Source organism: Rutidosis leptorrhynchoides, chromosome 2, assembly GCF_046630445.1.
Source record: "Rutidosis leptorrhynchoides isolate AG116_Rl617_1_P2 chromosome 2, CSIRO_AGI_Rlap_v1, whole genome shotgun sequence".
Lineage (NCBI taxonomy): Eukaryota > Viridiplantae > Streptophyta > Magnoliopsida > Asterales > Asteraceae > Rutidosis > Rutidosis leptorrhynchoides.
The window spans coordinates 635229841-635374019 of record NC_092334.1 but is presented as its reverse complement, the minus strand read 5'-3'; positions in this window follow the sequence as shown (position 1 = coordinate 635374019).

The window sequence follows — 144179 nt, the reverse complement described above, 5'->3', positions numbered from 1 at the left end:
CCGACATTGGACAATTAAAATGAATTAAAATATTGATTATAACATATGAAACTAAACAATTCTTCAAGTTTGCCACTTGATTTCGTCTTAAACCTCATTTGTATATTGACGATTACAATCTACGATTCAAACCTTTCATAATTCTTGAAAACACCTCGATTGAGAGAATAAACCAACCGCATTTCATCTACAGAAGGAAAGGTTGATACATATAGTTATGCACCTGAAAAACTCTCAGAAACTGAGTAAACGTTTAACACGTAGCTGTGCTAATTCCTTTAGTGTTATTATTACCCAAAATAACTTTGCAATTCTTTTTCACAATAGCCAATTTTATCACAGCTCCAGCAAGACAACTTCGACTTTTCATTCGAAACAACCTTATTATAATTTTAATATATCTGCGTGCTCTCTTATTGTTACCAGGAAATCTTTTATATTCCACCATATTACCATCAGCGTTTAATCACCTAAAAACATAATTCTCCTGAAAACACCTCGGATTGGTAACCGACGATTCAGATATGGCTGCATTAAATGCAGACGAAACAGTAAAATTGTAGATGGCCTGAATAGCCAAGAGTTTGATGATAAAGAATGGAGTGTTGGGAACGCTCGATAGAAAATTTGGTATTGAAAAACAGATTGAGCTAACCATGAAGGAGACCAAGGACAAATACAAGGACTAAACCCTATATTCAAAGAATCCAGGTAATTTGGATCCGATGAAATCTTTAGAGAATACCTTGCTCCGAGGTCATGTTAAAATCTTGCGGAAAATTTTTCTTCATAAACCTTCGAACTTAGAAATTCCCAAAATATCATCATAAATATCTTCGATATTTCTGAGGATATTTTCATAAATATTCTTGTCCGAAATTATCTACCTCTTCGTGTTTTCTGTATTTTATTATATTGGAAACTTCTGTAAAATATAAGTATAAATTATGAATGAATTGTGGAGAAGTGTTGGGAATTGAAGCATGAGTTAGTATAATATAATGGCGCTTGGCCAACGTGATTATATTACAGTAAGTCATGCTGAGTTCTAATGAAACGTGATGATGGTTCACAGTAGATCATACCATCATCATGTGCCATGTTATATAACTATTTCATTCTACTTAACCTCTGAACATATCAAGAAAATATATTCTTGATAATTCCATCCTCAGGGATTCTGGTAATTTAACAAATCAAATCGTGCTAATACATTCCTTTCTGCTTAGAATACCATAAACATTCGAAACTCCATACTTACGAATTCTGAACCATTATTCGCTTGACTTGAAGTCGGGAGGAGAAAACAAAAGTATGGAACTTCTAAATATAAGGGAAAATATAAAACCCGACAACAACACAGGAATTACAAACCGTGTATATCAATGCGTATAGCAACATAAAGACACGAGAGAATTAGAAACACTATAACCCCAAGGAAGTAATAAAAGTATACAGATTCCTCTGGTGGTAATTGAAAAAGAAGAATGATAGATACGATAGTCAGGATAAGTACAAGGATCAGAACTGGATAAAGCATTTTCGAACTCTTTGGAAATGTGAATTAAGAAAGAAATTATTGAAGTGGTAAAAATTAATGGAATGGAAAAGGTAAATTTATAGTGAAAATATCAGACAAAGCAATCGAGGCAGATGATCGCATTTAATTAGAGAGATCCTAACTTTCTTATTCACCGAAGAATCAAATCTTATAGATTTCGAAGATTTTCTTTAAATCCCTTGAATTCCGAAATTCAACCGAGACAACGTCAAAAGTTAAGACGAACCTTATTTTCTAAATTCAATAGTGACTACGTCAAAAGATAAGACGAATCTCTACTTCATTATTTCACTATTTTGTGATAGCATCACTCGTACGCTCCGCATAATCGAATAGTTATATCTATATTAATCAATAATGATAAAACTCTAATTATCAACTCATATTCGTCATGAAAACATTTTTATTGTTAGTCATGACCACCTCACTCAAATTTCGGGACGAAATTTCTTTAACGGGTAGGTACTGTGACGACCCGGAAATTTTCGACCAAAATTTAAACTTAATCTTTATTTGATTTCGACACGATAAGCAAAGTCCGTAATGTTGAGTCTCAAAAAAATTTTGAACTGTTTCTTATACTCAATTGACCTTAACTATTCCCGACGATTCACGAACAACTATTTGTAAATAGATACATATATATATATATATATATATATATATATATATATATATATATATATATATATTTTAATATATAGACATGTATATATTGAAGTATAATTTAAAATATAATATGCTTTAATGAACTTTGTAAAATTAAAATAAAATATGATATTATTATTAAAATAAATACATACATATATATATACATACATACATATATATATATATATATATATATATATATATATATATATATATATATATATATATATATATATAATAAAGTATATTAAAAAAAATAAATAAATATAGTTAATTTAAAAATATAGGATTTTTCTGAAGACTTTTATCTGCCATTAATTTACAACGGACCACGATATAACACAGTCCGTGAAAACTGTCGGTAGATATTTTAAACTCTACTGTGTTAAATTGATTAATCTTTTGAGATTACTGTGATTGATTGAAATATGATTCTTACTATACTTGTTTTATTCTTTCTCCATTTACTTGATTGATCAACTTGTAGTCCTTTATATTATATATAAATATATGTATCGATATATGTAAGTAACTGACATTCGAGAATGGGAATAGGATGTACTGTGATGTTTGACAAATCATCAACCACTTTGTTTGATAGTCCATGTTCTTTTGTTTTTCTCATCCACTAACACTTACAATATGAATATATATCTATCTATATATAATGTATATACATACACGAATAGAAGGAAAAATTTCCACCAACTTTGTCTAACCATTTTACACTTTCTATTTTTTTTTTTTTTTTTTGCAAGACACTACTTTGATAATAATAACGAGCTAAACCACCACCCTCCTCTTGAGTATTAATCGGACATCACCTTGGGCTATAACCATAACCGAAGAAATCAACAACCAACAAAAACCATGATTGTTTCTTTGTTTCAATTGTGAGCCACCACTTCTTTTTATTCGGAACATCTTCAAACCCGACCACCTTCGGTCTCTTTTTTCTAATGAAGCTACCATCATCGAACTCACTATCACCTAAACCACTTCTTTTGATGCCCGACAACTTCGACACAATACCATCCAACCCTCACCCATATAATCACCCACTAAACCCACTTCACCACTCATAACCATCAAAACAAACCAAAACTGCCACCTCTACAACAATATCGCCATCTCTCCTCTCTCCACATTTCAATCGGGAACCACCCGTCTAACCTGCCAACCATACCACCACTTTGATATTTGACTCGATCACCAAACTTCCACCTTCACCACTCTCCACCAGCGGCCACCATCACCTTGTATTCGCTGTTGCACAGGAACGTGTACCGATTTCTATTTCATTCGATCAACCAAAAACCACCATCATCTATTTAGTTTCTACTATTGATCACTCTAAAAAAAAACATGGTTGCTACTATATTATTTTTCTTGTTCAAAGTATCCATCGAACCATAACCAACTTTCTGACTTGTTTAGCTATTCGATCAACACCACACCTCACCTTATAACCACCAAAAACCGATTGACAACCAAACATGAACCATCGAAAACCCACCTCAAAACCCTCACGCTTTTACTTCTATTATTCTGCTACACTTCCTAACCTGTTTCCGATTAGATCATGAAACCCAAACCAACACCCACTAAAACCGCTATAACTGCAAACTGCTCGTATTTACTTTCCTGTTTTTGTTTTCGTATAATAGTGAAGAGGAAAGAAGTGATACATATAATTATTGGAGGCTTTATCAAACTTGATCATATAGTCTAATATATATCGTTTCCAATATGCATGTGGGACAAAGAAGATACATAATGGCCGACCAAGAAGTTTGGGTATTTTATTTTTATTAATGCAATGAAGTTAGAAGAAGACAGGCCTGCATTTTTTTTTTTATGATGTTTGAAGGTTACCAAGTTGAAACGATATTTTGCAAAGACAAAAATTTGGATTTGATTAAATTATTTTCTTGGGCTACCATTTTCTTAAGTTTTATAATTGGGCCACGTTTTTTCTTAATTGGGCCGTGACCCCAACTTAGATTGTTCAGTTGGGCAGTTTTGTTGAACGATGAAGATGTTGATACTTATGATAACGATATAGGAAATTAGATGATGATAGGTGAAGTTCCATTGATGATGATTAAGATTATGATGTTAATGATCATTCGTTAATGATGGTAATACTTGATATTGATGAGCTGCAGTTTAAAGAAGAAGAAGAAAGCATATTGATATACGGTTTAAGTGATTTTGGGTCGAGAGTATATTACGAAAAACAGAAACAGTTCAGTGGCTAAGGGAGTTAACGGGTGAGCGAGAGGTCTCGGGTTCGAGTCCCGGTAGTGGTGAAATTTTTTTGGGATTTTCTTCAAAGGTTGTAACCCTTTATTTATTATTATTATTATTATTATTATTATTATTATTATTATTATTATTATTATTATTATTATTATTATTATTATTATTATTATTATTATTATTATTATTATTGTTATGTTATTAATATTACTTACTAGTATTATTATATTACTAAATATTATCATTTATTAATATCATTACTATTAACATTATTATTATTAACTGTATCATTATTATTGTATCATTATTGTTAATATCAATTATTATGATTAAGATTATGGATATGTTAATTATGGATAATACTAATCTTATGAATATAATTATCACTACAATAAGTAAAATTATTATTATCATTATTATCATTATGATTGAAGAAAGTAAATTATTACTAATATTATGATTACTAATATTATTATCTTTACAAAATATTAACACTTAGTATTATTATTATTATTATTATTATGATTATGATTAAAATTATTATTATTATGAAAAATAATACAAATTATTTTCATTAATGTTAGTAACTTGTATCATTTTATAAACATTAATATTATTATTATCATTAACATAAGAATTAGTATTAGTAATATCATTATTATTAGAATAATTACGATTACGAAAATAATAGTTTTAATGACGTTGTTAAAGTTATAAGCATGAAAACAAAGATTTGGTATATAAATATATATATGTAATACACATAACTTAACTATATTAATATATCTAGATATATAAAATTAAAATATATATATATATATATATATATATATATATATATATATATATATATATATATATATATATAATGAAGCTTATTAATTTACTATATAAATATAAACTACACTACTAATAATAATATGTATATTTGATCGATTACAACTATGCATATTAATAGATATATACAAATGATATAGGTTCGTGAATCTGAGACCAACCCTACTTTTGTTCAATGACGTCATATGTATTTTTACTACAAAATACAGTATGGTGAGTTCATTTGATTCCCTTTTACTCTTTACATTTTTGGAACTGAGAATACATGCGCTGTTTTTACAACTGCTTTATTAAATGCTTTTGAAATATATTTTGAACTGCGAATATATGAAATGCTTTTATAAATGATTGACGAGATAGACACAAGCAAAACATTCTTCGAATGAATTATTATGCAGACAGAAGTTCTGCGGATTATTATTGAATTATGTGGACATGATAATTGCCACCATTGAATTATGTGGACATGATAATTGCCACCATTGAATTATGTGGACATGATAATTGCCACCAATTGAAGTGAATGTTATGTATCAAGAGAATGATTTTTATACACAGGTTATGTGTATGATATTTTGTATACGAGATATGTGTACGGTTACTAAGATTTATGAAAAATGGTTGCGTACACGAGAAAGGTGTACTGTATTTAAAAGATATCGCATGTACATTACAGGTGGGTATAGGATTCGGGCCCATTTGTACCATGCAGGATTTAAATCTTGTGGTCTATCAAAATGATGAATTTTATTATTTTATGATAAACTTATGAACTCACCAACCTTTTGGTTGACACTTGAAAGCATGTTTATTCTCAGGTATGAAAGAAATCTTCCGCTGTGCATTTGCTCATATTACATGGAGTCGTTCATGGCATATAAAGGTCCGTTCATCGCAATGGTACCAGATGTTATTGTATTCGTTCAGGAAAATTTGGACGGGGTATGACAAAAAGGGGGACTATAACTCACTTTCACAGATTTTTACTTCGTCGGGAAGTAAGACTTGGCCACTGGCCGATTCACGAACCTATAACAAATATGTACATATATATCAAAGTATGTTCAAAATATATTTACAACATTTTTAATACGTTTTAATGTTTTAAGTTTATTAAGTCAGCTGTCCTCGTTAGTAACCTACAACTAGTTATCCACAGTTAGATGTACATAAATAAAGTAATATATATTATCTCGAATCAATCCACGACCTCGTGTATACAAGCCTCAGGCTAGATCATAACTCAAAGTATATATAATATTTTGGAATCAACCTCAACCCTGTATAGCTAACTCCAACATTACTGCATATAGAGTGTCTATGGTTGTTCCGAAATATATATATAGATGGGTCGATATGATATGTTAAAACATTGTATTCTTGTCTATGGTATCCCAAGATTACATAATATATTAGAATACATGTATAATACAATATGAGTTAGCTAGGATATGATTAATATAGATTTGTTACCAATTTTCACGTAGCTACAACAAGAAAAATTATCCAATCTTGTTTTACCCATAACTTCTTCGTTTTAAATCCGTTTTGAGTGATTCAAGTTGCTATGGTTTCATATTGAACTTAAGTTTATGAATCTAAACAGAAAAAGTATAAGTTTTAGTCAGAAATATAGATTACAAGTCATTTTTGTAAAGGTAGTCATTTCAGTCGAAAGAACGACGTCTAGATGACCATTTTGAAAAACATACTTCCACTTTGAGTTTAACCATGATTTTTGGATATAGTTTCATGTTCATAAGAAAAATAATTTTCCCAGAAGAAAACTTTTAAATCAAAGTTTATCATAGTTTTTAATTAACTAACCCAAAACAGCCCGCGGTGTTACTACGACGGCGTATATCCGGTTTTACGGTGTTTTTCGTGTTTTCAGGTTTTAAATCATTAAGTTAGCATATCATATAGATATATAACATGTGTTTAGTTGATTTTAAAAGTCAAGTTAGAAGTATTAACTTTTGTTTGCGGACAAGTTTAGAATTAACTAAACTATGTTCTAGTGATTACAAGTTTAAACCTTCGAATAAGGTAGCTTTATATATATGAATCGAATGATGTTATGAACATCATTACTACCTCAGGTTTTGTGGATAAACCTACGAGAAATGAGAAAAATAGATCTAGCTTCAAAGGATCCTTGGATGGCTTGAAGGTTCTTGAAGTAGAATCATGACACGAAAACAAGTTCAAGTAAGATTTCCACTCGAAATAAGATTGTTAAAGTTATAGAAATTGAATCAAAGTTTGAATATGAGTATTAACTTATATTAGAAATATATCTTACTATAAATAAGAAAGATTTCTTGAGGTTGGATGATCACTCAAAGTGGATTTGCAAGATTGGAAGTAAGCTAGCAAACTTGAAAGTGTTGTTGGTGTGTTCTTGAGTAGTTATTTTATAACTTGGTTTATGTATGGATTTATGAACTAGATTGAGCTAGATTTTGTTGAAGATGATGAAGAACACTTATAACAAAGGAAGAACACTTGAGAGAGTTAAGTTTGATGCAAAAAAATTGAAAAGTGAATGTGTTTGTGAGTGAGTTAGAAAACGTGAAAGTAGGTTGTCATATATTCTCCATTAGTTTGTTGTTTTGTTAGATATTTCGTGCTAGATGTTAAATGATGGTTCCCACATGGTTAGGTGAATCACATGGGCTGCTAAGGGCTGATCATTGGAGTGTATATACCAATAGTAAATACATTTAGAAGCTGTGTATTGTACGAGTACAAATACGAGTGCATACGAGTAGAATTGTTGATGAAAATGAATGAGGATGTAATTATAAGCATTTTTGTTAAGTAGAAGTAATTTGATAAGTGTCTTGAAGTCTTTCAAAAGTGTATGAATACATATTAAAACACTACATGTATATACATTTTAACTGAGTCGTTAAGTCATCGTTAGTCGTTACATGTAAGTGTTATTTTGAAACCTTTAAGTTAACAATCTTGTTAAATGTTGTTAATCCATTGTTTATTACATCTAATGAGATATTAAATTATTACATTATCATGATATCATGATGTATTAATATATCTTAATATGATATATATACATTAATTGTCGTTACAACGATAATCGTTACATATATGCCTTGTTTCGAAAACCTTAAGTTAGTAGTCTTGTTTTTACATATGTAGTTCATTGTTAATATACTTAATGATATGTTTACTTATCATAATATCATGTTAACTATATATATATATATATATATATATATATATATATATATATATATATATATATATATATATATATATATATATATATATATATATATGACATCATATAGTTTTTACAAGTTTTAACGTTCGTGAATCACCGGTCAACTTGGGTGGTCAATTGTCTATATGAAACCTATTTCAATTAATCAAGTCTTAACAAGTTTGATTGCTTAACATGTTGGAAAACACTTAATCATGTAAATATCAATTTTATTTAATATATATAAACATGGAAAAGTTCGGATCACTACAGTACCTACCCGTTAAATAAATTTCGTCCCGAAATTTTAAGCAGTTGGAGGTGTTGACGTATCTTCTGGAAATAAGTGCGGGTACTTCTTCTTCATCTGATCTTCTCGTTCCCAGGTGAACTTGGGTCCTCTATGAGCATTCCATCGAACCTTAACAATTGGTATCTTGTTTTGCTTAAGTCTTTTAACCTCACGATCCATTATTTCGACGGGTTCTTCGATGAATTGAAGTTTTTCGTTGATTTGGATTTCGTCTAACGGAATAGTGAGATCTTCTTTAGAAAAACATTTCTTCAAATTTGAGACGTGGAAAGTGTTATGTACAGCCGCGAGTTGTTGAGGTAATTCAAGTTGGTAAGCAACTGGTCCGACACGATCAATAATCTTGAATGGTCCAATATACCTTGGATTTAATTTCCCCCGTTTACCAAATCGAACAACGCCTTTCCAAGGTGCAACTTTAAGCATGACCATCTCTCCAATTTCAAATTCTATATCTTTTCTTTTAATGTCAGCGTAGCTCTTTTGTCGATTTTGGGCGGTTTTCAACCGTTGTTGAATTTGGATTATCTTCTCGGTAGTTTCTTGTATTATCTCCGGACCCGTAATCTGTCTATCCCCCACTTCACTCCAACAAATTGGAGACCTGCACTTTCTACCATAAAGTGCTTCAAACGGCGCCATCTCAATGCTTGAATGGTAGCTGTTGTTGTAGGAAAATTCTGCTAACGGAAGGTGTCGATCCCAACTGTTTCCGAAATCAATAACACATGCTCGTAGCATGTCTTTAAGCGTTTGTATCATCCTTTCACTCTACCCATTAGTTTGTGGATGATAGGCAGTACTCATGTCTAGACGAGTTCCTAATGCTTGCTGTAATGTCTGCCAGAATCTTGAAATAAATCTGCCATCCCTATCAGAGATAATAGAGATTGGTATTCCATGTCAGGAGACGACTTCCTTCAAATACAATCATGCTAACTTCCCATCTTGTCATCTTCTCTTATTGGCAGGAAGTGTGCCGATTTGGTGAGATGATCAACTATTACCCAAATAGTATCAAAACCACTTGCAGTCCTTGGCAATTTAGTGATGAAGTCCATGGTAATGTTTTCCCATTTCCATTCCGGGATTTCGGGTTATTGAAGTAGACCTGATGGTTTCTGATGCTCAGCTTTGACCTTAGAACACGTCAAACATTCTCCTACGTATTGAGCAACATCGGCTTTCATACCCAGCCACCAAAAATGTTTCTTGAGATCCTTGTACATCTTCCCCGTTCCAGGATGTATTGAGTATCTGGTTTTATGAGCTTCTCTAAGTACCATTTCTCTCATATCTCCAAATTTTGGTACCCAAATTCTTTCAGCCCTATACCGGGTTCTGTCTTCCCGAATATTAAGATGCTTCTCCGATCCTTTGGGTATTTCATTCTTTAAATTTCCCTCTTTTAAAACTCCTTGTTGCGCCTCCTTTATTTGAGTAGTAAGGTTATTGTGAATCATTATATTCATTGCTTTTACTCGAATGGGTTCTCTATCCTTTCTACTCAAGGCGTCGGCTACCACATTTGCCTTCCCCCGGTGGTAACGAATCTCAAAGTCATAATCATTCAATAATTCAATCCACCTGCGCTGCCTTATGTTCAGTTGTTTCTGATTAAATATGTGTTGAAGACTTTTGTGGTCGGTATATATAATACTTTTGACCCCATATAAGTAGTGTCTCCAAGTCTTTAATGCAAAAACAACCGCGCCTAATTCCAAATCATGCATCGTATAATTCTGCTCGTGAATCTTCAATTGTGTAGACGCATAAGCAATTACTTTCGTTCGTTGCATTAATACACAACGAGACCTTGCTTTGAGGTGTCACAATATATCACAAAATCATCATTCCCTTTAGGTAATGATAATATAGGTGCCGTAGTTAACTTTTTCTTCAACAATTGAAACGCTTTCTCTTGTTCATCTTTCCATTCAAATTTCTTCCCTTTATGCATTAATGCAGTCACGGGTTTTGCTATTTTGGAAAAATCCTGGATGAATCTCCTGTAATTACCAGCCAGCCCTAAAAATTGGCGTATGTGCTTCGGAGTTTTCGGGGTTTTCCACTTTTCAACGGTCTCAATCTTTGCTGGATCCACCTGAATACCTTCTTTGTTCACTATGTGACCGAGGAATTGAACTTCTTCCAACCAAAATGCACACTTTGAAAACTTAGCGTACAGTTTTTCTTTTCTCAGCAACTCTAGCACTTTTCTCAAATGTTCTTCGTGCTCTTGATCATTCTTCGAGTAAATAAGTATGTCATCGATGAAAACAATGACAAACTTATCAAGATATGGCCTACACACTCGGTTCATGAGGTCCATGAACACAGCTGGTGCGTTAGTCAACCCAAACGGCATAACCATAAACTCGTAATGACCGTAACGCGTCCTAAAAGCAGTCTTTGGAATATCATCCTCCTTCACCCGCATTTGATGATACCCAGAACGTAAATCAATCTTCGAATAAACCGATGAGCCTTGTAGTTGATCAAATAAGTCGTCGATTCTCGGTAGTGGGTAGCGGTTCTTGATGGTAAGTTTGTTCAACTCTCGGTAGTCGATACACAACCTAAATGTACCATCCTTCTTCTTGACAAACAAAACAGGAGCTCCCCACGGTGATGTACTTGGTCGAATGAAACCACGCTCTAGAAGTTCCTGTAACTGACTTTGTAATTCTTTCATTTCGCTGGGTGCAAGTCTGTATGGAGCACGAGCTATTGGTTCAGCTCCTGGTACAAGGTCTATTTGAAATTCAACGGATCGATGTGGGGGTAATCCCGGTAATTCTTTTGGAAATACATCGGGAAATTCTTTTGCGACGGGAACATTACTGATGTTCTTTTCTTCAGGTTTAACTTTTTCGATGTGTGCTATAATGACGTAACAACCTTTTCTTATTAGTTTTTGCGCCTTCATACTACTAATAAGATTTAATTTCGCGTTATTCTTTTCTCCGTACACCATTAAAGGTTTTCCTTTTTCACGCACAATGCGAATCGCATTTTTGTAATAAACGACTTTTGCTCTCACCTTTTTTAACCAGTCCATGCCAATTATTACATCAAAACTCCCTAACTCGACTGATATTAAATCAATTTTAAATGTTTCGTCAACCAGTTTAATTTCTCTATCCCGACATACTTTATCTGCTGTAATTAGTTTACCGTTTTCTAATTCGATTAAAAATTTACTATCCAAAGGCGTCAATGGGCAACTTAATTTAGCACAAAAATCTATACTCATATAGCTTCTATCCGCACCCGAATCAAATAAAACATAAGCATTTTTATCGTCAATAAGAAACGTACCCGTAACAAGCTCCGGGTCTTCCCGCGCTTCTGCCGAATTAATGTTGAAGACTCGTCCACGGCGTTGCCCATTATTATTCCCTTGATTAGGGCATGCTTTGTTGGAATGGTCCGGCTTTTCGCATCCGTAACAAATAATGGAATTATTTGTTCTGTTATTTTTATATGCCTTTGGTCCATAGACATCACACTTCGTTACACTATGTCCGGTTCTATTACACTTGGTACACACTACTACACAGAACTTATCTGGATGAAACCCTCCACACCTTAGACATTTATTGTTCTGATTGTTGTTGCCATTGTTGTTATTGATTTGGTTGTTATTGGGATTTTTATTGTTATTGGAACGGTTGTTGTAGTTGTTGTTGTTGTTGTTGGGACGTTTGTTGTAGTTATTGTTAAGATTGCGGTTATTATTGCGATTGTTGTTGCGGTTGTTGGGATAGTTGTTGCGATTGTGGTTGTAATTGTTATTGTTGTTGTACTGGTGATTCTTGTCACCGTTTTCCTCCCACTTCCTCTTGAGTTGTTTCATGTTGGCTTCTTCGGCCGCCTGCTCTTTAATTCTTTCTTCAATCTGATTTATGAGTTTATGAGCCATTTGACTTGCCTTTTGTATGGAAGCGGGCTCGTGTGAACTCACATCTTCTTGGATCCTTACTGGTAACCCCTTTATAAACGCGTCAATCTTCTCTTCTTCATCTTCGAACGTTCCCGGACACAATAGGCACAACTCTGTGAATTGTCGTTCATATGTGGTTATGTCGAACCCTTATGTTCGTAACTCTCTAAGCTCTACCTTGAGCTAATTGACTTCGTTTCTAGGACGGTAATGCTCGTTCATCAGTTATTTGAATGCCGACCACGGTAGTGCGTAAGCAGTATTTTGTCCTACCTGTTCAAGATAGGTGTTCCACCACATTAACGCAGTACCTGTGAAGGTATGCGTAGCGTACTTTACTTTGTCCTCTTCAGTACACTTACTTATGGCAAACACCGATTCGACTTTCTCGGTCCACCGTTTCAATCCAATTGGTCCTTCGGTTCCATCAAATTCCAAAGGTTTGCAGGCTGTGAATTCTTTATAGCAGCATCCTACACGATTTCTTGTGGAATTAGTTCCACTGCTAGATCCAGAGTTATTGTTATTTTGCATCGCAGCCTGTACTGCGGCTATGTTTGCCGCAAGGAAAAAACGAAAGTCTTCCTAGCTCATGTTCAAATTCTGACGAGTCGCCGGTGCCATTTCCTTCAAAAATAGCCCAAAAGAATTAAGTTAATCATATAGAATTTTAAGAGTAGTCAATAGTATTTCGTAGCATAGTATGAACTCATTTATAAAAGCTTTTTCTTCATATTAGCGTTTTATAGTTTTAATTCCGGTAGTACCTACCCGTTAAGTTCATACTTAGTAGCTAATATACAATTCAACTATTACAATTCTATATGAAAAACTGATTATAATAAAATTTCGCGTTCAAATTTTATACAATATATTACAAACTTACAATACCGCTATTATACATATAAGATGAAATATATCACATAATAACTTTCCTACCCGGCAGCTATAAAGGCAGTTCTAGTTAATACGCAAGTTGTTCAGTAAAAGAAATAAAGACACGTAATTCATAAGTCCATAAACAAGTCATGCATTCTGGTTTTATTAAGACGACTTCCCATCCTTGGTCTTGTGGAAAGTAACCGTTATGACCATTGGCTAGGCAGCATGTTGTAATGTCGTCAAAAGGACGAGGGTTTCGTAATGTCCAACAGCCTCGTAGCAATCTAAAAACCTTGTTTCTTACCCCTACTACTGAGTCCGTCACTTGTGAGAATGTTTTATTTAAAAGTTGCAACCCAATGTTCTTTTTCTCAATTTGATGAGAAGCAAACATTATTAACCCGTAAGCATAACATGCTTCTTTATGTTGAATGTTAGAAGCTCTTTCTAAAGAACAAAGTCCTATGTTGGGATATGTTGAGTCAAAATAGGTTCGTAACCCGTAGCGTAAAATTGCATCTGGGTTTCCCGCACTAAATTCCTTAAAAAAAACTTGGCGTAACTTAAAATCTCCCCAATGTGATATACCCCATCTTTCAAAGGAAAGCCTTTTATATACTAAGGCATGCCTGGAATGTCTTTCAAACATTTGACAAACTAATTTTGCTGTAACTAATTGTGCTGTAACTAATTGTGCTGACGAATTCTGCCCGACTCTAGACAAGATTTCATCAATCATATCTCCTGGTAGGTCTTCTAAAATTTTTGGTTGTCTATCCTTAACGTCCATTTTTGTGTTTTTATACTGTAAAATAGACAAGGATTAGATTCATAAAAAAAATAATTAACAAACAATACAAGCAATTTTTACATAGAACATAAAAGTACAAGCACACTACAATACATATAATACACAACATGATTACAATCCTCTAATCTGAATCACTGGTTTCTTCTTCTTCGGACTTGGTTCGTTTTCCTAATTTTCTAGGGATATATGGTGCTCCTCTAATACGAGCCGTCGATTTCCACAATGGTTTAGAAAAACTTGGTGGTTTAGAGGTTCCCGGGTTATTGTTACAATTTGGGAGATACGGATGTTGCCGATAAATATAAAGTTCATCGGGGTTGGAATCAGGTTTCTCTATTTTTACACCTTTTCCATTATTATTTTCTTTTCCTATATTAAATTGGGTCGAGGTAATTTCTATAACATCATCAGAATCCTCATCGGGATCCGATTCATTTGAAAATTGGTAATCTTCCCAATATTTTGCTTCCTCGGCGGAAACACCATTGACCATTTTTAACTTTGGTCCGTTGGTTGAGGATTTTCTTTTATTTAAACGATTTACTGTAGGTATCAATATTTCTTCCTCCGGAACCTCTTCTTCTTCCGGTTCTTCGTCCTCCGGTTCCTCCTCTTTCGGTTCCTCTTCTTCCGGTTCCTCCTCTTCCGGTTCTTCTTCTGGAATTTGTGAATCTTCCCAAATTATATTTGACTCTTCATTATTATTAGGTGAGTCAACGGGATTTGTACTAGTGGTAGACATCGATCACATAATATCAAACACATTAAGAGGTTAATATATCACATAATATTTACATGTTAATAATATATAGTTTCCAACAAAAGTGTTAAGAAATCGTTTTTAAAGAAAATACGGTCGAAGTCCAGACTCACTAATGTATCCTAACAAACTCGATAAGACACACTAATGCAAATTTCTTGTTCTCTAAGACCAAGGCTTGGATACCAACTGAAATTTCCCGTTCATATTGATTATAAACGTTCCATATTAATTGATTTCGTTGCGAGGTTTTGACCTCTATATGAGACGTTTTTCAAAGACTGCATTCGTTTTTAAAACAAACCATAACCTTTATTTTATCGATAAGGTTAAAAAGTCACCACCTAGATTATCCAGAAATGATAATCTAAAATATCACACTTACACACTACCAATACATATTGGTTTACAATTTTAATATGTTACAACAAAGTAAATCTCGAATGCAGTTTTAAACAATATTATACAAGCATGCTGACACCACATCTTGTCCATATATTAACATGCAACAGCGGAAGCTCTTAATAATCACCTGAGAATAAACATGCTTTAAACGTCAACAAAAATGTTGGTGAGTTATAGTCCCACTTTTAAAATCTAATATTTTGGGATGAGAATACATGCAGTTTTGAAAATGATTTACAAAATAGACACAAGTATTGAAACTACATTCTATGTTATACCGGATATCGCCCTTGTTGAACTTGGTAACCTAAGAATTGGTGTTTATTATAATTGCCACCAATTGACGCGAATCCTAAAGATAGATCTATGGGCCATTGACAAGCCCCAGTCAGAGAATTTGAACTGCTTTAGTACTTCGATATTTATATATGGGGATATTCTAGATGCATTTGTTAATGTCGGTTACAAGGTGTTCAACCATACGAATGATTTTTATGCAGATTGCATGTTATTGAAAGATGAAATCTTGTGGTCTATTATTACGATTTGATAAATATATAAGTTAAACCTATAACTCACCAACATTTTTGTTGATGTTTAAAGCATATTTATTCTCAGGTGATTATTAAGAGCTTCCGATGTTGCATGCTAATATATGGACAAGATGTGGTGTCAGCACGCTTGTATAATATTGTTTAAAACTGCATTCGAGATTTACTTTGTTGTAACATATTAAAATTGTAAACCAATATGTATTGGTAGTGTGTAAGTGTGATATTTTAGATTATCATTTCTGGATAATCTAGGTGGTGACTTTTTAACCTTGTCGATAAAATAAAGGTTATGGTTTGTTTTAAAAACGAATGCAGTCTTTGAAAAACGTCTCATATAGAGGTCAAAACCTCGCAACGAAATCAATTAATATGGAACGTTTATAATCAATATGAACGGGAAATTTCATATTCTCAGTCCCAAAAATATATATTGCAAAAGCATTTAAAAAGGGAGCAAATGAAACTCACTATACTGTATTTCGTAGTAAAAATACATATGACGTCATTGAACAAGTGTAGGGTTGGCCTCAGATTCACGAACCTATATCATTCGTATATATATTAGAACATATAATCGTAATTGAATAAATTTATATATATTATTATTAATAATATACTAGTTATCTTATATGTTATTTAAGTAATTTTAATATATTTAATTCATATATTTTATATAACTAATATTTATCATTCTTTATATTATGTTAATAATAAAATTTTATATTAGGATTATATATGATGACAACATATGTTTATATATTAATTGTTACATTTTATATATATAGCTTAGTTACTATCATTTTAATAAAAATATAGTAATATGTAATATTAATATTATTGTAATGTATTTTTTATGTAAAAATATCTATTTGTCATAATACTAATAATGGTAAGTATGATAATAATAATGATAGTGATAATAGTAATAATAATAGTAGTAATAATGTTTATTTTTGTATAAATGGTAGTTTTAAATAAAAAGATAATTTACTTTAATAATATAATGATAATAATAACAGTGTTAATAATAATAATCAGATTTATCATAAACTTTATGTTTAATTTTTAAACTTATGACTACAGTTTTTATAACTTATATTCGTAATCGTTTTCATAATTGTACTTGTATTCCTATAATTATAACCATTTTCCATAATTTTTATCACACCACTTTTATTATTAATTTCGTAACATGAATGTAGTTAACATGTTCATAATCATATTAATGCTAATAATCATAATAATACAATAAATATAATACTAACAATGATAATACTAATACTAGTAATAATAATAATAATAACTATAATAATAATATAAATACTTAATGATAATATTTGTAATAACTATAATGATAATATTATTACTTAGATAAATGATAATAATATTTATTACTTCTAATACTTAGGAAATAATAACAATTATCTTAATAATAACAATAATCAATAATAATAATTCTTGGTTTAAAAAAAAAACTACCTCGGTATTGCTTTAAAAAAAAATAATTGCCGTCTGCAGGGATTGAACCTAGGACCTCTCGAATACTCGTAAACACCTCTCACCACTCCTCCATTTCATATTATCTGATTATTATCTATCCTCAATACATATAACCCGTTCCTTGGAGCTTCTATTTCTTCTTCTTCTCCTTTGTAAATTAAGCAGCGATATGGTACCACAGGATTTGGGTTTTGGCCCAACTAGAAACCGATAACCCATTTAGAATTTATTAGCAGTAAGTTAATTGTGATCTAGTAGCCCAAACAAACTTGAGCCTGGTTACGGGTTCGACAGGAACGAATAAAAGAGAAAAAAATATCGACGACTCACTTTATCCCTAGTTGGCACGAGTGGGATTTTTGTTCCACTAATCTTCCTTCCACTAATCTTTGTTCATCATTATTGTATTTATTCCACCATGTATGTATTATATAATAATCATAATCACCCTATTTTTTTTTTCATATCGTTACCTACCATTCATCCTCACTAACCCTTTGAATCAAGAAAAAAATGAGAGGAATAGCAATGATAAGTAAAGCTTTCACAGGTTGCAGGAGTTGTATGTTTGATTCATTACAGAATCAAACAAGATTTGAAGTGAGAACTAGAGATAGATATGATGAAGTATAGAGAGAGAGAGATGAGAGAGAAGAGAATTAGAGTAATGGTGATGGGTTGTTGTGGGACGAATCATTCAAATAGAAACTGTAAAGAGTAGCATGGTGATTGTTCTCGGTGGTGGAACCTATGGTGAAGGTGGAGGTCCGGTGATGCTCACGGTGGTTGGGTAGTTGTAGGGTGGTAGTTTTGGTCGTTGATGGAATAATGGAGAGTGTGGTTGATGTTTTGTCGAAGAAGAACAAGGGAATCACAAGTGGTGTTGTTTGTGGTGGTCCTTGGTGGTTAGTGATGGCGAAAGAAAGCTGTTGTAGAGGGTTGTTGTTTTGGGTTCAAGAACAAAGAACAACTTCTTTTATTATTCTCTCTATTTTCTGTTTTCTCTCCAATTTTTGTTTTTAATTTTTCGAATTGTAATGAAGGATAGCATTATGTATAGATGGAAACCAAGTAATTGAAGCAGCAATCGATAATTGTCTGTATTGAGGATTGATTTGGATGTGTAACAAACTTGAGACAGGAAGTACCAAGATTCTCAATCAGGAACTAAATTGAATAAAAAAAATTAAAAGTAGATTCTTAAATCCAATTGATTTGTACTGGGTTTTGTTTGCTCTTGCCTAAATTGGATTCGTTTTGTACTGACCACAAACAATTTGAAATACAGTTGATAGTTATGTGAAACTGGATTTGATACAGATTTTATATATTTATGATAAATAATTAATAATTATAATTACATTACAAATAATAGTAATAATATTAATAATAATAATTAATAAAAAGAGTAATAACAATAATGATTCATAATAATAATAATTTTTAGTGTAATTAATAATAATAGTATTATTAATGATAATTAATTGTAACGACCCTGGAATTTCCAACTTTTATTTATTAATAATTGTTATTATTAATACGTGTGATTAAACGAATGTATGTTATTACATTTACACGTTGCCTTGATTGCCCGTACTTGACTTTTAAGGGCCCGAAACGTCTTTGTGACACCCGGAACTTTCACGAATAATATTTTTAGATATTATTTACATTCATGATTAAATTTATTAATCATTTTAATTAACTAAGGCTATTAGTTAGTTACTTGGGCTTTAATTGGTTTAACTTGTGATTTATTTGAACTTGGGCTTTGATTAGTGTAATGGACTCATGAACATGGGCTTATAAGCCCACCCTACATCTTACAAGGATTATTTAGCCCATGTCTTTCATGTGTAAGTATCACTTTGGAATGGAACTTGTTAGTTTGCTACTTGAAGAATCTAGTCACATAATACTTACAACACCTTCCCATGCAAACACCTCTTATTAACCTCCTTTATGAACCTTTACCATGCATGAACTAGTGGATTTTTGCCTCCCTCTTTCCCTCCTCTAAACCGTGAACTATGATGCATACATGGGGGAGATTCATTTTTTTTAACTACTTGAAACACTTACATCTCTCTCATTCCAAAACACACACTACTTGCTTTCATCTTTTCTTTCTTTTCTCTCTCAAAGTTGTAAGTAAACTAGCTTAATGTTCTTCCTTTTTCTTGTCTTTAAACCGTGACCATAACACCCATAATCATCATCAACTTTTATTCATTGTTACTAGTCTTTGATTATTACTTACTTACTTGTAGTTACTTGTTATTATTTACTTACTAGTTTCCAAGAATCAAACTCTTTAGTTTCATTCTTCATTTATCTTGTAATTTCAAGAACACACAAGAACTAAACTTACTAGTTTATGTTCTACATATATTGTTTCAAAAGATATAAGTTCATTGTTGTTGAAATCATACTTGTAAGTCATGGAAGTAAACTTAAAGTTTACTTTACTTAAAGATCAACTTTGGTTGAATCTTTAAAGTATGAGCAACCCTTGAACTAATTACTTGTTTAATTAACTTTTTTCTTTATTTTATACACTTTAATTTCATGTAGTTAGTTTGTATGGTCAAGTACTACAAGTTAGTCTTGATCTCATATCTCTTGAACAAATTAAGTTAACTTTGAAAGTTCAAGAACACACAAACTAGTTTCTTTAAATATAACTTTGAATCTAGACTTTTGAGTCTTGGATCTTCAAGGTCAAACTAAGAACTATGTTCTACTACTTATGATCTTGATTAGTTAGTTTACTTTCAAGTTTGTAACTTGTTATTAGCTTTAAAGTCCATGTATGTGTTAGATCTAAGACTTTGATGCAACTTTGGCTCATCAAACTTCATACAACTCTTAAGTGAGTTGTGCTTCATGTCTTAGACTTGCACTAGGGTTATGATGGTCAAGACTTGGTTAAGATGATGTAGATACATCAATGAGTTGTACACTTGAAGCTATATGCAACAAGGATGAGAACCATGATGAACATCAAGCACCAAGACCACCGGAACCCTTTTAAACTCACTGTTCTGTCCAAAACCTACTGACCTGATGCTTCTGGAACAGACCACTAGACCTGGGCTGTTCTAACCTTGATTTTTAGATAGAACTTTTCGAGTAGATAACTTTTCATATAAGACTCGTCTTAATCCGAGTTACGTTTTAGAGTCTACGGCCCTCCGAGCGTCACTATGTCCATTTACTTTTCTGTTTTCTGTGTACAGTTTCTGTTTTTCTGGTTTCTGTAACAGACCAGTATACCTGGGCTACTGTAACCTTGATTTTCAGATAGCTCAGTTCGTGTAGATAACGTTTCATATAGGACTCATCTTAATCCGAGTTACGGTTTAGGATTTATGGCCCTCCGATCGTTACCATGTCCTTTAACGTTGTGCAGAAATTTCTGACCTACTCGCACTTAGACCATCGCCACGGTCAAACCAAGACGAGTTTGCTTCTGTAAATTTTACCACACTTAAGGGACTCATAGACAGAGCCAGGGTAACTGGTCTCACCTTAATTCAGTAAGGGTAGAGGCCGTGGTGACTGACTGAAATCAGACTTTGTTGAAAACTACTTTCATAAACGAAACTTACTTTACGCCTTGTGTTTGATGATGAATGATGATGACCCTTAAGACCTTAAATACATACTTTTAAACCTATTAAGACGATTTACTGATTTAGTACTATTTGACTTAGGTTGAGGACTTCGGACCATTTACTTGCACACCTTTCCCAACTACTACTTTACCGCTACATATCATTGTGAGTTATAGCATTCCCTTTTTACTTTAACTTATTTTGGGAACTGAGAATACCTGCGGATTTTATGTTTTACATACTAGGCATGAGTACTTAAACTTATATATGTGTGGGTTATATAACGGCAGAAACATTCCCTTTAGCTCGGTAACGTTTAATCATTGGTTTATGAACCGGTGAACGCGAATCTTAGATATGGATCCATAGGGTTTGACATCCCCACTCGGGCTAGTCGCGCTAGCAGTCAACGAGTGTTTAATACTTCGTAAACATACGCACTCGCCAAGTGTACTTTCAGGGGGTATTTTAAACGTTAAGTTAGTTACCAAGTGCCCACGGTTAACATATACTTTATCATACTGTTTTGAAACGCTCTTTGTAGCACTGAAATCTCGTGGCCTACCTTACATACTGTTATACTTAAACTATAGCTCACCAACCTTTGTGTTGACGTTTTTAAGCATGTATTTCTCAGGTGCTTGAGGTTGCTTCCGCTGTCTTACTTGTCATGCTGTAGAACCCGCTGCTTAGAGTTGTTATCGCATGACTACTTATCTTGCATTCAAACTTATTTACTTTTGAAACTATGTTATGTAACGACCTTTGGGGTCACGTACACTTATTTATTGCTTCTACTTAGCAAAGCATGTTTTTGAAATGTAAGACATTAGATGTCGGTTATGACATCACCTTTTTATCATGAATGCAACTTCTTTAATTACAGCATATAGTACTTAACCTTGTAATGATCCTGTTGTTGATGATTCGTACACGATGGTTTTGTACGGGGCATCACATTTGGTATCAGAGCATTGGTTGTAGGGAATTAGGTTGCATTAGTGAGTCTAAGACCGACCCGAGTAGGATTCACTAATAGGACTAATCTACAACTTGCTAGTTTACGTGTTTCTGCTGAACTTGCTGCATGCTGCTGCTTACTGTTACTGCTATATGCCATATGCTATTACATGATTTCACTACTGCATGATGCTACTTGCTTTTGATTGCATGCTACTTTCATACGAATTACTGTTATTGCCATGCTAGTTACTGTTATACATGATTTAAACTGTTGGCCTATTATTTGCTTGCTTTATGACATACTGACATGGAAAATTTATTTTTCCTTGTTCAGATGTCGGATGTTCCACCTGCTGGCATTTTGGGCAGTACAGACTCAGACCCCGTCGCCCTACCTACTGCTATACCTGCTGCTGCTACTGCCGATACACCAGCCCCGACACCCACTAGTGATCCCGGCGCTTCTACTTCCGGAGCTGGTACTAGTGCACCTGCCCCAGTGTCTGCTCCCGGACCCTCGAGGTCACAGCCCCGCATTGGTGGTATTGAGATCCCCGCAGAGTTCGGGGAAGGGCCTTTTCGTAACCACATGTGCACGCCTTGCCGACGCACTCCCGACGGACGTTTAGTCGTGATTCCTCCAGGCAGACACAGACAGATGTTGGCCGCCTTCGGACGCTTCGGATTACCAGCTCAGCCACCAGTGTCACCACCACACGATTCGGATGACTCATCATCCGCCGATTCTTCATCATCAGACGACTCCAGCGATGATGAGGATCCTGCTGATAGACCTATTCAGGCACCCTCCACCCCGCCGAAGAAGCGGTACCGTTCCGACGGCACCGTCATTCCAGGGGTGAATGGAGGTCGTGCTTTTACTGATGCTTTTAGCCATCATCGTAGGGTTACTGCTCGTAAACGAGTTGTGCCATACCCTGCCGACCCACAGATACGTAAGGTTCCCCGTTACGTATTGACTATTCCTGGAACCGTACCACCTAGATTTAGATACGGACCACTTACATCTAGGGACGTACCGTCTACATCCAGAGCCGGACCATCTACATCAGCACCACCGGCACCACCCGCCCCACCTGCACCGCCTGCCCCACCAGCTCCCTCTAACGAGGAACTGATGAGGGAGGTTGAGACTCTCCGAGCTCGAGTCACTGAGCTCGAGGAGCAGTTGGCTCGAGGAGCAGCTCACCCGCCTTCACCGTAGGACTTTGTATTTAGATTTCATGATGTAATCTAGATATAGTTTCATGTATTTCATATGTATTGTACGAACATATTCAGATGTATGAAACTTATTATTATTAATGAATGGAACTTTGCGTTATTTAATTCTTGCACGATATTCTATTTACATTGCTGTACGATGATTCTGTGGTATTTGTACCTAGATGCATTATTTAATAACATGTGATGTTTTGATTCCATGTTGGTCACTATATACTGTATTACTACTACTTGCATACTGGATTTTGACTTGAGTCAAAATTTTTGTTTAGAATACCATGGCTAACGGAAGAACCACACCTACCGCCGCCCAGATTGAGGACATGATCAGCGAACGGGTCGCTGCAGCCCTAGCAGAAAGAAATCTCCAAGCTCCACCGCCACCACCACCAGTTATCCCACCCGTTCGAAATGGGTGTACATACAAGGAATTCCAGAGCTGCAAACCGCATAACTTCAGCGGCACCGAGGGACCAGTTGGTCTCACCAGATGGTTTGAAAAACTTGAATCAGTATTCCGAGTTAGCAACTGTTCGGAGGACAATAAGACCAAGTTTGCATCTTGCACGCTATCTGATGGCACGCTAACGTGGTGGAACACGTTAGCTCAAGTGAAAGGTATCGATGAGGCGTATGCTACGCCGTGGGAGGAATTCAAGGCGGCTATGATTGATGAGTATTGTCCAAGAACCGAAATTCAGAAGATGGAAATTGAATTCATGCAGTTGAAGGCCGTAGGGAACAACCTTAACAGTTACAACCGTAGGTTTTTGGAGTTAGCATTAATGTGTCCGACCATGGTCACCCCCGAATTCAAGCGCATGGAGAAATACTTCTCGGGACTTCCTAAGTCCATCAAAGGAAATGTCACCTCATCCAAACCACCGAATGTTCCCGAAGCAATGCGCATGGCGCATACTCTCATGAATCAGATCCTTATTGATGAGCCGGAGAAGGCTAAGTTTGAAGCTGGTAGTAGCGAAAAGAGGAAATGGGATAACAACCACAACAACCACAACAACAATAACAACAACAGGGGTAGAAACTATGATCAAAACCCGGCAAAGCGACATGAAGGGTTCAGGCAAAACAACAACAACCCCAACCCCAACAACAACAACTCCAACCCGAACTACAAGGGCACGCTACCGCAATGCAAGAGGTGCTACAAGCACCACACCGGGTATTGTAATGCTATTTGTGAGAAGTGCAAGAAGAGCGGGCACATCGGTAGAGACTGCAAGACTACCACGATGACAGGGAGGCCGAACACCAACGGGCCGAAAAAGTGTTACGAATGCGGGCAGATGGGCCATTTCAGAAATGAGTGCCCGAACAAACGAAAGGATGGCGGACCACCGCGTGCTAGAGCTTTTAATGTTAATGCAAGGGATGCACGCGATAACCCCGACTTGGTGACAGGTATATTCACAATCAACAATCTTTTAGCTTCTGTCTTGTTTGATATTGGTGCGGATAGAAGTTATGTATGTAGACATTTTTGCGATAAGATTAATTGGTCATTAGTCCCGTTAAAAGAAAGTATGCTTGTCGAGGTCGCCAATGGAAAACTTGAAAAGGTTGACAATATTAGTCGTGGAGCTATTATCAACATAGCTGGTGCAGATTTCGAAATTGATTTGATACCTATCAAACTGGGAAGTTTTGACGTGATCGTCGGTATGGATTGGTTGAGCAAGATAAAGGCCGATGTTATATGTGGAGATAAAGCACTTCGCATACCACAAGGAGATGGCGAACCACTGGTTATCTATGGAGAGAGATGTACCTCGAAGTTGAACCTCATTAGTTGCGTGAAAGCGCAAAAGATTATGAAGAAGGGACGTTTTGCTGTCCTAGCACATGTGAAAGCAGTAGAAACTGAGGTAAAGAGCGTGAACGACGTTCGAATTGTGAACGAATTTTCCGATGTCTTCCCAGAGGAATTTCCTGGATTGCCGCCGCAGAGAGCCGTAGAGTTTCAGATTGACTTAGTGCCAGGAGCTGCACCTGTAGCTCGCGCACCCTATAGACTTGCACCTTCCGAGATGCAAGAATTACAGAGTCAACTACAAGAGCTACTTGACCGAGGATTTATCCAACCAAGTTTCTCGCCTTGGGGCGCACCGGTTCTGTTTGTGAAGAAGAAGGATGGATCCTTTTGTATGTGTATCGACTACCGTGAGCTCAACAAATTGACTATCAAGAATCGGTATCCTCTTCCACGAATTGATGATCTTTTTGACCAACTACAAGGATCGAGTGTCTACTCAAAGATCGATTTGCGATCCGGTTATCATCAGTTGAGGGTGAAGGAAAGTGACGTGATGAAAACTACATTCAGAACCCGCTATGGTCATTATGAGTTTCTGGTGATGCCATTCGGTTTGACCAATGCACCTGCCGTGTTCATGGACCTCATGAATCATGTCTGCAAGCCTTACTTGGACAAGTTTGTTATCGTCTTCATAGATGATATCCTCATCTACTCTAAGAGTGAAGAAGAACATGAGCAACACCTCCGATTAGTGCTTGAACTCTTAAGACAAGAGCAACTTTACGCCAAATTCTCCAAGTGTGAATTTTGGTTGAAGGAAGTACAATTTTTGGGTCATGTTGTAAGCGACCAGGGTATCAAAGTTGATCCCGCCAAGATTGAAGCCATCAGCAAGTGGGAGACCCCCACTACTCCGACGCATATTCACCAATTCCTAGGTCTCGCCGGTTACTATCGAAGATTCATCGAAGGATTTTCTCTGATTGCGCGTCCTTTGACCGCACTGACTCACAAGGGCAAGAAGTTCATTTGGGAACCCGCACACGAATCAGCATTTCAAACTTTAAAGAAGAAGTTAACCACCGCACCTATCCTATCACTTCCTGAAGGCAGTGATGACTTTGTTGTTTATTGTGATGCATCGAAGAGTGGTTTTGGTTGTGTACTGATGCAACGATCAAAGGTTATTGCCTATGCCTCCCGCCAATTGAAGATTCACGAGCGGAACTACACTACACATGATCTTGAACTTGGAGCCGTTGTCTTTGCACTCAAATTGTGGAGACATTATCTGTATGGAACTAAGAGCACTATCTTCACCGACCACAAGAGTCTCCAGCACATCTTTGATCAGAAGCAACTAAATATGAGACAGCGTCGATGGATCGAGACGCTCAACGACTACGATTGTGAACTCTGTTATCACCCTGGCAAGGCCAATTTTGTAGCTGACGCTTTAAGCCGAAAGGAGAGGACGGCACCTCTTTGTGTTAGGGCTCTGAACATCACCATTCATTCGAACCTCAACAGCCAGATCAGAGTAGCCCAAGATGAGGCTCTCAAAGAGGAGAACATATCTCACGAACATTTGAACATACTTGTCTCTTGATTCGAGGTTAGAGATTCTGGACTCCGATGTTATGCCGGAAGAATTTGGGTACCTCTTTATGGAGATCTACGGAACTTGATACTTGATGAAGCACACAAGTCGAGATATTCGATTCATCCTGGAGCGGGAAAAATGTACCACGACCTTAAAGAACAGTATTGGTGGCCGAATCTTAAAAAGGACGTTGCAACTTATGTTGGGAAGTGTTTGATTTGTTCGAAAGTTAAGGCCGAACATCAGAGACCTTCTGGTTTACTTCAACAACTGGAAATCCCACAATGGAAGTGGGAAAGGATAACAATGGACTTCATCACCAAGCTACCAAAGACGGTGGGCGGATACGATACCATCTGGGTTATTGTTGACCGCCTTACCAAATCTGCACACTTCCTAGCGATGAAGGAAACTGATACGATGGAAAGACTTGCTCAATTATACATTAAAGAGGTTGTGTCTCGTCATGGTGTACCTTTATCGATCATCTCAGATCGCGATCCCCGTTTTGCCTCTAGATTTTGGCGTTCTTTGCAAGAAGCCATGGGAACTCGTCTCGACATGAGTACTGCGTATCATCCTCAGACTGACGGGCAAAGTGAACGAACGATTCAGACCTTGGAGGACATGCTGCGTGCATGTGTCATTGATTTTGGAAAGGCCTGGGAAAGACATTTGCCACTCGCCGAATTCTCATACAACAACAGTTATCACTCTAGCATTAATGCTGCACCTTTTGAAGCATTGTATGGCCGCAAGTGCCGATCTCCTATTTGTTGGGCTGAAGTAGGCGAAAAGCAAATCACCGGACCCGAGGTAGTCCACGAAACGACGGAGAAGATTGCTCAGATTCAAGCTAGACTTAAGACTGCCCGTGATCGTCAGAAGAGTTATGCTGATCTTAAACGTAAAGACTTTGAATTCAACGTTGGTGATCGTGTAATGTTAAAGGTTGCACCTTGGAAGGGTGTGATCCGTTTTGGAAAACGTGGAAAGTTAAACCCACGATACATTGGTCCTTTTGAAATCTTGGAACGTGTTGGACCCGTTGCATACCGTTTGGATCTACCAGCACAATTGAGCTCAGTTCATCCTACCTTCCATGTATCGAACTTGAAGAAGTGTCTTGCTGCACCCGAACTTATCATACCATTGGAAGAACTTACTATTGACGACAAACTCCACTTTGTGGAGGAACCTGTTGAAATTATGGATCGTGAGATCAAAAATTTGAAACGCAACAAGATTCCGATTGTACGAGTACGATGGAATGCCAAACGAGGACCTGAGTTTACTTGGGAGCGAGAGGATCAAATGATGCGAAAGTATCCTCACCTTTTCCCGACTCCTCCATCTACCTCAGCTTAAATTTCGGGACGAAATTTTCTTTAACAGGTGGGTAATGTAACGACCCTGGAATTTCCAACTTTTATTTATTAATAATAATTATTATTAATACGTGTGATTAAACGAATGTATGTTATTACATTTACACGTTGCCTTGATTGCCCGTACTTGACTTTTAAGGGCCCGAAACGTCTTTGTGACACCCGGAACTTTCACGAATAATATTTTTAGATATTATTTACATTCATGATTAAATTTATTAATCATTTTAATTAACTAAGGCTATTAGTTAGTTACTTGGGCTTTAATTGGTTTAACTTGTGATTTATTTGAACTTGGGCTTTGATTAGTGTAATGGACTCATGAACATGGGCTTATAAGCCCACCCTACATCTTACAAGGATTATTTAGCCCATGTCTTTCATGTGTAAGTATCACTTTGGAATGGAACTTGTTAGTTTGCTACTTGAAGAATCTAGTCACATAATACTTACAACACCTTCCCATGCAAACACCTCTTATTAACCTCCTTTATGAACCTTTACCATGCATGAACTAGTGGATTTTTGCCTCCCTCTTTCCCTCCTCTAAACCGTGAACTATGATGCATACATGGGGGAGATTCATTTTTTTTTAACTACTTGAAACACTTACATCTCTCTCATTCCAAAACACACACTACTTGCTTTCATCTTTTCTTTCTTTTCTCTCTCAAAGTTGTAAGTAAACTAGCTTAATGTTCTTCCTTTTTCTTGTCTTTAAACCGTGACCATAACACCCATAATCATCATCATCTTTTATTCATTGTTACTAGTCTTTGATTATTAATTACTTACTTGTAGTTACTTGTTATTATTTACTTACTAGTTTCCAAGAATCAAACTCTTTAGTTTCATTCTTCATTTATCTTGTAATTTCAAGAACACACAAGAACTAAACTTACTAGTTTATGTTCTACATATATTGTTTCAAAAGATATAAGTTCATTGTTGTTGAAATCATACTTGTAAGTCATGGAAGTAAACTTAAAGTTTACTTTACTTAAAGATCAACTTTGGTTGAATCTTTAAAGTATGAGCAACCCTTGAACTAATTACTTGTTTAATTAACTTGTTTCTTTATTTTATACACTTTAATTTCATGTAGTTAGTTTATATGGTCAAGTACTACAAGTTAGTCTTGATCTCATATCTCTTGAACAAATTAAGTTAACTTTGAAAGTTCAAGAACACACAAACTAGTTTCTTTAAATATAACTTTGAATCTAGACTTTTGAGTCTTGGATCTTCAAGATCAAACTAAGAACTATGTTCTACTACTTATGATCTTGATTAGTTAGTTTACTTTCAAGTTTGTAACTTGTTATTAGCTTTAAAGTCCATGTATGTGTTAGATCTAAGACTTTGATGCAACTTTGGCTCATCAAACTTCATACAACTCTTAAGTGAGTTGTGCTTCATGTCTTAGACTTGCACTAGGGTTATGATGGTCAAGACTTGGTTAAGATGATGTGGATATATCAATGAGTTGTACACTTGAAGCTATATGCAACAAGGATGAGAACCATGATGAACATCAAGCACCAAGACCACCGGAACCCTTTTAAACTCACTGTTCTGTCCAAAACCTACTGACCTGATGCTTCTGGAACATACCAGTAGACCTGGGCTGTTCTAACCTTGATTTTTAGATAGAACTTTTCGAGTAGATAACTTTTCATATAAGACTCGTCTTAATCCGAGTTACGGTTTAGAGTCTACGGCCCTCCGAGCGTCACTATGTCCATTTACTTTTCTGTTTTCTGTGTACAGTTTCTGTTTTTCTGGTTTCTGTAACAGACCAGTATTCCTGGGCTACTGTAACCTTGATTTTCAGATAGCTCAGTTTGTGTAGATAACTTTTCATATAGGACTCGTCTTAATCCGAGTTACGGTTTAGGATTTATGGCCCTCCGATCGTTACCATGTCCTTTAACGTTGTGCAGAAATTTCTGACCTACTCGCACTTAGACCGTCGCCACGGTCAAACCAAGACGAGTTTGCTTCTGTAAATTTTACCACACTTAAGGGACTCATAGACGGAGCCATGGCCACTGGTCTCACCTTAATTCAGTAAGAGTAGAGGCCGTGGTGACTGACTGAATTCAGACTTTGTTGAAAACTACTTTCATAAACGAAACTTACTTTACGCCTTGTGTTTGATGATGAATGATGATGACCCTTAAGACCTTAAATACATACTTTTAAACCTATTAAGACGATTTACTGATTTAGTACTATTTGACTTAGGTTGAGGACTTCGGACCATTTACTTGCACACCTTTCCCGACTACTACTTTACCGCTACATATCATTGTGAGTTATAGCATTCCCTTTTTACTTTAGCTTATTTTGGGAACTGAGAATACATGCGGATTTTATGTTTTACATACTAGGCACGAGTACTTAAACTTATATATGTGTGGGTTATATAACGGCAGAAACATTCCCTTTAGCTCGGTAACGTTTAATCATTGGTTTATGAACCGGTGAACGCGAATCTTAGATATGGATCCATAGGGTTTGACATCCCCACTCGGGCTAGTCGCGCTAGCAGTCAACGAGTGTTTAATACTTCGTAAACATACGCACTCGCCAAGTGTACTTTCAGGGGGTATTTTAAACGTTAAGTTAGTTACCAAGTGCCCACGGTTAACATATACTTTATCATACTGTTTTGAAACGCTCTTTGTAGCACTGAAATCTCGTGGCCTACCTTAAATACTGTTATACTTAAACTATAGCTCACCAACCTTTGTGTTGACGTTTTTAAGCATGTATTTCTCAGGTGCTTGAGGTTGCTTCCGCTGTCTTACTTGTCGTGCTGTAGAACCCGCTGCTTAGAGTTGTTATCGCATGACTACTTATCTTGCATTCAAACTTATTTACTTTTGAAACTATGTTATGTAACGACCTTTGGGGTCACGTACACTTATTTATTGCTTCTACTTAGCGAAGAATGTTTTTGAAATGTAAAACATTTGATGTCGGTTATGACATCACCTTTTTATCATGAATGCAACTTCTTTAATTACAACATATAGTACTTAACCTTGTAATGATCCTGTTGTTGATGATTCGTACACGATGGTTTTGTACGGGGCATCACATTAATAATAATACTAATAATAATTATTTTTATAATATTTATAATACTAATAAGTAATAATAATGATATTAACTATAAAATCAATAATAATAATAATCTTATTCATGATAATAATACTATTTGTATTATTTATGATAATAATGATACTTATAAAGATAATAATCATAATACTAATTAAATTTAATATAATAATATTGCATTTTATTAATTATGTAATACTTAATAGTAACATACATTTAATATTAAATTTTTTTATATTTTAATATATTAGAATATACATATAATCATTGTCATATTTAGAAAATCATTTATGTATATATTCATTACAATAATTAGGTGTATCCTGTTTTTACATTTTTAATTCTACTGTTTAAAATATATTTTTATAATTTCAATTTATTATATATATTTACATTTATATATATATTTAATTATAAGCAGTTGTTCGTGAATCGTCGGGAATAGTCAAGGGTCAGATGAATAGTTTAAACATTTTGAGCCTCAATTTAATAGACCTTGCTTATCGTGTCAGAAACATATAAAGATTAGGTTTAAATTTGGTCGAAAATTTTCGGGTCGTCACAGTACCTACACGTTAAAGAAATTTCGTCCCGAAATTTGATCGTGGTCATCATGGCTAACAATAAAAATGTTTTCATGACGATTATAAGTTGATAAATAGAATTTTATCATCATTGAGTAATATTGATAAAATAATTCGATTACTCGAAACGTACGAGTGAAGCTATCACAAAATATTGAGATAGAGATTTAACTTTTGACGTAGTCATGGTGGATTTTCGGAATTCAAGAAATTTAGAGATAACCTTCGAAATCTGTATAAGATTTGATTCTTCGGTAATTATGAAAATTAGGATCTTTCTAATTAAATGCGGAGATCTGCATTGATTGCTCTGTCGGACATTTTACTATAAATCCTCTCCCTTCGTTTCCTTTATATTTTGAAGTTCCATCCTTTTGTTTTCTATCTCCGACTTTAAGTCAAACGAATAATGATCCATAATTTGTAGGTATGAATTTCGGAATGAACATAGCTAATGTTCTAAGAAAGAAATTGAAGTAACACGATCTTCATTATTCAAATTACTAGAAATCACGGGAAAAGATAGAACTATCAAGAAAATACATTCTTGATATGTTTAGAGATTAGATAGAATGTAAGAGTCGTGTAAAATGGCACATGATAACGTTATAGTCTGTGAATCATCACATTCCATTAGAAACTCAGCATGACTTACTGTAATATAATCACGTTGATCAAGTGTCATTATATTATACTAACTCATGCATCAATTTCTTTACATTTTTCCAGAATTTATTCATAAATTAAACTTAGATTTTACAGAAGTTTCCAATATAATGAATCACGGGAAGCACGAAGAGGTATATAATTTCGGATGAGAATATTTATGAAAATAACCTCAGAAATATCGAAGATATTGATGATGATATTTTAGAATTTCCAAGTTCGAAGATTGTTGAAGAAAAATTTTTTCGCAAGATTTTAACATGACTTCGGAGCAAGATATTCTCTAAAGATTTCAAAGGATCCAGAATTACCTGGATTCTTTGAATATAGGGTATGGTCCTTGTATTTGTCCTTAGTCTCCTTCGTGGTTAGCTCAATCCGTTTTCCAGTTCCAACTTTTCTGAGCTTTTCCAACATACTATTCTTTATCATCAAACTTCCGACGATTAATGTCGTTTACGGTTGTCTACAGTTTTTGCTGCTTCATTCAGCTTTTTCAAAGTTCAATGTATTGATTCGTAGGCTGGGTGCTTTTTCAAAATTTTAGAATTGAAGATCGTAATTCTAGGAGATAAATGTTATATGTATACATATAACTGTTGATGTAAAAACGCTACGAGATTCAAAATAATGATTGAAGCTTTTTGATATGACAATTACCGTTACAAGATGCAGATGAGTATATGATAGGGTTTTAATGAACAAGTATAATGGTTTTTTGGAAAGGCTTAAGCAAATGAGTAATGAAGTTGCTGGTAAGTTTACTACTGATGTGGTGGAATATAAACGGTTCCCCGGTAATGATAATGAAGGGCGAATTATATATCAAAGTTATAGTAGAGTTCATTCGAATGAAAAGTCGAAATTGATTTGCTGAATCTGTGACAAAATTGGCTACTTTGGAAAGGGATTGCCAAGTTATTTTCGGTAATAACAATGCCAAAGGAGCTACCACAGATACATGTTAAATGTTTACTCAGGTTCCGAGTGTTTTCATGTGCATAACTATATGCATCAATCTTTTCTTCCGTAAATGAAGTGCAGTTGGTTCATCCTCTCGATTGAGGTGTTCTCAAGAATTATGAAAAGTATGAACGCAGATTGTAATCGTCAAGAGATAAATGAGGTTTATGATGAAATCAAGTGGCAAACTTGAAGAATCGTTTAGTTTCATATGTTATAATCAATATTTTAATTCATTTTAATTGTCCAATGTTAGTAGTCCATAGGTAGTAGTTCAATACTTCATATATAGTTTAATATATAATATTTGAATTAATTAATACGTATTGTAACCCATTGTATACATGCCTCAGACTCGATCACAACTCAAAGTATATATATTATTTTAGAATCAACCTCAACCCTGTATAGCTAACTCAAGCATTACTGCATATAGAGTGTCTATGGTTATTCCAAATAATATATATAGATGCGTCGATATGATATGTCAAAACCTTGTATACGTGTCCCGATATTTAAAATGCGTAATTAACAGTATTTAAATGACGATAAATAAAGTGCGTAAAATAAATAACAGAAATTAAATGACAATAAATAAAATTGCGAGAATTAAATTATGATAATTAAAATGTAATAAGGAATTAACAGTTAGCTAGGATTTTGTTAGCGTGGATTCTTAACAAAATTGTTTTCTCATAGTTAATTTATTTGTTTCTAACAAATTTTATTTTGTCCAATGTTTTCTTCATTATGCCACTTGTTGGATTCTGATAGGTCAAAATCCAAATATGAAATTGAATGAAAATGGTTATTCTGTGGTGAACGGATTCGTATAACTGTGGGTGTAAGTAGGATAGTAAATGACTGTTGAATCAGAATCGAAGAATGTACAGTGTAACTTATTAATGTGAAATCTATATATATTCCTCGGGTATTACCTACCCATTAAAATATTTTCACCATTAACAGTTTGTACAAAAGAATTTTTAATTACAATCTTTATAAAAACATATATACACATATATTTTCTTCAGATGTAATCATAGATTTAATGAATTAATATAATATTAATCTCATTTGTTTTTCGGTTTAAGCTAGAATAAGAAATCTCTAAAACCTTTAGAAACCACATATTCTTCGCAGAATATTTCTTCAATGAAGTTATGGATCAATACTTCATCGTTCATTGTTGTTGTTACTCCTTGGTATCTATGGTGCGTATTATGTTGATGTTCGTGGGACAGATTGTGCTGTTGAGGTGTGAGATGCAGATGTTGCTGTTGGTGGTGGTGATGGTTGAAATGTGCCATTCATATAGATTATAAACGTTCCATATTAATTGATTTCGTTGCGAGGTTTTGACCTCTATATGAGACGTTTTTTTTAAAGACTGCATTCATTTTTAAAGCAACCATAACCTTTATTTTATCAATAAAGGTTTTAAAAACATTACGTAGATTATCAAATAATGATAATCTAAAATATACTGTTTACACACGACCATTACATAATGGTTTACAATAGAAATATATTACATCGACATATGTTTCTTGAATGCAGTTTTTACACAATATCATAAAAACATGGACTCCAAATCTTGTCCTTATTTTAGTATGCAACAGTGGAAGCTCTTAGTATTCACCTGAGAATAAACATGCTTTAAACGTCAACAAAAATGTTGGTGAGTTATAGGTTTAACCTATATATATCAAATCGTAACAATAGACCACAAGATTTCATATTTCAATACACATCCCATACATAGAGATAAAAATCATTCATATGGTGAACACCTGGTAACCGACATTAACAAGATGCATATATAAGAATATCCCCATCATTCCGGGACACCCTTCGGATATGATATAAATTTCGATGTACTAAAGCATCCGGTACTTTGGATGGGGTTTGTTAGGCCCAATAGATCTATCTTTACGATTCGCGTCAATTAGGGTGTCTGTTCCCTAATTCTTAGATTACCAGACTTAATAAAAAGGGGCATATTCGATTTCAAAAATTCAACCATAGAATGTAGTTTCACGCACTTGTGTCTATTTTTTAAATCATTTATAAAACCTGCATGTATTCTCATCCAAAAAATATTAGATTTTAAAAGTGGGACTATAACTCACTTTCACAGATATTTCCTTCCTCGGAAATAAGACTTGGCCACGGATCGATTCACGAACCTATACAAATATGTACATATATATCAAAGTATGATCAAAATATAATTACAACCATTTTTATTATATTTTAAAGATTTGAATGTATTAAGTCAGCTGTCCTCGTTAGTAACCTACAACTAGTTGTCCACAGTTAGATGTACATAAATAAATTGATATATATTATCTTGAATCAATCCACGACCCAGTGTATATACGTCTCAGGCTAGATCATAACTCAAAGTATATATATTTTTGGAATCAACCTCAACCCTGTATAGCTAACTCCAACATTACTGCATATAGAGTGTCTATGGTTGTTCCAAATAATATATATACATGGATCGATATGATATGTCAAAACATTTGCATACGTGTCTATGGTATCCCAAGATTACATAATATATTAAAATACATGTATAATACAATATAAGTTAGCTAGGATATGATTTGTATAGATTTGTTAAACATTTCCCGTAGCTAAAAAGATCAAAAATATCAAATCTTGTTTTACCCATAACTTCTTCATTTTAAATCCGTTTTGAGTGAATTAAATTGCTATGGTTTCATATTGAACTCTAATTTAAGAATCCAAACAGAAAAAGTATAGGTTTATAGTCGGAAATTTAAGTTACATGTCAATTACTAAAGAGGTAGTCATTTTCGTCGAAAGAACGACATCTTGATGACCATTTTGAAAAACATACTTTCACTTTGAGTTCGACCAAGATTTTTGGATATAGTTTCATGTTCATATGAAAAATTATTTTCCCAGAAGAACAACTTTTAAATCAAAGTTTATCATAGTTTTTAATTATCCAAACCAAAACAGTCCCCAGTTTCACTACGACGGCGTATATCCGATTTTATGGTGTTCATCGTGTTTCCAGGTTTTAAACCATTAAGTTAGCATATCATATAGATATAGAACATGTGTTTAGTTGATTTTAAAAGTCAAGTTAGAAGGATTAACTTTTGTTTGCGAACAAGTTTAGATTTAACTAAACTATGTTCTAGTGATTACAAGTTTAAACCTTCGAATAAGATAGCTTTATATGTATGAAACGAATGATGTTATGAACATCATTACTACCTCATGTTTTCTGGATAAAACTACTAGAAATGAGAAAAATGGATCTAGCTTCAAAGGATCCTTGAATGGCTTGAAAGTTCTTGAAGCAGAATCATGACACGAAAACAGTTCAAGTAAGATTTTCACTCGAAATAAGATTGTTATAGTTGTAGAAATTGAATCAAAGTTTGAATATGAATATTACCTTGAATTATAAAGATAACCTACTATAAATAACAAAGGTTACTTGATCTTAGATGATTACTTGGAATGGATTAGAAAGCTTGGAAGTAAACTTGCAAACTTGGTAGTATTCTTGACTTTTATGAAACTATACTTATGGAATTTATGAAGAACACTTAGAACTTGAAGATGGAACTTGAGAGAGATCAATTAGATGAAGAAAATTGAAGAATGAAAGTGTTTGTAGGTGTTTTTGGTCGTTGGTATATGGATTAGATACAAAGGATATGTAATTTTGTTTTCATGTAAATAAGTCATGCATGATTACTAATAATTTTGTAATTTTATGAGATATTTCTTGCTAGTTGCCAAATGATGGTTCCCACATGTGTTAGGTGACTCACATGGGCTGCTAAGAGCTGATCATTGGAGTGTATATACCAATAGTACATACATCTAAAAGCTGTGTATTGTACGAGTACGAATACGGGTGCATACGAGTAGAATTGTTGATGAAACTGAACGAGGATGTAATTGTAAGCATTTTTATTAAGTAGAAGTACTTTGATATGTGTCTTAAAGTCTTTCAAAAGTTTAAGAATACATATCAAAACACATGTATATACATTCTAATGGAGTCGTTAAGTCTTCGTTAGTCGTTACATGTAAGTGTTGTTTTGAAACCTTTAAGTTAACGATCTCAATTAATGTTGTTAACCCAATGTTTATTATATCAAATGAAATGTGAAATTATTATATTATCATGATATTATTATGTATGAATATCTTTTAATATGATATATACATTAAAATATCGTTATAACGATAATCGTTACATATAAGTCTCGTTTCTTCTTGAGTTAGTAGTCTTGTTTTTACATATGTAGTTCATTGTTAACACACTTAATGATATATTTAAATATCATTTTATCATGTTAAGTATAGTGTATTAATATCTTAATATGATACATATGTATTTACTAGACGTTATCATAACGATAATCGTTATATATATATCATTTCGAGTTTCTTAACTTAGTAATCTCATTTCTTATGTATATCACACATTATTAATATATTTAGTGAGATACTTACTCATCATAATCTTATGTCAACCATATATATATATTTGTCTATATATACCACAACATGTAGTTTTTACAATTTTGTAACGTTCGTGAATCGCCGGTCAACTTGGGTGATCAATTGTCTATATGAAACTTATTTCATTTAATCAAGTCTTACAAGTTTGATTGCTTAACATGTTGGAAACACTTAATCATGTAAATATCAATTTCATTTAATATATATAAACATGGAAAAGTTCGTGTCACTACAGTACCTACCCGTTAAATAAATTTCGTCCCGAAATTTTAAGCAGTTGGAGGTGTTGACGTATCTTCTGGAAATAAGTGCGGGTATTTCTTCTTCATCTGATCTTCTCGTTCCCAGGTGAACTCGAGTCTTCTACTAGCATTCTATCGAACCTAAACAATCGGTATCTTGTTTTGCTTAAGTCTCTTAACCTCACGATCCATTATTTCGACGGGTTCTTCAATGAATTGAAGTTTTTCATTGATTTGGATTTCGACCAACGGAATAGTGAGATATTCTTTAGCAAAACATTTCTTTAAATTCGAGATGTGGAAAGTGTTATGTACATCTGCGAGTTGTTGAGGTAGCTCCAGTTGGTAAGCTACTGGTCCGACACGATCTATAATCTTGAATGGTCCACTGTACCTTGGATTTAGTTTCCCCCGTTTACCAAATCGAACAACGCCTTTTCTAGGTGAAACCTTAAGCATGACCATTTCTCCAATTTCAAACTCTATATCTTTTCTTTTACTGTTCGCGTAGCTCTTTTGTCGACTCTGGGCGGTTTTCAATCGTTGTTGAATTTGGATGATTTTCTCGGTAGTTTCTTGTATTATCTCCGGACCCGTAATCTGTCTATCCCCCACTTCATTCCAACAAATCGGAGACCTGCACTTTCTACCATAAAGTGCCTCAAACGGCGCCATCTCAATACTAGAATGATAACTGTTGTTGTAGGAAAATTCTGCTAACGGTAGGTGTCGATCCCAACTGTTTTCGAAATCAATAACACATGCTCGTAGCATGTCTTCAAGCATTTATATCATCCTTTCGCTCTACCCATCAGTGTGTGGATGATAGGCAGTACTCATGTCTAGAGGAGTCCCCAATGCTTGTTGCAACGTCTGGCAGAACCTTGAAACAAATCTACCATCCCTATCAGAGATAATAGAGACGGGTATTCCATTTCTGGAGACAACCTCCTTCAAATACAATCGCGCCAACTTCTCCATTTTGTCATCTTCTCTCATTGGCAGGAAGTGTGCTGACTTGGTGAGACGATCAACTATTACCCAAATAGTATCATAACCACTTGCAGTCCTTGGCAATTTAGTAATGAAATCCATGGTAATGTTTTCCCATTTCCATTCCGGGATTTCAGGTTGTTGTAGTAGACCTGATGGTTTCTGATATTCAGCTTTGACCTTAGAACACGTCAAACATTCTCCTACATATTTAGCAATATCGGCTTTCATACCCGGCCACCAAAATTGTTTCTTGAGATCTTTATACATCTTCCCCGCTCCGGGATGTATTGAATATCTGGTTTTATGTGCTTCTTTAAGTACCATTTCTCTCACATCTCCAAAACTTGGTACCCAAATTCTATCAGCCCTATATCGGGTTCCATCTTCCCGAATATTAAGATGTTTCTCTGATCCTTTGGGTATCTCATTCTTCAACTTTCCTTCTTTTACAACCCTCTGTTGCGCCTCCTTTATTTGAGTAGTAAGGTTAGTACGAAATATTATATTCATAGCTTTTACCCGTATAGGTTCTCTGTCCTTTCTACTTAAAGCGTCGGCTACCACATTCGCCTTCCCCGGGTGGTATCGAATCTCAAAATCATAATCATTCAACAGTTCAATCCACCTGCATTGTCTCATATTCAGTTGCTTCTGATTAAATATATGTTGGAGACTTTTGTAGTCGGTATATATAATACTTTTGACCCCATATAAATAATGCCTCCAAGTCTTTAATGCAAAAACAACAGCACCCAATTCTAAATTGTGAGTTGTATAATTTTGCTCGTGAATCTTCAATTGTCTAGACGCATAAGCAATTACCTTTGTTCGTTGCATTAATACACAATCGAGACCTTGCTTTGATGCGTCACAATAAATCACAAAATCATCATTCCCTTCAGGCAATGACAATATAGGTGCCATAGTTAGCTTTTTCTTCAATAACTGAAACGCCTTCTCTTGTTCATCCTTCCATTCAAATTTCTTCCCTTTATGCGTTAATGCAGTCAAGGGTTTTGCTATTTTAGAGAAATCTTGGATGAATCTTCTGTGGTAACCAGCCAATCCTAAAAATTAACGTATATGCTTCAGAGTTTTTGGGGTTTCCCACCTTTCAACGGTTTCGATCTTTGCCGGGTCCACCTGGATACCTTCTTTGTTCACTATGTGACCGAGAAATTGAACTTCTTCCAACCAAAATGCACACTTTGAAAACTTAGCGTACAGTTTTTCTTTCCTCGATACTTCTAGCACTTTTCTCAAATGTTCTTCGTGCTATTGATCATTCTTTGAGTAAATAAGTATGTCATCGATGAAAATAATGACAAACTTGTCAAGAAATGGCCCACACACTCATTTCATAAGGTCCATGAACACAGCTGGTGCGTTAGTCAATCCAAACGGCATAACCATAAACTCGTAATGACCATAACGCGTTCTAAAAGCAGTTTTTGGAATATCATCCTCCTTTACTCGCATTTGATGATATCCAGAACGTAAATCAATTTTCGAATAAACCGACAAGCCTTGTAGTTGATCAAATAAGTCGTCAATTCTCGGTAGTGGATAACGGTTTTTGATGGTAAGTTTATTCAACTCTCTGTAGTCAATACACAACCTAAATGTACCATCATTCTTCTTGACAAACAAAACAGGAGCTCCCCATGGTGATGTGCTTGGTCGAATGAAACCACGTTCTAATAGTTCTTGCAGTTGGCTTTGCAGTTCTTTCATCTCGCTGGGTGCGAGTCTGTAAGGAGCACGAGCTATTGGTGCAGCTCCTGGTACAAGATCTATTTGAAATTCAATAGATCGATGTAGAGGTAGTCCCAGTAATTCTTTCGGAAATACATCGGGAAATTCTTTTGCGACGGGAACATCATTGATGCTCTTTTCTTCAGTTTGTACTTTCTCGACGTGTGCTAGAACAGCATAGCAACCTTTTCTTATTAGTTTTTGTGCCTTCAAATTACTAATAAGATGTAGCTTCGTGTTGCCCTTTTCTCCATACACCATTAAGGGTTCTCCTTCTTCTTGTACAATGCGAATTGCATTTTTGTAACATACGATCTCTGCTTTCATCTTCTTCAGCCAGTCCATGCCAACTATTACATCAAAACTCCCTAACTCTACTGGTATCAAATCAATCTTAAACGTTTCATCCCCCAGTTTAATTTCTCGATTCCGGCATATATAATCTACTGAAATTAATTTACCGTTTGTTAATTCGAGTAAAAATTTACTATCCAACGGCATCAATGGACAACTTAATTTAGCACAAAAATCTCTACTCATATAGCTTCTATCCGCACCCGAATCAAATAAAACGTAAGCATATTTATTATCAATAAGAAACGTACCCGTAACAAGCTCCGGGTCTTCCTGTGCCTCTGCCGCATTAATATTAAAAACTCTTCCGCGGCCTTGTCCATTCGTGTTCTCCTGGTTCGGGCAATTTCTAATAATGTGGCCCGGTTTTCCACATTTATAACAAACTACATTGGTATAACTTGCTCCGACACTACTTGCTCCACCATTACTCGTTTTGACACCATTTGTTTCTTTCGTTCTGTTAACCCCTGGTCCGTAAACCTCACACTTCGCCGCGCTATGACCATTTCTTTTACACTTGTTGCAAAATTTGGTGCAGAACCCCGAGTGATACTTTTCACACCTTTGGCATAGCTGCTCCTGATTGTTGTTGTTGTTGTTGTTGTTGTTGTTGTTGCGGTTGTTATTGTTGTTGGGATGATTGTTGTAGTTGTTGTTGTTGTTGTTGTTGTGCTATTTGTTGTAGTTGCGATTGATGTTGCGATTGTTGGGATAGTTGTTGTTTTGGTGACTCTTATCACCATTTTCCTCCCACTTTCTTTTGACTAGCTTCACGTTGGCCTCTTCGGCCGCCTGTTCTTTAATTCTTCCCTTAATCTGGTTCACTAGTTTGTGAGCCATTCTACATGCCTTTTGTATGGAGGCAGGCTCGTGTGAACTTATATCTTCTTGGATTCTCTCCGGTAACCCTTTCACAAATGCGTCGATCTTCTCTTCCTCATCTTCGAACGCTCTCGGACACAATAGGCACAATTCTGTGAATCGTCTTTCGTACGAAGTAATATCGAATCTCTGTGTTCGTAACCCTCTAAGTTCTGACTTGAGCTTATTGACCTCGGTTCTGGGACGGTACTTCTCGTTCATTAAGTGCTTGAATACTGACCACGGTAGCGCGTAAGCAGCATCTTGTTCCACTTGCTCTAGATAGGTATTCCACCATGTTAACGCAATACCTGTGAAGGTATGCGTAGCGTACTTCACTTTGTCTCCTTCAGCACACTTACTTATGGCAAACACCGATTCAACTTTCTCGGTCCACCGTTTCAATCCGATTGGTCCTTCGGTCCCATCAAATTCTGAAGGTTTGCAGGCAGTGAATTCCTTATAGGAGCATCCTACACGATTTCTTGCACCGTTAGCTGTATTGCTAGATTCAGAGTTATTGTTGGTATGTTGCGCGACCTGTACTGCGGCTATGTTTGAAGCAAGAAAGGCACTAAATTCCTCTTTGCTCATATTTAAGGTGTGTCGAGTAGTCGGTGCCATTTCCTTCAAAATAGTCAAATGAAACAATTTAATCATACAGAATATTAAGAGTAGTCAATAGTATCTCGTAGCATAATATGAACTCATTTATAAAAGCTTTTTCTTCATATTAGTGTTTTATAAGTTTAAATTCGGGTACTACCTACCCGTTAAGTTCATACTTAGTAGCTAATATACAACTCAACAACTACAATTCCATATGAAAAATGATTATAATAATATATCACATACAAATATTCTTCAAACTTACAACTTCGCTATATTACATATAACATGAAATATAGTACACTATGATACAGGACAATTTTGAAGATAAATCTAGTTAATACGCAAGTTGTTCAGCAAAGGAAATAAAGACAAGTAATTCATAAGTCCAGAAACAAGTCATGCATTCTGGTTTTACTAAGACGACTTCCCATCCTTGGTCTTGTGGAAAATAACCGTTATGACCATTAGCTAGGCAGCATGTTGTAATGTCGTCAAAAGGACGAGGGTTTCGTAATGTCCAACAGCCCCGTAATAATCTAAAAACCTTGTTTCTCACCCCAACTACTGAATTCGTCACTTGTGGGAAAGTTTTATTTAAAAGCTGCAATCCGATGTTCTTTTTCTGACTTTGGTAAGAAGCAAACATCACTAACCCGTAAGCATAACATGCTTCTTTATGTTGCATGTTAGAAGCTCTTTCTAATTCACGAAATCCTATGTTGGGATATGTTGAGTCAAAATAGGTTCTTAACCCGTAGCGTAAAATTGCATTTGGGTTCCCCGCATTTAACGCTTTAAAGAAAACACGGTGTAACTTAAAGTCTCCCCAATGTGATATACCCCACATATCAAAGGAAAGCCTTTTATAAACTAAGGCATTTCTGGAAAGTCTTTCAAATGTTTGAAAAGTTAATTTCGCCAAAACTAAATGTGCTGATGAATTCTCTAGACAAGATTTTCTCAATCATATCCTCTGTTAGGTCTTCTAAAATATTCGGTTGTCTACCCTTAACGTCCATTTTGTTTTTATACTGTAAAATAGACAAGGATTAGATTCGTAATAACAAACAATACAATCAATTTTTACATAGAACATAAAAGTACAAGCACACTACAATACATTTATTACACAACATGCTCACACCCCTCTAATCTGAATCACTGGTTTCTTCTTCTTCGGACTTGGTTCTTTTTCCTAATTTTCTAGGGATATATGATGTTCCTCTAATACGAGTAGTCGTTTTCCACATTGGTTTAGAAAAACCTGGTGGTTTAGAGGTTCCCGGGTTATTGTCACGATATTGAAAATACGGGTGTTGACGGTACATATAAAGTTCATCGGGGTCGGAATCAAATTTCTCTATTTTGATCCCTTTTTCCTTATTATTTTCTTTTGCCTCATTAAATTGGGTCGGGGTAATTTTTATAACATTATCGGAATCCTCATCAGGATCCGATTCATCGAAAAATTAGTAATTTTCCCAATATTTTGCTTCCTTAGCGGAAACATCATTGACCATTATTAACATTGGTTCATTGGTTGAGGATTTTCTTTTATTTGACCGGTTTTCTGTGGTTCCTACTATTCCCCCCTCCGGAACCTTTTCTTCTTCCGGTTCCTCTTCTTCTGGTTCCTCTTCTTCCAGTTCCTCTTCTTCCGGTTCCGTTTCCTCTTCTTCCGGTTCTTCGGGAACTTGTGAATCTTGCCAATATATATTCGACTCTTCGTTATTATTAGGTGAGTCAATGGGATTTGTGCTAGAGGTATACATCTATCACACAATATCAAACATGTTAAGAGATTAATATATCACATAATATTTACATGTTAATAATATATAGTTTTCAACAAAAATGTTAAGCAATCATTTTTAAAAAAAATACGGTCGAAGTCCAGACTCACTAATGCATCCTAACAAACTCGATAAGACACACTAATGCAAATTTTCCGGTTCTCTAAGATCAACGCTCGGATACCAACTGAAATGTCCCATTCATATTGATTATAAACGTTCCATATTAATTGATTTCGTTGCGAGGTTTTGACCTCTATATGAGATGTTTTTTAAAGACTGCATTCATTTTTAAAACAACCATAACCTTTATTTTATCAATAAAGGTTTTAAAAACATTACGTAGATTATCAAATAATGATAATCTAAGATATATTGTTTACACACGACCATTACATAATAGTTTACAATAGAAATATATTACATCGACATATGTTTCTTGAATGCAGTTTTTACACAATATCATACAAACATGGACTCCAAATCTTGTCCTTATTTTAGTATGCAACATTTGAAGCTCTTAGTATTCACCTGAGAATAAACATGCTTTAAACGTCAACAAAAATGTTGGTGAGTTATAGGTTTAACCTATATATATCAAATCGTAACAATAGACCACAAGATTTCATATTTCAATACACATCTCATACATAGAGATAAAAATCATTCATATGGTGAACACCTAGTAACCGACATTAACAAGATGCATATATAAGAATATCCCCATCATTCCGGGACACCCTTCGGATATGATATAAATTTCGAAGTACTAAAGCATCTGGTACTTTGGATGGGGTTTGTTAGACCCAATAGATCTATCTTTACGATTCGCGTCAATTAGGGTGTCTGTTCCCTAATTCTTAGATTACCAGACTTAATAAAAAGGGGCATATTCAATTTCGATAATTCAACCATAGAATGTAGTTTCACGTACTTGTGTCTATTTTGTAAATCATTTATAAAACCTGCATGTATTCTCATCTCAAAAATATTAGATTTTAAAAGTGGGACTATAACTCACTTTCACAGATATTTCCTTCCTCGGAAATAAGACTTGGCCACGGATCGATTCACGAACCTATACAAATATGTACATATATATCAAAGTATGATTAATATATAATTACAACCATTTTTATTATGTTTTAAAGATTTGAGTGTATTAAGTCAGCTGTCCTCGTTAGTAACCTACAACTAGTTGTCCACAGTTAGATGTACATAAATAAATTGATATATATTATCTTGAATCAATCCACGACCCAGTGTATACACGTCTCAGGCTAGATCACAACTCAAAGTATATATATTTTTGGAATCAACCTCAACCCTGTATAGCTAACTCCAACATTACTGCATATAGAGTGTCTATGGTTGTTCCAAATAATATATATACATGGGTCGATATGATATGTCAAAACATTTGCACACGTGTCTATGGTATCCCAAGATTACATAATATATTAAAATACATGTATAATACAATATAAGTTAGCTAGGATATGATTTGTATAGATTTGTTAAACATTTCCCGTAGCTAAAAAGATCAAAAATATCAAATCTTGTTTTACCCATAACTTCTTCATTTTAAATCCGTTTTGAGTGAATTAAATTGCTATGGTTTCATATTGAACTCTAATTTAAGAATCCAAACAGAAAAAGTATAGGTTTATAGTCGAAAATTTAAGTTACATGTCAATTACTAAAGAGGTATTCATTTCCGTCGAAAGAACGACATCTTGATGACCATTTTGAAAAACATACTTTCACTTTGAGTTCAACAAAGATTTTTGGATATAGTTTCATGTTCATATGAAAAATCATTTTCCCAGAAGAACAACTTTTAAATCAAAGTTTATCATAGTTTTTAATTATCCAAACCAAAACAGCCCCCGGTTTCAATACGACGGCGTATATCGGATTTTATGGTGTTCATCGTGTTTCCAGGTTTTAAACTATTAAGTTAGCATATCATATAGATATAGAATATGTGTTTAGTTGATTTTCAAAGTCAAGTTAGAAGGATTATCTTTTGTTTGCGAACAAGTTTAGATTTAACTAAACTATGTTCTAGTGATTACAAGTTTAAACCTTCGAATAAGATAGCTTTTGTAACGACCCTACTTTTTCCGTTATCTTTTACCGTTAATTATTTAACGACCGTTAACTGTTATTCGTGCCACATCATTTCTATGACCTATATTATTATTTTTGTAATAATATATTAATCATTATGTGTTAAATGAATATTTGTATTCATATTCTAAATCGTACGTTTCTACGTGTCGCGGATTTCTATTCGGCGAATCTTTTCGGTTTTCAAACCAACGGTCGAGCTTTTGGGATTTTTAAATCCTAATTATTTTAAATATGATATTTTAATGTCATATGATTATATATAGCATTTATATATATTTTTCATCGCGTATATGTTATCTCTCCGAATTTTCAATCGCGTAGTCGTGTTTTCGCGTTTCGGGCTTCGTTCAGGCATTTGGGCCACAAGACTTCCTTCATTTATCAAATTTGGGCCATATGGGGACCACCCCATGCCATTTTCGTCCAGACCTCCTAAGAGATGGGTTGGTTTTGCCATTCCTTGTAACTTGTGATTATTTTGATCAAATCCACAAAATTCATCTCATTCTAACCTAGCAACCATTTTTTTTTCTCCTCCTCCTTGCTTCTTTGGCCATCACCTACAGCACCAACATCACCATCATTCATCATCAAATCAAGCTTGGGTCATAGGGCTTTTTACATAATCGGATTGCTCCCGTTCTTCTCTACGCGTTCATATAAATCAATTATTGATTAGGGTATAAACCCTAACCCTAGCTTTTCAATTTTTCTTTATTTTTCTGTATTTTTATTATATTTTAATAGTATGATGATTACTTGTTGTTGTAATGGTGTTTGTATGCATAGAATTACTCATAAACACATGTTTTCGGTTTGATAAAATTGGGACAGCAGATATTTCGTGTATTTCTGATATTGTGACTGTTATAAAAGTTAAAATAAAGTATCTATATGAGTTCCTCTCATCAAGACATTAATTTTAGACTCCGGATTCATGTCGTTTCGATTCCCGGAGCCCTAGATATGATCAAAGTGGTATTTTGTTAAGATTGAAATGTGATATTGGTATGAACCAGGTTTGGTCCGACTTTGTGACCATATTTGGTGACTTTAGGGTGTGTTAGTGTGTTAGGATCGATGATGGGATGGACTTTCATGTTCGGGTCATCTAAATCCGAGCCACGAATCACCCGTTGCGTCTAAAACACGATTTTGATTGAATTAAAGTTTCAAGTGATGTATTGGCTGATCACCACGACTTGTGGGATGTTATGGGTGTGTTCTTGAGTGTACCGAAGTTTCGGGTGGTTTGATTATGCGGAGATATATGTAAGGCTCGCCGAAAACCGACACCTGGGGCTCAAGATACGACCCGATGAACTTTTGATTTAAAACTTGTGATTAATTATTAAACTTATGATATAAATAATGAATTTCATTATCATTTAATTACTTATGATATAACAAGTAATTATTATAATTTAAGACTTATGATATATATTTATTATATCATTTAATTATTACTTATGATTTAATTAACATTTTAATTAAACTTATGATTAATAATACTTTTATTATTAATGGAAAATACTTATGATAAGTATTAAACTTATATTATAAGATTATTATTATAAGACTTATAATAAAGATTAATTAATTATTTAATTATTATAAGGCTTAGTTATTATTTAATTATAATTTAATTATTAAATACTTATGATTTAATAGTTATAATTAGAAACTTATGATATGATTAATAATTCATTATTAATTAATAATACTTATGATATGATTTAAAATTTATTATTAATTAATAATACTTATATTATGACTAATATTTAATTAATTAATTAAATACTTATGTTATATTAATTATATCATTTAAACTTATATTAACTTTAATAATTCATTTTAATTTAATTAAACTTATGTTATGACATAATTAGACATATTTAACTTTAATAAACATTATAACTTACATTATTATTACAACTTACACTTTTAAAATTAACGTTGACTATGTTTGACCAAGGTTGACTTTTGAGTTGACTTTCGGTTGACTTTGACTTTCAGTTGACTTTCGTTGACTTTCTAAATAAGGAAACTTTCCTAACTTAAAACTTTCTAAAAATAGAAACTTTCTAAATTTGGAAACTTTCCAAAAATAGAAACTTTCCAAAAATAGAAACTTTCCAAAAATGGAAACCTGCTAAAAATAGAAACTTTCTAAAAATAGAAAGTGTGTGTCCGTACGCTGTTCCGATCAAACCGATGCATGTTGAGTATTGTTCTATGACTACTTGCGACATGTACAATAGCTATCATACTAAGACTTGACCTAAGTTAGTTATTTATATCGACCTTCTTTATTTATAGGTCGGCGTTGTGATCATTCCTGATCACTTTACTTCACTTGCTGTTCGCATATTTGTGTGGTTACTTCGTTTGCTATTAAGGTGAGTTATAGTCCCATTTTTCTATTTTAACTCTTTTGGGATGAGAATACATGCAATTTATTTTATAATTTGGACACAAGTGAAAGTTGGTTTAAATTATTCATTGTGAGTCGAACAAAAATATTCCCTAATCTGGTAATTGTAATCACTGGTTTCTACTAGTGAACGTGAATCCTATGGATAGATCTATCGGGTTTGACAACCCCATTTCGAGCTAGTCGCGCTAGCAATTTATAATCGAAATGTTTAGTACTTCGTATTTTGTTGTAGATACACTTGTTCGGTGTATATTATTTATTGTGTTTGGCAAGGGTAAATAAATGGTTAAGTGGTTACCAGGTGGCTCACGGAAAATGGAATAATGTTTTTATATGTTTTCTAGCATATAATTTTGTGGTCCAAAAAGGAGTTTTTTTGTTTTCAAACATAAATTTTTACGGTTTAAATTAAATATTGTTTGCAATATTAAACCTATAATTCACTCAACATTTTTGTTGACAGTTACTTGCATGTTTTATTCTCAGGTTCATGATTGATTGCTTCCGCTGTGCTTAGAGAGTCTGCATATTTATGATGACAGCTTTTGTTAAACAATAACTTGCATTCTATTTTGATACATTTAATAGTGGATGCTGTTTACTTTGTTTTGGTCAACTTTTGGTTAAGTAATAATGTATGGTTTTTCAAAACTTACATATTTTGATAGGTTTCCTTTATAGGAAATCATTTTTAAATAAAGATTGCAAGGTTATTTATTAAATTCATATAGAGTTATGATCAAGCTGTGGGACCAAGATAACGATGGTCGTCAAGTGTACTTTGACGGGTCGTTAAAGTTGGTATCAGAGCTCTGGTTGTAGGGAATTAGGCTGCATTGATGTCGTTACCCGAGTCAATAGGGTGCGTTAGTGAGTCTAGTCTACAGCCCGGCCTATAAAATATTATTATATGTGATTATTTGTATCGTATTAGTATGTATATTGTTATCATTCATACATCTCTATTATGTTCTGAATCTGGGAGGAACTCCCATTCCGATTTAAACGTATTCTTCGACTCATGCGAACTTATCCTTATAAGAACACCTGGGTAGTGAAATCGAGGGATGTCATTCTTGACTTCTGAAATTCTCGACATTTCTATGTCTTCTATTATGGTTATGTATATAACGTTTGAATTATATTACACGAGATGTCATTGTTGACTTCTAAATGCTCGACATTTCAATGTCAGCTATTATGTTTAGGTATATAACATTCTTGTTATATTACGTGCCTATGTGCTTTGGTTTTTGAACCGAAAAATGTCATTCTTGACTTTTAAAGATTCTTGGTACTTCGAAGACATTTTTATGTCATCGTTACTCCTATTCATTACTTTCGATGTTTTTGTCTCTTATGCTATCCTTAGCACATTGTTTAACAAATTTTTTTAGAAAAATTGTATGGAAATTCGAGGTTGATCGCGTGTCCTGACCTCATGTAGTGCTATTGGAATGGAACTATGAATTAGTGAAATATAATGGCGTCAGGCCAACGTGATTATATTACGTTAATTCATAAAGAAGTCCCAATATTGTGACATGAGGAATAGAAAGCGAGTCAAAGAAAATTTTTACACTACTCATTTAGAAATTCCGATGTATTACATGGGTAGGAAAAATATTCATTATCTTATTTGTTGATATACGAGGAGCTCGTCTTAACTAGATTATCTATCTCATGCTCTACCCTTTCATAACTCGCTTGTTAGCAACAGCTTCGCTCGGGAACAGTTTTGGCCCAAGGACTTATGTCCTGATAATAGTCAAAACAACATTTAACTCATTGGTTTTCATGACCTCGTAACATTTGTTGGTCAAATGTCGCACGACGATTCAGGTCATTTACTCGATCTTTCACAATCTTACTTCAACTTGTAACCTCTGAAATACAGATACTCTGTTTATCATCGGGAGTTTTACACATTTGTTTAATTGGGTGGTTCTCACGGATTTTTGGGCGAATAGAAGTAATGAAATATTTTGTCATGTATACAATTTATAAAATCGTATATGTACGTATAGATTCAAATGAATAAGTTTACCTTAACCTATTTTGATTAGTACATACTAAATTATACCTTTAAAATTATTTTAAAACCACACCTTTATTGAGTTGTTTAATTAAGTCAGATTATTTTATATAAAATGGTACACATTGTACATACTTCTAAATTACTAAGAACTTTGTTCCGTTTATGTTGTCACATCAAACGTTTAAAGCTTTTTCAAAACTCCTTTGATTAATTTTATCAACTTTTTGCATTACCCTACAGAGTGTCTGGATCACAGTTCTTCTCATCCTCGGTTTAAGGATGAAACTTACCATTAAGTTCATTGATAGAAACTCTTACGCCACTTTTGATGCCAGTTTTATAAAATTTGTTGGAAAGTCTTTGCGCTCATAAAATTTTCCCTCTTATGGTTGGACATGGCCGAAACACGGACCGATAAATCAATTTTCTGGGATACGCTCGGTGGTCACCCTATTGTAGAAAAGGCGCTAGGTGGTTTTCTACCCCAACTGTTGTTATAGTGGGTATCATGGATATATATTACACTAGACCGTTTGAGGAGTTTCTACTCTCAATATTTGCTGTCAACTGCAACACCCTCGTAAACATCAATCCTAGGATTCAATACTTTGAGGTGCACGAAATTATTTTTGGAGATTCATCCCACCTGGAGTCGGCCATTCTTTATAACCCATGATTCGCGTTCTTTTCATCCGCACATAATTTTAAGAATATGGATGAATCCTAGATTTCCTCGCTCATTGAGCAAGGGAGTTCACTCTCGTTGAAATATCACACCTTTCGTACGTCTTTCTTTCAGAAATGTAATGAAAATTTACTTTGAAATCCATGATCCTCGTTATCTCCTTTGAGAGAATTGCCTTAAATATCTATGCCACTTATGTTACTACTCCATATATTTCTTCCTTCATTGTTGCAACTATATTTCATTCATCCCAGTTCGTCCCCTTGGGGAGCTTCTGTTTTGTTTGTTAAGAAGAAGAGTGGATCGTTTCGATAGTGTATTGATTATCGTGAATTGAATAAGCTTACTATTAAAAACTGTTACCCTCTTCCGAGAATCGATGATCTATTCGATCAACTTCAAGGTTCGTCTGTTTATTCTAAGATCAATCTTCGTTCCGGCTATCATCAGTTGCGTGTTAAAGAATCTGATGTTTCGAAAACTGCTTTTCGCACCCGTTATGGTCACTTTGAATTCCTTGTTATGCCATTCAGATTGACAAATGCACCTGCTGTGTTCATGGACCTCATGAACCGTGTGTGTAGACCCTATCTGGACAAATTCGTTATTGTTTTCATCGACGACATCCTTATTTATTCTAAGAATGATGAAGAGCACGAAGAACATTTGAAGTTAGTGCTTGATTTATTGAGAAAAGAAGAGTTGTACGCTAAGTTCTCTAAGCGTGCTTTCTACTTAAGAGAAGCTCAATTCCTTGGACATATTGTTAGTGAACAGGGAATACAAGTTGATCCTGCTAAAATTAAGGCGATTGAAAGGTGGGAAATTCCAAAAACTCCTACTCAGATTCATCAGTTTCTAGGGTTGGCAGGTTACTATAGAAGGTTCATTCAAGATTTCTCTCGTATAGCAAAACCTCTGACTTCTTTAACGCACAAGGGGAAGAAGTATGAGTGGAAGGATGAACAAGATAATGCTTTTCAGATTTTGAAGAAGAAGTTGACTACTGCTCCGATATTGTCACTACCTGAGGGTAATGATGATTTTGTTGTTTATTGTGATGCATCGCGTCAGGGCTTTGGCTGTGTTTTGATGCAGTGAAATAAAGTTATTGCGTACGCGTCATGTTAGTTAAAGATCCATGAACAGAATTATACAACCCATGATTTAGAATTAGGAGCTGTTGTGTTTGCGCTTAAGATTTAGAGACAGTATCTTTATGGGGTCAAAAGTACGGTGTACACCGAACACAAAAGTCTTCAACATATCCTTGATCAGAAACAGTTGAGTATGAGGCAACGAAGATGGACTGAGACGTTGAATGATTATGATTGTGAACTTTTATATCATACAGGGAAGGCTAATGTTGTGGCCGATACGTTAAGTCGTAAAGAGAGGACTGAACCTCATAGGTTTAGGGCCTTAAATATGACCGTTCGAACAAACCTCGCAAGGCAGATGCTTGAGGAACAACAAGAAGCCTTGAAGGAGGAGAATTTTGTAACGGGAAGGTCCGAGGCTTGAGTAAACAGTTAGAGGTATGAACCGACGGTACTCGATATTTTACGGGACGCCTTTGGGTTCCGAAGTTTGGTGATCTGAGACAACTTGTTTTAGATGAGGCTCATAAGTCTAGGTACTCTATTCATTCATGGTTCAGGAAAGATGTATCATGATCTTAAGGAGTTGTATTAGCGGCCTTATTTGAAGGCTGATGTGGCTACGTATGTGGCAAAGTGTTTGACCTGTGCTAAGGTTAAAGCTGAACATCAGAACTGTCAGGACTTTTGGTGCAACCTGAAATTCCCGAGTGGAAGTGGGAAGGTATTACTACGGATTTTATTACAAAACTACCGAGAGCTGTGGGTGGTTATGATACCATTTGGGTTATTGTTGACCGACTCATAAAGTTAGCTCATTTCTTTCCGATTAAGGAAACAGATTCGATGGAGAAGCTTACTCGTTTGTATTTGAAGGGAATTGTTTCAAGACATGGTGTTCATGTATATACTATTCCAGACCGAGACAGTCGATTTACATAGAGGTTTTGGCAATCCTTACAGGAAGCTTTGAAAACAAAGTTTGGATATGAGCACCGCTTATCATCCACAGTCGGATGGTTAGAGTGAAAAGACTATTCAAACATTAGAAGACATGTTACGAGAGTGTCTTATTGATTTTGGTAATGGGTGGGATAGATATTTGCCGCTAGCTGAATTTTTTTATTACAACAGTTATCATGCAAGTATTAAAGCTGCACCGTTTGATGCTCCGTATGGTAGAAAGTGTAGGTCTCCTATCTGTTGGAATGAGGTTGGGGATGCTCAACTCACAGGTCCAGAAATTATTCATGAGACTACCGAGAAGATCGTATAGATCAAAGGAAGGTTAAGAATCGCCAGGAGTCGGCAAAAGAGTTATGCCGAGGTTAGAAGAAAAAAATTTAGAATTTCAAGTTGGTGATCTTGTCATGTTAAAGGTATCACTCTGGAAGGGTGTGGTACAATTTGGTAAGAGAGGAAAGTTGAATCCTCGTTTTGTTGGACCGTTTGAGATTATTGAGAGAGTTGGACCCGTGGCTTATCGTTTGAAATTGCCACAAGAACTTAGTACTGTTCATGCCGTTTTTCATGTATCGAATTTAAAGAAGTGTTTGGCCGAGGCCGATAAGACTATTCCTCTGGAGGAACTTCGTGTTGATAAGCAACTACATTTTATTGAGGAACCTGTTGAAATTATGGATCGAGAGGTTAAGACTCTTAAGCAGAGTAGAATTCCTATTGTTCGAGTTAGATGGAACGCCAGACGCGATCCCGAGTTCACTTGGGAGCGTGAAGGTCAGATGAGGTAGAAGTACCCGCATTTGTTCCCAAATGACGAGAAAACCCCTGTACCTGCTTAAATTTCGGGACGAAATTTCCGTAACGGGAAGGTACTGTAACGACCCTACTTTTTCCGTTATCTTTTACCGTTAATTATTTAACGACCGTTAACTGTTATTCGTGCCACGTCATTTCTATGACCTATATTATTATTTTTGTAATAATATATTAATTATTATGTGTTAAATGAATATTTGTATTCATATTCTAAATCGTACGTTTCTACGTGTCGCGGATTTCTATTCGGCGAATCTTTTCGGTTTTCAAACCAACGGTCGAGCTTTTGGGATTTTTAAATCCTAATTATTTTAAATATGATATTTTAATGTCATATGATTATATATAGCATTTATATATATTTTTCGTCGCGTATATGTTATCTCTCCGAATTTTCAATCGCGTAGTCGTGTTTTCGCGTTTCAGGCTTCGTTCAGGCATTTGGGCCACAAGACTTCCTTCATTTATCAAATTTGGGCCATATGGGACCCACCCCATACCATTTTTGTCCAGACCTCCCAAGAGAGGGGTTGGTTTTGCCATTCCTTGTAACTTGTGATTATTTTGATCAACACCACAAAATTCATCTCATTCTAACCTAGCAACCATTTTTTTTTCTCCTCCTCCTTGCTTCTTTGGCCATCACCTACATCACCAACATCACCATCATTCATCATCAAATCAAGCTTGGGTCATAGGGCTTTTTACATAATCGGATTGCTCCCGTTCTTCTCTACGCGTTCATATAAATCAATTATTGATTAGGGTATAAACCCTAACCCTAGCTTTTCAATTTTTCTTTATTTTTATGTATTTTGATTATATTTTAATAGTATGATGATTACTTGTTGTTGTAATGGTGTTTGTATGCATAGAATTACTCATAAACACATGTTTTCGGTTTGATAAAATTGGGACAGCAGCTATTTCGTGTATTTATGATATTGTGACTGTTATAAAAGTTAAAATAAAGTATCTAGATGAGTTCCTCTCATCAAGACATTAATTTTAGACTCCGGATTCATGTCGTTTCGATTCCCGGAGCCCTAGATATGATCAAAGTGGTATTTTGTTAAGATTGAAATGTGATATTGGTATGAACCAGGTTTGGTCCGACTTTGTGACCATATTTGGTGACTTTAGGGTGTGTTAGTGTGTTAGGATCAATGATGGGACGGACTTTCATGTTCGGGTCATCTAAATCCGAGCCACGAATCACCCGTTGCGTCTAAAACACGATTTTGATTGAATTAAAGTTTCAAGTGATGTCTTGGCTGATCACCACGACTTGTGGGATGTTATGGGTGTGTTCTTGAGTGTACCGAAGTGTCGGGTGGTTTGATTAGGCGGAGATATATGTAAGGCTCGCCGAAAACCGACACCTGGGGCTCAAGATACGACCCGATGAACTTTTGATTTAAAACTTGTGATTAATTATTAAACTTATGATATAAATAATGAATTTCATTATCATTTAATTACTTATGATATAAAAAGTAATTATTATAATTTAAGACTTATGATATATATTTATTATATCATTTAATTATTACTTATGATTTAATTAACATTTTAATTAAACTTATGATTAATAATACTTTTATTATTAATGGAAAATACTTATGATAAGTATTAAACTTATATTATAAGATTATTATTATAAGACTTATAATAAAGATTAATTAATTATTTAATTATTATAAGGCTTAGTTATTATTTAATTATAATTTAATTATTAAATACTTATGATTTAATAATTATAATTAGAAACTTATGATATGATTAATAATTCATTATTAATTAATAATACTTATGATATGATTTAAAATTTATTATTAATTAATAATACTTATATTATGACTAATATTTAATTAATTAATTAAATACTTATGTTATATTAATTATATCATTTAAACTTATATTAACTTTAATAATTCATTTTAATTTAATTAAACTTATGTTATGACATAATTAGACATATTTAACTTTAATAAACATTATAACTTACATTATTATTACAACTTACACTTTTAAAATTAACTTTGACTATGTTTGACCAAGGTTGACTTTTGAGTTGACTTTCGGTTGACTTTGACTTTCAGTTGACTTTCGTTGACTTTCTAAATAAGGAAACTTTCCTAACTTAAAACTTTCTAAAAATAGAAACTTTCTAAATTTGGAAACTTTCCAAAAATATAAACTTTCCAAAAATAGAAACTTTCCAAAAATAGAAACTTTCCAAAAATAGAAACTTTCCAAAAATGGAAACCTGCTAAAAATAGAAACTTTCTAAAAATAGAAAGTGTGTGTCCGTACGCTGTTCCGATCAAACTGATGCATGTTGAGTATTGTTCTATGACTACTTGCGACATGTACAATAGCTATCATACTAAGACTTGACCTAAGTTAGTTATTTATATCGACCTTCTTTATTTATAGGTCGGCGTTGTGATCATTCCTGATCACTTTACTTCACTTGCTGTTCGCATATTTGTGTGGTTACTTCGTTTGCTATTAAGGTGAGTTATAGTCCCATTTTTCTATTTTAACTCTTTTGGGATGAGAATACATGCAATTTATTTTATATTTTGGACACAAGTGAAAGTTGGTTTAAATTATTCATTGTGAGTCGAACAAAAATATTTCCTAATCTGGTAATTGTAATCACTGGTTTCTACTAGTGAACGCGAATCCTATGGATAGATCTATCGGGTTTGACAACCCCATTTCGAGCTAGTCGCGCTAGCAATTTATAATCGAAATGTTTAGTACTTCGTATTTTGTTGTAGATACACTTGTTCGGTGTATATTATTTATTGTGTTTGGCAAGGGTAAATAGATGGTTAAGTGGTTACCAGGTGGCTCACGGAAAATGGAATAATGTTTTTATATGTTTTCTAGCATATAATTTTGTGGTCCAAAAAGGAGTTTTTATGTTTTCAAACATAAATTTTTACGGTTTAAATTAAATATTGTTTGCAATATTAAACCTATAATTCACTCAACATTTTTGTTGACAGTTACTCGCATGTTTTATTCTCAGGTTCATGATTGATTGCTTCCGCTGTGCTTAGAGAGTCTGCATATTTATGATGGCAGCTTTTGTTAAACAATAACTTGCATTCTATTTTGATACATTTAATAGTGGATGCTGTTGACTTTGTTTTGGTCAACTTTTGGTTAAGTAATAATGTATGGTTTTTCAAAACTTACATATTTTGATAGGTTTCCTTTATAGGAAATCATTTTTAAATAAATATTGCAAGGTTATTTATTAAATTCATATAGAGTTATGATCAAGCTGTGGGACCAAGATAACGATGGTCGTCAAGTGTACTTTGACGGGTCGTTAAAGCTTTATATGTATGAATCGAATGATGTTATGAACATCATTACTACCTCATGTTTTCTGGATAAAACTACCGGAAATGAGAAAAATGGATCTAGCTTCAAAGGATCCTTAGATGGCTTGAAAGTTCTTGAAGCAGAATCATGACACGAAAACAGTTAAAGTAAGATTTTCACTCGAAATAAGATTGTTATTGTTGTAGAAATTGAATCAAAGTTTGAATATGAATATTACCTTGAATTAGAAAGATAACCTACTGTAAATAACAAAGGTTCCTTGATCTTAGATGATTACTTGGAATGGATTAGAAATCTTGGAAGTAAAGTTGCAAACTTGGTAGTATTCTTGATTTTTATGAAACTATACTTATGGAATTTATGAAGAACACTTAGAACTTGAAGATGGAACTTGAGAGAGATCAATTAGATGAAGAAAATTGAAGAATAAAAGTGTTTGTAGGTGTTTTTTTTCATTGGTATATGGATTAGATATAAAGGATATGTAATTTTGTTTTCATGTAAATAAGTCATGAATGATTACTAATATTTTTGTAATTTTATGAGATATTTCATGCTAGTTGCCAAATGATGGTTTCCACATGTGTTAGGTGACTCACATAGGCTGCTAAGAGCTGATCATTGGAGTGTATATACCAATAGTACATACATCTAAAAGCTGTGTATTGTACGAGTACGAATACGGGTGCATACGAGTAGAATTGTTGATGAAACTGAACGAGGATGTAATTGTAAGTATTTTTGTTAAGTAGAAGTACTTTGATATATGTCTTGAAGTCTTTCAAAAGTGTAAGAATACATATCAAAACATAACATGTATATACATTCTAATGGAGTCGTTAAGTCTTCGTTAGTCGTTACATGTAAGTGTTGTTTTGAAACCTTTAAGTTAACGATCTCAATTAATGTTGTTAACCCAATGTTTATTATATCAAATGAGATGTTAAATTATTATATTATCATGATATTATGATGTGTGAATATCTTTTAATATGATATATACATTAAAATATCGTTACAACGATAATCGTTACATATAAGTCTCGTTTCGTAATTCTTGAGTTAGTAGTCTTGTTTTTACATATGTAGTTCATTGTTAACATACTTAATGATATATTTAAATATCATTTTATCATGTTAAATATAGTGTATCAATATCTTAATATGATACATATGTATTTAGTAGACGTTATCATAACGATAATCGTTATATATATCATTTCGAGTTTCTTAACTTAGTAATCTCATTTTTTATGTATATCACACATTATTAATATATTTAGTGAGATACTTACTCATCATAATCTTATGTCATCCATATATATATGTCTATATATACCACAACATGTAGTTTTTACAATTTTGTAACGTTCGTGAATCGCCGGTCAACTTGGGTGATCAATTGTCTATATGAAACTTATTTCATTTAATCAAGTCTTACAAGTTTGATTGCTTAACATGTCGGAAATACTTAATCATGTAAATGTCAATTTCATTTAATATATATAAACATGGAAAAGTTCGGGTCACTACAATGGTACTGTTGATGTTGCTGAAGCTGGTAAGTTTTGCACCATATTCTCCAAATTGATTACTCGAGCGCGAAGCTCGTTGACTTCTTCTATTACACCAGGATGATTGGCGGTTGGAACAAGCGGATGAATAAGGTTCAAAATTTGGGATATCATATAATCATTGTGAGATATCCTGGCAATGAGGGTGAATATGGTGTTTTGGACAGGTTCGCCGGTAAGTGCTTCAGGTTGTTCACCAAGAGGTGAATTCGGTTGGTGGAAGGGATTGCCTTCTTCGCGTCTCCATTGATTAAGTAGATTACGAACCCATTAGATGAATTGGGGATGGTTGATTGGCTGATTCATTCTGGTGACGCTGCTTCCGGAGCTTAGGTGAACATCCATGTCGGAATAGTTGTCGGGTTCCGAAGAACTTGAACTAGTGACGAGTTCCATTTCATACAATTGAGTAAAGGATTTTTCGATATGAAATGATTTTCGGATTCCAGATGATATTCTAAAAGTTTTCGTAGATTACAGAGGAATTTGTGGAATATGTCAGGCAAAGTCTACAGTAACAGATGCGATAAGATATGAATTATTAGATACGCTAAGATATGAATTTTTGTCAATACATTATTCATGCCATCAAAGCAGTAAGATGTGTCTAGACTAAGAATGATAAGCAAGTGATTTTCGACAACAATGATAAGCAAAACTTTTGACATGCAGACACGGTCGAAGTCCAGACTCACTAATGCATCCTAACGACTTATCAGTTAGACACACTAATGCAGACCTGGTTCGCTAAGACCACTTCTCTGATACCACATGTGATGACCCGTCCTAATCCATAAGGACGAATATAATAACATATGATTACATCACGAGGTATTTGACCTCTATATGATACATTTTACAAACATTGCATTCGTTTTTAAAAGACAAACTTTCATTACATCGAAAGTTGACAGGCATGCATACCATTTCATAATATCCAAACTATAAATGACCTAATCTGTCATTTACTTAATAATAATCTTTATTGAACTCAACGACTTGAATGCAACGTCTTTTGAAATATGTCATGAATGACTCCAAGTATATTCCTAGAATGAGCAAATGCACTGTGATGACCCGGGAAATTTAGACCAAATTTAAACTTAATCTATATATGACTTCGACACGATAAGCAAAGCCTATTATGTAGAGTCTCAAAAAGTTTGAACTATTGTCATACATTCAATTAACCTTTGGCTATTCCCGACGATTCTCGAACAATTAGAGTAAATGAATATATAAAATACATATATAAATATAAATATAAGTGTATGAAATTTTGAATAAACTTTAATCAATTAATATTAAAATTTGTAAAATAGTATATATATATATATATAATAACTAAGAACTATTAAAAATGAATATATATGAGCATACATATTATATTATTATGAATCTATATGTGATTCCTATTAAATAAATACCTAAAATATATAATATAATAATATTACATAAATAATAAATAGAATTTTATTTAATTACAAGTTTAAATATGATTGATATAATAATATTATTTTCATTACTTTCATTATTATTGTTGTTGTTAAAAATTAATATTAATATCTGTAATATTATAACTTCTAATATATATATATATATATATATATATATATATATATATATATATATATATATATATATATATATATATATATATATATATAAAATTTAATATGTTTAAGTTGTATTATTATTAATGTTATTATTATCATTAAGAATACTAATATAGCTAGTATTATTAGTATCACTAATAAGTTTACTATTACCATTTATATTATTATTATCATTATTAGTAAATAAAATCATCATTTTTGTTAGTATTATCATATTATTACTTGTCATTTATTATTATTAGCCTATATTAATAATATTATTAGAAATGTTATTATTAGTATTATTAATATTAATATTAGTAGTATTAATATAATTACATTAGTTAATTATCAAAAAGTAAGAATTGGATATAAATATATATACAAATACATAATCAGTATATATAAATATAGTTACATATAAATACATATACTTATAGAAAATACAGATTTTTTTTACAAACATGTATAGGTAATACATACATACGCGTAATTATAAATAATAGATGTGTAAAGATATACATACTCATATACGATTACAGTTGAATCCAATTTGCTATTTCAGCTCACTATCTTCCATTTTTATAATCGTCCAGCTGGGTGAATATACGAATCCCATCACAGCTATGATCCAAAAAGCTGTTAGACATTACCATCACTTTTTATTTTTTATTATTTTCGTCTGTACGATTGAAGAAAACTGTCGAATTCCTTTTTGCTACAAGACAATCAATTAGCTCATGTTATTAAAGAGAAGTTACTCAGTGTTCTCCTTATCATTTTCACATATCAATTAAAATCTTGTGTAGATTGAATCCCAAACAGAAACGAGCAAGAACAGCTATATTACCTTGTCCTTTTTACTTTTTCACAACAATTCGAATTAATAAACCATTTCAAAATGTGTAACTGAGGTTTTTTTAGGAATATAGCATTAAATCTTTCTGCAAAATTATAGCTTCCAATTCCTCTTAACAAATTCTAATTTTCGAGTCAAAGGTTCAAAAATAAAAAGTCAAACCAATTGTTCATCAAGAAATTCGAATACTAGTTTATGTTTCTGGTTCAATTGATGATTTCAAAAGTTCCTAGGATCGATTTGCAACATAATTCGTTTTATAATCTTTGGCCAAAACATTCTAAAAATCAAAATCAAGTTTGTATTTTTTTCTTTTTACGCGATGCAGCAGCTCCTTGTTTTTCCTCATTTTTTTTATTTAATCACAAGTACTATGTTTCTGTGTGGGATATTATATCCTAGAACAAATTTTGGTAGCTATCGTTAATATTGAAAGGAGTTTGGGTTCGATGGATTTTAATAATGAAGAAGAAGATAGAACGTGAAATAAGGGTTATATCTTTATGGTTCTGTATAGTTTCGGGTAGTGGGCAATAGCCCAGTTGGTTAAGTGTGATGGTTATGAATGGGAGGTCTCGGGTTCGAGTCTAGGCGGAGCCATTTTTTTTACAACCCGATTTAAAGGTAGTTCTTTTATATAATTATCATTATTATTATATTTATTATTAATATTATCATTTCCAAAATTATGATTATTAGTTGAATAAATAAATATGTTTAATATAACTATTATTGTTAATATTATTGTTAATAGAAATAGAAATGTTATTATAATTACTATCTTTAGAATACTTATTATTATTAATACATGTACTATTATAAAGATTATTATTTATTATTATGATTATAATTACCATTAGGATTATTATTATTATTATCGTGGTTATTACCAATATTATTATCATCATTAAAGATATGATTTTAGCATTTAAAATAAAAGAGGTATGATTATTATTACTATGATTATCATTATTAATATCATTATAAGTATTATTATTGAAATTACCATCATCATTAATATTAAAATTTAGATTTTTACCAGTGTTATTATAAGTAGTATTAATATTATCAATTAGACTAATATTAGTAGTATCATAATGATTAAAAACCTTACCATTTAGGTTAAAATTTTTATAAATATTATTATTATAGGTATTATGATCAAAACTATTAATATCAGTTTCATTACTAAAACTAATTATTTTTGGTATTATTACTATCATAAAAAGATACAAATTTTTATTTACTATTATTGATATTGTACCAAAATAAGGATGTATTTAATACATATCACATGACAACACTAATATTTTCATAGTAAATACAAATTATTTATCTAATGTATATAAAACAAATATAGTTAGTTTAATTATTAATAAAACATACAATACACTAAAATAACCATTAATAATAATACATAAACTTGTTCGACTACGATTATATGTTTTAATATATATAATTGATATAGGTTCATGAATCCGAGGCCAACCCTGCATTGTTCAATATTGTCATATGTATTTTTACTACAAAATACACTAGGTGAGTTTCATTATTCCCTTTTTAAATGCTTTTGCAATATATATTTTTGGGACTGAGAATACATGCGTTGCTTTTATAACTGTTTTATGAAATAGACACAAGTAATCGAAACTACATTCTATGGGTGAATTATTAAACCGAATATGCCCCTTTTTAGTCTGGTAATCTAAGAATTAGGGAACAGACACCCTAATTGACGCGAATCCTAAAGATAGATCTATCGGGCCCAACAAGCCCCATCCAAAGTACCGGATGCTTTAGTACTTCGAAATTTATTTCATATCCGAAGGAGGATCCCGGAATGATGGGGATATTCTTACATGTATATTGTGAATGTCGGTTACCAGGTGTTCAATCCATATGAATGATATTTTTGTCTCTATGCATGAGACGTATGTTTATGAGAAATGGAAATATGAAATCTTGTGGTCTATTAAAATTATGAAATGATTATTTATGTTAAACTAATGAACTCACCAACCTTTTGGTTGACACTTTAAAGCATGTTTATTCTCAGGTACGAAAGAACTCTTCCGCTGTGCATTTGCTCATCTTAGAGATATTACTTGGAGTCATTCATGACATATTTCAAAAGACGTTGCATTCGAGTCATTGAGTTCATCAAGATTATTATTAAGTCAATTATAATAAGATATATTACAAAATGGTATGCATGTTGTCAACTTTCGATGTAATGAAAGATTGTCTTTTCAAAAACGAATGCAATATTTGTAAAATGTTCCATATAGAGGTCAAGTACCTCGCGATGTAATCAACTGTTGTGAATCGTTTATAATCGACATGGACTTCGTCCGGATGGATTAGGACGGGTCTCTACAGTTGGTATCAGAGCGGTGGTCTTAGCGAACCAGGTCTGCATTAGTGTGTATAACTGATAAGACATTAGGATGCATTAGTGAGTCTGGACTTCGACCGTGTCTGCATGTCAAAAGTTTTGCTTATCATTTTTGTCGAAAATCATCTGCTTATCATCCTTAGGAAATTACCTGCTCATTATTTTTAGTCTAGACACGTTTTACTGCATTGATTGCATGAATAATGTATAGACAAATTCATATCTTAGCGTATCTGCTAATTCTTATCTTAGTGTATCTGTTATTGTTACCTTTGCCTGACAGATTCCGTAGATTCCTCCGTAACTTATGGGATTTTAGTATTATATATGCATATGAAAATTATGTATTGCAGAGTACTAATCTACATCCTATAATCTATTTCTTATCGAAAATCCTTCATCTGATCGTACTAGATGAATCCCTCAACCAATTCGAGTCCCTCAGATTTCGATAGCTATTCCGATAGTTATTCCGACAGCTATTCCGATATGAATTTCCACTCGAGCTCCGAAAGCAGTGTAACCGGAATGAGTCAACCAATTAGCCATCATTTATTCTGGATGAATTGGAGATGGATTCGTAGTCGACTTAATCAATGGAGATGCGAAGAAGGCGATCCCTTCCACCAACCGAATTCACCTCTTGACAATAAACCTGAAGCGCTTACCGGCGAACCTGTTTGAGACACCATTTTCTCTCATTTTCAGAGTATCTCGTCACGATCATATACTATCTCAGATTCTAAACCTCATTCATCTGCTCGTCCAAACCGACAATCATCCTGGTATAATAGAAGAAGTCAACGAGCTTCGCTCCCGAGTTGTAGCCTTGAAAAATATGGTGCAAAGCGTACCAGCTTCAGCACCATCACCGGCACCAACAGTACCATCAATAACAGCACCAGTACCATTAACAATCTATGCCTCAACATCTCATTCTGTACCTCAAGTATAATCATCGTTCTACGTATCGTTCTACATCAATTATCTTCGTTCGGCATGGCGATTATGTAATCTCTAATATTTTAGAGATTATATATATTCTTGTTCTAACGACAAATTAAATGAGATTAATATCACATTAACTCATTAAATCCATGATTATATCTGAAGAAAATATATATGTATATATATTTTCATAAAGATTGTAATTAAAAATTCTTTCGTACAAACTGTTAATGGTGAAAATATTTTAACGGGTAGGTAATACCCGAGGAATATTTAGATCTCACAATAATAAGTTACACTGTACATTCTTTGAATCTAATTCAACGATCAATTACTATCATATTTACATCTACCGATATACGAATCCGTTCACCACAGAATAACCATTTTTCCATTCAAATTTCATATTTGGATTTTGACCTATTAGAATCCAACAAGTGGCATAATGAAGAAAACATTTGACAAAATAAAATTTGTTAGAAACAGACAAACTAACTATAAGGAATTTTGTTAAGAATTCACGCTAACAAAATCCTAACTAACTGTTCCTAACTAACTGTTAATTCCGTATTACATTTATTTATCGCAATTTATTTATCGCATTTTAATTATCGCAATTTTATTTATCGTCATTTAATTTCTGTTATTTATTTTACGCACTTTATATATCGGGACACGTATACAAGGTTTTGACATATCATATCGACACATCTATATATATTATTTGGAATAACCATAGACACTCTATATGCAGTAATGATCGAGTTCTCTATACAGGGTTGAGGTTGATTCTACAATAATATATATAGTTTGAGTTGTGATCGAGTCTGAGACATGTACACGGGTCACGATACGTATTAATTAATTTAAATATTATATATTAAATTATATATGAATTATTGGACTGTTAACTGTGGACTAGCGACTGTGAACTAATAATATTGGTCAATTAAAATGAATTAAAATATTGATTATAACATATTAAACTAAACATTCCTTCAAGTTGCCACTTGATTTCATCTTAAACCTCGTTTGTATCTTGACGATTCCAATTTGCGTTCAAACCTTTCATGAATTCTTGAAAACACCTCAATCGAGAGGATGAACCAACCGCACTTCATCTACGGAAGAAGAGATTGATGCATATAGTTATGCACCTGAAACATTCGAAACTTGAGTAAACGTTTAAACACGTATCCGTGCTAGCTCATTGGCGTTATTATTACCCAAAAATAACTTTGCAATTTCTTTCCAAATTAGCCAATTTTATCACAGCTCCAGTAAGTCAACTTCGACTTTTCACTCGGATTAGCTTATTATAACCTTGTTATATAAGCTGTCTTTTGTCATCGATACCGGGAAACCGTTTATATCTCACCATATTAGTAGTAAATTTACCAACAACTCCATTGATCTTCGACTTCCGAAAGATCACTATATTCAGTGAAACCCTATCATTTACTCATTTACAAACTATAACTAGAATTACTATACCAACTACCGGGAATTAACAAATCAGTATTTTGAAATCTCGCAGCATATCTACATCAACAGTTATAAGTATACATATAATCCTTACTTCTTAGAATTATGATCTTCCACTCTGAAATTTTGAAAAGCACCCAGTCTTCAAATCAATACTCCAAATTCTGAAAAAGCTGAATACAGCAGCAAAAACTGTACACGACCTTAATCGTCAAAAGTTTGATAATGAAGAATGGAGTATTGGAAATATTCAATAGAAAATTTAGTACCGAGAAGCGGATTATGCGAAACTATGAAGGAAACCGTGGACAAATCACAAAGAATAAGTTTGACTTCAAAGAATCCAAAAGATTCAATGCCTGCTGAAGTCTTTAGCGAATATCTTGCTCCTTAGTCTAAACCCTTGCGTACAATAGTTTCCATCATCCTCTGATCTTAGATATTCAAAGATAGTATCGTATCTTTAATTTTAATTATCCTCGATATTTCTGAATATATTTTCATAACTAATCTTCTCTGAAATCATTAATCTCTTCATGCTATCAGTGTTACATCATATAGAAATTGTTAATTTCTATATTCTGTAAACTTTCGAGCTTAAAATATGAATGTTATTGAAGTAATGTTGGGAACTGATGCATGAGTTAGTACAATATAATGACACTTGATCAACGTGATTATATTACAGTAAGTCATGCTGAGTTCTAATGGGACGTGATGATTCATAGATCATAACATCATCATGTGCCATGTTACATAACTCTTTCATTCTGCTTAACTTCTGAACATATCAATAAAGTATATTCTTGATAGTTCTATTCTCAGTGAATCTGATAATTTGACAAATCAAGTCGTGTTATTACGTTCCTTCTTATTTAGAACATTAACAATGTTCATTCTGAAAATTATATCTGCGAATTCTGGACCATTACAAGAGATGCCAAATCGCCAGAAGAAGAAACGAAAGGGACAAAGCTCCGAAATAGAAATTGGAGTATAAATCGTAGCAAAAAGGAGGGAGCATTAACTATGGATGACAATGATTATAGAAGAGAGAAGCAGGGACTTTAAAATATAAGAGAAAACATAAAGCCCAATAACAACACGGAGGTTACAAACAGTGGATATTAATACGAATAGCAATATAAAGACACGGTAGAATTAAGAATAGTATCACTCCAAGGTAATAGTAGAGGTAAACAGATTTTTCTGGTGGAAGATTGTAAAGAAGGATGACAGAAATGATAATTAGAAAAATATCAAGGATTAGAACGGGATTAAGCATTTTCGCAATCTTTTAGATGTATGAACTAAGAAAGAAAGTATAGGAATGGTGAGAATAATGGAACGGAAGAATTTAAATTATAATAGAAATATCAGACAGAGTAATCGATACAGATCACCGTATTTAATTATAGTGATCTCAATTTCCATACTCGCCGAAGAGTCAAATCTTTTAGATTTCGAAGATTTTCTTTAAATCCCTTGAATTCCGGAATTCAACCAGGACAACGTAAAAAGTTAAGACGCACCTTATTTTCTGAATTCAACCATGACTAGTCAAAAGTTATGATTGAAATTTGTGTTTCTCATTTCACTCTTTCGTGATAGCTTCACTCGTACTCTTCGAGTAATCGAATTATCCTATCTATATTACTTAATGGTAATAAAACTCTATTTATCAGCTTATATGAGTCATGAAAACATTTTTATTGTTAGCCATGACCACCTCACTCAAATTTCGGGACGAAATTTCTTTAACGGGTAGGTACTGTGATGACCCGGGAAATTTCGACCAAATTTAAACTTAATCTATATATGACTTCGACACGATAAGCAAAGCCTATTATGTAGAGTCTCAAAAAGTTTGAACTATTGACATACATTCAATTAACCTTTGGCTATTCCCGACGATTCTCGAACAATTAGAGTAAATGAATATATAAAATACATATATAAATATAAATATAAGTGTATGAAATTTTGAATAAACTTTAATCAATTAATATTAAAATTTGTAAAATAGTATATACATATAATAACTAAGAACTATTAAAAATGAATATATATGAGCATACGTATTATATTATTATGAATCTATATGTGATTCCTATTAAATAAATACCTAAAATATATAATATAATAATATTACATAAATAATAAATAGAATTTTATTTAATTACAAGTTTAAATATGATTGATATAATAATATTATTTTCATTACTTTCATTATTATTGTTGTTGTTAAAAATTAATATTAATATCTGTAATATTATAACTTCTAATATATATATATATATATATATATATATATATATATATATATATATATATATATATATATATATATATATATATATATATATATATATATATATATAAAATTTAATATGTTTAAGTTGTATTATTATTAATGTTATTATTATCATTAAGAATACTAATATAGCTAGTATTATTAGTATCACTAATAAGTTTACTATTACCATTTATATTATTATTATTATCATTATTAGTAAATAAAATCATCATTTTTGTTAATATTATCATATTATTACTTGTCATTTATTATTATTAGCCTATATTAATAATATTATTAGAAATGTTATTATTAGTATTATTAATATTAATATTAGTAGTATTAATATAATTACATTAGTTAATTATCAAAAAGTAAGAATTGGATATAAATATATATACAAATACATAATCAGTATATATAAATATAGTTACATATAAATACATATACTTATAGAAAATACAGATTTTTTTATAAACATGTATAGGTAATACATACATACGCGTAATTATAAATAATAGATGTGTAAAGATATACATACTCATATACGATTACAGTTGAATCCAATTTGCTATTTCAGCTCACTATCTTCCATTTTTATAATCGTCCATCTGGGTGAATATACGAATCCCATCACAGCTATGATCCAAAAAGCTGTTAGACATTACCATCACTTTTTAATTTTTATTATTTTCGTCTGTACGATTGAAGAAAACTGTCGAATTCCTTTTTGCTACAAGACAATCAATTAGCTCATGTTATTGAAGAGAAGTTACTCAGTGTTCTCCTTATCATTTTCACATATCAATTAAAATCTTGTGTAGATTGAATCCCAAACAGAAACGAGCAAGAACAGCTATATTACCCTGTCCTTTTTACTTTTTCACAACAATTCGAATTAATAAACCATTTCAAAATGTGTAACTGAGGTTTTGTTAGGAATATAGCATTAAATCTTTCTGCAAAATTATAGCTTCCAATTCCTCTTAACAAATTCTAATTTTCGAGTCAAAGGTTCAAAAATAAAAAGTCAAACCAATTGTTCATCAAGAAATTTGAATACTAGTTTATGTTTCTGGTTCAATTGATGATTTCAAAAGTTCCTAGGACCGATTTGCAACATAATTCGTTTTATAATCTTTGGCCAAAACATTCTAAAAATCAAAATCAAGTTTGTATTTTTTTCTTTTTTCGCGATGCAGCAGCTCCTTGTTTTTCCTCATTTTTTTTATTTAATCACAAGTACTATGTTTCTGTGTGGGATATTATATCCTAGAACAAATTTTGGTAGCTATCGTTAATATTGAAAGGAGTTTGGGTTCGATGGATTTTAATAATGAAGAAGAAGATAGAACGTGAAATAAGGGTTATATCTTTATGGTTCTGTATAGTTTCGGGTAGTGGGCAATAGCCCAGTTGGTTAAGTGTGATGGTTATGAATGGGAGGTCTCGGGTTCGAGTCTAGGCGGAGCCATTTTTTTTACAACCCGATTTAAAGGTAGTTCTTTTATATAATTATCATTATTATTATATTTATTATTAATATTATCATTTCCAAAATTATGATTATTAGTTGAATAAATAAATATGTTTAATATAACTATTATTGTTAATATTGTTGTTAATAGATATAGAAATGTTATTATAATTACTATCTTTATAATACTTATTATTATTAATACATGTACTATTATAAAGATTATTATTTATTATTATGATTATAATTATCATTAGGATTATTATTATTATCGTGGTTATTACCAATATTATTATCATCATTAAAGATATGATTTTAGCATTTAAAATAAAAGAGGTATGATTATTATTACTATGATTATCATTATTAATATCATTATAAGTATTATTATTGAAATTACCATCATCATTAATATTAAAATTTAGATTTTTACCAGTGTTATTATAAGTAGTATTAATATTATCAATTAGACTAATATTAGTAGTATCATAATGATTAAAAACCTTACCATTTAGGTTAAAATTTTTATAAATATTATTATTATAGGTATTATTATCAAAACTATTAATATCAGCTTCATTACTAAAACTAATTATTTTTGGTATTATTACTATCATAAAAAGATACAAATTTTTATTTACTATTATTGATATTGTACCAAAATAAGGATGTATTTAATACATATCACATGACAACACTAATATTTTCATAGTAAATACAAATTATTTATCTAATGTATATAAAACAAATATAGTTAGTTTAATTATTAATAAAACATACAATACACTAAAATAACCATTAATAATAATACATAACCTTGTTCGACTACGATTATATGTTTTAATATATATAATTGATATAGGTCCGTGAATCCGAGGCCAACCCTGCATTGTTCAATATTGTCATATGTAGTTTTACTACAAAATACACTAGGTGAGTTTCATTATTCACTTTTTAAATGCTTTTGCAATATATATTTTTGGGACTGAGAATACATGCGCTGCTTTTATAAATGTTTTACGAAATAGACACAAGTAATCGAAACTACATTCTATGGGTGAATTATTAAACCGAATATGCCCCTTTTTTGTCTGGTAATCTAAGAATTAGGGAACAGACACCCTAATTGACGCGAATCCTAAAGGTAGATCTATCGGGCCCAACAAGCCCCATCCAAAGTACCGGATGCTTTAGTACTTCGAAATTTATATCATGTCTGAAGGAGGATCCCGGAATGATGGGGATATTCTTATATGTATATTGTAAATGTCGGTTACCAGGTGTTCAATCCATATGAATGATATTTTTGTCTCTATGCACGGGACGTATGTTTATGAGAAATGGAAATATGAAAACTTGTGGTCTATTAAAATTATGAAATGATTATTTATGTTAAACTAATGAACTCACCAACCTTTTGGTTGACACTTTAAAGCATGTTTATTCTCAGGTACGAAAGAACTCTTCCGCTGTGCATTTGCTCATCTTAGAGATATTACTTGGAGTCATTCATGACATATTTCAAAAGACGTTGCATTCGAGTCATTGAGTTCATCAAGATTATTATTAAGTCAATTATAATAAGATATATTACAAAATGGTATGCATGTTGTCAACTTTCGATGTAATGAAAGATTGTATTTTCAAAAACGAATGCAATGTTTGTAAAATGTATCATATAGAGGTCAAGTACCTCGCGATGTAATCAACTGTTGTGAATCGTTTATAATCGATATGGACTTTGTCCGGATGGATTAGGACGGGTCTCTACATGCACAGTGGTAGATTTCTTTCATACCTGAGAATAAACATGCTTTAAAGTGTCAACCAAAAGGTTGGTGAGTTCATTGGTTTATCATCAATATTCATTTCCATCATTTTTAATTGACCACAAGATTTCATATTTTCATAAACATCATTCTCATATCAGGTATTTCGCAAACTGCATAGAGATAAAAATCATTCATATGGTGAACACCTGGTAACCGACCTTAACAAGATGCATATAGAATATCCCCCATCATTCCGGGACTCCTTTTGGACATGATAAATTCTAAGTACTAAAGCATCCGGTACTTTGGATGGGGCTTGTTGGTCCCAATAGATCTATCTTTAGGATTCGCATCAATTAGGGTGTCTGTTCCCTAATTCTTAGATTACTAGACTAAAAAGGGGCATATTCGGTTTAATAATCTAGCCATAGAATGTAGTTTTAAGTACTTGTGTCTATTTCGTCAAACATTTATTAAATCAGCGCATGTATTCTCAGTCCCAAAAATATATATTACAAAAGCATTTAAAAAGGGAGCAAATGTAACTCACTATACTGTATTTCGTAGTAAAAATACATATTGCACGTGAATTTCTACTGTTTCCAAATTATAACCACGAGGTGGAATTTCTAATCTAGTAAGACTGGCGTGAATTTCCACTGTTTCCAAATTGGATGGCTTAATCGTATTCACGGTGAGACCTGAGTTTGAGGCAATGATGGGACAAACATGCCATTAGATAATAGTGGTTTGTTGGACTACATATATCTCTAGGTCCCATAAAGATCTAAGAGTTATACTTATAATGCAATTGGTACCCGCTACCTACCAATAGACTCCATAACTGCTAGCTGATCAACAGATGTGGCTATGGAACCTCTATGTGGATCTTAGGCTTTCGTAAATTAATTGTTTTTTAAAAATATTATAAAAACTTGGGTAGTTAATTTATTAAAGCTCAATATCGAAAATACTAAATTGAATCTTATATATGTTGTAGATGTCAAATAATCAAAACGTAAACCAAAACACACTTTCTTCTTTGTTGGAGAAGGATAAACACAATGTTCAAACTTCCTAGACTGGCACTGCAACCTGAGAATTGTTCTCAAGAATAATTGGAAGTTGAATAAAGTTTAGAACCCATATCCTTTCTTCCTGTTGTGGCAGTTGCTGCTGCTCAGCAAAATGATTATTGAATGTTGTTCGATGATCAGGAAGAAATAGGATTGAAGGGTGTAAAGAATAAGCCGAATACTTTGTGGAAGGAAAATGACAAATCATTTTCTAGAAAAAATATTCCACCTTCCAAGAAGGAAAGCCCAAAAAAAGACGCTGAATGTTTCCATTGTGGAAAGGTTGGCAATTGGAGAAAGAAGTTTTCCTATCTTCCAATCTGAGCTGAGAAAAGACAACGCTGGTAAGACTAGCAAATCAGGTATATTCCATATATAGTTATATACTTCTTTTAGTGATTCCTAGAGCTTTGTTAACTGGTTGTGGCCTTCACACCTGTAACAATATGAAGGGAATGAGAAGAAGTAATAGACTGAAGAAAGACACACTTAATTTGCAAGTAGGCAAGGGGGATCAAGATTTTGTTAAAGCTATTGGTACCTCTGAACTTACTTCTCTAAGTGGTCTTATTGTTTTGTTGGAACAATAGCATTATGCTCTCAATACTGCGAGCGACATAGTTTGAAAGATGTTAGTATTGAACTTGCATTTACACACTTAGGTATTTCAGTTTTTAAGGATAATATATTTATCTTAATACCTATCCACGTGATGGTATTTTTGAAATTGATATGCATAGTGTAATTTCAAATGAAAATTCTGTGTATACCTACATCGCCAAAGTCTTCAAGCAAGACTTGAATAAGACCTATCTATGACATTGTCATATTGGTCATATAAATAAACAATGCATTTCAAAACACCAATCTAATGGACTTTTAGAATCAATTGACTCTGAGTCATTTGATGTATGCGAGTCATGTTTATATGAAAAGATGACAAATGCTTCTTTCTCCGATTTAGGTAAAAGAGCTAAAGATCTTTTAGGACTAATACATATTGTTGTATGTAGCCCTTTAAGAACAATGTATAGATTTAGTTAATTTTACTTCATTACATTAACTGATGAGTACAGTAGCTATGATTATGTTCACTTGCTGAAACATAAACATAAAGCTATTTTAACATTCAAAAGTATTCCAAAATGAAGTAGATAATCAGCTTGGAAAGACCATTAAAGCACTTTGCTCCGATGGAGTAAGTAAATTTATGAGTCAAGAGTTTTTTGGACCACCTAAAGAATTGTGGGATTGTCTCATAGTTCACTCTACCTTACACACCACAACACGATATTGTGTCTGAGTAAGAGGAATCAAACTTTACTTGATATAGTTTGATTTATGATGAGTCTGATTTCTCTACTACCGTCTTTTAGGGATATGCATGAGAGTCTGCTGCAGGCATACTCAATGTGATTCCACCTATGAAGATAGAAAAGACACCATATGAGTTATGGCATGTGAAGAATCCCAAGTTGTCTTATCTGAAAGTCTGGGGTTGTAAAGAGTACGTGAAGCATGACACTTCAAACAAATTAGAACCCAGAACTATCTAATATTACTTTGTACGATACATAAAGGAAACAATGGGTTACTACTTTTACTACCAAGCTGAAGACAACGTGTTTTCTGCTCGATCTGCTGAATTCCTGAAAAGAGATCTTCTCTTACAAGAAGTCAGTGGGAGTAAAGTAGGTCTTGAAGAAATTCAAGTACTTTAAAGTAACATACCTTCAGTAAGCACTAGCAATCCACACGTTGAAACTGAGTGCACTGTTGGTGAGCCAGAATGTGTTACACCTGCACTTTATAGATCTAGTAGAACTCATCGGCTTATGAGGTTTAATTATTTGATTAATTCAGATAAACCTCAACTAAGGGATTATGATGAACCCTCTAGCTGGTGAGGCCATATCAGATCCCGAATCTGAAAATGACTAGATTCTATGAATACAGATATGCAGTTGATGAAGGATAATTAAGTATGAGACTTGATTAATCTTCTACCCAATTGTAAGACAATGAGGTAAAAATGGTTCTTCAAAGGAAGACTGATATGGACGGTAATGTAAACACTTTTAAAGCTCGATTGGTGACAAAAGTTTATGATGAAAGTTTTTCACCAGTCGCGAGCCTTAAAACAATTAGGATACTTATTGCCATGTTTACTTTTCATGATAATAAAATATGGCTAATGGATGTCAAAACCGCTTTCCTAAATGGCGACCTAAGCGAGGACGTATATATAGTTCAGCCGGAAGGGTTTATGAATCCTAAGCATCCTAATAAAGTATGCAAGCTTCTAAAATCCATTTATGGATTAAAGCAAGCATCCAGGAGCTAGAATCTTAAGTTTAATGAGAAAATCAAAGTGTTTAATTTTTCTCAAAACCAAGATAAGCCCTAAGTTTACATTAGAGCTAGTGGGAGCAAAGTAGTCTTCTTGATCTTATATGTTGATGACATATTACTTATTAGAAATAACATTCCAACTTGCAAGATGTCAAGTCTTGGCTTGGAAAATGTATTTCCGTAAAGGATCTTGATGAAGCTACTTATATTATTGGAATGAGGATCTATACAATAGATCCAATTGGCTTATTGGTTTGAATCAAAGTACATACATTATCTTGCAGAGATTTAGCATGCAAAACTCCAAGCATGGGGCTTTGCCAATGCAAAAGGGCATAACCGTGAGAAAGTCTCAAAAGTCCTATCACAGCAGATGAGATGAGACAAATGAAATGTATCACATATGCTTCAGATATATGATCCATTATGTATGCCATGATATATACTATACTCGATGTTTCATTAGTTTTAAGTTTGATGAATCATTGTCAACATAATCCAGGTGAAGTACATTGGATTGTTGTTAAGAATATTCTTTAGTATTTGCAGAGTACTAATGATATGTTCTTGGTTTACGGTGGTTTGGAAGCAGAGTTAAGTATTAAGTTTTATACTGATTCTAGTTTCCAAACTGATCAAGATGATTCTCGATCCAGTCACGTTGTTTCTTTGTCATGATGGGTAAGACATTTAATTGGAAGAGCTCTAGGCAGAGCACTACTGAACAATCTACAACAAAAGCAGAATACATTGTTGACTGAGAAGCTGCTCAGAAAGCTGTCTGGATAAGGAAGTTTGTTGTTATACTCAAAGTAGTACACAACATTTAATCTTCTATAATATGTACTGTGATAGTTCGAGTGTTAATATACTTTTGAAAGAATCACATCTACATAAAAGTATCTGGCACATTCTTCAAAAGTTTTGACTACATTCATTAAGTCATTAAGAGGAATGATATTAGTATTCTTAAAGGTTCATACAAATGATAATGTGGCTGACCCGTTCATAAAGCCCATGATGCACAACAAGCATGATGATCATGCTAGTAGTATTGGATTTCGTTATGCTGCCGATCTTTTTCATTTGTAATTTAATATTTGGATATTTTTGGAACATTAAGAAGTTTTACATTAATGAATTGACATACTTGATATGGTCATTTTCATTTATATCACTGTGTTCTATATTAGCATGTTTAATCCATGAATAATTGTTGATTATTCAAAATCTCCATAATCGGTCATGTTATGGGAATAACATGAATTAATATTAATGTGAAATTTTGGTTATATTCATTGATGATGAATAGTTAACTTGTTGAGAGCAAAAATCATATGTATTCATTGATGATGAATATTAGAATGACCCAACCATGAGATGTCACTACATGGATCGTAGTCAGTAGTAAATCTTTTAGTGATTATGTTTTTGTGTCCTTAGACTTGAGATGCATGTCCGTCTTGATGAGTGTAGCATTGTATTTTGATATGGTTAAACGCTGTACTGAATACGGCTGTTATAAAGGCCATTATTGGGTATAATGTAAAGCTCGTGATAGACACGTGTATACAATATATGATTTGTTCCTCTAAAATGTTTGGAGTTAGATACTTTTTGAGCTCCTCGATGAATGAATAAGATATTTGTGTGGCCGCACCCAGATGTAATTAAGAAGATACTTAATTAATTTGGTGATCTAATTCAGTTCTAAGATCGAGAAACAAAATTGTTAAACAAATGAGAATGACCGATGATCCATATCTCAAGTTTAACTAAAGTATCTGAAACAAAAGGACGAATGACATTTAACACTTACCATAAACAGTTTCGAGAAACTACCCTCACGTGAATTTGGGGACAATGACGTGTTGCTAGACGCTTACCATTGTTTGTATAATTACTTGGTGTTTTGCCATGCACAAGTGGGAGTCTGTAGGATTAATGTGCAAGGTACAACATATAACTATATGACCAACTTCATTTGAGCCTTCAAGGTCACACACATATACACCGAGACGTCAAATAAAATATATATATGATGTATATATATTACTCAAGTAACAAAAATAGTAAATCAAAATTAATTCATTTACTATTCATATGAATAGTAAATGAAAAGAAATTAATTAATTTACTATTCACATGAAAGCGACATTATAGAAATTATTAATTATAAGTTACATAACATACCCCTAAAGTATTTGAGAAATATGACTTTTTAAAACCAAATCAAACGTAATATGATATTACAGACAAAGAAATCGAAAACAATATATTCTTTTGATTTGCTTTTTGCTACCAAACAAATAGAGTATATCATATATTCATATATATATATATGATCGTTGGGTTATGAGATCAGTAAGAGAGAAGAGAGGAAAAATAACATATTTGTTTTGCTTTCCTTTGATAAATCTCAACATACATGTGCAAGAGTATTATCGATTAATGTATTAATATAATTGGATTATATTAATACGATATTTGAGTTTGGACTAGCATCCATTGACGGTCGTTTGAAGTGTAGTGTGGACTATTCTAAGAGACGGTCATATTTTTGATCGTAGGTTTCTCTCCTTCAATCAGTTTCTTCAAGAAAGGTATATCATTTACTCACTTTGTAAATTACATATTTTGACAATTATTAGTGGTGTAACTGGATCTTTGGGATCGTTAATCATGTGCATGTTTTATTAAATTTAAATATATGAATATTTAATTTTGTAAATGGTTTATAAAATAATAACTGATTATTTTTAACTATCCGCTGCGTTAATCTGATTTAAAAGTACACATGATTTTCCAACATGCTTAAATGGGATAATGGAAGGATGCTGTTAGCTACAAAAAAAAAAAAAAAAAAAAAAAAAAAAACTGAAGGAACGCTGTTAGCATTTTGGTGTATAATGGAGGGACCAACGACACAAAAAAGTCAAAAAAATAATTATATAATCTGAAAGTAATTTAATGAAAGTTAACACATACAGATTAATCAAACAGAACCTGAAAATCATATTGTAGGTCACGAGTGGAACCAAAACCCGATATAAAACAGAACGCAGATAAATTAACCGACGTAACTAACTGATCACACGTGAGTCAGTATATAACTGCTGCAACTGCATGCAAACGTCTATCGTTAAAATAATTTTTAGTGTAAACAACTCATTAGTCCTTGGGGCATTCCCTATCTCTTGTTAGTGAGGGATTTTCTGGATGGCCAAGAGATGGCCAAGAAAAGTAGCATTTAGCCATCTCACACTTTAGTGGAGCCTGCAACGGAAGATGGCGAGTGATATGTGGGATCCGCTGCACTTTTTTTTATTCTCCAACCGTTAGTATTAATAAAAAAATAAAAAAATATTGTGAATTGAATTTGGTGACCGTTGCATGTTAAAACAGCTATATTTATTTATTTATTTTTAAAATAAACCTCTATTACCACTATAAATACATAAACATCTTATTTATTTTAATCACACAATCAATACACTTTCCACTCAAATTATTTTCAAAAAAATTCAACAAAATGGATCCATCTTTTTCATCTGATAACTCGAGTGAAAACTCAGATTCCGATCAAGAATTGATTGAATTGGGTTACAACGCAAATGAGCTACTTGATTCACTCGATATATTAGACCAAGAGGACGAAGCCGAAAATTCGCGAAGAATAATGAGAAGACGCCGGTTAAGAAGAGATCGTATTAAAATCGCAAATAATTTGTTCACCGACTACTTTGCAAATGAGCCAACTTTTCCCGCTAATTATTTTAGGACGCGGTATCGAATGAGCAAGTCGTTATTTATTCGTATTTGTTATGCTATTTCAAATTGCAATGAAGTTCCGTAAAAACCATATTTTCATTTCTTTGAAGAACGTTACGATGCTATGGGCGCACTCGATTTTAATATCTATCAAAAATGCACTTCGGCCATAGTCAATTGGTGTACGGAATTGCACCCGATAAATTTGATGAATAATACGTCAATTGGCGTATTATTCATCTCTTTTCGCATGAGTATCTAAGGAAACCTACAGAACAAGACGTTCGTCGATTGAACTCTAAACATGAGGAAATGCACGGTTTTCCTCGAATGTTAGGAAGTTTAAATTGTATGCATTGGCCTTGAAGAAATTTTCCGGTAGCATGGCAAGGTCATTACACAAGGGGGGATCACGAAGGTCCAGCAATAATGTTCAAGGCCGTAGCTTCTTACGATATGTGGATTTGGCACGCTTTCTTTGGTCCAGTGGGTTCGAACAATGATATCAATGTTCTCAATCAATCGAATTTGACGAATTATTGGATGGTAGAGCTCCATAAGTCCACTTCACTGTCAATGGTCACCAATATAACAAAAGATACTACCTTGCGGACGTAATCTACCCGAAGTGGGCAAAAATTGTCAAGTCCTTTAAATGTCCAATCGAACCAAAAAATATGAAGTTCAAGAAATTTCGAGAAGCCGCAAGAAAGGACGTCGAACGAGAATTCGGGGTACTTCAAGGTCATTGGGCGATAATAAAACACCCCGCAAGGTCATTTTACATCAACAAGATTTGATGAATCATGTATACATGTGTTATACTACACAACATGATAACCGAAGACAATGAACACAATATATGCGGCCTTGAAGAAGACTGTCTCGGAAAACCGAAAAACATACCGAGACGTTCATGGACTGAAAGAGTTGATTATGAACTACGTAATTCTCGAGAATTGCGCGATCGAACCGTGCATCATTCACTATGCAATGATTTGATTGAACACATTTGGACACTCCCGGACAATTTTCGTGATCGAAACGTTTAGTTTATTTATTATTGTCTTTAATAAATGTTTTATGTAATGTTTTTTTAATTAATGTAATGTTTTTTTAATTAATGTAATATTTTTTAATTAATCTAATGCTGAATTTAAATTAATGTAATGTTTTCTTATGTTTAGTTCAGTATTATTTTTATTTATATTTGTAAACATGTAAGTTAAATAATAGTAAAAATGGGTTAAAGTTTGAGGTGAGAGTGTAAGATAGGGAGTTGTTAGTTAAAGGAAAGTTAAATGGAGTTGTGATGATGTGGCGCTGATGTGGATAAGAGAAGTTCAGTTAGTGAGTGTGTAAGATAGGGAATGGCCTTATGTATCGCTTTTCCTGTCTCAAGTTTAAATGTTTAATTAAAAAGAAAACGTTTTGTATAGACACTATATGTCGATAGATCTTTCGCGAAATTTAACATTAAAGCTTTAACTGCACATGAATAAGTTAAGTAATTTTCTTAAGTTTTATTTTATTTCTTTAGTGTTATTAGGTGATTGGGATAGAAGCAAAGGAAAGAGGAAAGATAAATATTACTCCCTACATACAAAAAATTGGTATTTAAGTCATTTTAATGTAATCAAAGGCTGAATGGTTTCAACATAACAAAGCTTACAATGTCCGTTTCCATCCCTCACATTCTCCCTCCCAAGACACCGCCACATCAGCTTTCTCTATCCATTATCTCTCCACTTTCTCCTCATCATACACCACTAACCTCCATGACATACTCTATCTCCATCATATACCTACAAAATTAATTAAATAAACTAAGGTACAAGTGTTTAAGCTATAAATACAAGACAAACCAACATGTTCTCTATCCTCATCCTGTTAGAGAATGAAACCCGTACCGATTACTTTATTATTGATATGTATTTATAGAGATTGCCTAGAAACCCTAATCCCTAATGTAATATGTAAGTAACTAGAGGGGGGGGGGGGGTGAATAGTTACTTAGTGTAATTTTTAAAGCTTTTTCTGATTTAGAACTTGGAATTAATATAGTGTGATTTGACTAGTTTGTTCGGGAAGATGTTAACTAATCTTCCTTAATCCACTCCTCAATTCTAACGAATTGAGAGTTAATTTCACTATGATGCTCCAAACTCGGTGGAGTGTCAACACTAGCTCCTTGATAAGCCGCAACTTATGAACCCTTACGTCATGTTGAAGAATTCACAATCACCAAATGCTCTTACCACAAGATTAATGCTATCACTAAGTGAAACCTCACTTATCTTCTAGATCCCTTTAAGAAGATAATTTACAAGTAAATTTACAACTATGTTTACACACACTCTTGCTTGAACCATTATAAATTAATTACAATGAGATTTGAATGATATCAGTAAATATATTGAAATGTAAGTGCAAGAGGTGAGTCTTCAAGTGCTACAAGGTTTGGCTTTTATAGGCAAGAGAAATTCAAACTCGGATGCCTGCGCCTCACCCCACCGTGGACCGTGGGTCAACCGTGCATCTCTGTTCTCTGAATTATATAGCGGTTTGAGATCTTTTACTTTGGATTTTTCCCTTATTAGATGGCTGCATTTAGATGCCAAAAACATCTAAAAAGTCTTGCATTACCCCTTTTATCTCGGAAACATTCTTTGAAGTTGACTTTGCCTTGAAAGGGGTAAGTCACTTTGTACTAGAGGTGTGTCATTGATTTCCTTTTAAGGGAAATGCAGAATTTTGATCCCATGACAACCATATGCTTTCAAACATCAAGTCACAAGTCTTCAACTCTTTTGTCAATACCAGTTTTGCAGGTATGTGCTCTTATTGGTTACTTGCAAGCTTCCAAATTAGACTTCCTTGTTTTTATGTGAAGGCTTTTGGGAGTTTACACTAAACTTTTATTTAACACATAAATAGTGTTAATGGTTAATCAAGTGGAGAGCATATCTTTAATTGAGACTTAATGACCATCTTTAAGTTTTACTATGTTTAATTAGATTTAAAAATATACTTTGAAAAAGAACTTTTAGCCATAGTTGAATATTTAACATTTATCATAAGCTAAAAGTGTCATTAAGGTGTCATTAAGTGTAATTAACCAAGATTAGTGTTTTAGTAACCAAAACTCATTTGAATATGAAGAAGGTGTGATGACCCGGAAAATTTCGACTAATTTTAAATCAAACTCTCGATACGATTTAATATTTTGACACAATAAGAAAAGTCTGTTAGGTTGAGTCTCAAAAATTTTGAACTGTTTCATATATTCAATTGACCTTCGACTGTTCTCGACGATTCACGAACAACTATTTGTAAATAGATATATATATATATATATATATATATATATATATATATATATATATATATATATAATAAAACCTGATATTAAACCTGATATTAAAATATACTTACAGTATATATATATATATATATATATATATATATATATATATATATATATATATATATATATATATATAATAAAACCTGATATTAAAATATACTTATAGTATATGGAAAATAAACGATTTCGAGCTTAATTAGTAAATGTCAGTAACACTCGGTTGACATCTCGTTAATATTCATATAGATCTAATACGAGTTTAAGAAGATTTAAAATAAAAGTTAGTCCGTAAATAGATTCCGGAGATTTTAGGTTTGATAGAAATATTTTTATCTTTTTAGTTTAAATTATAATACTCCGTACATATTATTTGGAACTGAAAATAAATATTAGACACACCTTTTTGATCAGGTTTCAAACATTTAATGACCATAATAATTAAATATATTTAATATAAAAATTTGGGATTTTTCTCAAGACTTTTATCCGCTACTGATTAACAGCGGGCACAATATAACACTCCGTGAATTAAAAATATCTAACTGTCAGTAGAGTAATTACAAGAGTGTGACTGCTTTACCGTTTCTATCATTCTACACACGTTTTAATTCTTTAGGAGATATTAATTATCATTATTATATTACTTATAATACTGTGTTTGTTTTAATCACTACCTATATCTAAATTATATATATATACACTGCATGTGTGATTACACATATCACCACTTCCTTCTCAATCAAACTTCTTTCATAACCACCACCAAAACCGTGAGCCACCATTTCCATCACATTCGAGAACCACCTCTTCACCTTCTTCATTGTGAACCCATCTCAATCGCCATCCCATCCGCTACCTTGAAGCCACCATTTTCTACCTACAACCACTACACAATCACCACCTCCACCAAGACCATCTATTATTTCTGCGAGTTCTTATCTCCTCCTTAAACTCACACAACAAGTTAACCGACCGTTACTTATTGCTTTGATCGAAACCCACATCACCTTGTGTATTGCTATATGACCAAGGACCCAAGAACACCTTCGTATTATCATTTTCTGTTTCTATTAAGTCTGTTGCCTCAAACCACCTTCTAACCATTCCAACACCGCGATAACGATTACAAACAATCACCTTCACTTGTGCTTTGTTTCCGATACTTATCCGAATTAATTATGTTCTGTCTTGATTAACACTTAAACCAAACCCTTCGGTTTGGATTGCTACAGCCATTGTTATCAACAAACAAGAACTCCAAAGCCAACCTCACTCATCCTCATATTTTATTGATTGAAAAAACCTACAACTAATTTATGTATTCTTTTATGAACTCCACCACCAAAAACCATCCTCTTCACCATTAAACCCATTTAACAACCACACGCCAACAATTAACCACATAAACCACCATCATCATCTTAAAATTTTGTTATTCATTTTCCTGTTTCTATTTGAATCACAACCGCCACCCTACAAACCCTCACATGCTATTGCAACCTCACTGTTCTACTCTTGCTCATGCTCGTAACTGCTGTAGCTGCTATTCCATAAATAATTCCTATTTTAATCGACCCAAAACACCACCCATATTTACTGTCTACTATACCCGCTGGTTGCTATTACTATTTCAGTCCACGATGGAATAATGATGATGACAATATAAAACCGTTTCCCTTTTCTTGCCTTTTTTTCATTCTTTACGTGACAAAACCATAATACAATAATGTATTTGTGTTTGTGGTGAGGACCACTTTTGTCTTCCCTCTTTTCTAATCGATTAAAGAACCCATTACAATAAAACCCCATCAAACTTTTAAATTCCTCTTCTACATTGCTAAGTTCGAACAACCACAAGAAACCATTCGATAATCTAGCTGTTACTTCTTTCTTTTATTTCTTGAACGAAACCCAAGAGCCGAAGGAGATATAGCTACTATTGTTTGCTGTTTTGATGATGATAAATAGTGATGATTCATAAGTGATGAAAGAGATCGATGACGGAGAACGATGATGAAAGGATGATGATACGATGAGGGATTTGGATGTGGACATTCGCTATTACGTTTGGTGATGTCCCATCTGTTTGTGTCGAGCCATACCAAAAACCTCACAAATAATGAACTTAATTTTATTGGACTAGGTTAAACGCTTTTGGGCCGTGATTTGGACTAGATCATAAGTAGTGAATTTTTCTGTTGGACTGATTAATAAATTTGGAATGGGCCTGTTGGGCCGAGATCCATATTAGGCTGTCTGCTGGGCCGATAGTTATAATGATGAGGGGAGTTACAAAGAATACAGAAAACGGGTTAAAAGAAATTAGAAGCTAATTAAAACAGAAAAATATGAAGCAGAGCATTGGTTAGGGGTGTTGTCTGTTAAGCGAGGGGTCGCGGGTTCGAGCCCGCGCTAGGGCATTTATTTCCTTTTAAGCTTGTTTTAAAGGTAGACTTCTTTTTTGTAACATCCTCAATCGGGCCTAGATGTAAGATTACTAAAGTGCCCTTAAGTTAGTATTGTGTTATTATATGCTTTTATTTTTATTTAATATTTATTATTAAATAATAATGTGGTTAGGATCAGTTTGTGACAAGGTTCACGGAACAGGTTTGTTTATTTAAATTGGACTTCGTTTGGGTTGCCAAATGTCGTACGAAAGATATCAGATAACTGATAAATACCCGTGTGATGCACAGTGCGGGAATTAAACCCAATTAAATAACTATAATGCTGCTTCTCTCCTCACTTTCCAGACTTTTCCACAAACACACACTAAACACCTCGTTCTTCACCTACATCAAACCCTAATTTCTAATACTTATTTTAGAGCTCGAATCATTTACATTATCTCGTTCCTTGTGTTTTACTGATTCTATCAAGGTAAGAATCACAAGTTTTCACGCTTTAATCTTCAAGAAAATGGGGTTTTGTTGTAGTTTTTATAAAGTGTGTATTTTGGGTCAAAGTGGTTAGATTTGATGTTGTTTGAGTCCAAATCTTGTGGGTTTATGTTTCTTAATGTTTAGTGTCTTTGATTTGGTGAGTTTTAAGGTTAAAAACGAGCTCTAGATCGAGAATTGGTGAGTTTGGTGAGAAACCCGTCACTTTGGTAGCTGCTGCTGCAGATGAACTACCATCGGCCGATGGTCTCTGACCACCGACCGATGGTGTGTGACGATCGGTCGATGGACTAGACGATCGACCGATGGTGGAAGTCCTTCGACCAACGATTGTAATTTTAACGATCGATCGATAGTGTGATCGATCGGCCGATGGTGTAGTGACGATCGGCCGATAGTCTCTGACAATCGACCGATGGTCTATGCAGTAGAAATTTTTACTAAGTGTTGATTTTTAGCCGTTATACTGCCCGTTTTTATTTTGATGATTTTGATGTAAATTTTGAAAGTGCACAAGTGTTAAGCAAAAATTTTTAGCGGATACTTTTTCTGACAAAATTTCAGTATTGTGCTATCAGATAGAAACTAATTTGTGTATATGTTTTTCTCAGGAGAAAAGGAGAAAGAGAAGGTTCAGTGATTAGATAGCTGAATACCTTCTCGTTTGCTGGTATTTGATGAGTGGGACTAACTAGAGAATATAGTATATAGAAGCATGTTATATTATGATTGCCATGCTTGTTAGATATACTTATTGTTGTGGTTAGTTAGTTGTTGTGATGATTGCATGTTAGTTGATGCTTATCTGCTGGAGCCCAGTGCGTCCCTATTGTGTGGTAGCCTCGGTAGGAGAGATCAACCTGCGGGTTGGGTTCCTCTGTGGTAGCCTAGACAGCCGTGGTGTATATATATGTGAATGACGCGTCTGTCGCGTGTGGACGGTGGTGGAGGAACTTCTGGTAAGCCCCAGTCTGATCAGCTGGTGGTTAATGGTTTGGCCGAGCCGCCAGAGTCTCTGTAGACGTCACTTGGGTGATGTTTGTGTGTTAGACTATGTGACATGATTAGTATAACAGTTATGTATGCTATGGCCTGTAGTTAGTCGTACTCACTTAGCTTCATGCTAATTCCCCTCCATCTCCTCCCTGCAGGTTATTAGCTTTTGTAAAAGTTGCATTTTGGGGAGAAGACGGGCATGACGATGTTATGTTTGACAGGGTTAACTCTGATGTGGTCTTTTGGAATATGAACCGTGTACTTTTGATAACAGAATGTATTTACGTCTTTTCATGTTAATATGTAATTTGTTTTAATGACACGTGACATCGGTTTGTACAATTGTTAATATCGTATTTAATTAATGCTAATGCTTCCGCCACGTATTAAAATTTTTTTTTAGCGGTGTCACATTTTTATTATTATTATTAATATTATTTTTATCATTATTGTTTTTATTGTTTTTATTATTATTATTATTATTATTATTATTATTATTATTATTATTATTATTATTATTATTATTATTATTATTATTATTATTATTATTATTATTATTATTATTATTATTATCATAAGTATTAGTATTATTATTAGTATTATTATTGTGTCGCCCTGTACAAAACCATCATGTACGGTTCATCAACAACAGGTCCATTACACGGTATAATGCTACGTGCTGATTAAAAACAAGTTTTGCATTCATGAAAAGATAACGTTCTACAAAAGATAACGTGACACAAAAGTCGTTACAAAGCCATTATTCAAAATAACATAAGTTGCGAATGCAAAGTAAAAGTTCCATGATTGAGACATCTCTAAGTAATGCAGCGGAAATCTAACACAGCGAGTCTGTAACAGCAAGTCTATATCACCAATACAGCAAGTCTAATAGCAGAAGCAACAACGTCTAAGCACCTGAGAAATACATGCTTAAAAATGTCAACACGAATGTTAGTGAGCTATAGTTTGTTTGATATCAGTAATGTAATATAGACCACGAGATTTCGTATTCAAAACAGTATGAAAAGTATATGCTTAACCGTGGGCACCCGGTAACTAACTTAACGTATTATTACCCCCTAAAAGTACACTTGGCGAGTGCGTCTGTTTACGAAGTATTAAACACCCGTTGAATGCTAGCGCGACTAGCCCGAGTGGGGATGTCAAACCCTATGGATCCATATCTAAGATTCGCGTTCACCGATTCAAAAACCAATGACTAAATGTTACCGTGCTAAGGGGAATCTTTGAGACGTTATATCACCTACACATATATAAAGTTTAAGTACTCGTGTCTAGTATGTAAAACATAAAAAGTCATGTATTCTCAGTCCCAAAAATTGTATAAGTAAAAAAGGAAGCTATAACTCACAGTGATAAATGCGGTAAAAGTCGATATGAAAAGTATGCAAGTGGTATGTCGGTCCAAACAAGTAAGTTGGTCCATCCAAAAGGTCCTCAACCTAAGTCAAAGGTTACTAAGTAAGTGTATTGTCCCAAAAGGTTTAAAAGTGAATAAATTAAGTCTTAAGTATCATCATCATCATCATCATCATATGTAAAAAGTAAAGTAAGTTCTCAATCAAGCGGCTTGGTCAGTGACCAAGGCTCCGTATGTGAGTCCTCTAACCACTGTCCAATTTTCAGAACCAAACTCGATGTTGTTTGACCGTGGCGACAGTTTAAGCGCGAGTAGGTCTGAATTTTCAGCATGTCGTTACAAAGGCGTAGTGATTTTTGGAAGGCTATAAATCCTAAACCGTATATTGGATTTAGCCGAGTCTTAAATGAAAAGTCATCTATTTGAAACGAACTATCTGAAAATCAACTTTTCCAGAAGCCCAGGAGTGTGATCAGACCCCAAAAACAGTAAACAAGTGCTCCGGTGGGTTTCTTGGTGCTTGATGCTCATCACGATTCTCATCCTTGATGCGTGTAAGCTTCAAGTGTACAACTCTTTGATGTTTTAGCATCACTTTGACCAAGTTTCAACCATCAACACACAACTAAGAGTAAAAGCTAACATTCTACAAGTTTTGAACATCAAGGTTGCCTCTTTATTGCATGAACACCATAAAGCTTCAACCTTTGTCCTTTTGACACAAGTTTTATGCATCTTCATCATATGAGATGATGAAGACTTGATCTTTATCATCACAACAATTACAAAAAGGTTCAAAGTAAGTGAGATCTACAATGATAACTTAGATCTCAAGTATTAAGAGAACCCTAAGCTAGAAAGCTTGAATCTTTACGAGATTAATGAGACCATAAGCTAGAAAGCTAAGATCTAGTAAAAGTAATGAGACCATAAGCTAAAAAGCTAAGATATTTAACAAAATAATGAAACTCTAAGCTAGAAAGCTTGGATCTTTAATGTTCTTGAAGATCCTTAAAGCAAAAAGCTAGATCTACAAGTTACATGAAAATCATAAATACAAGTTTTGATATTTTAACAAAAATAAAGTGATCTTAAGCTATAAAGCTTAGATCCATCAAAGTAATGAAGATTCAAAGCTAGAAAGCTTGAATCTTTGATGTTCTTGAAGGATTCAAATCAAGGTTTGAATCTACAAGATATAACAAGATCAAAAACTAAAAAGCTTGATCCTTTAAATGATGATGATGATGTCGTGAATATGAGGAAGAGAAGAAGAAGAAGAACATTTAAAACTTACACTTTTTAGAGTGAGAAAGACTAGAGAGAAAATTAGAGAATAAGTGTGTGTGAAATGTGAATGAGATCAAGTGTAAAATGAGTGAAAATGGTTTGGTATTTATAGTATGATGGGGGTGGTGTGGACGTGGGGTTTGTGGGGGACAAAGGGGATACCTTTTTACTTTTTGGTTGGTGGTGGTCTAAAGGTGGTGCTAGTTGTTAGGATCCCATGCAACATGTATGGTAATGGTGAACATAAATGCTAGTATGTTGGCTCTTATTAATGGGCATTTGTCTTTCATGTTAGTGGGTCATTAACTTATTAATATTGGGCTAATTAAATAGTCCACTAACTAAAGTAGGGTGGGCTAAAGTCCAATAAGGTAGAAAGTCCAACAATACTAACTAGTGAGCATAAGTAAATTACTAAGCATAATTAAGCAACCAATAACCCAAGTAATTGTCATTAGAAAATAACAATTAGTATTACATAGTCATAATATTCCAATTACGACCAAAGTTAAACGTGTACCAAAATACATAGCTCGTTCTAAACGTCAAGTGACACCAACGATCATAAAAGCATTCGAGGATCAAGTTAAGTAACTACGTACTTAATGGCACGTTGTAAGGTATTAACAAAAGTAATTAACATGAATTAAGATCCCAGAACGTAATATAGCTCAATACGCACAAATAGCAGTTTCGTGAAAGTAATAAGCACATATACAAGTTGAAAAAGTCGGGTCGTTACATTATCCACCTGTTAATGAAAATTTCGTCCCGAAATTTTAAGTCGAGGTAGACGGTAGAGTTGTAAAAAGGTGAGGATACTTCTGCATCATCTGATCCTTTCGCTCCCAAGTAAACTCAGGTCCTCGTTTTGCATTCCATCGAACTCGGACGATCAGAATCTTGTTGCGTTTCAAGGTCTTGACCTCACGGTCCATAATTTCAACAGGTTCTTCCACGAAGTGGAGTTTGTCATCAATCGTAAGCTCCTCAAGAGGTATGATGAGTTCCGGTTCAGCAAGACATTTCTTCAGATTCGACACGAGGAATGTGGGATGAACTGCGCTCAACTGAGTCGGAAGGTCCAAACGGTAAGCAACGGGTCCAACACGCTCCAAGATTTCGAAAGGACTAATATATCGCGGATTTAGCTTCCCACGCTTTTCGAAATAGATTACACCTTTCTAAGGTGCGACTTTCAACATGATGCGATCACCTACTTGGAATTCGCGATCTTTACGCTTAAGGTCGGTGTAGCTCTTTTGACGATCACGGACAGTCTTGAGCCTCGCTTAAATTTGGACAATCTTCTCGGTCGTTTTGTGGACGAGTTCGGGTCCGGTGAGTTGCTTTTCACCTACTTCGGCCCAACAGATCAGAGAACGACATCTGCAGCCATACAAGGCTTCGAAAGGTGCAGCCTTAATGCTCGCATGATAGCTGTTGTTGTAAGAGAATTCAGCCAACAACAAATGCTTCTCCCAAGCCTTTTTGAAATCAATTACACAAGCACGCAACATGTCCTCTAGGGTTTGGATCATACGTTCGCTCTGTCTGTCGGTTTGCGGGTGATACGCAGTACTCATATCTAAACGTGTTCTCAAAGCTTCTTGTAAAGAACGCCAAAATCTAGAAGCGAAACGGGCATCTCAATCTGAAATATTCGATAGGGGTACATCGTGACGAGATACAACTTCCTTTATGTATAGCTGCGCGAGTTTGTCCATCGTATCAGTTTCCTTCATGGCTAGGAAGTGAGCAAATTTGGTAAGACAGTCAACGATAACCCAGATGGTATCATAACCGCCTACCGTCTTCGGTAGCTTCGTGATGAATTCCATTGTTATTCCTTCCCACTTCCATTGCGGGATTTCAGGTTGTTGAAGTAACCCGGACAGCTTCTGATTTTCGGCTTTGATCTTGGAACAAGTTAAACACTTTCCAACATAAACAGCAACATCCTTCTTATGGCTTGGCCACCAGTACTGCTCCTTGAGGTAGTGGTACATCTTACCAGCTCCTGGATGATTCGAATACCTTGACTTGTGGGCTTCGTCAAGAATAAGGCTTCGTAAATCCCCGTAACTAGGCACCCAAATTCTTCCGACAAAGTATCGAAGTCCAGTCTCCTTAACCTCGAATCGAGAGACGAGAATGTTCAAGTGCTCATGAGAAATATTCTCCTTCTTGAGAGCCTCATCTTGAGCTACACGGATTTGGCTATTGAGATTCATGTGGATAGTGATGTTCAAGGCGCGAACACGAAAGGGTACCATTCTCTCTTTTCGGCTCAAGGCATCAGGTACAACATTTGCCTTGCCAGGATGGTAACGAAGTTCACAATCATAGTCGTTCAGCGTCTCGATCCATCGACGTTGTCTCATATTCAGATGCTTCTGATCGAATATGTGTTGGAGGCTTTTGTGGTCAGTGAAGATAGTACTCTTGGTTCCATACAGCTAGTGTCTCCATAGTTTAAGCGCAAAGACGACAGCTCCAAGCTCGAGATCGTGATTCGTGTAGTTTCACTCGTGAATCTTCAGTTGTTGGGAGGCGTAAGCAATAACCTTCTTCCATTGCATAAATACACACCCAAAACCTTGTCGAGAGGCATCGCAATACACAACGAAGTCATCACTGCCTTCAGGAAGGGATAAGATAGGTGCGGTGGTTAACTTCTACTTTAGGGTTTGGAATGCCGACTCTTGCTCGGTTTCCCAAACGAACTTCTTCCCCTTATGAGTTAACGCAGTCAAAGGACGCGAAATCAAAGAGAATCCTTCAATGAACCTTCGGTAATAACCGGCGAGGCCTAAGAAATTGGCGGATATGAGTAGGAGTGATGGGGGTCTCCCACTTGCTGATGGCTTCGATCTTCGCGAGATCTACTTTGATACCCTGATCGCTCACGATATGACCAAGAAATTGAACTTCCTTCAACTAAAATTCACACTTGGAGAATTTGGCATAGAGTTGCTATTGTCTCAAGAGTTCCAACACGAGTCGAAGATGTTGCTCATGTTCTTCTTCACTTCTGGAATAGATGAGGATATCATCTATGAAGACGATAACGAACTTGTCCAGGTATGGCTTGCACACACGATTTATGAGATCCATAAACACGGCAGGTGCATTGGTTAAACCGAATGGCATCACTAGAAACTCATAGTGACCATAACGGGTTCTGAACGCAGTCTTCATCACATCGCTCTCCTTCCCCCTCAACTGGTGATAACCTGATTGCAAATCGATCTTGGAGTAAACGTTGGATCCTTGCAGCTGATCGAAAAGATCGTCAATTCTGGGAAGGGGATACCGATTCTTGATCATCAACTTGTTCAGTTCACGATAATCGATACACATGCAGAAAGATCCGTCCTGCTTATTCACAAACAAGATAGGCGCGTCCCAAGGTGATGAACTTGGTCGGATAAATCCACGGTCCAGTAATTCCTGCAGTTGACTCTGCAACTCTTGCAGTTCAGAAGGTGCTAGTCGATAATGTGCGTGGACTACAGGTGCAGCTCCCGGCACTAAATTGATCTGAAACTCCACTGATCGCGGTGGCAGTAATCCAGGCAACTCTTTTGGAAAGACGTCGGGAAGCTCGTTCACAACTCGCACATCATTCACGCTCTTCTCCTCAGTTTCTAACTTCTTCACGTGTGCTAAAACAGCAAATTGCCCCTTTTTCATAACCTTTTGTGCCTTCATGCAACTAATAAGGTTCAGATTCGGGCTACATCTCTCTCCGTAGACAATTAGTGGCTCACCATCTTTGCGAGGTATACGAAGAATCTTCTCTCCACATATAACTTCGGCTCTTACCTTGGACAACCAGTCCATACCGACTATCACATCAAAACTCCCCATCTTAATGGGTATCAAATCAATCTCAAAATCCACACCAGCTAAGTTTATAATACCTCCTCGGCCAATTTGGTCAACTTTCTCAAGTTTTCCATTGGCTACCTCAACAAGCATACTCTCCTCCAAAGGTATTAACGACCAATCTACCTTAGAGCAAAAGTGTCTATCTACATAACTCCTATCAGCACCAATATCAAACAAGACATAAGCTAATAGGTTATTGATTATGAATGTACCTATAACCAAGTCAGGATCCTCGCGGGCATATCCAGCGTTCATGTTGAAAACTCTTCCACGTGCTGGCCTGCCATCCTTCTTCTTGTTAGGACATTCATTCCTAAAGTGGCCCTACTGACCGCACTCATAGCACTTCCTCAGTCCATTCGGGTTTGTCCTCACAGCTGGGGTGGTGACCTTACAATCTCTGTCGACGTGTCCAACCCTTTTGCACTTCTCACACACTATGTTGCAGTGTCCAATGTGATGCTTGTAGCATCTCTTACACTGAGGAAGGGTGCCTTTATAGTTAGGGTTAGAGCTAGGGGTCCTCCATCCATTGTTTCCCTTAAAATTCTCATTCCTCTTAGCTGGGTTCTGGTCAAAATATTTTCCCTTACTTCCATCCCACTTTCGTTTCCCATTACTTGCTCCCGATTCTAACTTCACATTCTCAGGCTCTTGGTGGGTAATTTGATTCATTAGAGTGTGCGCCATGCGCATAGCTTCCGGGACAGTCGCTGGCTTCGATGAAGTGACATTTCCCTGAATTTCCTTGGGGAGTCCTCACAGATACCTCTCCATGCGCTTGAACTCAGGAGTAACCATTGTAGGGCACATCAAGGCTAACTCCAAGTACATTCGATTATAGCCATCAAGGTCAGTTCCAGCAACCTTCAGCTCTCAAAATTCCACTTCCATTTTCTGAATTTCGGTTCTGGGGCAGTACTCCTCGATCATGGCCCTCTTAAACTCCTCCCTGGGTATTGCATAAGCTTCGTCGATTCCCTGAGCTTGGTCGAACGTATTCCACCAAGTCAAAGCGCCATCCGACAGCGTGCAGGATGTGAACTTGGTCCTGTTTGCTTCGGAGCAGTTACTCACATGGAATACAGATTCTAACTTCTCAAACCATCTCGTCAGCCCAACTGGCCCTTCTGTTCCACTGAAATTGTGGGGCTTGCAGCTCTGGAACTCCTTGTAAGTGCATCCATCTCGAGCATTTTGGTTAACTGGTAGAGCTTGGGGGTTGGCATTCGCCATAGCTGCGGCTACTCGAGCAGTTATCATTTCCTAGATTTGCGCTGTGGTAGGTTCTCCTCTCGCCATCGATCTTCCAGGCAAAAATTTCGACTTTAAGTCAAAATCCATTAATTATCAATCAACCACACAGCATACGGTAAACAACATGGAAGCAACACAGTACATGATAACCAAGCATGGCAAACTAGTAGCAGATAGCACAAAAACCAACATGTAATAACTTAAAGTAAACGCAGCACAATAATTTAAACAGCAGTAATTTCATTCATAATAAGAGATTGCATACAACGGCATGAGGTTCGTATAATATATGAATGGAAAACAGAAAACTACTAACAGAATACATAATGACATCTAATACAACGGTCCTATGGTGATGGTGGGTAAATGAAGTCCATCAGGTGGGACATCTGGTCCTCGAGATCAGTTACCCGAGCACGGAGTGCATGTACTTCCCTTGTCAATTCCTCGACGACGAAAGATGCTGGCGGGGCAGGCGGTGTAGGTGGTGCAGATGGTCCAGATAATGCAGACGTAACACTAAAAGTAGACGGCACTGAGCGGTCGACCTTACGCACAAATGGATCTGAGTATACGGAACAACCCGCTTGCGGGCTGTGACCCTAACCAACTGTCCACGTGCGTTCACGAACGACTTACCTCCATTAACCCCTGGAATAACAGTACCATCATAATGGTACAGCTTCTTCGATGGGTTAGAGGGTGGCTGCACAGGCTCCTCCTCGGGGTCCTCCTCAGAATCCTCCTCGGGATCCTCCTCACTGGTGTCATCGGATGATGAATCGTCTGAATCGTCGGAAGGTAGTGCAAGTACGTCATGGGCAGGAGAAAGCGTCTGCCCGGTGGTCATAAGTCGATATCTGCCAGGTGTAATCGATACAACTCATCCATCAGCGGTGCGTCTAGCCCAATGTCCATGCTCATTACGGAAAGGACCATCTCCGTTTCCCCAGGGATCACAGTACCATCGGAATGATGCTGTGGCCCCGGGAGTCTAGGGCTGGGTGGAGCTGGAATATCATCTGGATCCTCGTCTCCGTCTGAGACATCCATCAGGTCAAGCACGTGTCCACTATCTCCAGAAGACGAATCGCCGGAGTCACCGGAGGGTAGCGGTGAATCAGCAACGATAGTAGGCGAAGTAGCTGACGTATCTGAGTCTCTCTCGAATTCAAAGGTCATGGGCAACATGTATGATATCTGAACAAGGAAAAATAACTTTTTCCATGTCAGTAAAACATATAGCAAGCACGTAATCAGGGACTACATCATCCTAGATCGTCTACAGCAATACATAGCATGGAAATAATAACAGTATCATATCGAAGTAACATGTAATCAAAAACAGATAGTAGCATGCAGTAGTGAGAATAAGCAATAGCATACAGCAAGTTCACATAGCTATAAAAGTAAGCAGTAGCATGCAGCAAGTTCTGCAGAAACAAGTAAACGAGCAAGTTGTAGATTAGTCCTATTAGCGAATCCTACTCGACCTGGTCTAGACTCACTAATGCATCCGAATTCCCTACAACCAATGCTCTGATACCAAATGTGACGCCCCGTACAAAACCATCATATACGGTTCATCAACAATAGGTCCATTACACCGTATAATGCTACATGCTAATTAAAAACAAGTTTTGCATTCATGAAAAAGATAACATTTTACAAAAGATAACGTGACACAAAAGTCATTACAAAGCCATTATTCAAAATAACATAAGTTGCGAATGCAAAGTAAAAGTTTCATGATTGAGACATCTCTAAGTAATGCAGCGAAAATCTAACACAGCGAGTCTGTAACAGCAAGTCTATATCACCAAGATAGCAAGTCTAACAGCAGATGCAACAACGTCTAAGCACATGAGAAATAAATGCTTAAAAATGTCAACACGAATGTTGGTGAGCTATAGTTTGTTTGATATCATTAATGTAATATAGACCATGAGATTTCGTATTCAAAACAGTATGAAAAGTATATGCTTATTCGTGGGCACCCAGTAACTAACTTAACGTATTATTACCCCCTAAAAGTACACTTGGCGAGTGCGTCTGTTTACGAAGTATTAAACACCCGTTGAATGCTAGCGCAACTAGCCTGAGTGGGGATGTCAAACCTTATGGATCCATATCTAAGATTCGCGTTCACCGGTTCAAAAACCAATGACTAAACGTTACCGTGCTAAGGGGAATCTTTGTGACGTTATATCACCCACATATATATAAAGTTTAAGTACTCGTGTCTAGTATGTAAAACATAAAAAGCGCATGTATTCTCAGTCCCAAAAATTGTATAAGTAAAAAAGGAAGCTATAACTAACAGTGATAAATGCGGTAAAAGTCGATATGAAAAGTATACAAGTGGTAAGTCGGTCCAAACAAGTAAGTTGGTCGATCCAAAAGGTCCTCAACCTAAGTCAAAGGTTACTAAGTAAGTGTATTGTCCCAAAAGGTTTAAAAGTGAATAAATTAAGTCTTAAGTATCATCATCATCATCATACGTAAAAAGTAAAGTAAGTTCTCAATCGAGAATAGAGATCGAAATAAAGGCTGAATTTGGACAGCTGCTACGACCTCTATACAAACCAAAAAGAGGCGTGGTCAGTGGACAAGGCTCCGTATGTGAGTCCTCTAACGGCTATCTAATTTTCAGAACCTAACTCGATGTCGTATGACCGTGGTGATGGTTTAAGCGCTAGTAGGTCAGAATTTTAGCACGTCGTTACAAAGGCGTAGTGATTTTCGGAAGGCTATAAATCCGAAACTGTATATCGGATTTAGGCGAGTCTTAAATGAAAAGTCATCTAATCGAAATGAACTATCTGAAAATCAACTTTTCCAGAAGCCCAGGAGTCTGATCAGACCCCGAAAAACAGTAAACAAGTGCTCCGATGGGTTTCTTGGTGCTTGATGCTCATCATCGTTCTCATCCGTGATGCGTGTAATCTTCAAGTGTACAACTCTTTGATTTTTTAGCATCACTTTGACCATGTTTCAACCATCAACACACAACTAAGAGTAAAAGCTAACATTCTACAAGTTTTGAACATCAAGGTTGCCTCTTTATTGCATGAACACCATAAAGCTTCAACCTTTGTCCTTTTAACACAAGTTTTATGCATCTTCATCATATGAGATGATGAAGACTTGATCTTTATCATCACAACAATTACAAAAAGGTTCCAAGTAAGTGAGATCTACAATGATAACTTAGATCTCAAGTATTAAGAGAACCATAAGCTAGAAAGGTTGGATCTTTACAAGATTAATGAGACCATAAGCTTGAAAGCTAAGATCTAGTAAAAGTAATGAGACCATAAGCTAAAAGGCTAAGATCTTTAACAAAATAATGAAACCCTAAGCTAGAAAGCTTGGATCTTTAATGTTCTTGAAGATCCTTAAAGCAAAAAGCTAGATCTAAAAGTTACATGAAGATCATAAACATAAGTTTTGATCTTTTAACAAAAATAAAGTGATCTTAAGCTATAAAGCTTAGATCTATCAAAGTAATGAAGATTCAAAGCTAGAAAGCTTGAATCTTTGATGTTCTTGAAGGATTCAAATCAAGGTTTGAATCTACAAGATATAATAAGATCAAAAACTAAAAAGCCTGATCCTTTAAATGATGATGATGATGTCGTGAATATGAAGAAGTGAAGAAGAAGATGAAAATTTAAAACTTACACTTTTTAGAGTGAGAAAGACTAGAGAGAAAATTAGAGAATAAGTGTGTGTGAAATGTGAATGAGATCAAGTGTAAAATAGGTGGAAATGGCTTGATATTTATAGTATGATGGGAGTGGTGTAGCCGTGGGGTTTGGGGGGACAAAGGGGATGCCTTTTTGCTTTTTGGTTAGTGGTGGTCTAAATGTGGTGCTAGTTGTTAGGATCCCATGCAACATGTATGGTAATGGTGAACATAAATGCTAGTATGTTGGCTCTTATTAATGGGCATTTGTCTTTCCTGTTAGTGGGTCATTAACTTATTAATATTAGGCTAATTAAATAGTCCAATAACTAGAGTAGGGTAGGCTAAAGTCCAATAAGGTAGAAAGTCCAACAATACTAACTAGTGAGCATAAGTAAATTACTAAGCGTAATTAAGCAACCAATAACCCAAGTAATTGTCATTAGAAAATAACAATTAGCATTACGTAGTCATAATATTCCAATTACGACCAAAGTTAAATGTGTACCGAAATACATAGCTCGTTCTAAACGTCAAGTGACACCAACGGTCATAAAAGCATTCGGGGATCAAGTTAAGTAACTACGTACTTAATGGCACGTTGTAAGGTATTAACGAAAGTAATTAACATGAATTAAGATCCTAGAACGTAATATAGCTCAGTACGCATAAATACGCAGTTTCATGAAAGTAATAAGCACAGATACAAGTCGAAAAAGTCGGGTCGTTACAATTATTATTAGTAAAATTATTATTTTTATGGTTATTATTATTATTAGTATTCATTATTATTAAAATTATTATCATTATTATTATTAGTAGTAAAATTATTATTATAGTTATTATTATTATTATTATTATTATCATTATTATTATTAATATTATTATTAATATTATTATTATTATTATTATTATTATTATTATTATTATTATTATTATTATTATTATTATTATTAGTACTACTACAAATTATTTTAGTATTATTATAATTATTATTTTTACAAACAAAAGATATCTATATAGAAATTTATTTATTACATAAGTATACTTATGTTACATAATATTATGTTTTAACTAATATAATATTATAACGTTAATTAAATTATATATCAAATAAGTATTATAACATATTATAAGTATTAATAAATTATATATAAGAATATTAATCTTAATACATAACAAAATATATATAAACTTGTTCGATTACAATTATATGTGTTAATATATATATAAATGATATAGGTTCGTGAATCCAAGGCCAACCCTGCATTGTTCAGTTCCGTCGTATGCATATTTTTACTACCAAATATCGTATCGTGAGTTTCATTACTCCCTTTTTAAATGCTTTTGCAATATATATTTTTAGCACTGAGAATACATGCGCTGTTTTATAAATGTTTGACGAAATAGACACAAGTACTTGAAAATTACATTCTATAGTTGGATTATCGAAATCGAATATCACCCCTTTTAACTTGGTAGCCTAAGAATTAGTTGGACGTTATAATTGCCTTCTAATTGACGCGAATCCTAAAAATAGATCTATGCACTTTGACAAGTCCCATTCTGGAATTTGGAATGTTTTAGTACATTGATCGATATATACTGATTGCGACGGCCGGTATATAGCATACTGATTGCGATGAGCCGGTATGCGGGGGATATTCTATATGCATCTTGTTAGTACGGTTATCAAGCGTTCACCATATGAATGATTTTTATGCAGATGCTGTAGTGACCCGTCCTAATCTATCTGGACGAATACATTACATTTGGTTACATCGCGATGTACATGACCTCTATATGATACATTTTACAAACATTGCATTCGATTTTAAAAGACAATCTTTCTTTACAACGAAAGTTGATGGCATGCATACCATTTCATAATATATCCAACTATAATTAACTTAATAATAATCTTGATGAACTCAACGACTCGAATGCAACGTCTTTTGAAATATGCCATGAATGACTCCAAGTAATATATCTAAAATGAGCAAATACACAGCGAAAGAGTTCTTTCGTACCTGAGAATAAACATGCTTTCAAGTGTCAACCAAAAGGTTGGTGAGTTCACTAGTTTATCATAAATAATCATTTCCATAATTTTAATAGACCACAAGATTTCATATTTCCATTTCTCATAAACATCATTCATAAAAATCATTCATATGGATTGAACACCTGGTAACCGACATTAACAAGATGCATATAGAATATTCCCATCATTCCGGGACACCCATCGAACATGATAATTTCGAAGTACTAAAGCATTCCAAATTCCAGAATGGGGCTTGTTGGGTCCGATAGATCTATCTTTAGGATTCGCGTCAATTAGGGGGCCTGTTCCCTAATTCTTAGGCTACCAAGTTTAAAAGGGGCATATTCGGCTTCGATCCATTCAACCATATAATGTAGTTTCAGTTACTTGTGTCTATTTCGTAAAACATTTATAAAAGCAGCGCATGTATTCTCAGTCCCAAAAATATATATTGCAAAAGCATTTAAAAATGGAGTAATGAAACTCACTCTACAATATTTTGTAGTAAAAATATTCATACGACGAAACTGAACAATGCAGGGTTGACCTCGGATTCACGAACCTATATCAAGTATATATATCAACACATTATAATATTAATCAACTAAGTTTATAACGTATTAAGACTAATATCCTTATATATTTTCATATTAATACTTATAATATGTTATAATATGTATATGATATATAATTTAATTAATGTTATCTTACTATAGATGATATTATATTAAAAACATGATATTTATTTGATATTAGTATATTTATGATATAGATAATAAATATATTTTTGCATAAATAATGTTTGTTGTAATAATAATGTTTAAAAAAAATATATTAATAATAATAATAATATTATTAGTTATATTAATAATATTTATGGTAATATTTAATAATGAAAATGATTAGATTTTAATAATGATAATGATAATAATAATAGTAGTAATAATAACAATAATAATAATACTTAATAATAATATCCATTTTTATTACTAATGATAATAATGGCAATAATAATATTAAAAATAAAAATAATAATAATAATAACAATAATAAAAGAAGTTCTAATTAGTTTTAAAAAAAATGCCCTCAGTCCGGGCTCGAACCCGCGACCTCCCGCTAACCTGAAAACACTCTTAACCATTCGTCCAACTTTGTTTTTCTGAAATTATTTCACCCTAAAATCTATATAACCCGTTTTTAATCTGTTTAAATTTTCTTCTTCATCTTCCCAAATCATCTTTCCATCATCATCTTTTATCAAGTATTATCATCATCATCGTTAACATTAACTCTCACGTTTTTATTTTATGTGTTATCATCTAGTTCTCATAATCATAAAATCATAATCATTATCGTTTCGATCATCATTAACCTTTATCATTTATCATTATCTCATCATCATTGTTGTCATTATGATGCATTATCAAAATCATAATCTTAAAATGGGCAGCGTCCAAGTTATTGAGCAAGATCATGGTCCAAGTCTCATAACAACAAGAAGTAGTTCGAAGGCCCATCGTCGGGTTTATAATGGATATAAGTTTTAATGGATCCAAAAGTCACGGCCCAAGTTCCATGTATCTATATTTGGTTAAATGAGTTCAACCGTCCAACAACATTTTTTTATACACACTAATGGATTGGTGGGCTAGTTGTTTGATGCGTGTCGGCCACAATAGGGAATCATCTTTACCACTTTCTTCCTTTTTGGTTATTTTTAGTATTTAATGTCTTTTAATCATTTCGTTATTGTAGTATAACAGAAACAGAAGCGAATTAACAGTAGGATTAGTAACTTACAGCAGCAGTAGCGAGTGGTAGAAGTGGTCTGTGGTGTTCGAAAAGATGCAGCAGGAATACAGCAATGATATCGAGTAACAGGATCATTTTTTGAGGGTCATGGTGGGGTTTGCAAGTGGGTTTCAAATGTAAAGGTGGTGATATTTAAATGGGTTTATGGTTTATAAACAAAAACGTAATATAAACTATAAAGTAATAACTTGCAGCAGCCTTTAGTTGACCACATAAAGCAACATTATTGATACCAAAGAAATTTCGTGGGGCTGTCCAGCTAGCTAGCTGTATCATGATAATAATATAAAGGGGGTGTGAGTGCTTCGGTTACAGCAGCAGAAAATATACGCTGAGTTGTTGAACGTATAAGACAGGAATGGGGTTTACAAGCGAGTACAGTTCATCTTCATAATTGAAACTGAAATAGGAAGAAGATATACGCTGTAGCAGTGAATTGTGATTTCAGGTGGGTTTAGCGATCGTGAAAAAGAAGACAGGTTCATAGCAGCTTCAATTTCTAGTAGTACGTGGCGGTTTTTCAGCTGTGATAGCAGCCTATTTTGATAGATGAATAGCAGCAGGTTTTATTGGTTTTATTGGTTTTATTTGGGTGGTTTATGCTTGATCAACACAGAAAAATGATGGTGATTTGTTGGTGATCTTCGACTGCCTCAAGGGATAGGCAGCAAGGAAACAAGGGTGGTCCTTGGTTGATTGCAACAGAAAACAAACATAATTTTAGTAGCATGAAATGATGGTGGTGGTGATTTATGAAGGTTGTATGTGGGTCGGTTGAATCATGGTTGTTCCGAATGTAACTATAAAAGAAAGAGAGAAGACGAGAGATAGAGAGAGATAAGGGTTGTGTTCTCAGGTGGTGCTGATTAAAGTCGAAACAGAAAGAAAATCGTTAGTTGGGTTAATGATAGCAATGGTGGTGATGGTCGTAAGATGAAGGTTGTTCATGGAGGTTGATGGTGGGTGAAACATGAGTGTATTATTGATTGTAATGAATCATGACAATAACCTCAGGTTGGAGTGAAGATCATAGAAGAAAAATAAGAATTGATGAGCTTGTGATGAACTCGGGTATTGTAGCCGAATGATAATCATGAATCTGAATATGAAATGTGAAGTTGTGATTTGGAATTATTATTTGGATAAGATTCATGAAATAAAATCAGTAGTTGTGTGTAAGTTTTGATTCATGTGTGGTTAGATCTATCATATTTAACTTGTATATGTATATTTATATATACATAATATATCATGACTATACGAGTATTTAATTGAGGTAACTATCATTGATTCAGTTTGATTAACATAGTGTCGGGTTTGTACTTAAGTGGAAAGAATCTATAAAGTGACTGGAAAGTGTTGAATCCAAAAACAGAAATCAATTAACGTCAATTATCAATAGCAATTTGTAGTGTAGCGAAAGAATTTAAAAGGAGGAACAGTAATATCATTTCAATCATACACAATCATTAATGACAATATCTAGATTTTTTTTTTTAAAAAATATTCTGGTACGGTTTGTTATATGTTCTCCATATACATATATAAATATAGAATGTGAGAATAGTTGACACAAAATGCAGATAAATGATTGATAAGATGAGTAGGGTTAGAGAAATAAAAAGAATAGTCGTATACTCCATGTGATTGTGTGTTGTCTAAAAACATATATATAAATATATTGTAGTGATGAATTGATCACGATAGTAAACAGAAAATAGCAAATGGGGTATTATAATATCCTATTTTTATTTTATTTTACATAATTAATTTTAACAACCACAACATATAATATTTAATATTATATTTCTAATTATTATTTATATATATACATATATACACACATATCTAATTACAATTTATTGTTCGTGAATCGTCGAGAACAGTTGAAGGTCAATTGAATCCATGTAAACAATTTCAAAAATTTTGAGACTCAACTTTATAGACTTTGCTTATCGTGTCAAAATCATATTAAGAATTAAGTTTAAATTTGGTCAGAAATTTCCGGGTTGTCACAGTACCTACCCGTTAAAGAAATTTCGTCCCGAAATTTGATTGGGATGGTCATGGCTGACAAAAAGTATGTTTTCATGACGAATTTTAGTTGATAAATAGGATTTTATCAATATTGAGTAATATAGAATCAATAATTCGATCACTCGAAGCGTACAAGTGAAGCTATCACAAAATAGTGAAATGAAGAAGATAGAGGTTCGTCTCAACTGGTGACGTAGTCATGGTTGATTTTTAGAATTCAAGGGATTTAAGTAAATCTTCGGAATCTATATAAGATTTGATTCTTCAATAATTAAGGAAATTAGGATCTTCTTTGCTTAAATGCGATAATCTGTTGTAATTGCTCAGTCGGATATTTCACTATAAATCCACCCTTCTCATTTCCTTTATATTTTGGAGTTCCATCCTTTTTGGTTTCTATTCCCGACTTTAAGTCAAGCGAATTATGGTCCAGAATTCGTAGATATGAAGTTTCGAATGAACATGTTTAATGTTCGAAGAGAGAAATTGTAATAGCGCGATCTTGATTGGTTAAATTACCAGGATTCAAGAGAAAAGATAGAACTATCAAGAAAATATGTTTGTGATATGTTTAGAGATTAGGTAGAATGTAAGAGTCGTGTAACATGGCACATGATGACGTTATGATCTGTGAATCATCACGTTCCATTAGAAACTCAGCATGACTTACTGTAATATAATCACGTTGATCAAGTGTCATTATATTATACTAACTCATGCATCAATTTCCAACACTACTTCAAAAACATTCATAATTTAAACTCGAAAGTTTACAGAATATAGAAACTAAAACAGTTTCCTTTTATGATATAACACAGATAGCTCGGAGATATAATTAATATCGGACGAGAATATTTATGAAGATATCTTCAAAAATATTGAGGATATTTACAATGAAAGATACGATAATATCTTAGAATTTTTAGATTCAAAGTGTGATGAAGAAATTCAATCACAATGATTTAGAGCGATTAAGGAGTAAGGTATTCGCTAAAGATTTCATCAGAAATAGAATCATCAGGATTCTTTAAATACAGGGTTTGGTCCTTGTATTTGTCCTTGGTCTCCTTCATGGTTTGCTCGATTTGTTTTTCAGTATCAAAACTTTTAAGCTTTTCAGTATCTCGATCTTTATTATCAAACTTTTGACTGTTTAAACAGTCTTTAGTTTTTTTTTTGCTGCTTCATCAGCTTTTTCAGAACTCAGAGATCTGATTCGTAAGCTAGAGTGCTTTTAGGAATTCAGAGATTCCGAATTGAAATTCATCAGTCTAGAAGATATATGTTATATATAGATATATAACTGTTGACGTAGGAACGCTGCGAAATTTGATAATTAATGATTAATGCTTCCCGGTATTTGGTATGGCAACTATCGTTACAAGATGCCGATGAGTTCATGTGACGCCCCGTACAAAACCATCGTGTACGATTCGTCAACAACAGGATCTTTACACGGTCAAGTACTACACGCTATTTGAAAACCAGTTTTGCATTCATAAAAGATAGCGTTTACAAAAGATAACGTGACACAAAGGTCGTTAATTATTTGAAAATAACATAAACTACGAATGCAAAAGAAAAGTTCCATGATTGAGACATCTCTAAGATTATGCAGCGGAATTCTAGCACAGCAGGTCCTTAACAGCAAGTTTAAACACCAAGACAGCAAGTCTAAACAGCGGAAGCAACAAACCTCTAAGCACCTGAGAAAACATGCTTAAAAACGTCAACAATAATGTTGGTGAGCTATAGTTTAAGTTGTAATAGTAATGTAATGTAGGCCACGAGATTTCAGTGTTCCAAAACAGTATGAAAAGTATATGTTTAACCGTGGGCACTTGGTAACTAACTTAACATTTATAACCCCCTAAAAGTACACTTGGCGAGTGCGTATGTTTACAAAGTATTAAACACCCGTTAAATGCTAGCGCGACTAGCCCGAGTGGGGATGTCAAACCCTATGGATCCATATCTAAGATTCGCGTTCACAGGTTCAAAAACCAATGACTAAATGTTACCGAGCTAAGGGGAAAGTTTATGTCGTTGTATAACCCATACATATATAAAGTTTAAGTACTCGTGCCTAGTATATAAAACGTAAAAAGCACATGTATTCTTAGTCCCAAAATAGTTAAAGTAAAAAGGGATACTATAACTCACAGTGATAAGAGCGGTAAAGTCGATAATGAAAGTATGCAAGTAGTAAGTCGGTCCAAAAGGTCGTCAACCTAAGTCAAAGGTTGCTAGGTCAGTATGTTATAGCAATAAGTGTAAAAGTGAATAAATTAAGTTTAAGTGTCATCATCATCGTCGTTCATCATCATAAAAGCTAAGTAAGTTTGACAAGAATAGAGATCGAAACAATAGGCTGATTTCGGTCAGCTGCTACGACCTCTACGTAAATCAAAACGACACGTAATCAGTGGCTATGGCTCTGTATATGAGTCCCCTAACTGCTGACCAATTTTCAGAACCTAACTCGTCTTCTTTTGACCGTGGATACGGTTTAAGTGCGAGTAGGTCAGAAATTTCAGCACACCGTTAATAGGGTGTAGTGACTTTCGGAAGGCCATAAATCCTAAACCGTAACTCGGATTAAGACGAGGTCTAAACGGAAAATCATCTAATCGAACCGAACTAACCAAAAATCGACTTTTTAGTAGCCGGGTAGTCTGAGCAGATCCCAAAAACAGTAAGCAAGGTGCTCCGGTGGGGTTCTTAGTGCTTGATGCTCATCACGGTTCTCATCCTTGATGCTTGTAGCTTCAAGTGTACAACTCGTTGATGGGTTAGCATCACCTTGACCAAGATTCTACCATCAAAACATACAATATGTTAAGATCAAGTAAGAACACAACTCATTTAAGAGTCTTAGATGGATGATGAACCAAGGTTACATCATATCCTTAGTCTTAACACAATTACAAGTTACATTTACAACTAAAGCTACAAACCTTACTTCAATCAAGCAAGTATGAACATAATCTAAGTCAAATAAAGTGATGGAACCCTAAGCTAGAGAGCTTGGATCCCTTTCACACAAGTTATAAGGTCACAAAGCTAGAAAGCTTGAACCTTTAGTGTTCTTGAAGAACTTGAAGCATAAAGATTAGATCTTTAAGTTATATGAAGACCATAAACACAAGTTTTGATCTTTATAACAAAGTAATGAGATCATAAGTTAGGAAACTTAGATCCAACAAAAGATATGAAGATTCAAGCTAGAAAGCTTGCATCTTGGTTGTTCTTGAAGATCTTGAAGCATAAAGCTTAGATCTTTAAGTTACATGAAGATTACAAACACAAGTTTGAATCTTTACAATAAAATAACAAGATTAAAGTTAAAAGATATAGATCTACAAAGTGGGTGAAGATTCAAAGCTAGAAATCTTAATCTTCCATGTTCTTGAAGGATTCAAATCCATGTTTGAATCTACAAGATGTAATCAAGATCAAAAGCTAAAAAGCTAGACCCATGATGATGATGATGATGAATTCGTGATGATGAGAAGGAGAAGAAGAAGAGAAATTCAAAATACTTACACTTTTTAGAGAGAGAAAGACTAGAGAGTGGGTGTGTGTGAATTACAAATGAAAGCAAGTGTAAAATGGATGGAATGAGGCTTGTATTTATAGGTGAATGAGGGTATGGGTGGGGGGTGGTGGCCGTGAATTGGAGGGGGGGACAAGGGAGACCAACTTTTACTTTTTGGTTAGTGGTTGTCTAAAGTTGGTGCTTATGTTAGGATCCCATGCAACATTAAGCATAATACTTGACATAAATGCTAGCATGTTCCCTCTAATAAATGGGCATTTGTCTTACATATTAATGGGTCACTAGCTAATAATAATTGGTCCAATTAAATAGTCCACTAACTAGTGTAGGGTGGGCTAAGGCCCAACAAGGTAGAAAGTCCAACAAGACTAACTAGTAAGCATAAGTAAATTACTACGCGTAATTAAGCATCCAAAAACCCAAGTAATTATTATTATGAAATAATAATTAAGATTTCGTAGTCATAATATTCCGATTACGACAAAAGTTAAACGTGTACGCAGTACGCAGTTTGTTCGTAACGTCAAGTGACACTAACGGTCATAAAGGTTTCCGGTGATCAAGTTAAGTGTCCTACGTACTTAAAGACACATTTTAACAAATAAATGAAAGTAAGCCATGTATATAAAGATTCCAGAGTATAAAGTAGGACAGTACGCACAAATACACAGTTTCGCAAAAACCACAAGGCACAAAAACAAGTTGAAAAAGTCTGGTCGTTACATTACCCACCTGTTAATGGAAATTTCGTCCCAAAATTTAAGCTGAGGCAGGTGTTGAAGTCAGGAAAAGGTGAGAATACTTCTGCATCATTTGATCCTCTCGTTCCCAAGTAAACTCAGGTCCACGTTTGGCATTCCATCAGAGTCGAACAATTGGAATCTTATTGTGCTTCAAAGTCTTAACCTCTCGGTCCATGATTTCGACAGGTTCTTCCACAAAGTGGAGTTTATTATCAATCGTAAGCTCATCGAGAGGGATGACAAGTTCGGGTTCGGCAAGAAATTTCTTCAGATTCGACACGTGAAAAGTAGGGTGAACTGCACTCAACTGAGTCGGAAGATCCAAACGGTAAGCAACGGGTCCAATACGCTCCAAGATTTCAAAAGGACCAATATATCGCGGGTTTAACTTTCCGCACTTTCTAAAACGGATCACACCTTTCCAAGGTGCGACCTTCAACATTACACGGTCACCCACGTTGAATTCGAAGTCTTTACGTTTAAGGTCGGCATAACTCTTTTGGCGATCACGGGCCGCCTTAAGTCTCGCTTGAATTTGGACAATCTTCTCGGTTGTTTCATGGACTACCTCAGGTCCGGTGATTTGCTTTTCACCTACTTCAACCCAACAAATAGGAGAACGACACTTTTAGCCATACAACGCTTCAAAAGGTGCGGCATTAATACTCGAATGATAACTGTTGTTGCAAGAGAACTCAGCTAGTGGCAAATGACTCTCCCAAGCCTTTCCGAAGTCAATAACATAGGCATGCAACATGTCCTCCAAAGTCTGAATCGTTCATTCGCTCTGACCGTCGGTCTGCGGGTGATACACGGTGCTCATGTCGAGACGTGTTCCCAATGCTTCTTGCAAAGAACGCCAAAATCTAGAAGCAAAACGAGTATCGCAATATGAGATAATCGATAAGGGCACACCATGACGGGATACAACCTCTTTGATGTATAGTTGAGCGAGTCTCTCCATCGTATCCGTTTCCTTCATGGCTAAGAAGTGTACAGATTTGGTAAGTCGGTCAATGATAACCCAGATGGTATCATAACCGCCTACCGTCTTCGGTAGCTTTGTGATGAAGTCCATCGTTATCCTTTCCCACTTCCATTGCGGGATTTCCGATTGTTGAAGTAATCCAGATGGCCTTTGATGTTCGGCCTTAACTTTCGAGCAAGTCAAACACTTACCAACGTAAGTTGCAATAACCTTCTTAAGATTATGCCACCAATACTGTTCCTTGAGATCGTGGTACATTTTACCGGCTCCTGGATGAATCGAATATCTCGACTTGTGGGCTTCATCTAGTATAAGGCTCCGTAGATCTCCATAACTAGGTACCCAAATCCTTCCGGAAAAGCATCGGAGTCCAGTCTCCTTAACCTCGAATCGTGAAACAAGAATGTTCAAGTGTTCTTGAGAAATATTCTCCTCTTTGTGAGCCTCATCTTGGGCTACTCAGATCTAGCAATTGAGATTTGAATGAATGGTGATGTTCAAGGCACGAACACGAAGAGGTACCATCCTCTCCTTTCGACTCAGGGCATCGGCTACAACATTTGCCTTTCCAGGATGGTAACGAAGTTCACAATCATAGTCGTTCAGCATCTCGATCCATTCTGATCGAATATGTGCTGGAGGCTTTTGTGGTCGGTGAAGATGGTACTTTTAGTTCCATACAGATAGTGTCTCCATAATTTGAGTGCAAAGACAACGGCTCCAAGTTCGAGGTCGTGAGTAGTGTAGTTTTGCTCATGAATCTTTAGTTAACGAGAAGCATAGGCAATAACCTTCGATCTTTGCATCAATACGCAACCAAAACCATTTTTCGAGGCATCACAATATACGATGAAATCATCACTGCCTTCATGAAGAGATAAGATAGGTGCAGTGGTCAATTTTTGCTTCAAGTTTTGAAATGCTGATTCGTGTTCTTTTTCCCAAACGATCTTCTTCCCTTTGTGAGTCAGCGCGGTCAAAGGACGCGAAATCAGAGAGAAACCTTCAATAAATCTTCGGTAGTAACCGGCAAGACCTAGAAATTGGCGGATGTGAGTCAGAGTAGTGGTGGTTTCCCACTTGCTGATAGCTTCGATCTTCGTGAGATCAACTTTGATACCTTGATCACTCACAATATGACCCAGAAATTGGACTTCCTTCAACCAAAATTCACACTTGGAGAATTTGGCATAAAGTTGCTCTTGTCTCAAGAGTTCCAACACTAGTCGAAGATGTTGTTCATGTTCTTCTTCACTTCGGGAATAGATGAGGATATCATCTATGAAAATGATAATGAACTTATCCAGATATGGCTTGCATACTCGATTCATAAGATCCATAAACACGGCAGATGCATTGGTTAAACCGAATGGCATCACTAGAAACTCATAGTGACCATAACGGGTTCTGAACGCAGTTTTCATCACATCACTCTCCTTCACCCTCAATTGGTGATAACCGGATCGCAAATCAATCTTGGAGTAAATGCTGGATCCTTGCAGCTGATCGAAAAGATCGTCAATTCTGGGAAGGGGATACCGATTCTTAATCGTCAACTTGTTCAGCTCACGATAATCGATACACACGCGGAAAGATCAGTCCTTCTTCTTCACGAATAAAACAGGTGCGCCCCAAGGCGATGAACTCGGTTGGATAAATCCACGGTCTAGCAATTCCTGCAGTTAACTCTGCTACTCTTGCAGTTCAGAAGGTGCTAGTCGATATGGTGCGCGAGCTACGGGTGCAGCTCCCGGCACTAGATCGATCTGGAACTCCACTGTTCTCAGTGGCGGTAATCCAGGCAATTCTTCCAGAAAGACTTCGGGAAATTCGTTCACAATTCGTACATCATTCACACTCTTCACCTCGGCTTCTAACGTTTTCACATGTTCTAAAATAGCAAGACGTCATTTCTTCATGATCTTTTGTGCTTTCATGCAACTAATGAGGTTTAGCTTCAAACTACATCTCTCTTCGTAAATAATCAGTGGCTCACCATCTCCATGGGGTATACGAAGAGCTTTATCTCCACAGATAATGTCGGCCCTTACTTTGGTCAACCAGTCCATACCGACAATCACATTAAAGCTTCCCAATTTGATGGGTATCAAGTCAATCTCGAAATCCACACCAGCTATGTTGATAATAGCTCCTCGGCCAATTTGGTCAACTTTCTCAAGTTTTCCATTGGCTACCTCAACAAGCATACTCTCCTTTAAAGGAACTAACGACCAATCTATCTTAGAGCAAAAATGTCTACAAACATAGCTCCTATCGGCGCCAGTATCAAATAGGATAGAAGCTAATAGATTGTTGATAGTGAATATACCTGTAACCAAGTCGGGGTTCTCACGGGAATCCCTTGCATTTACATTGAAAGCTCTTCCATGCACTGGCCTACCGTCCTTTCTCTTGTTGGGACATTCATTCCTGAAGTGGCCCTGTTGTCCACACTCATAGCACTGCCTTGGTCCAGTAGGGTTTTTCTTCACCGTTAGGGTGGGAATCTTGCAGTCCTTACCAATATGCCCGGACCTTTTGCACTTTTCACCGACCACATTACAGTACCCGGTATGGTGCTTGTAGCACCTCTTGCACTGCGGTAGAGTACCCTTGTAGTTGGGGTTCGAGCTAGGGGTCGGGTTGGGGTTCCTCCAGTCGTTGTTTCCCTTGAAACCCTCATGCCTCTTAGCTCGGTTTTGATCAAAGACCTTTCCCTTGTTTCCATCCCACTTACGCTTCTTATAACTAGCCCCCGATTCTGATTTCGCTTTCTCAGGTTCCTTGAGGGTGATCTGGTTCATCAGGGTGTGCGCCATGCGCATAGCTTTCGGGATGTTGGGTGGCTTAGAAGAGGTGACATTTCCCTGAATAGACTTGGGAAGTCCCCACAAATATCGTTCCATTCTCTTAAACTCCGGGGTAACCATCGAGGGACACATCATCGCTAATTCCAGATACCTACGGTTGTAACCATCAAGATCATTTCCCACAACCTTCAACTCCCAAAACTCAGCCTCCATTTTCTGTATCTCTGTTCTAGGGCAGTACTCTTCGATCATGGCTCCCTTAAATTCTTCCTAAGTAGTAGCATAAGCCTCGACAATACCTTTGGACTGAGCAAGTGTGTTTCACCAAGTTAGGGCGCCGTCCAACAGCGTAGAGGAGGCATACTTGGTTTTGTTCGTCTCTGAGCAGTTGCTTACACGGAACACAGCTTCTAGTTTCTCAAACCACCTAGTCAATCCAACTGGCCCCTCAGTACCACTAAAGTTGTGGGGCTTGCAGCTTTGAAACTCCTTATATGTACACCCGTTATGAATGGGCTGGTCAACTGGTGGAGCTTGTGGGTTGATTTTCGCAATAGCTGCGGCTACTCTTTCAGCAATCATTTCCTCAATTTGTGATGCTGTGGGTGCTGCTCTTCCGTTAGCCATTGGTCTTCTAAACAAAAATTTTGACTTAAGTCAAAATCCAGCATTTAATAAATAGTAATATAGTATATGGCAACCAATATGGAATCAGCGCAACACATGTTAACTAAGTAATGCACTAGATACTGATACTACAGAAACATCATACAGTAACGTAATTAGAACACCGTACAAAAAGTAAACAACACTAAGTTTCATTCATTAATAATAATTTGCATACATCCGCATAAGTTCGTACAATACATGAGTAAAATATGAAACTACAAACGAGATTACATAATGAAATCTACTACAATGCCCTATGGTGACGGTGGGTAAAGGATGTCCATTACGTGGGACATCTGGTCCTCGAGCTCAGTTACCCGAGCATGGAGGATCTCAACTTCCCTCGTCAGTTCCTCGACGGAGGGAGATGGTGGGGCAGGCAGTGCAGTCGGTACAGGTGGTGCAGGTGGTGCAGATGGTCCAGCGCCAGAAGTAGATGGTGCCCAATGGTATGCCTTACGCACGAATGGATCGGCAGGATACGGCACAACCCGCTTACGGGCGGTGACCCTAGTCCTCAGTCCATGTGCGCTAACGAACGACCTACCTCTATTAACCCCTGGAATAACGGTACCATCGAAATGATACCGCTTCTTCGGCGGGGTAGAGGGTGGCTGCACGGGCGCCTCCTCAGGGTCCTCGTCAGAATCCTCATCACTGGAGTCATCAGAGGATGAGTCGTCGGATGATGAGTCATCGAAAACAGCTGGAGGTGGCTCTGCTTGGCCGGTAGTCATAATCCGATATCTAAAATGCGGAATCGGCACGACTCGTCCATCAGGAAGGCGTCTAGCCCAATGGTTATGCTCATTACGGAAAGGAACGTCCCTCTATTCCCCGGGAATCACAACACCACTGGAATGGTGCTGTGGCTCTGAGGGTCCTGGGATGAGTGGTGCTGGAATCTCTGGTGGATCCTTGTGTCCGTCTGTGGTGATCACTGGGTCGGGTGCATGGCCACTGGCTCCAGAGGACGAAGTGCCAGAGTCACTGGAGTGTGTCGATGATGGGATCTGTGAATCGGCAATAATGGCAGGCGAGGTGGAGGGTGAGTCTGAGTCGCTCTCCAAAATGATAACGGGCGGGACATCCGACATCTGAACAGGGAAAAATAACTTTTTCCATGTCAGTAAGTCATAAAGCAAGCACGTATTAGGCAGAATAACTACGACAGTCTAGATCATCTATAGCAGTAAATAGCATGGCAATAATAGCAAATCGTACAGAAGTATCATGCAATCGAAAGCATATAATGTCATGCAGTAGTGAAAATCAAGTAGCAGTATACGTCATATAGCAGTAAAAGTAAGCAGCAGCATGCAGTAAGTCTCGCGAAAACAAGTAAACTAGCAAGTTGTAGATTAGTCCTATTAGTGAATCCTACTCGGTCCGGTCTAGACTCACTAATGCAACCTAATTCCCTACAACCAATGCTCTGATACCAAATGTGACGCCCCATACAAAACCATCGTGTACGATTCATCAACAACATGATCTTTACACGGTCAAGTACTACATACTATTTGAAAACCAATTTTGCATTCATAAAAGATAGCGTTTACAAAAGATAACGTGACACAAAGGTCGTTATGTAAGTCATTATTTGAAAATAACATAAACTACGAATGCAAAAGAAAAGTTCCATGATTGAGACATCTCTAAGATTATGCAGCGGAATTCTAGCACAGCAGGTCCTTAACAGCAAGTTTAAACACCAAGACAGCAAGTCTAAATAGCGGAAGTAACAAACCTCTAAGCACCTGAGAAAACATGCTTAAAAATGTCAACAATAATGTTGGTGAGCTACAGTTTAAGTTGTAACAGTAATGTAATGTAGGCCACGGGATTTCAGTGTGCACAACGTTAATAGGGGGTAGTGACTTTCGGAAGGCCATAAATCCTAAACCGTAACTCGGATTAAGACGAGGTCTAAATGGAAAATCATATAATCGAACTGAAATAACTGAAAATCAACTTTCCAGTAGCCCAGGGTGTCTGATCAGATCCCAAAAACAGTAAGCAAAGTGCTCAGGTGGGGTTCTTAGTGCTTGATGCTCATCACGGTTATCATCCTTGATGCTTGTAGCTTCAAGTGTACAACTCGTTGATGGGTTAGCATCACCTTGACCAAGATTCTACCATCAACACATAAATATGTTAAGACCAAGTAAGAACACAACTCATTTAAAAGTCTTAGATGGATGATGAACCAATGTTACATCATATCCTTAGTCTTAACACAATTACAAGTTACATTTACAACTAAAGCTACAAACCTTACTTCAATCAAGTAAGTATGAACATAATCTAAGTTAAATAAAGTGATGGAACCCTAAGCTAGAGAGCTTGGATCCCTTTCACACAAGTTATAAGGTCACAAAGCTAGAAAGCTTGAACCTTTAGTGTTCTTGAAGAACTTGAAGCATAAAGCTTAGATCTTTAAGTTATATGAAGACCATAAACACAAGTTTTGATCTTTATAACAAAGTAATGAGATCATAAGTTAGGAAACTTAGATCCAACAAAAGATATGAAGATTCAAGCTAGAAAGCTTGCATCTTGGTTGTTCTTGAAGATCTTGAAGCATAAAGCTTGGATCTTTAAGTTACATGAAGATTACAAACACAAGTTTGAATCTTTACAATAAAATAACAAGATTAAAGTTAAAAGATATAGATCTACAAAGTGGGTGAAGATTCAAAGCTAGAAATCTTAATCTTCCATGTTCTTGAAGGATTCAAATCCATGTTTGAATCTACAAGATGTAATCAAGATCAAAAGCTAAAAAGCTAGACCCATGATGATGATGATGATGAATTCGTGATGATGAGAAGGAGAAGAAGAAGAGAAATTCAAAATACTTACACTTTTTAGAGAGAGAAAGACTAGAGAGTGGGTGTGTGTGAATTACAAATGAAAGCAAGTGTAAAATGGATGGAATGAGGCTTGTATTTATAGGTGAATGAGGGTATGGGTGGGGGGTGGTGGCCATGAATTGGAGGGGGGGACAAGGGAGACCAACTTTTACTTTTTGGTTAGTGGTTGTCTAAAGTTGGTGCTTATGTTAGGATCCCATGCAACATTAAGCATAATACTTGACATAAATGCTAGCATGTTCCCTCTAATAAATGGGCATTTGTCTTACATATTAATGGGTCACTAGCTAATAATAATTGGTCCAATTAAATAGTCCACTAACTAGTGTAGGGTGGGCTAAGGCCCAACAAGGTAGAAAGTCCAACAAGACTAACTAGTAAGCATAAGTAAATTACTACGCGTAATTAAGCATCCAAAAACCCAAGTAATTATTATTATGAAATACTAATTAAGATTTCGTAGTCATAATATTCCGATTACGACAAAAGTTAAACGTGTACGCAGTACGCAGTTTGTTCGTAACGTCAAGTGACACTAACGGTCATAAAGGTTTCCGGTGATCAAGTTAAGTGTCCTACGTAATTAAAGGCATGTTTTAACACATAAATGAAAGTAAGCCATGTATATAAAGATTCCAGAGTATAAAGTAGCACAGTACCCACAAATACGCAGTTTCGCAAAAAGCACAAGGCACAAAAACAAGTTGAAAAAGTCGGGTCGTTACAGTTCATGATAAGACTTCAATAGATAAATATAGTGATTTGTCAGAGAGATTTAAGCCAAAGAGCAACGAGGTTGCTAGTACGTCTGCTGCTAATATGGTGGAATATAAAAGGTTCCCCAGTAACAATAAAAGAGCACGCAGATATATCAAGATTATAATAAGGTTGTTTCGAACGAAAAGTCAAAGTTGACTTGCTAGAGCTGTGACAAAACTGGCTATCTCGAACAAGAATTGTAAAGTTATTTTTGATAATAATAACGCTAAAGGAATTAGCACAGCTACGTGTTAAACGTTTACTCAGTTTTTGAGAGTTTTCAGGTGTATAACTATATGCATAAATCTTTTCTTCCGTAGATGAAACGCGGTTGGTTCATCCTCTCGATTGAAGTGTTTTCAAGAATCATGAAAGGTTTGAACTCAGATTGTAATCGTCGAGATACAAATGAGGTTTAAGATGAAATCAATTGGCAAACTTAAAGAAATGTTTAGTTTCATATATTATAATCCATATTTTAATTCATTTTAATTGTCCAATGTCATTAGTCCACAGTCGATAGTCCACAGTTAACAGTCCAATAATTCATATATAGTTTAATATATAATATTCAAATTAATTAATACGTATCGTGACCCGTGTACATGTCTCAGACTCGATCACAACTCAAAGTATATATATTATTGTAGAATCAACCTCAACCCTGTATAGCTAACTCACGCATTACTGCATATAGAGTGTCTATGGTTATTCCAAATAATATATATATAGATGCGTCGATATGATGTGTCAAAACCTTGTATACGTGTTCCGATATTTAAAGTGCGTAAAATAAATAACAGAATGTAAATGACAATAAATAAAATTGTGAGAATTAAATTGCGATAAAATAAATTGCGATAATTAAATGTACAAAAAGGAATTAACAGTTAGCTAGGAACAGTTAGCTAGGATTTTGTTAGCGTGGATTCTTAACAAAATTTCTTATAGTTATTTTGTTTGTTTCTAACAAATTTTATTTTGTCCAATGTTTTCATCATTATGCCACTTGTCGGATTCTGGTAGATCAAAATCCAAATATGAAATTGAATGAAAATGGTTATTTTGCGGTGAACGGATATGTATATCGGTGGTTGTAAATAGGATAGTAAATGACTGTTGAATTAGATTTGAAAGAATGTACAGTGTACTTATTAATGTGAAATCTAAATATTCCTCGGGTATTACCTACCCGTTAAAATATTTTCACCATTAACAGTTTGTACGAAAGAATTTTTAATTACAATCTTTATGAAAATATATATACATATATATTTTCTTCAGATGTAATTATGGATTTAATGAGTTAATGTGATATTAGACTCATTTGATTTACTGTTAGAACAAGGATATGTAATCTCTAAAACATTAGAGATTACATAATTTCCATGTCGAACAAAGATAATTGATGTAGAATGATACGTAGTATGATGATTATAATCGAGGTACAGAATGAGATGTTGAGGCGTGTGTTGTTGATGGTACGGGTGCTGTTACTGATGGTACTGTTGGTGCCGGTGATGTTGCTGAAGCTGGTATGTTTTGCACCATATTTTCCAAGGCTACAACTCAGGCGCGAAGCTCGTTGACTTCTTCCATTATTCCGGGATGATTGTCGGTCAGAACGAGTGGATGAATAAGGTTTAGAATTGTGGGTAGAATATAATCATGACGAGCTACCCTGGAAATGAGGCGAAAAATGGTGTTTCGGATAGGTTCGCCGGTAAGTGCTTCAGATTCTTCGCCAAAAGGTGAATTCGGTTGGTGGAAGGGATCGCCTTCTTCGCGTCTCCATTGATTAAGTTGACTACGAACTCATCAGATAAATTGGGGATGAATGATTGGTTGATTCATTCTAGTGACGCATGCTTTCGGAGCTCAGGTGGATATCCATATCGGAATAGCTATCGGAATAACTATCAGAATATCTATCAAAATCTGAGGGACTCGAACTGGTTGAGGGATTCATCTCGTACGATCAGATGAAGTATTTTCGATAAGAAATAGATTATAGGATGTAGATTAGTACCCTGCAATACATAATTTACATATGCATATATAATACTAAAATTCCATAAGTTACGGAGGAATCTACGGAAGCTGTCAGGTAAAGGTAACAATAACAGATACGCTAAGATATGAATTTATCTATACACTGTCTATGCAATAGAGGCAGTAAGACATGTCTAGACTTTAAGGATGATAAGAAAATAATTTTTCGACACTAAATGATAAGCAAAAATTTTGACATGCAGACACGGTCGAAGTCCAGACTCACTAATGTATCTAAACAACTATCAGTTAGACACACTAATGCAATACCTGGTTCGCTAAGACCACCACTCTGATACCACCTGTAGTGACCTGTCCTAATCCATCTGAACTAATACATTACATTTGGTTACATCGCGAGGTACATGACCTCTATATGATACATTTTACAAACATTGCATTCGATTTTAAAAGACAATCTTTCTTTACAACGAAAGTTGACGGCATGCATACCATTTCATAATATATCCAACTATAATTAACTTAATAATAATCTTGATGAACTCAATGACTCGAATGCAACGTCTTTTGAAATATGCCATGAATGACTCCAAGTAATATTTCTAAAATGAGCAAATGCACAGCGGAAGATTTCTTTCGTACCTGAGAATAAACATGCTTTCAAGTGTCAACCAAATAGTTGGTGAGTTCATTAGTTTATCATAAATAATCATTTCCATAATTTTAATAGACCACAAGATTTCATATTTCCATTTCTCATAAACATCATTCATAAAAATCATTCATATGGATTGAACACCTGGTAACCGACATTAACAAGATGCATATAGAATATCCCCATCATTCTGGGACACCCATCGGACATGATAATTTCGAAGTACTAAAGCATTCCAAATTCCAGAATGGGGCTTGTTGGGCCCGATAGATCTATCTTTAGGATTCGCGTCAATTAGGGGGTCAGTTCCCTAATTCTTAGGCTACCAAGTTTTAAAGGGGTATATTTGGCTTCGATCCATTCAACCATATAATGTAGTTTCAATTACTTGTATCTATTTCGTAAAACATTTATAAAAGCAGCGCATGTATTCTTAGTCCCAAAAATATATATTGCAAAAGCATTTAAAAGGGGAGTAATGAAACTCACTCTACAATATTTTGTAGTAAAAATATTCATACGAAGAAACTGAACAATGCAGGGTTGACCTCGGATTCACGAACCTATATCAAGTATATATATCAACACATTATAATATTAATCAACTAAGTTTATAACGTATTAAGACTAATATCCTTATATATTTTCATATTAATACTTATAATATGTTATAATATGTATATGATATATAATTTAATTAATGTTATCTTACTATAGATGATATTATATTAAAAACATGGTATTTATGTGATATTAGTATATTTATGATATAGATAATAAATATATTTTTGCATAAATAATGTTTGTTGTAATAATAATGTTTAAAAAAATATTAATAATAATAATAATAATATTAGTTATATTAATAATATTTATGGTAATCTTTAATAATGAAAATGATTAGATTTTAATAATGATAATGATAATAATAATAGTATTAATAATAACAATAATAATGATACTTAATAATAATATCCATTTTTACTACTAATGATAATAATGGCAATAATAATATAAAAAATAAAAAAATAATAATAATAATAATAATAATAATAATAATAATAATAATAATAATAATAATAATAATAATAATAATAATAACAATAATAACAATAATAAAAGAAGTTCTACTTAGTTTTAAAAAAAATGCCCTCAGTCCGGGCTTGAACCCGCGACCTCCCGCTAACCTGAAAACACTCTTAACCATTCGTCCAACTTTGTTTTTCTGAAATTATTTCACCCTAAAATCTATATAACTCGTTTTTAATCTGTTTAAAATTTCTTCTTCATCTTCCCAAATCATCTTTCCATCATCCTCTTTTATCTAGTATTATCATCATCATCTTTAACATTAACTCTCACGTTTTTATTTTATGTGTTATCATCTAGTTCTCATAATCATAAAATCATAATCATTATCGTTTCGATCATCATTAACCTTTATCATTTATCATTATCTCATCATCATTGTTGTCATTATGATGCATTACCAAAATCATAATCTTAAAATGGACAGCATCCAAGTTATTGAGCAAGATCATGGTCCAAGTCTCATAACAACAACAAGTAGTTCGAAGGCCCATCGTCGCGTTTATAATGGATTCAAGTTTTAATGGATCCAAAAGTCACGGCCCAAGTTCCATGTATCTATATTTGGTTAAATGAGTTCAACCGTCCAACAACATTTTTTTTTATACACACTAGTGGATTGTGGGGCTAGTTGTTTGATGAGAGTCGGCCACAATAGGGAATCATCTTTATCACTTTCTTCCTTTTTAGTTATTTTTAGTATTTAATGTCTTTTAATCATTTTGTTATTGTAGTATAACAGAAACAGAAGCGAATTAGCAGTAGGATTAGTAACTTACAGCAGCAGTAGCGAGTGGTAGAAATGGTCTGTGGTGTTCGAAAAGATGCAGCGGGAATAAAGCAATGATATCGAGTAACATGATCACTTTTCAAGGGTCATGGTGAGGTTTGCAAGTGGGTTTCAAATGTAAAGGTGGTGATATTTAAATGGGTTTATGGTTTATAAACAAAAATGTAATATAAACTGTAAAGTAATAACTTGCAGCAGCCTTTAGTTGACCACATAAAGCAACATTATTGATACCAAAGAAATTTTGTGGGGCTGTCCAGCTAGCTAGCTGTATCACGACAATAATATAAAGGGGGGTGAGTGCTTCGGTCACAGCAGCAGAAAATATACGCTGAGTTGTTGAACGTATAAGATAGGAATGGGGTTTACAAGCGAGTACAGTTCATCTTCATAATTGAAACTGAAACAGGAAGAAGATATACGCTGTAGCAGTGAATTGTGATTTCAGGTGGGTTTAGCGATCGTGAAAAAGAAGACAGGTTCATAGCAGCTTCAATTTCTAGTAGTACGTGGCGGTTTTTCAGCTGCGATAGCAGCCTGTTTTGATAGATGAATAGCAGCAGGTTTTATTGGTTTTATTTAGGTGGTTTATGCTTGATCAACACAGAAAAATGATGGTGATTTGTTGGTGATCTTCGACTGCTGCAAGGGATAGGCATCAAGGAAACAAGGGTGGTCCTTGGTTGATTGCAACAGAAAACAAACATAATTTTAGTAGCATGAAATGATGGTGAAGGCGATTTATGAAGGTTGTATGTGGGTCGGTTGAATCATGGTTGTTTCAGCTGTAACTATAAAAGAAAGAGAGAAGACGAGAGATAGAGAGAGATAAGGGTGGTGTTCTCAGGTGGTGGTGATTAAAGTCGAAACAGAAAGAAAATCGTTAGTTGGGTTAATGATAGCAATGGTGGTGATGTTCGTAAGATGAAGGTTGTTCATGGAGGTTGATGGTGGGTGAAACATGAGTGTATTATTGATTGTAATGAATCATGACAATAACCTCAGGTTGGAGTGAAGATCATAGAAGAAAAATAAGAATTGATGAGCTTGTGATGAACTCGGGTATTGTAGCCGAATGATAATCATGAATCTGAATATGAAATGTGAAGTTGTGATTTGGAATTATTATTTGGATAAGATTCATGAAATAAAATCAGTAGTTATGTGTAAGTTTTGAGTCATGTGTGGTTAGATCTATCATATTTAACTTGTATATGTATATTTATATATACATAATATATCATGACCGTACGAGTATTTAATTGAGGTAAATATCATTGATTCAGTTTGATTAACATAGTGTCGGGTTTGTACTTAAGTGGAAAGAATCTATAAAGTGATTAGAAAGTGTTGAATCCAAAAACAGAAATCAATTAACGTCAATTATCAATAGCAATTTGTAGTGTAGTGAAAGAATTTAAAAGGAGGAACAGTAATATCATTTCAATCATACACAGTCATTAATGACAATATCTAGATTTTTTTTTAAAAAATATTCTGGTCCGGTTTGTTATATGTTCTCCATATACATATATAAATATAGAATGTGAGAAAAGTTGACACAAAATGCAGAGAAATGATTGATAAGATGAGTAGGATTAGAGAAATAAAAAGAATAGTCGTATACTCCATGTGATTGTGTGTTGTCTAAAAGCATATATATAAATATATTGTGGTGATGAATTGATCACGATAGTAAACAGAAAATAGCAAATGGGGTATTATAATATCCTATTTTTATTTTATTTTACATAATTAATTTTAACAACCACAACATATAATATTTAATATTATATTTCTAATTATTATTCATATATATACAAATATACACACATATCTAATTACAATTAATTATTCATGAATCGTCGAGAACAGTTGAAGGTCAATTGAATCCATGTAAACAATTACAAAAATTTTGAGACTCAACTTTATAGACTTTGCTTATCGTGTCGAAAGCATATTAAGAATTAAGTTTAAATTTGGTCGGAAATTTCTGGGTTGTCACAGATGCATGATGTTTATGAGAAATGGAAATGAAAATCTTGTGGTCTATTAAATTAATGGAAATGATTGTTTATAATAAACTAATGAACTCACCAACCTTTTGGTTGACACTTGTAAGCATGTTTATTCTCAGGTATTAAAGAAAACTTCCGCTGTGCATTTGCTCATTTTAAAGATATTACTTGGAGTCATTCATGGCATATTTCAAAAGACGTTGCATTCAAGTCGTTGAGTTCAATAAAGATTATTATTAAGTAAATGATAGATTAAGTCATTTATAGTTTGGATATATTATGAAATGGTATGCATGCCTGTCAACTTTCGTTGTAATAAAAGTTTGTTTTTTAAAAACGAATGCAATGTTTGTAAAATGTATCATATAGAGGTCAAATACCTCGCAATGAAACCAATTATTATGTAACGTTTATAATCGATATTAACGGGGCATTTCAGAAGGAAACTATTCGAAGTATGTTTAAACAAGTTTTGTAAATTATAGATGTCCCGAAGTAGTCAAACATTTTTCGATCAAAAATCCGGACAGTGGGTTTCTGCGGTCGATCCACAGCTGACCGTGGTGTCGACCGTGTACCTTAGTTCGAAGAACAAAGGTACAGGGCTTCCACGGTCTGACCTGCGGTCGACTGTGGACCGACCGTGCTCCTTTAATGTGTTTTCAAATGATTCTTTTGACTAATCAGTTTTGTGTATTGGTCATTTGCTAGAGATAGTGTACACTTATGAACGTGTGTTGTTCTATACCTTGGTGTAAGCACACGAGATTTGGTGTCATCATCAAAACAAAGTGTTTAATATTTGAATATTAATATTGGATTACTAACCAACATAATCAATAATATTTACGAGGTTCACATTATTCAACACATATGTCCTCAATTATGCTTGAATATGAAATGTTCCAGGATGAGAGAGATGAGGGCGCATGAGGGCCAGGTGGGGGCATGTGAATAATATTGGTGTCCTCGAGGGCAAGTTGAGGGTGGAATGGATAGGAGTGGTCTTAGGTCCTTACGTGACATTGGTAATGATTATACTACGGTTGCATCAATGACAGATCTAAAATCAAAATTTAAAGGGTTTCGAATTTTTTTACAAATTACCCTTCATATTTATAAATTAGTTTCTTCTAAAAAACCATACATTCTATAAATATATGAGGTCATATTGCTGAATTTGGTGGTGTTCTATAAACTTAATGAATGTATATATATATATTTGTATATATATGTCTAGGGAGTAAGAAGCCCCTTTGACATCTCTTCATCCGCAAATAATTCTCGATGTGAAAACACAAAGACAAAGGGTTGAGCTTTGAATACGAAAAAGAGTGGATCTGCAGGGTCCCAAATGAATTGGCTTATTCGAAAAAGGCCTTGTTCTTTGGAAGATCTATCTCGTGTCTGGTACTGCAAGGTTCCACTCTGCAAGAACTCCGCGTGTTCTATTCGATACGGGTAGGAGAAGAACCCGACCCGGTATTATTAAAACTAGAAAAATAGAGGAAGCAGAACTAAGTCAAGATGATATGAATCAACCCCTATATATATATATATATATATATATATATATATATATATATATATATATATATATATATATATATATATATATATATATATATATATATATATATATATATATATATATATATATATATATGAAAAACTAACAATGTTACATGACGCCGCTCGCTATACTTTAGATACACCCCCCGGTGCCACCAATTTGTCAGAGCACTCAGATGTAGGAAATTGACTTTGAGAATCTTTGTGATGTTATTTGGAAAAAAAATCAAAAATAAAATAAATCGCATGACTTATAGATAAAGCAATTCTTTTCATAGTAGCCATAAAAAATAGTTTTCTTCTAGTAATTTTATATTTTACAAATCATATTCTGTGGTTTTTCTGAAAATTAGTTGTTATCTTCTATAATCATATTGGGCCAAAGACCAATCATTTTACAACCATTTAAGGCCCATTTCCATAGTTTGTATATTTGCCCAGATTATCTGGGACGACACCTAATCCATATTTTGTACGGTAACTTTATTTTTTAAATTATTTATAAACAATCTTTGTTCAATTCTTGAATCTTTATAGAGTTCTAATATGTTTTACATCAACATCGAAACTTGAGATAAAGTAACCCGGGAATATTCATGCATATACTCTTGTTTAGTTATTTACTTAGTTCAGATAATAATAGATAAGGTAATTCGTCTCGTATGCTTTGGGTTTTTTCATTTTTTTTCTTCATGTTTTGGGTATCCATACACAACGAATGCGTCGTTTAAACTAATACATATCCTTCTACCATAAAGAACCCAACCATTAAACTTGGTTGATCTCTATCAACCGCTAACTTCATAAGGACGTGCTAAGGTTATAACACAGAATGCCAACACATATCAACACATACGATAACATTCAATATCCAATGAGAGTAGCATGGAAATCCTAACTAGCATGGAACATGGATAACTAGCTACTCTATATTATGCATTAACGGCTAGTCCCACTCACCAAATAGCAGCAACATAAGGTTCTAAAAAGTCTAATCTTTCTGAGTCTTCTCTCTGTCTTTATCACCCGAGCAAAGACAAAACAAGTCAGTAATTGTATTTCAAGAATAATGATGATGATATTGAATCATTAACAAATAGGCCTACATCTATCGACCCCTTACGAAGCCACATTTTGATTTAACGGAATGGTATTGCACGTACACAGAAATAACATACACCCTACGCAATCAAGTTAAGATCACAATCCTTGCTGCTAAGGTGTTCTTATAGAAGACATCTGATGAAGAAGATGAACACAGCTACGGGTTGAACCCAAAATTCGCCATTTCTTGTTCTATAGCTCGTTTCTTACCTCAAAACTGACCAAATCGAATGCATTAAACATCAATAAACATAAACCCACAAGATTATGACACAAACAACATCAAAATCAACCATTTTGACCCAAATTGCACTTTTAGTAAAATTAACACAGAAAACTCCATTTTCTCAAAGATTAAAGCTTGAAACACTTTGATTCTTACCTCAATGGATTCAGTAAATCGTAAGGATCAAGATAATACAAAAGATTTGAGCTCTAGAACACCAATTAGAAATCTAGAGTTTGATGGTGAAGATGAAGTAGGTACAGTTTGGTTTGGGAATTTTCTAGAAAGATGTAGAGAAATGAGAGAAAAGGCTGCACAATACACTTAATTATGGTTAAAATCTCATACCTCATCACACACGAGTATTTACCAGTTATCTGATATCTTTTGTACTTAATTTGACTGCCCTAACGAAGTCCCAATTAAATAAACGAACCTGTTCCGTGACCCTTGTTACAAACTGGTCTTAACCAAATAATAAAATAACATTACTCATATATATCAAATAAAGGCATAAATAATCACACAATTATGCCTAGGGGTAAAATAATCATCTTACATCTAAGCCCTGACCGAGGATGTTACAATAACGGCTAGAACACAACACTTAGAAAAATTACAACTGCCACACACCATCGATCAACTATCAGAGACGGTCAGCCGACTGTCAACACACCATCGGTAGATGGTATCCGCGTGTCACAATGAAACTCCACCGGTAGATGATGATACACCAACGGTCGGCTATCTTAGTCTATTGGTCGACTGTATCAACGACCATCGGCTGACCATGTTCATCAACATCAGCTTCTATAAAAGTGATGGGTTTCAAGCTAAAATCACCAATTCTTGATCTAGAGCTCCTTTTTACCTCAAAACTAACCACAACTTGAATACAACATAGTTTAGACTACAAACCCACAACTTTAACATCAAAATCAAAGGTTTTGACCCAAAATCACACTTTTAACAAACGATATTGATCATTTACACTACGTTTCTTAATCCATTATCTACCTCATTTTACTCGATTTTGATCTTCATTCTGCTTAAAATGAAGAAAAAGGGAAAATTCGCGTTCTAAGTGTGATTGCAGCCTTGGGTATGAAATTAGTGCAAAATTGACCAATGTGTATGTAAAAAGTTCAAGAAAACTGCAAAGTGCTGAAAAATGACCAAAAACGACGTTCCAATACACTGGAACGGCATTCCAGATAGAAGAATGACGTTCCAAATCATAAGAACAACGTTCCTCCTGCAAAAAGGGCGTTCCACGTTTGAAGACGGCGTCCCATTACAAAGGAAATGAAGAAAAGTTGAACAGAACTTATTGAGGAGGAATTGGGAACGACGTTCCTAATCAAAGGAACGGAGTTCCACATCTAGTGAAACAGAACGATGTTCCACATTAGTGGAATGGCGTTCCATTTCATCGACCAAAAGGAACGACGTTCCATTTATAGGAACGGCGTTTCACCTGAGTTTTCTGGGTAGTTTTTAATGAATGGTATAAATATAATGAGATAGGGTTTCATTTGGGAGAGCTACAGTTTTTACCTCAAATCTCACCCTTAAAACCCTAATTTCATCATCTAGTGAGAGATTAAGGCTAATTTGGAGGATTAAGCTCAAGCTCGAGTAATTTTAGTGTTAGATCTACATCATTTTTTCATTTGGGTTGTAATCTCCACCTTAGTCTTTATTGTTTTTTCATTGAATACTTGTATTTGTTGAACATGAAGCTTATTTGTTATCTTTTATCTTTGATTAATGTTAGTTTAGCCATGCTTGGCTAATTTACTTGTGTTTGTTTATTCACGAAACCCTAATGTGAGGATTTACCCCAAATCAATGAATAATTGTTGTTTGAATGAAATAAATGAGTAATTGTTGTTGAGTTAACTATAGATCTATTGCTAGTTATTTTTTTGAAGTTAACCTTCATTATATGAGTTGTTAATCATTATTAAGTGATTTCTAATGAGATTTAATTTGTACTTCACCATGTTTGCATGATCTAGATAATCAAGGAGAGGATTATAAGTGTTTGCGTCCTTTAATTGTGTTGATATTTAAGGTGTTCTTAGTCAAAACTATTAGTGCTTGGTTTTCTTAGGTGATTTTGATTACTAAGGGTTTTTAAGTGATTTTAATCCAAGAATAATCTCAATGACTACTCATGATTCAACTTGATCTTGTAATTCAATGATTATGTGAGTTTGCATAGTGTAACTAGAATAAGGTTTAATAGTGATATTAAACATCCGATAGTTTAAATCAACGAATGCGATAGCAATTTGGGTAAAATGGGGCAATCCAAGCATAAGGGTGGATTAGACAAGTGAAGACTACTTATTTATTTGATTTAAATTTCGATATTTTGTTATTTTCTTATTGTTTCAAGTTTTAGTTGTTAATCAAAACGTTTTCAAAACACAAAACCCCACCCCCCAAACAAACCTTAGAATAATTATTAGGTTTCATTAATTTAATTGGCATTAACGCTCTTTTAGGACGAATCTTAAATGGAAAACTTGCTAATACAAAGACCGAGTCATTGTTTCTCGAAGCTTGTCACTTTAGTCGAGTCCACATTTATTTCAAATCTATATTCAAAAGAAGCAAGCATGTGCAAGCTATCAAAAAACTAACTCAAAAACCCCATTTTGACAAAGATTCGAGCATGAAATCTTATGATTCTTACCTTAATAGAATCAGTATATGATAAAGAACAAGCTGAGGTAAATAATTTGATCTCAAGCACAAGATTTAGCAATTATGGTTTAGTAGGTGAAGAGATGAAGAGCGAGATGAGTTTGAGGGAAATTATAGAAAATGAAAGAAAGAGCAGATATCAGTCACTTAATTGGGGTTAAAACCCATACCCCATAACACACGGGTATTTATCAGTTATCTGATATCTTTTGTACATCGTTAGGCAGCTCTAACAGAGTCCAATTTAAATAAACAAACCGGTTATGTGACCCTTGCCACAAACTGGTCTTAACCACATAGTTAAATAATTAGAAACATTATATTAAAATAAAAGCACATATACAAACTTAAGGACAAAATAGTAATCTTACAGCTAGGCCCGATCCGAGGGTATTACATATATGTTCTTTAATTTCCATACTTCTCGGAACATCGCTGATTTATGGAGATTCTTCAAAAAATTTAGGACGGTCAACAAAGTTTTCGTGCCTAAGAAACTTCTTAAGAGCGGAAAACCTTTTGGTTTTGCTATATTTGAAGGAATCCATTCGGCTAAAGTTTATGATTTTGCTAAAACCCTTTACGGTGCAAATGCATGAGGGATTCAATTTAAGGCTTACAAAGCTCTAGAAAGAAAACAAAAGCCCGACGATGTTCAAGTTTTGAAGGTGTCTGTAACCAATACAAATGGTTCACCTATCAACAATGTTAATGATATCCACTTTAGTGGACGTAAATTCAATGATGTTGTGGGTGACAGGTCTCGCAAAAATAATATTAGAACTTTCAAAAGGGAGTGTATTTTGGAGGTTAAAGCTTGCAAAGTAAATTCTGCTCATCTTAAGCATGTTATTACTGGTGATGTTAAAAAGCCTGTACTTCTAGAAAAATTTAGTGATCTTTGCACAGGTGAGGGCCTAGATGGTTTCACAATCAAATACGTAGGATGTTTTTGAAAAATGCTCATCTTTGAGAATCCTGAAGGTGCAAGAACAATAATGGATTGTGAATATCACTTTATTAAAAAAAATGGCTTAGCAATCTCAGATTATGGGATGACTCCTACTCTCCACCTGGTCGACTAACCTGGCTCACCATCGCTGGTGTTCCGGTTAGTTGCTGGTCCATTAACACATTCACTGTCATTACTAATTAGTGCGACGAGACGATTGATACTGGGAGTTGTCATCTTGAAGGAAATCAAAGTCATGTTTGTGGCAAAGTTTTATTCAAAATCTGAGAACTGGAATTTATTAGAGATTATGTTAAGCTTATTGTTGGACCTAATATTTTTCATATTAACTTTTTCGAAGATATTAAGGATTTGGTAGACATTGATATGCATATTATCCATCCAATCGATTCGGAGGAAACAGATGACGATTTTGAATCTTACTTAAGACCTTTTGATGAATCTATTCCATCAGAACAAATCAATCCATTTGATGATGATTTTACGGATCCACTAGACTTCGTTTAAAACATGATGATATCGGTGATGATTAAAACAATAACGAAGCTAATTCTGGTAACATAGGTGCTAGGAATACCAACAGCCGAACATCGAAACATGGTTCAAAATGTCAAGAAAAAAGTGAAGCTTTCTTTGACTGCAATAATTACTCTACATCTCCCAATAACATTTAGGTTAACACTGGAGGAATAAACACCAATAATGATGGCACCCAACCAGAATCCAACGGCAAATTGGGAAACATCTTTGATGACGCGGATAAGGCCCATAATTATATCGATAACGATCCAACAAGTCCATTTAATATTGGGCCACTACATGAGGCTTCATTTCCTATTTCGGCCCAACATATAGATAGTCATCCTATTACCCCGAAGTTTTTTGGCACCAGGATTCGGCCTTCTTAATCTCCCACCATTTCTGAGCTAAATGATTTTGATGGTAATTCACCTTTCTTTGGGCCTTTCTTTTTTGAGGAAAACATTCAGGCAACTAGCGATCCCAAATCTATGACCAAGTCCAAAACCCGCCTGAACAATCGAAGCCTTCAAAGAAGAACCCTAACAAGATTGATCAAATGTCAAAATTACAAGCTCATGTGTACAAGGAGAAAGGATAAAAGATTTCAAACGTGTTTTTAGGGATAACTCTTGATCAACTTCCAACTCTGAGGATAAGAAACCCATTAGTAGAGACCTCCGTTTGGATAATCCTGGTAACTCATCTAGATTTCTGTTCATTAAACATCTTTTCAGGAACATCCATTTGGCCAAAAAACATTGTCCAATTAATGTCAAAGGAATCCCTAATAAGTCCAAATGATCTCGAAAATTAAATTCCAAAAATTCTTCTTCAAAGGGTTCGACATCTCAAACCTTATCTTCCAATAGTGTCAACATAACATAGTATGGGGAACGAATTGGAATTCACTTGACCAAGTGCCAACAATAGTGTTATCCTATTTTTCTCATTATGTCAATTATTTAAATAAATTTATTATCGCTTAACATACATGCTTTTGGGCAGGACGGGAAAAAGGATTGGTTTAGATTCGTAGGGATTTCAACCTTGTGATGGTAGCTATAAAGGAAACTAAATGCAGCACTTTAGATGATTCATGGATCAAAAATGTGTGAAAATCGGATGAATTTAGTTATATTAAAAAAGTAATCGGTTACTTAGAAGGTATTCTTCTAATTTGGGACACAACTATTTTCAATGTTAACCCGGATATCGTGGGAGAAAACTATCTTGTGGTCAAAGGACACTGAAAGTTATTAACGATGAATTTTCAAATGTGAATGTTTATGGACCTCATTCGCATGCTAACAAAACCAAATTTTGGGATAGTTTGTGTAAACCGTTGAGTTTCAAATACATGCCTTAGGTTATTTGTGGGGACTTCAATGAAGTTAAAAGCAAAGATCAAAGATTCAACTGCGTGTTCAATATTGTATGGGAGGAAAGCTTTGATGATTTTATTAGGGATAATCGGATGATTGACATTCCTCTTGGGGAGAAAATTCACAAAGGTTAGTGACGATGGAATTAAGCATAGTAAGTTAGATAGGTTTCTGGTTTCGAAAAACTTTTTCAACTTATGGTCGGGTTAGCTACTATTATACTCGCAAATAAACATTTGACCACAGTCCGATTGATCTTCGGGATCGTGTCATTGACTTTGGTCCGAAACCATCTAGAGTCTTTAATGTTTAGCACTCTTTGAAAGGTGCGGATATTGTTATTCTTGAAGCGTGGAACTCGAGTTTGCCTAGTTCTAGACTCGACTGCACTTTCAGAAACAGGCTAAAAGCCGTAAAATATGCCTTGAAGAAATGGAGCCTCTGTGTATTATACAATCTAGATGAGAAATTTGACAACATGCCGAGGCCGTAAATTTCTAGGAATCAAAAGTTGAAAATCATGTTTTATCATAAATTGAAAGAGACTTTTGGATAAGGAAAGTAGATCGGCAAAGAGAAAATTGAGGATAACATGATGAAATAGAAAACTGGAATCAAATGGTCTCTTCAGGGCGATGAAAACACCAAATATTTCCACAATTTTGTTAAGCGCCGCAACAACAAAAAATTGATTCGGGGACTTTCTATCAATAGAATCTGGAAGGAGAACCCCACTATATAAAAAATGTGGTATATCGTTATTACTCTAACCTTTTAAAATCATCTATTTCGAGTTTTACAGGTACTCTAAACTTTAACTCTACGCATATGCTAGAAAGTGACAACGTCATGCTTAAAGTACCATTTTCAGAAGAATAAGTGTGGAACATAATTCAATGTTGTGTTAGTTCGAAAGCTCCGAGCCCTGATGGTTTTAACATCAAATTTTACAAAAAATATTGGTCACATGTAAAAGAATATCTTCTAAAAGCGGTCGATTGGTTCTGGTCTCATGCTGAAATCTCACGGGGTTGTAAACTTGTAATGTAGTGTTTACTACCCTAATTCCTAAAAAGGCCAATCATAATGCTTTAAGTGACTACAGGCCCATTAGTCCCATCGGTAGCTATTATATGATCTTGACAAAAATATTATCCATTCTTCTGTATAAATTCATTCATAAAAAGTGGTTTGAATTGAACAAAGTGGTTTCCTAAAAGAAAGGTACACTTTCGATAGAATTCTTATAGCGAATGAAGTTATCGATGAGCTAAAGAGATAAAAAAGAAGGGTTTTATTTTTGAAGTGGACTTTGAAAAGGCATTTGATTGCATAAAGTGGGATTTCTTGGTGAACAAGATGGCGTGTATGGCTTTTGGTAATAGATGGATTTGATGGATTAAAGCATGCTTAGTTTCTTCCTCTATATCAATTCTTGTAAAATGGCTCTCCTACTGTTGAGTTTAATCCACAAAGAGGTTTTCGCCAGGGTGATCCGATCTCACCTTTTCTCTTTATCATCGAGACATAAGGGTTAAATATCCTAACACAATGTGCTATTTGATCAAATAATCTCTGGTCTAAACTTGGGAAATACCAACATCTTAGTCACTCATATCCAATATGCGGACTACATTATATTTTGCGAGGAATGGAGTTGGAGAAATATATCAAACACGATGAAACTCTGGAAATGTTTCGAATATTTCCTGGGTCTCAAGGTGTATGGGTTTTGGTAATAGATGGATTTGATGGATTAAAGCATGCCTAGTTTCTTCCTCTATATCACTTCTTGTAATTGGTTCTCCGATTGTTCAGTTTAATCTACAAAGAGGTGTTTGCCAGGGTGATTCGATCTCACCTTTTCTCTTTATCATTGAGACAAAAGGGTTAAATATCCTAACACAATGTGCTATTTCATCAAATAATCTCGGGTTTACATTTGGGAAATAACAATGTCTTGGTCACTCATATCAAATACGCGGACTACACGATATTTTTCGGGGAATGGAGTTGGAGAAATATATCAAACACGATGAAACTCTTGAAATGTTTCGAATCTTTCTTGATTCTCAAGGTGAATTTTTATAAGAGCAATATTCTCGATGTAGGAGTCTCTAAAATGGAATGGTTGTCTAGCTTGTGAAATCCCTCTTGTTTACCTTGGTTTACCAATTGGTTTCAAAATGAAAAAGCTATTTTTCAGCAACCGGTGGTGAATAAAATCAAGAAGAGGCTATCTGACTGAAAAGCCAAATCACTATCTTTCAGAGGACTTCTCACATTTATCAAATCAGTACTAAGTAGCATACCACTTTACTTTTTTTTCTTTTTTTCGGGCACCCACATGCATCATTAAACTAGTTGAATCTTTTCGTTGTTCAATTTTTTGGAGCGTGTCCGAGCGATTAAAAGCTTTGCTGGGTCATATGGATCATAATCTTCTTCCCCATGATCTAGGATGATAAGGTATCAGATCATTATTTTCATAAAAATCTTTCTCTCCTTGGGAAATGGTTTTGGCATTTTAGAACTAATCCTAATGCTTTGTGGGTTAAAATTATTATAAGTTTATACGGGTCGGATGGAGATACTTCTTTTGTTAATTGTGACAGGTGTAAGGATAGGCGCACTACTTGGTCATTTATCCTTTCTGCTGGCAACGACATTAACTCACATGGGATCGAATTCTCTACTTTGTTTGCAAAAACTGTTGGAAACGGATCTACTACTAAATTTTGGAGTGATATCTAGATTGGTAATCAATGTCTCAAAGCTAAATTTAAAAGGTTATATTGCTTGAAAGTGGTTAAAGATTGCAACGTCATTGATCGTCTTCGGCATGCTCTCGGTGACTCTGCCCACACATAGAATTAGTCGTGTGATCCTCGGGAATAATAACCAGGGAACTTGTGAATTTAGTTGATTTACTGGCTTCGGTTACACTTAATGATAAACCAGACGCTTGAACTTGGAAACTCGACAAAGAATGCATCTTTACAACCAAAAGTCTCGCTGAGATGATAGAGTTAAAACTTTCTCGACTACATACGATTCTTCCAACCTTTCGCAACTAGGCAATACGTTTAGAAATCGAGATTACTTCTTAGTGTGCACGTCTCCAAAGACTTCCAGTCCATATCGAGCTAGAAAAACGTGGCTTCGACTTATAATCCGTTATATATCCATTGTGATGATGACCTCGAATCGGTGGAACACATATTTGTCAAGTGCAAAATCTCTATATCAATTTGGATTAAATTCTTGAGGTAGTGGGATTTTGCCAACATTTTCATTGATTCCATTGATGATGTCTTCTCTAATATTCATCAAGACATGAAGACTCACAATGGGATCCGCATATAGCAAGCTTCGAAATGGGTTTGTGGATATTCGATATGGAAAAATTGCAATAATTTAATATTTCATAAGAGTAAAAGGGATTCGACTTTGATCATTAACGATATACAAATTGATAGCTGTCAATGGATCTCGAAAAAGTTCAAAAAAATCACGCATTGAATGTCATTAATGGATGATTAATTCGGGCTTCTTCGTTCTTGATCGAGTTGAGGTTGGCTAAACCCTTTCATCTCACCAAGCTCGTTTACTACTATAGCCTTGTCTATATTTTTACATACGTATCGTATACAATTTTTCATTTTTTGCTCATCTAACGACCCGCCAAAATCGCTATTGATGCGGTACGTTATTCATTGATTTCATAGTGAGGTTTTGACCTCTACATGATACGTTTTGTAAACATTGCATTCTTTTGAAAAGACACACTATAAGTGAATATCTAATTCTATGGTTTTCGACATCTGATGATTTCTACATATAGACAATCACTGTAAATAATAGTTTACAATAATACATCCGTTGACAATGCAGTTAAAATAAGATACATGGTGATGATTTTGTGAATGCAAAGTTTTCTAGAATAAAGCATGTATGATTCCATGCACATAGTTTGTATAACGTATAAGAAAACAGCGGAAGACTTCTAGGAATCTGAGAATAAACATGCTTAAAAGTGTCAACAAAAGGTTGGTGAGTTTATAGTTTTAATATTGCGCATACTCTGTATATAAAGGTGGATCACAAGATTTCAGTTATTTCATCCAAAACGTTTATCAAAAGATTCTACGAAATTGAGCACCCTGGTAACCAAACTTAACGTATGTATAATAAGTACCCCTGTTTTAACATACATGCAACTAACATGTACAATACACGTAAACCAATGTGTACTAAACTCAAATAGCATACGTCCATTTTATAGTTCAGGCTAGGGTCTCTATACCTGGAACGGACAGGGATGTCAAGCCCTATGGATCCATATACCACTATTCGCGCCCACCAGTTCTTATAACCGGCAGTTACTAGTTACCAAAGCTAAGGAATTTTCGGTTCAAACTCGGTGTAGAATTTAGTATGTACTTGTATCCATTGCATTTAAAATAAAGTGCATGTATTCTCAGCCCAAAAATATAGATTGCAAAAGCATTTAAAAGGGGATCTATAAACTCACGGTTCAATATTGAGATTCAATATTGTAGGTAAATTGTGTAGACGTAATAATGGTAGACGACTGTACGGTTAACCTTGAATTCACGAACAATATCCAATATTTTCTTAGTTAAAACCAACTTGAAACCCGAATTGAAAATCACCCGAACATAACCTCGTCGTAGTATTTTATGTATATTTTTATTTTTGTATCATAAAAAAAATAATTATATTAAGAAATATAATAGTAATAATAATATTACTACTAAATATATGTATATGAATATGCTTATGTGTGTGAGGCAGAGCAACAACAATATGGAGTGATATCTTCGCTTAACTGATCGATATGCATATATATAGATATAATAATAATAATTTAAATAATATTAAAATATTAAAATATAATAGAAAAGTTAAAGAATTGAAAATGTGTGTAATCTTTAGCCGCCCCATTTTTGTTAGTTTATGCCGACAGTTTTTCACGGACCCGTATTTCGTACTCTGTTGCTAATAATTGACGGGTACAAGTATGAGTAAAAATTTCACTTTTTATATTTGAATATATATATATCTGTTTTGATCTTAAGCTTTATAAAACTAGTTGCAAAAAGTTCCATTTATTTATAAAATTACTATATACGTTCGATGTAGAGTGTATGTACTAGTCTGCTGATCATTCTGTGCCACCATAAATTACTGAATTCATTTAATAGAATGAATTTTAAAATTTTAAAAAGTTGTATTTCTTAAATACTTCAGGGGTATATTATGTAACTTATAATTAATAATTTCTATCATGTCGCTTTCATGTGAATAGTAAATTAATTAATTTCATTTCATTTACTATTCACATGAATAGTAAATGAATTAATTTCAATTGAACTATTTAAGTTACGTTGTTGTACGTTGTGCTTTATAACTTGTACATCTTTGATTTAACTTCGTGTCTTCTTAAAAATAAAAAAATACTTCATAAAAATAAAATGATTTAATACGTAAAACTTTTAATTTGAAATTGCATTATTCAATAGTAAATTTTTATCATTTCGTATATAATTATTATTCGCATGATTCCGTATATATTGAAAACTCATGTTTATATAATACTTTGTGAAAATGATTAATAAGATATTAAATTCTTATGTTTTCTAGTTAGATGTATATATATATATATATATATATATATATATATATATATATATATATATATATATATATATATATATATATATATATATATATAATACATGTTATGACGTTCGTGAATCGTCGGACAAACAGGGTGGTCAACCGTTATATAAAACTCATTTACAAAAGTTTTAAAATTTGTCAAAATTCATTGCTTATCATGACAAAATATTAAATCATATAGAGAATTGGTTTAAATAAGTCAAAAATTTTCGGGTCATCACAGTACCTCCCCGTTAAAGAAAATTTCGTCCCAAAATTATGACAGAGGTCGTCATGGTTGATCGTAAGAATATTTTTATGAAGAATATAAGTTGAAATTTAGAGTTTTATCACCATTGAATAATATGGATAAAACAATTCGATTACTCGAAATGTATGAGAGGAGCTGAGCTATAGCAAAAGAGTGAAAATGAGTAAATACATGTTCGTCTTAACCGGTGACATAGTCACGGTTGATTTTCAGAATTCAAGGGATTTAGAGGAAATCTTCGTAATAAGATTTGATTATTCGGTAATTAAGGAAATTAGAATCCTCTTTGGTTAAATGCGATGATCTGTCTCGATTGCTCTGTGTGATATTTCACTATAAATCCACCCCCTTCGTTTCCTTATTTTCACAACTCACACCTTTTATTCTTTCTCCCTCAATTCTTACTTTAAAGCATTCGTCAATATGATCCATCCAGTTCTGATTCTTGATATACTCCTAACTTTCATATCTGTCATTTTTCTTTTTCATCTGCCGCCGGAAGAATCTATTCACTTCTACTATACTCTTGGTTTTATAGTGTTTTTAATTCTCCCGTGTCTTTATATTGCTATACGCATCGATATACATGGTTTGTAATTTCTGGGTTGTTGTTGGGCTTTATATCTTCCCTTATATTTCGGAGTCCCTACTTCTGTCTTTCTATAATCATTGACATCTACAGTTAATGCTCTCTTCTATTTGCTGTGATTTATACTCCTCTTTCTATTTTGAAGCTTCATGCTTTTGTTTTCTCTTCTTGCCATTAAGCACAACATGTAATGGTCCAGAATTCGTAGGTATGAAATTTTGAATGAACATGACTAATGTTCTAAGAGAGAAATTGTAATAGCACGATCTTGATTGGTTAAATTACCAGAATTCAAGAGAAAAGATAGAACTATCAGAAAGTTATGTTCTTGATATGTTTAGAAATTAGATAAAATGTAAGAGTCGTGTAACATGGCACATGATGACGTTAAGCTCTATGAATCATCACGTTCCATTAGAAACTCAGCATGACTTACTGTAATATAATCACGTTGATCAAGTGTCATTATATTATACTAACTCATGCTTCAATTCCCAACACTACTTCAAAAACATTCATATTTTAAATTCGAATTTTTCAGATTTTAGAAACTAAAACAGTTTCCTTTATGATGTAACACTGATATCGTGAAGAGATAAATGATTTCAGATAAGAATAGTTATAAAAATATCTTCAGAAATATTGAGGATATTTAATATGAAAGATACAATGATATCTTAGAATTTCTAATACCGAAGGATGATGAAGAAGATTTGTCCGTAAAGGTTTAGAGTCAGGAGCAAGGTATTCGTTAATGACTTCAGCAGATACTGAATCATTTGGATTCTTTGAAGGCAGGTTTAGTCTTTGTGATTTGTCCACAGCCTTCTTCCTAGTTTGCTCAATCCGTTTTCCAGTTCCAAACCTTCTCTTTTTCTGAGCTTTGTCAACACACTATTCTTTATCATCAAACTTTTGGTTATTAAGGTCGTTTACAGTTTTTTCTGCTGCATCAGCATTTTTCCAAAATTTCGAGAACTGATTCGTAAATTGGAGTGCTTATTCAAAAGTCCAGATTTGAAATACATAAGTCCAAGTGATAGACGTTATATGTATATGTATAACTGTTGATGTAGATGATGTTAAGCGAGGTGTATATGAAATAGCTTATAATTTTACTAGGAAAAACTATTAAATACGATACAATTTTACACAAGATATTTATTTATTTATAGAATGGATATACTTAAACCTTGCTACAACACTTATAGGCAGTGTACCTAATCATACAGTAGTGTAGTTTTTAGTAAGTCCGGTTCGTTCCACAGGGAAAATCTTTAAACAAAGCTTAACGCTATATTAGTTTAAATTTATAAAAATACAAATATATATATAAGTAATATTATTATCATAAAGGGGGGTTTTTACCGTTTAATGACCGGTTTGTCGATTTTAAAACTTTAGTCGCAGTTAAAACCTAAATGTAAAATATTAAAAATAAATACAAGACTTAATTTAAAGCGTAAAGTAAATAACGATAATGAAATTGCGATAAAATAAACTTGCGATAATTAAAAAGTACGATAATTAAAAGTGCAATTAAATACAATAACAATAAATAAAAATGCGATAATTAGAAGTGTAATTAAATATAAAATAAAGGAAATTAAATATGAAATAAAAGAATTATGCTTATTTAAACTTCCGTAATCATGATGTTTGATGTGTTGATTTTAATTTTATGCCCATGGGTTAATTGTCCTTTGTCCTGGATTATTTAATATGTCCGTCTGGTTTTTGTCCATAACAGTCCATCAGTCATAAATATAAAGTGCGAGTATCCTCGTCAAATTATCCTTATACCCGAAGTTAAATATTCCAACTAATTGGGGACTTAAACTGTAACAAGATTTTAATACTTTTTTAACAATTATGCCAAGTGTCCTTGTACATAATTTCACCCCTGTTTTAATAATTCTAGTGGCTATTAATCCATTCCCGTGTCCGGTTAAATGAACGATTATTCGTACATATAAATATCCCGCCCATCGTGTTCGATTGAGTGTATATGGTTATTTATAGGGACGTCCAATTGTAAATCTTTATATTAAAATTAACAAACTATCATTTAGTTAAACAAATATAAAGCCCATTAATAGCCCATAGTCTAATTTCCACAAGTGTCGTTCTTTTGTCCAAACCCCAATTATGGTACAAAGCCCAATTACCCAATTTTAGTAATTAGCCCAACATCATGATTACTTCGAATTAAATAAGCATAATAATAACTTAGCTGCGAGACATTAAATTAAAAAGGTTGAACATAACTTACAATGATTAAAAATAGCGTAGCGTTACACGGACAGAATTTCGACTTACACCCTTACAACATTCGCTAACATACCCTTATTATTAGAATTAAAATTAAAATTAAAATTAAAATATAAATATATATATATATAATTTACGTATGATGAAGAAGGAAAAAGATGTGTTTTGTGTTACACCAAAGCTCGATTTTTATAGGCCTGTGATCTGGAAAAGATGCTCATGCGATCGCATGAGCTTTACCCTTCAAGGCCATGCGATCGCATGGCCAGCTGGGGAGAGCCAAATTTGGTTGTTTTCTTCTACCGACGTTTATTTAAATATAATATAATATATATATTAATTTTAAGAATTAATTATATATTATATTATATTCATATGCATAGTTGACTTGTAATTTTTAGTCCGTTGCGTCGAGCGTTGAGAGTTGACTCTGGTCCCCGTTCCGGATTTTTGAACGTCCTTGTGAATAATTTAATATCTTGTACTTTGCGTTTTGAATCTTGTACTCTTGTAAGTTTGAGACGTTTCTTATCAATAATTGGAACCTCATTGATTGTATTTTGTACTTTTGAGCTTTTTGGTCATTTGCATCTTCAATTCGTCGAATCTTCCTTTTGTCTTCACCTTTTATTATTTAAACGAATATCACTTGTAAATAGAACAATTTCAACTAAAAGCTTGTCTTTCTTGAGGAATAATGCTATGAAATATATGTTCGTTTTTAGCATTATCAAATATTCCCACACTTGAGCGTTGCTTGTCCTCAAGCAATATAGTCTTGAAATACAAGAATCACTTCTTTATTCTTCACACTTTGTACATCAGTGATTTCTTTACGGTAGTATAAACAATGGTAGTAACGATATGGTTTACAGTCTCACATGACTAAAAAAATTTAGATCCATTAAGGAAATTGGATCTTTATGAAAATATTTGATCTTTTGAAAATTAAATCTAGCTTTTACCCTAGATAAGTTTTCCGGAATAACCCTTCACCGGTGTTTGCAAATTCTTTTTTTTTGTGGGTTTGGTGGGTTTTAGATTTGAAAATTTTGGCTCAAAACTTATGGTTTTGTGTCACCCACTTGCTAACCTTGTATTAGGAAAGCAACACGTCCAGTATACTTGCTCCGTATATTACCTTTCGGTAAACTACCGTCCGGTTGTAAAGGAAAGCGTTGAACAAGCAACTGTTAAGGCAATGTCCCCTGACATGCTTTTAATTATGGTCTATAACGTGTCGGACGCAATTACTATTCTTGGTAGGAGCAATAGTAAAGCTCACCCTTTTAATTTGTCGGTCTGGCACAAGGTCCTGTCTTCGACCATGCTATGCAATCACCGTTCTTACGGTTGACACCCGATTTGGTTCAGGTGACCTAATGAATTCCAGGTGAATTCCTAGGATTTTACGTTCAAAGGTAATGAACGCATTGAAAATAGGGTTTTCAGAAAACAAATCGGTTTTAATTTGATCAAAATATTTTCCCGTTCAAGCTCGAGTTTAGATATCATTGAATTCCATGAGTTTGTAATTCTCAATCTTTAAGGTCAATCTCTAGGATTGAGTAACATCAGTCTTAAAAGCTGATTTTTGATCTTTAAGGAGATTATCCTTTCTGGGGATCTGATTCATTAGTCTTATCAAGCTAATTTGCACGGTGCCCCCCCCCCCCCATTGTACGAGATAAATTCTTCTCATGGTTAGGATAAATCTGACCACTTGGCGACCCTGTTTGATGCTGAGGTCCGTTGTAATGACCCGGAAATTTCCGACCAAATTTAAACCTTAATCTTTATATATTTCCGACACGATAAGCAAAACCTGTAATGTTGAGTCTAGAAAGTTTGAAATCTATATTCGGATAATCAGTTACCCTTTAACCATGTCCGACGATTCACGAACAACTATTTGTAAATAGTTACATATATATATATATATATATATATATATATATATATATATATATATATATATATATATAATATTATATATATATATAATATATAAATAATACTTGTAAATATATAATATTATATTTAGTTGTTTAAAAGATTATAATTAATATATTTATTTACCTAAACTTGTTATCTTTACTAAAATTAGAATTACTTTCAAAATAATATCAAAATTAGTGTTAGTAATAAATATATATCATATAGATATGAAATTAGTATATAAATTGTTATATTATTATTATAACATTCACTATTAATATTAGTAAGATTATAATTAGTATTACTGTTATTGTTAATGATACTAGTGATATAAAATTTATAACTATCATTACTATTAATAAAATATTTATTACTATTATATTATTATAAATTGTATTATTAAGAATATTATTATTATTATTATAGTTATATTTGATATTAAGATTAATTATAACTTATAAAAAAAAATACATAAACATAGGAGATATACATTAAAAGATATATATATATATATATATATATATATATATATATATATATATATATATATATATATATATATATATATATATATATATGCCAATATATGTATTAAGAAATCAGTATTTTTTATTTGTAATATAACTATTAATTATTAATTAATTATCAAAAATATATAAAAATCAAGATTAGATTCAGTTTACATATAATCATCCACAGTTGGTTTCATTCTCTTGTCTAAAAATCGAATCTCATATGTTAATCCAAACAGATACAACAAAACTCTGTTATTAGTCTTATCTGAGGTTATTTTTTTTTATTTATTACCTTTCTTCTGTTTCTGATTTAGATGGCCTGTCAATGGGTCATTTGTATTTTAGCAAACCAGTTGATCAATAAAAGGACGTTAAGGATTCAGTTCCCTCATCACAATTATCAATTAACAATTAAACAACTTTTAATTATCGAAATTAAACAGCAAAAAGGGGAAGAACACGATATGACTCCGTGCGTGTCTTTTTTTTCTTTTCTAAAACCTCAAAATCAAACGAATTTACAAATTCTAAAAATGCAGTTTCGATAGAAATCCTACATATAAACTGTCTGTAAGTTTTCCAATTTTAATCTTTAATATCGAGCTCGAATTTTGGAAGTCAAAAATTAATAATAAAAAGTCAAACATTTTGTTTTCATCAAATTCGAATTTGTTTCTCAGTTTCAAGTTAAATTGATGATTTACGAAGTTTCTAAACAAGATTTGAGACCTGTTTCGTGTTATAAATCTTTTCTAAAACTGTCCTAATTTCGAAAATGGAGTTTGAGTTGTTTAAGTTCTTCGTGAATATACAGTCGGTTTATTTTTTTATTATTTTTGATTCGTTTAGTT